Here is a 121,269-nt window from a genome sequence, read left to right as displayed (position 1 = left end):
AATATTTAATAAGATTGTACCATAAATGTACACTATTTTTAAGATTATGGTACTAAATTTATTTAATATTTTTTGTGTGAGTTTGCTAAATGTAATATAATGCGGCTAAATTGTAGTAACTCTACAGTTTGACGTCAAGTACAACATATCGTAACATTCGGACAATATTATAGGCCTTATTCCGTAGTGTTAAAGTAAAAATTTCAATACTAGTATTGAAGTGTATATAACCTTCTTGATAACTTGAAAATGATGTCACGACTTTTAGTCTAGTTGTGTTTACTGCTAATGTTGCCATCATCAAAATAATTTTGTCTTTTTCACTCTTCTCCAAGGCAGTCGCATCACCTTCTTTCTGAAGTAATGGACGTTGAGACAGTTTTTAGGTTTTGCGAATTTTGTTTATACCTTCGTGAATCGCGCTTGTAAACTTTTGTTATTACTTTTAAAATCTTTCCCTTAACACAATTATGTAGTGCGCGTATTAAATATCGTCTGTTTTATCGCGGAACACTTGTTTTCCCTATCGTTTGTGCCTTCAACCATTTTATGCCAATTGATTTTGTGCTACCTAACAATTTTCCATAGGTTTTATTGTTTTGAACAAGTTTATTTGCTGTTATATCTTAGTTTCGACTAATGACAATCGATTATAAGTATTAATGTGCTAGTTTTGTTAAGTCATATACGGTGTATATAACTTTATATGTGTTTTTCATAATAAAATGGACTCTATGCTTTTGGTGAGTATAATTTTATAGGTTCGATAAGAAAAGTAATTACTTAGTACTGTTTTTAACTTGCATTGATTATTATTAGATACTCGATATCATTCTTCGCCTATGTAACTGCTTATTAAATCATCTTGTTGTTGTAAATTAACTGTATTAAAAGGAATGAACACAGCACTGAAAAGCTTCTAAGAAAGTATTTGCAAAATAAATGCTTGATGCTGCTCTGCCTATAATTCATCTGATCTTCTCTTTGTTTACTTTGTTTTAATTGTTTGTTGATCAAAATATTGTAGTACTTTTTATAATAATTATAAAATTAGCAAACGTTTTAAGTATAAAAAATATGCATCTACTAGAAGGATTGACTTCTAGAGTGTAGCAAAGTCTTTAGCAACTAAATGTATATCTAAGCAATATTATTTATTATGAACATAACATAACCATTTCATGTTAAACAAATAGTGATAAAAATATGTTATTGTAAACAAGAAAAATAAATTGTATGTAATCTAAAACTTAGCTTGGAGCACCAGCTGGATACGTTGAAAATATAACATAGTCCATCAATATGATAGAAATAAATAAACAAACACAGATTGGCTAATATTACAATTCTCGATATTGTGTAACTTTCAATAGTTTATACATAAAATACACCTGTTTATTGTTTAGAAAATACTTATTTCATTAATTTAATACACCTAAATATATAACTTTTATAAATCTGTGTGATTGTACATTAGAATTAATTTGATATTTAATAACAATTATGTATCCTAGCACCATATACAATGTAAGTCATATTTATTTTATTTATATATATCAATAAATAATATTTAATATTACATCAAATAATAATAAATTAAATATAATAAGCAATGTAAGTATAAATACTGTAGTAGGTTTGGTGTGTAAAATATATTGAATATAGGTGATTATAGCATATTGATTAATATGGTCTGAGTTCATATACTAGTAGTGGAAAGCTAACACTGGTTAAAAATTATTTATTATTATTGTAGAACAAGGGAATGCTATAATTTTATGTGTTATTCTAATTATATTGCTACTAATAGCATTCTTTTATAGTATCTAGTTCAAACACATTACTTAGTAAACTGTCTTAGTATGTGAGTCTCCTATGTCCGTTAAAAAGCCATAGATGATTCTTTATTACCTGAAAATTGCTAGGAAAATTGTATAGTATGTATTTACTTTACTCTTCATGTTCCAGTAACAATGGCACTGTGTGAAAGTCAGTTAGGATCTATGATGCAGCTTCAGGATTCCCGTGAGGGAACCAGCTCTCCTGACAAGAAGCCAAAGGTAGAATCAAATGGAGATATCTATGGATTGGATAAAGGTTAGTGTTATAAATACCTTAAATGCCCCTTTCCATCCATTAGAGATTATCTATTGTTCTAAAACATGGAAGATGAGTGGAATTACAATAATTTTTCTCAAATCTTACATTGTTGGAAGAATAAACACATTTTTTTTTTAAAACTAATCAATCAATAATGTACATATTCAAGTTTGTGCTGTTATGCCTATGTGCTTAAAACTTCTTGTAAATTAATAATTCTTGTAATTTTTTTCAGTCCCTCAACTTCCACTGAGTGTGGACTATCGCTCCCCTGTGTCTCATTTTGTTCCACCGGCTGTAGAATTGTATGCAGCCAGACACAAACCCGAAATAAATATTGGTAAGTGATAGCACATTTTAATTGTAGAAATACCATTTTAGGATTAAATTTTAAGTAGTTAATGAGGAAAACTTATTAGTTATATGCATAGTACAAAGATTTTTGATTAAAATTTTGTATGTTAATATTTAAAACCTTTAAAATATATACTATAGTATTGTCTCGCTTTTTATCCATGTTTTGTGTGAAGCATGTTTGTTTTTTTTTTTTTTTTAATTAGCTGGAATTCTCAATATTTGCAATTGTTCACATTTCGATTGTTTTGCTTTTGCAAAGCCACACTACAATTTGTCTCTAGTCTTGCTTAAACGCTCATGGTATTGGTTCCATCATGGGCTTTTTAATTTTATTTATTTTAATAGATTTAAAAGAAGATAGACGATGCAAAATTGAAAATAAACAAAAAATTAGGTCCAAATTTTATTACTATAAACGTAGTTTTTAGGGATTCTGATTCTTATTCTTATTCTAACTTAGCAAATTCAGAGAAAATTTTTACTGTCTGTCAAATGAACAACAGATTTCGACAGGTAGAGTTAGTTTGCACCTAACTTTGCCTTTGGACCTTATATAGTGGTAGCTTGGCGTGTAGTAGTATTTTATTACCTAATTGCATATATGTGCTTTTTGCTGACTGTTTTTCTAAAACAAAAAGAGAATATCCTGAACTTCATAGTGTGATTTATAGTCTGAGCATGTGTGTGTGGGACGGGAAAAATCAGTTAGTGAAACAGAAGTGTGTTTCCAATATAGTTGTTTAGTGGATATGCAATGTAACATAACTTACAAACAGCTTAATAAATGATAGACACTTCTAATGTGAGAGAGAACAACGTGTTCTCTTCTCTCTAGAATCAATGTTAGATTATTTATTTTATTACTTAAAAACCTTTTATTTAGTGAATGCCTAGTAGATAGACACAGTAGATAGATGCATGATTTATTCGCTTTTTTTTCGCGTTAGTTGCGCCGGCGACGCCCGTCAAGCGTAAGCGCGGTCGGCCGAGGATCGATAAGACCAGCCCGGAGTACTTGGCCAATTTGGCCGCGAGAAAACAGGCCAGGGAGATGGGTATGTACGCTTGTAGGAGTTTGCTTTTGAGTAACGAATGGTGCTCATTCCTCAAACTTTGTCTATGGAACCGTATTGTTATTATACTGTGACGCAGTAAATTCTTTAATATATTTAACTTTTCATTTATTGTGGCAAAATAACACCTAATTAACAAGAAAAAAGTTTTATCGCTTTGACGTTGAGTCATGTTTAGCCCGCAACATATAAATACAAGCAATATTGAAAGAAATTGTCTTTCATTTGTTTCTGCGCATAATAATACTAAGCTAGTGACATTCGAATAAGCACCGTTTAATAGACAGTGTAATGAATAATTTTGTGATTTTCATATGCTATTTGAAACTGCATTTTTTTAGCTCACTTCAAGTTTTTGTAATTGTTAACTGAAGTGAAATTTCTAACGCTGTTTTGATAAACTTGTGTCACAAGCGTAAAGGAAAGATGATGATGGCTAAAGAAGTTTCGCTTTTGTGCCCGCGCCCTATTTTTGATGTTTGGATTATTTATATAGTAATAATGTGTGTCTGTCTATTTTAAAAGTAAAAAATTAACCAAGTTTTTGCATTGTTTTGTGTTTAATGTTTGTTTTGAACTCATTTATTGGTAAATGCGAAAGCTTTTTTAGAATATATCCGAGATCTTGAAGTTAATACAAACTAGAGTTTTCGTTTTTCTTGCTCGAATCGTTTTTTTAATATTTTAATACGCAAAATATAAAGCTAATGTGTTGTAGCTTTCCCAATTTGATTTCTAATGCAACATTTGAATAGTTTCGTTCCATTGTTGCAGCCGCAGTAATGTCCGTAAATAGCAACAGCAATAGCAATAGTCAGGGGGACTCGGCTGAGAAGAGAAAGAGAGGGAGACCGCGCGTCGACAAGACGAGTCCGGAATATCTCGCGAGGAAAAGGGCCAGGGAGCTGGGTTGGTATCATTTCATTTAATAATTATTCATGTAGTTAGTTGCCGATTTGTTTTTTTTTATCTGGAAAGTAACCGTCATCCTAGGTTTTTATCCTATTTAGTCTAGGGGCTCACCAAGTATAGATCGGCAGGCCCTCAGAATATACGCTGGCTTCGGCTTTAGAGAGAGAATCTCTTAGTTGCTCTGATGTCAGAAGATATGTTTATGTTAGAAGATAAAGCGGAGTGGAGAATGTTCTCCTCTCGTTTCTTGTTCTTGTCGACTATGGTTGCGCTTGAATATTCTTTGTTGTGTAATTTTGAGTCTATATAAAATAATTTGTTTCAGAAGCATTGGAACGGAAAGCGAAAAAAGAATTCAGAAGGAGGAACACAGCAGGTAAGATTATTTGGTAATATATGTTTATTCAAATCTTTAATTAACTGTGCAAAGAGCCATCCTCTGCGTACTTGATACTGGAATATAAATGTTTTTAAATATATATCTAATAAAATAAATGTGCGGGCGTACAAAGTACACATGTCAGAAGTGAAACTTTTTTGGCAAACAAATTTTTTAACTCTTGTTCATATTTATACAAATCCTAAACTTTACATTTCCGAGACTTAGAGGGAGGAAAAAAGGAAGATATGTTAGGAATTTCATGAATTTAATTGTCATAAAAAATATTAAAAGTGTCGAAAATTAATACAAATTATTAATTTAATTTGTTGTTTGTATTTCTTCTATAATAAAAACACGTGGCATTTTTATTTACAATTCGTCATTTGAGATTTCAACAAATTATTTTGCATAAAATATAAAATACTAATATTTCATAAAATCTCTTGACGAAATTTTAATTTTGAAAATAGGATTTTTATAAGGTAATTCACGCTTCTCACTCTCTTTCTCCCTTTTCTTAAACAAAACCGCTGTAAATCTTCGTGACGATCCGTAAAAATTTTATCCTCATGCGCCTAAAGAAGTTTCACTTAAAAAATCTATGCTATTCCAAATTATATAGTATATACCTGTACTAAATTAATTTCATATCTTTTTAGACGTTCTAATTTGATTTCTCTAACATAATCTTTTGCGTTGATTGAAGGAAATAAGATATACGCTTTTTTATGTATCAAAATTAAATGTTTCGAAATAGAATTATAGAAATTGATAAAAATAACACTAATGATTACGTTTTTGATGTCTGTAGTCCACCGCCAGTATAATGTATACATATATATGTCTTGAGTTCGATCATAAATGGATATTAAAAGCCAGTTAAACGTTGGACCAGGTCGTCGTAACGATATCTTTATTTCGTATCTTTGTCCAAAGCGAAATCCAAAAGCTCATTGGCGTCGCGGGTCAAAAAGACCAATCATAGTAAAATGGGGGGTGTGAGGAAAGTGGGTGAGAGAACCCCCTCGAAGGTGGTGAGGAAAAGTGATGTGGTTGTGCGGAGAAATGCGAAATTTATTAAAAGAAAAGGTAACGTTTAGTGCATGGGTATGGTCTTGACAGCTTCGCCCGGACTGAGTTATTAGAAAGTCTTTAGTTGTACATTTTTCTTTTAGGCAAAAGTGCTTTTTATTATTCTTGGATGTTACAATAAATAAATCGGACAAACGACGAGTACACTTTGTACTATAAAGCGAACTTAAATTATATACAACAAAAAACAAGTTATTGCCAAACATGCATTACATAATAATATACTAAAAGGTTCAAACATTTACAAAAGTAATTAAATACATTTAACTAGTTTATTTGGACGAAGTAAATATTAAACACGTGTTAATTTAGTCCGAAAGAAACTTAAAAAGAATAGCGCCATCGTTGTAAGATTCATAGTAATAATGAAATAATAAAGAGGAATAATTTAATAAATAAGCATGTTTTAGATAGTTTTTTTTTATAAACAGTTAAACGGATGTTAAAATGTACTTAAAGGTAACGATTGCATGATAAGGTTGTCATAGATTTTGAGGCTTAAATTATAATTTGCGTTTCTTGGTAGACTATTTTTACACCTGTAATGTTTGATCGTTAGTAGAAGAATGTCTGTAAGTTTTTATAATAAAATATATTTAAATGGGTAAAATTCATCAACAATAATATTATATAAGAAATCAATGTTTAAATTCGCTAACATGTTTCTATTTAGTGCGAGTACGTACTTGAAAAATGCGCACGTAACGATGGACGGAGAATGTCATTATGTTTTATATGAACAATTTATATTTCTGTGTATAAGGATTTTATTTAGTTTCTTGCATTGAGAGAACATGTAATTTTTCTTTTATTGAAGAGTTAATTTCATACAGATTCGGCCGCTTCTTCGTCGGCGGGTGAATCCACGCCCCGAGTGAAAAGAAAATACACGAAACGAACGCCTACTAAGAAAGATGGGGTGAGTACGTTTAGTTTTATACGGAAGTCTTTTAATGTTTTCTAGCATTTATATCGCCTTTATTTGTTGTATTTGATTTGATCTTCCAGAATTCCTCAACGGATAGGGTGAAAGGGAAGAGAGGCAGACCCAGAAAGACGGATCAGATGAACAGGAATCCACAGGAAGGAAGTGAGTATTTTTACTGTTGTTTCGGCGGTTCAAAGATTGTCCAATGGGTTATTTTATCTCTTTTAATGAGTGATTTTTGCAGACAATCAGTTTTACATGAAGAGTTATAATTTGTTATGTTCATGCATTGATATACAAAAAACCCAAGATGCACAGTCTCGAATAAAAGTAACGCTCGAAAGTGTCCCGAAACACTATTTCTGTCTCTTTCTATAAGTTACAAGCATATATTATTGCAAAATCAACCTTACGCGAATTGTTTAAAGTTGTTATTACAACGCAGTGTATACGTACTTAAAGCAATAAAATTTTACGACCGTCGGTAGGACAAGGTATTGAGTGGAGTCGAACATGACTTTTTTATTTACAACTATTTAACATAATTTTAAATTTATCCGACTTTTCGGGTGCTCTACAGCGTGCGTGGTCACGGTGACTGAAGACAAAAGGTGTTGGATGTTAAATAGTTGTAAATTTATAATAATACATAACTTTAATCCGGTTAAAAAGTTTTTTCTTTAAATTAAAAAAAAATGTTAAATTGGCTACCTCCTGACCTACACTTTATATAGCGTAAATATATATGTCAAAAACTACACACAAAAAAGTTCAAAAGTACATAAATTTATTTATAAAAAAAAAACACAAATAAATAACATCGACTCCACTTATTAGACGCGAGACTATTTGAAATGAGCGCACAATTTAGAATGTTGCGCTCATTTTTTGAGGACGTTTTTTAGACGTTGAGTGTGCATCTTGGGTTTTTTGTATATCAATGTGTTCATGGTTGCCTTTTGTATCCAGAAATACGTGTTCGGAACAACCTGATGCCACTAAACACGGAGCCCATTCCGGTCGACAGTGATGATGAACCAGATTTGGGTATGTAACGGGCTGCTATAACTTTTATCTCGGGAAAATTGAATACTAATTGTAGGCAAATGACGCGCGAGAGATGATACAAATTTGGCTTTGTGGATTTGTCTCGTTCCCATAGACAATTAATCGTTATAGTAGTTAATGACGATGCCGTTTCGCACAAGATGAAATCAGTTTCTTCTATATTATGTATACCTAAACTCCAAATGGATATTTCTTTGTGAATCGGTTAGTGAATCGAGGAGCTCTGAGCTAATTATAATAAAAAATAATCTTTAATCACAACTGTAAAACTAGACTAGTTATTTTAACATTTCTACTCGTAAAGGGAAATAATAAATTAATAAAAATATTGTATCGATTAGTTTCTTGCTAGATATAGACATTTGTGTACGGTTCTCTAAACTCTTTATGTAATGAACTAAAACTTTAACCGACATAATATGCAACTATTGGATATACAATATTTAGACGATTTTGGTATTTCGAATGGTAATAGTAACTTATACGGGTTTCATTATTTTTTGGATTTTGCAAAATTTAGACTAGAAAAATCTAAAAATGTGGAATATCTAATCACTTTCCAGGATCTCCGAGTCAAGCGTCTGATTCGTTAAGTCTGGACGAGAATCTTCGGGCCTTGAGACACATACACGAGAAATACGCCAATATTGATAAGGTACAAGTAAAAGATTATTTTTTATTGAAAATATTTATAAAATATAACGAAATATTTTATGGACAATGTTAGAATAATAATAATTATAAAGCCACTTTAAAGATTACAAATCAGATGGGTTCTAATTTTGTTATTGTATACTTGTTCTGCAGTATGGACCCGCTTTGGGTAAAGCCTCCTCCTGGACTTTCCATTTGGATCTCTTTGCTTCCGCCGTCCATTTCTCCCCAGAAACCCATATGACGTCGTCGGCCAATCGCTTTTGAGGTCTTCCCACATTTCTTTTTCCTGGAGGACTCCTCCAGCCAACTATACATCTTATAATAGGGCCTGCCTATTTCCGTTCCAGCTGTAAGGCGTGGGTTAGCGAGTCAGTGATCTTAGTTTTCGCCCTTCGCGGTCCATTGCTCCCTGCCCATTATTTATTTCGTTCCATTTAAAACAAAAATCTTGGCGATTAAAAAGTATTAGACTCGAAAAACGCCTTCTGACGGTATAATAATGATAACAGATGAAGCTTTTGCAGGACGATTTGTACGAAGCTCACCTCCTGGCTGCGAACTTCAAGAAGCCTCCCATGGACCAAGTTCAGCGGCTGACGAGGGAAGACGACGACGTACTCTCCGTTCGGAGCTCGGAAGGTGAGTCGGGTGCTAATGGAATGCCTGTGTCGGGGTTTTCAAGAAGTCATTCAAACAATTACGTTCTTCAGGTGGGGCGTCCGTCAAAGAATTGGAGACGAGAGTGGAAAAGTTGGAGGACAGTTCCAATTCAGATTCCGGGAGCAGCAGTTCCGGTTCTGGTGAGTCTTCCTTAATAGCCGCATAGTCTTTTCTTCTTGTCACTCTCGTTTCAATTTGAATATCTCTCTCTCTCTCTCTCTCTCTCTCTCTCTGTCGGTAACTCTTATCTGTGTATCGTGATCAGATGAATAGTAAAATCTGGCGCCAATAATTTTACCCCACCAATTTCGCTCCTGCACTTGCTGTGTATATTTTTGAGGACGACGATTGACGCGATCTTTTGTCTTCCCGGTCCTTCCCCGTCCTTCCCAGTTCCCGATCGGTGTAACCGATCACAATCAGCTTCTCTAGGTTCTCGTTGCCCCTACGCATCGTGTTACCCGAGTACGAAATGATGCGTCGTCGGCATATAGTTGATAAACGGGTTTTAATATGGAGCTGGATAAGGATCGATGCAACGGTCTACTGTATTTTTAACATCCGCCTCCAGTATCATATTTCAAAAGCGTCACTCCTCTGCCTATCTGGAGCTAAGATTGTGCACGTGTCTGCTCCATTTAGGAAGATAGAAAATACAAGGCAGTCAATAAGGGCATGGATCAGTCTGATTCTGGTTTCGATACCGATTCATCTCCCTTCCATATGTTTCCTAAACGTGTCACAGCATCTTTCGCCATTCCAATTCTCCTTTTAATTTCGGGGACAGGCTGCCATCATTTGCGATCTCGAGTACACATAGCGTTCGACAATATTGATGCGTGAGATTTTGCAAGTGACGTTTAAGAGTTTTCTGGCTCGATCCACTGTCATCATTTTGGTTTTACCCTGTTCTACTTTTTTAGCCAATGTCATAAGGAATAGCATATACTTATTTGCACGTCCTGATCACAGGCAGTTCCAGTTCCGGCTCCAGTTCGTCGTCCAGCTCGGATAGTTCCAGTTCCAGCAGCTCGGAGAGCGAAGGAGAAGAGGAAAAGGGAGAAGAGAAGGAGCCCACCGAGCTCGACTCCATACAGAACACCAATGACGATAGGTGAGAAGTGAAGAATATCTTTTATAAATCGCTTTGTGATCTTTCGTCTCTTTCTGGCCAATCGTGTTTACGCCGTGATGAAGAATGGTTTTACTGTCTTTTGATGAGTGTACTAAATCTGAATTGTTTCTTCATATACATTTTGTTACACCTTTACGATTTTCGTCGCGCTGGGGTTGTCTTTAGACAAGGAAATATATTTTTATGAATAATGTTTCAGATCGTTCGGCGCCTGGTCCCACGGTCGGTCCGTCCAATCCGGGACCAACTCCGACTCCGGGTCCGATTCGGATCCCGAGAGGGGCGGCATCCCGGGGCCGATCCCCGCGCAAGACGAGATCAGCGAGAGCGAGAACGAGTCGGCCGATAAGAGTTTTCAGTGTCACATTTGCAAGAAGTGGTACTCCACGCGGGTGACGCTCAAGTGAGTTCGACGTCGCTTTCGTCGAAACGATGCCTTTTCGATCCATCGCAGTCCTCAGACGGAACGAATTCGCTTTCGCAGGATCCACCGACGCGGCCACCAGTCGCGCGGGGGCGGAGGCCGGTCCCGCGCTCGGTCGTCGGACAAGTACGAGTGCGACTGCTGCAGCGCCACCTTCGCCAGGAAGGAGAAGCTGTGGGAGCACAGGTCCGTCCCCGCCTCCGCCGGTACGTAGACGTCCCCCGAGCGACGGAATAGTCACGACCCCTCCCGCTCCTCCTCGACAGGGCCGAGGCGCACCGCGGCGCGATGACGGTGCGCTGCGAGGTGTGCCGCAAGTGCTTCGAGGACGAGGCCGAGCTGGCCCGGCACGACGCCTCGCACACGGCCGACGAGCGCGCCGGCCGCTGCTCGCTGTGCGGCGCGCAGTTCCCGCGCTACGAGCAGCTGCGGCGCCACGCGAACACCGCGCACCCGGCGCCGGCGCGGCTGCCGCACGCGTGCGCGCAGTGCGGCAAGCGCTTCTCGCACGCGCACTCGCTCACGCGCCACACGCACAACCACTCCAAGCAGCTGTACCGCTGCGTCGTCTGCAAGGTGCGTCTCTCGTTCGCCCGCCTTCGGGCCCCGGAGCCGGGATTAACGACCTTCCTCCGTTGCAGGCCTCGTTCGAGCGCGCGGACCAGCTGGCCCAGCATCTGAACAGTCACCTCGCCAACTACAAGCGCCTCAAGCGATAGGCCTCCGCCCCTCTCTCGAATGTTGCGACTCGCCGAGATCCCTCCGGGCCGGTATTTCGTGTTGTTTCTAGTCCGATTCGTGAATCTTTTTTATTTTTCAACTTCCGAGTTCTATTTTAAACAAAAAATTAATCAAATATATTTTTAGACTTCCTCTATATATCAATATTTTTATTATATATTCCTGCTATTTAGGTCGAATCGATTGTGGAGGGGGACAATTTTAGCTTTATCGGAATTGGAAATTATGTTACCGAGTGAACCAAACGTTTGTCGACACTAAAATGTAAATTAACCGAGTTCGAAAGGAGGACGTCATCGCGTCGTTATCTTCGATCCGTTCGTTCGGGTCTCGGCGCTTCGTGACGACTGTACAGTTGATGTTTTGTGCGTTTTCCAAAGTCGTGTCGATCCCGATTATTTCCAAATGTATTTATTTCGACGGCGAACGTGTATACAGGGTGAATAAATTTTATTGTTTGTGCTGAACGAGAAGCTGTTTTGAAAAACGCATACACATTTGTAGATTATGATGTTTAAAGTTTTAGTTAAGTACGTGTTATTAAGCTGTTATATAGGCGGGTTATAAATGGGCAGATTTAGGCCTCTTTAGACATTTCTACGTTTCGACTATACGGGCTGTCTCTATTACGGATTTCATCTCTTTATAAAAATGTCTAGGAATTTCATATCAATGTCTCGGCTTCTTTCTAAACTACGCTATCGAGTTCGTTATGTCTAAAGTGAACGCCCGTATAGTCCAAATATGTTACGGTGAAATAGTGAAATTGGGATTTGTGAAACGTTCCTAAATGCAACGCGACTGTTCGTTTGTTACACAGACGCGTAAACAAAATTGTATGTCATTGTGATGTGTCATACGGCAAGGATTATTGTCAGAAACTTGAAGGTCGGCGTCAAGACGAAATATATCGGTAACATTAAAGTTACCTTTGCGCAGAAGGCTGCGTTCGAACAGTCTTAAACTGATGATAAATGTTCGTTATATTTAGATATTAGACCCTAAGCGTGTCCGATGACCAAAGTGAGCCTTGTCTAACACCAAGTTTTATAGAAATAGTCAATAACATAGAATTGTCAGTTTCACTATCTCACTCTTAGATTAAGTCACACGACGCGACGTTTTTAGCTTATTCGGTGTTCGCCTGGAAACGAACGCGAACTGTAACGTCATTTGTAGTTAGGTAAATGTGTATTAGTGAAATGCGGGAAACAGTACAGGCCTGACCTTCTAGCCATTCAGAAAGTTTAGCCAATTAAAATTCGTTCCTTTCTTCATGTTCAGGTCTGTAGCCTTGAAATATTACAGAAATTATATGTATTGTATATAAAAATATATCGAATTATGTTACAGGACGCGATCGCTTTTGGGAACTCAACTCGGCTATTGACGATAACAAATGTTAAACGGTCACAAATGACGGCCACAAATTTGTCAAAAGAGTCGAAATTGTTTATGAAAATGTCAACCGTTCACTCTTTGGAGTAAGAAAATCAATACATTTTATGTTGATCACGAGATTTTTCTAAGATTACCCGCGTCCGGCCAAGATAAGTTGCCGGTATTATTAGGTAGAGGATTCAGTACTGAATGAGACATGACTCAGAAATTACTGACTTGACTGACATCATTGTAAGAACCTAAAATCTTATAAAGTGGTATTTTTTACATAACTTTTACATTGTGGCAGTAGCCGGGTTGGGCTTTTGGACACGACACTAGTCCCATGAAGTTAGACGATTTTATATGGGATAACCTTTGCAAGTAGATGAAGAACGGGATGCGAGAGCGTATTTAGATTTCTGAAGTGCCTTGCACTGATCTTACCCTGTCGGACCCGTTCGACTGGGTCACGTGAATAGACACGCGTAAGGAATGTTGTATGTAGATTTCTATTGATTTTATCCAAAGACTTTGCGAAGAGAACGTTATGAACTTTTTAAATAGAGAGACCGAAATATATTTACATACGTGCGTGTACGTACAACTCGCGCGTTCAAATTACGTCCGACTGGAGAAGCGATCGGCGCTACGCACGAAAACTATCGAAGATCGACCTTAATAGTGCGGGCGTTGACCCAAAATAGGGTAGGTGTTTTGTCTCAATTTTTACAAATGTATGAAAAGGGACAGAAATTGTCTATATGAATTATGGATATCGAATCATTGTTAGCCGAGTGCTATGTGAAAGAGAGAACTGAGTTGCGAGAAATTGATGTATTTAAATATAATTTCATTGTTATATAATCTTTAAAGTAATTTTATAATTATCAATTATTTTAGAGTAAGTACGCTCCGCGGCAAGCGCTTCGAGACGCTAGGATGAAAAGAATCCCGAACGCCTTGGCAAAGATATTTTTTGCATTTTTTATAGTGGGCTTCACCAATTTGAGCGTCTCGAAACATTTACCGCGAAGCGTGGTTAGGTTTAAGCTTTGTTATTTCAAAGTACGTTCTGCAGATGTTCCCGCTGAAAAGTGGATTAGACGGGTCTGATATAATTTATTTTTACATCATTTTTATAATATGTCTTTAAACAGAATTTTGATATATGTTTGAGAATTAATTCTATCGACATCTATTATATAATGTATTTAATTGATAGACACCGCGGGAATATCCTTCTATTTTTGTTGCCGCGAAGTGTATTTTTATTTTACAAATCTAAATACGCTCTGTGGGACGTTAGCGCGCGGGAAATGACGCAATTTTTCCGCGTTTTTCTCGAAGTAACGGGTGGAGTGCAAGTTGAGTTTTTTCACAGACACAATATTATTAATATTATATTAAATATAGAGTTTTATTTAAAATTGTCTTTCATTTCACAGTAACGAGACCCCTCTCAGATTTATATTGTTTCTTCGGGATTGGAACCTGGATACAGTTTATAGGGAAAAGGGTGCAAATAAAACACAATTATGACTTTAACCAAGTCAGCTTATACTATATTATCTATATTATACTATGTAGGTACGGTGTAATACATAACCTATTACATAACGGGCGTTATAATTAAAAATACTTTGAATGTCACAAGCCACGCCCTTCAGTCCACTATAAAGTACACAACTTATCAGACCCCGACAAAGGCGAGACTTAAATGATTTCTCGAATGCTATTTTGGCATTAACTAGAACGAAAACTCAGTCCTATGGTACTTTAAATCTGTGATGCTTCTGGGCCAAGGGGCCGAGTTGAATATTGTTTTTAATTATTAAAAATAATATGAATAAATTGTAATATTTAATCATAACGCCGTTTCGTTACATAAACAGGCGAAAATTCGTACTTTTGACATTTTGATTTAAATCATGAGAAGACAAAGAATTGCGTTTAAAGCAAATTGTCAAAGGTTCGTCGCTCCATAACGTCAAACATAACAAACTTCAAATTTTGGAGGGAACAGATATTCGTCGGCGTATTGTGGCCAAAAATACAGATTCCTCCCAAAACTCATAAAAATAAATGTTTTTTGAAAACATAAACAGGTTAACATTTTCAACAAAAAACAAGCAAAACTTACGACTAACTTAATCGCCTACATTATACTAATGTCTAATTAATACGGGAACCAAAAAATACTTAACGGGGTAAAAAAATAAATTAACTTTTATCCTAGAGTCGGTTTTCACTGTCTACTGTAATTGCCGACCGTAGCATTGAGTTTCGAACGATAAAATGGCTGAAACTCGAAAGGAAACGTCGAAAGATCAAATTATGTTCAAGAAAACAGCATTACTTCCAGTTAAGGTATGCCTGGTTCCAACCAATTCATCATTCGCCACATGCTGTCACAGAAATAGCATCTCTTAAGTAGATCACAAAAGTCGATATAAGTATAGGCGTAATAAAATTTCAAAAGAGGATTTTTACTTTTCACTAACACGTTCATGGTCGCAGAATTTTCATTTAAGTTCGAAGATCACATACATTTCATTTGAAACGAAAAAGCTCAGAGACTATGTGCGTTTAGTTTAAACAAACGGCAAAATGATAATGCATAGTGCAATAGTACGCATTTTAACGTCGACTTGACGATCAAGCAATCGTGGACAATATATCATGTAAGAACAAGTTATAATATAAACAAAAGGCATACTATTGCATTATGATGCTAAAGACAACATCCATGGACGGTAGAAACGAAGGGAAGGGAAATAGGAACAACAAAATCTGCTTCAATCGCCTCCAATTCTTTTATCCTCTATCAACACACAAAAGAAAAGGATTGAAGATATAACTTGGCAAATGTCGATACTGGTTTGCTTATTGCTTCACTTAAGTTTTAATTCTCTGAGACTGATATGAACTAAAAACAGTAAGCAAACGGGAGAAAACATTTTCGTTTTCTCCATAGGTTGGTCCACCCAACCTGAGTCTGTAGCTATACAAACAAATGTACAGTAAATCCCGTTATAACACAACTTATAACGCATTTTCATTTCATTCACCCATATAACGCGGGGATTGTACACGATATATTTCTGTACTGTGACATTTATAAAGAACTGTACGCACATATTTCGTTTAAAACATAGTTTTTTCTTAATATTCGATTTATATCCCCTTAACGAGATAAGTTAAACTTCAATCATTTGTACATAACGCGTTATATGGGGGTATACAAGCGCGTTATGCGAGAATATGTACCGTGTTATAGGAAGGATTATTGTACTTTACAATTTGGACAAACTTCGTAATTTTATATTAATATGCCAAAGTTTTACGTATACTACGAATGATATCGTTAATTTATTGCATCACATATAAGTTGAATATACACTCAATGAAAGTGATTCATAAACTCTTTTGCATGCTTTGCGTATCGCACAGATTTGCCAAGTCATAAATATCAATCGTAAACTCCATACTAGCGGTACGAAAACTAAAAACACTACAACATCTATTGCATTATTATTGCTGTGTTACGTTCAGTAGTTTTTAGTGAAAGTTAAGACAATAACATATATTATTTCTATGTTATAATTAATTTTAATGACATTGGTCTTACAAAGGTGTGGCTTTTATTCTAAAATTAAATTAATCAAATATCTCATTGATATTTCGTTCATTCAGATAGAATCGTGAAGAGAGCCAGTTTCAAGCTCAGCCGAATCCGCTGTAGCAGCTTTCGTCTTCAGCCTTCGTTCGACAAACTTATGCACTCATGAGATCTATTAACTATTTTTAATGATGTCTAGTATTTTTCCAAGTCTTAACTTTAACTAAAAATACCGGAAGAGTTAAGACTAAACAATGAGACGATACCGTATTCATGATATTACATATAAAGCCGATTATGAACACATTTATTAATTAACGTAAAGTGGAAGTTTTTTTATATTCATGTAATTTTTATGTTAATCACCGTATTATGAGAGTACCTACATTTTTGTCTTAATATGCTGTTCTCAATTAGTCATTTTTATTTTTATTAAATATTGATCTTCTGCATCATAAACTAGAAAAGTAGTTCAGAAGTTTATTTTGCAAGTTGTAGACACTTTTAGCCTTGCTATCCATGACACAATTATTATTCGTTGGTAATAAAAGTACCTATTTGTTAACATTATTTTTTTACAAAGAGAGCTTATATGTGATATCATGAAACTCGAAGGACATCTAACTATACAAAATTAAGTAAAAACAGAATTATAAAACAGCCTAGAGGCTATTATACGTTTCAAAAAATATCTTTTTTTCGAGTACCGAAATTTTCTAAGCACGCGACTTTTCACTGACCTCTTTTGTTTGCTGACTTCTTTGCCTTTAAAATAAATAGGTTACAAATTACAAATATCTTATTAAAAAAATGTAAGTAAATTTTACAGTAATCCGTATTCTGTTATAACTCAAAAAACTGATTACCAATATTGAATAAGTTTATTCTTCTCATAAGAGTATTTAAAAAAACTGTTTAATGTAGTTTTATGGAATCAGCAATATTTCGAGATCAGTGAATCTACGAATGAACACAGAACATCGATTCTAGCATTTTCTAAAACAAAAAACACTAGTATTTAAGGAAATAAACACATTGAGATACGATACGAACATTTAGTGATTTCACGACCTTGAATACGTATGAAAAGACATGAAGCATCATCCGTTATCAAGTATGATCGTTTAAATAATGGATTTTTCATACTTTTACCATATATGGCTCTTTTACAAGGCACCTTAGAGATTGCGGAACTATTGAAACGTGATCGACTCATATGGATATTTTAAAGAAGGATTGTTGTTAGCATCATTGTGACTGTTTAGTGGTTTTCTGTGTATTCAAGACCATGAAATATAAAATCTATAATCTCTACGAGATTATATCTTGGTGTTATCTTTCACTCGGTTAGACGGTACGAAGGACTCAAACGAACAGTTTGGCACGTTGTGTATTAGAAATTATACATTCACTACATAGAAATTATGCATCAATTATATTACCGAACTGTTGTTTCGCTATTATTTTACTACTTTGAACTAGTGAAGTATAAACTAAAATTTATTCTTACTAAAAGGTGTCTTATAATTCTCACCGATAATTACAACAACATTTTGATAGACGTGTCGGGATTGATTCATAGAATAAAAAAAGCTTTTCCTTCCTCGAAGACTGAAGTCAATTGTATGAATGTATAATTTCCAACAGAACCCAAAAGAGAGTGCGTGAGACATTAAGTACTATCGCCAGTCTACTTTATATTACAAGGATTACAATATATTTGGTGTTCTTTGGGACTTAAAATTATCTTAACACTGGACCAACACAATAAAGCAACGTAAACAAACACACAAATTTCATAGCCTATCTAGACGATAAAATCCATATTTGTATATATATATACTTTATATTGAAATTTACCTAGCTAACACGTTATATACTTCGATTCTTAACTACCGTAAAGTAAGCCTTATTTATCGTACCTCGAGGGAAGAGACAGCGTAAGAAAGGCAACGTCAGTGGACAAAGCCACGACTCAGCACTAGTCTAGCTTACATACGGATATACAACTCTATGCTACCGGAAAGCGATTATAGGCAAATGTACGCTAATTGTATATGTAGTTATAGCTAAATTTGTCTATCTAACTGATATATCTGCTTTATATAACTGCCTTGACGCGATCGAGGAGCAGCCACGACGGATATCCTTTCATCCTCAACACACCCCGGTCATATAAGGACCTGCTCCAAATTGCTGTAGATCTGATGCTATCTTTTAAAGAAAGCAGCATTTTAAGCAACTTCCAAAGACCCTTTGGCTGAGATAAAAGTCGTGGCGTCATCAAAATGCTCCGTTTCACGTCAAAATAATGCCACGTCATAGATTGACGATGAAATTGACTTAAACGATTCGTTACTTAACTCACGAACTTATGTTAATAATCTTAATATAGATCTCTAGCGATATGTCTCACAAGATTCGACTACATGCGTAAGGTTCCACGTGCATTCATTTACAATTATTGGAAATTGGAAATCACAAGTTCTCTTTATCTATTATCACTGTCATTGCATTGCATTTGTATTATCGCGCCATTTGTTGTAAGTCAATTTGCTATAATTGTAAATTATTTGCACGTCGATAAAAATAACATCAATAGAAACAAATCTACGTAAATCAACACCGACAATATAATATATAAAATACATTTTTTTTACAAAATATCGTAGACAGAGAGTGTCTCGTTAAAAAGTTTCAAAAAAGATGGTATCACGTAGATGTCGCTACGCTAGACTTTGACGGATGATCGGCAGAGTTTAACACACGCAGGAAGTGTTTATGCGAATAAAAGAAGAATATTTTCTTTCTATTGCCTGTATAATCGTTTATTTTATATGTTACGTTTTCATATAGATTCTGCATTAAATGGGCCTTGGGGTGATGTGTTGAGCAAAAAACCCTTAAAAACAGCTATGTTCGTTTAGTATTATTATACAAAGAGGAAAATTTTGGGTTTGATCTTCAACTCTACCGACATTCGCCAGCCTCGCGAAATAAACGAAGACGCATACATGAAATAAAGAGCAAAAAGTTTTAAGTCGAAATACCATCGACCACTCAACCTACAGTAAATGATTATATACCTTATATCCTATAATAAATATATATCTTTCTTATAAATAATCTATTTTCTCTACACTTTTTTCTATTTCGTCATGTTTGTAGTTCCATGTGTCCTTTATATTAAATACACAACCTTTTTTTATTATATAAGTTGAATTGTTATGAATTTGGCAATATTGACGTCCAGAGAAAAATCTATATTATTATTACTGGACGCTTTTGTGGAGCATCTGCAATTCGTAATCTGCTCGGATGATAGCGACGTACTTTTGCTAAGTCCAGATCTGAACTAATCGTCAGCGGAGGTAAAGAGAGAGGAGGCGTCGGTCGATGCGGCCACAGAGGCGTCCAGTCGTATAGATTCTATTCAATAATATTACTTTCCTATCTCCGACCAGATATAAAATCTTAAAAAACTTTCTCACTCTCGCGTACCATCTAGTTCTATTAAACATTTTTCCAAAAATCTACATTTTCCACTAATCTTAATATACTTGTGCACGGTGGTTCGGTATCTTTATTATAAACCAGCAAAAATTTCTCGTCGCAACCATTTTGGCCCGCGTGGTACGGTTAACCTACCTTACAATACGCTTACATTAAATAACTATATATTCTCTAAAAAGTATTCATCTTTTATCATAAATGCATTTCCATGCGATCATAAGCGGTTACAGAAATAATTTGCTCGACTGACTCACATTGTTCATATTCATTCGACGCCGCCTCAGCCGCGACCCACTGCTTCAGGACGACATTTCAGCTTAAACGGAACGCGTCTAGAAATTCCCAAAATAAAATCAGCTGTTGGAAATTTATAGATTCAAACATATAGTGTTTCGTTCCCAAAGCGTCAACGTGCACAATGAATCGTAAGAAATATATACCTACTTAAGTAGTACTTAGCAATAAGATAGCGTTCGACGTGACGGTAAGGTCTCAATTTAGTTTGCACTTTAGAGGGACAAAGCTCCGATTAAGTTGACACCTTAGGCTTATGTAAAGCAAATCTCTTTCTGGAAATAACTTGAAGAAAGAAAGAAATGAAGTCGCTAGTATTGGGGCGATGGCCAACTATCATCGGCATGGTGCCGCTTTGGGAGTGAAGTAGAAGTGAGGTGAGGGAGTGAGCTAGAGCCACTCCTTGAGCTGGCAGCAGCAAGGGTCAGGCGGCGGGGGCGCGCGGTGTCCTCACACCAACAAACTCGGGGCTAACCACTCCTCCTCGGCGATCTGCAATTCAGTGTTTTATTTTTAGACTAAAGCTTGGCAACATACAGCAGCGGCCATATGTGTTTACTCACCGGCTGTACTTGGAAGTGCTGCACGGGATAGTGCAGCAGCTGCGGCGGCTGAGACATGGCGGCCACTCCACCCACTCCCCCTACTCCACCCCCTAGTGCCCAAGGGAGCTGCACGCCCCCCATGCTAGAAGGAGGAACACTGTTTCTCTTTAGGACGCGTTCGATTTTATAGTGGATTAACATTAAACAATTAAAAATAGTTTAAACAATATTTATTCTGCATGAAATTATTGTAGGTACTAAAATAGTCATTCAGTAAATAAGTACATTGTCTAATAAATATTATGAACTACAACAACGCCAAGAGGAAGTAAGAAAGAATCAAAAGAGCGAACAAAATATATTTTTGACAATTGACGGAGCGAAATAAAAATATTTTTAAAGAAAACACGATGCATAAACCCCAGATTAACCCATAGAAAATTATTTCATCGTATGTTGATAACACTCACCCCATATACTGCTGCTGGTATCCCGCAAACTGTCCATAGGAGTACCCCTGCACCCCTTGCATTCCTTGAAGGAAGCCCCCGAGTTGTTGCGGGTAAGTGTTGTACCAGTACGACGGCACGCCCCCAGGGTACGCGCCGAATGGGCTGTACGCTGTACCGCTCAGCTGGAATTGGATAAAACAGGCATTTGCTGAATCGGTCGTACTAGTGGTATAGTTCTGCAACTGTGAATGATAAAATAAGACCTTGTTCCGTGTGTGTTGTGAATGGTTTTTCAATAAGGTAATATAATAAGCATTATACCAAAAGACATATCACGTGATTAGAAATCTCGTACGTCGTATGATCTTCACGTACGTGGCCAGGGGACTAATAATAACAAGTACCTGGCCCTGTGGCTGTGCGTTGTTGGGGTCCCCAGACTCCTTCCCCCAAGAGCATTTAACTGGCTGTCCGTTGATGTCGGTGTTGTGAACTGCCACTATGGCATGGGTCGCACTCTCCTTCGTCGAGAATCTGAAATATTACAACTTTGCGATAAATGTTGTGCCTCCGTAGCCAAGTCGCCATATTATTAAATCCAGAGATAGGAAATTTTATTTATTAATTTGACGCTATCCTCGTGGTATAAAATGGACGGGAAAAATAATATTTTAGAAAGAAAATTAAGTAATTTGTACCATAAATATTAGTATTAATAAAAGTTCATTAACGGAAATAAGGGTGAATTTATAATATCATGTATATAACCTTTCGAAGGCTTTGTGTAGTGGTACTAAAAAGGTAATAACTTAACTACTAAGTTATTACCTTTTTTTTAAATATTGACTACAATATTTAAAAAAAAATTCACAGTTCCACGCTTAAAATAAGCAATCTTGATAAGTTAGTTCATCATTATAGGCAGTCAGAGCTGCGAAAGGTCTGAAGTATTTAAACTTTTAACTGACTGATGGTGGTGCAAATATTACAAACCTAATAAACGCGTATCCCTTATCTTTGAAGACTCTTATCTCCTGTATGGTGCCGAAGGGCTGGAACGTTTTCTGGATCAGTTCCTCCGAAAGCCCGGTGGTGAGACCGCCGCAATAGACCGTGCAATTTGTTGGAGAGCTCTGGTTGTACACCTCGTCGAATGTTAGCGGTTTTGAGTTCACTGAAGAATTTCGGAGGTTAGGGAGATTTATTTATTATAATTAATTCCTGCCCTGCGATTCTGTAACTCACTTCACGAACTCACACAGCGGTTTTCGCATCGGCGGTCGCTCTCAAATCAGTCGTGAAGCAGTCATTTTATGATTTGGCATTCTGAAAAGGTGGGAGCTTGTACTTTATTATTTATCAGAATGCCAAATCATAAAATGACTGCTTCACGACTGATTTGAGAGGTCTCTCTCACGATGCGCCGATGCGAAAACCGCTGTGTGAGTTCGTGAAGTGAGTTACAGAATCGCAGGGCAGTAGTAGTGAATCCATGGTCAAATATAAGTGAAAGTGATACTAACATCGAGTAGCGTAGTAGTAAGAATAAACCTATCTTTATGTAATCTAAAAAAAAGCGTCCCGATCGTGTGGAAGTATGAATGCGAAGCTGCGGGAAGTGCTGTTGAAAGATACTTTATTTCTCAAAGAATAACATTGAATTAGGTGTACATCGTGTAATCAAATTATTATAAAATAAATAATTGCTCTGCAAATATTTAAATAAAAACTAAGTAACATGTAAAGTTGAGTCGCTAAAGTAAAAAAATAAAAATAACATTACATAGGGATGTAATGATGAGATGTATCTGTTAAGTTTCCTTAATAAATAAATACTATATTTATGACACATACATCTAAGAGCAGTGTTGGCCTAGTGGCTTCAGCGTGCGACTCTCATACCTGAGGTCGTAGGTTCGATCCCCGGCTGTGCACCAATGGACTTTCTTTCTATGTACGCATTTAACATATTATGCTCGAACGGTGAAGGAAAACATCGTGAGGAAACCGACATGTCTGAGACCCAAAAAGTCGACGGCGTGTGTCAGGCACTGGAGGCTGATCACCTACTTGCCTATTAGATTTAAAAGTGATCATGAAACAGATTCAGAAATCTGAGGCCAAGACTTAAAGAGGTTGTAGCGCCACTGATTTTTTTTTTAAATTTAATATCTAAGAAGTTTACCTACTATTAAGAAATGTGCGTGGTCCCAGGTTGTATTTTCTTTCAAACGTGTCAAACGCGTTTAAGTAAAGACATTGTCATGTCCTTAATCATTAATGACATAAACAGGGGTTTACAGCAAGGTAGGCTGTATTTAGCGGGTTTTGTAACGAACCGGATGTTAACAGGAAGATATTAGGCGCGCACCGGATATTGCGATCAACTGTATAGAGCTGTTACAACCTTGACGAAACAAATTATATAAGAGGTGAAAATGTGGCTAATTATGTCGTATATTTTTAACATTTCATATAAATTTGGGGCAATAATATAATACAATATTAATAAATAACGTAGTAAGCGATCTTACAAGACGGTAGAAATGTGTTATTATTATTAAATAACCCATTTCTGCCGTAATTTTCTCCGTTATAGGAAATCGCGATGTAGGAGTATACTCGTAATTTTTTTTAATAATACACAAACTAGGAACACGAATTTAATAAAGTTTAGTTAATTTGTATAACTTAAGAATTCTACGCGTTATAAGGGGGTATAACTGTACTATAATACAGTTGCTAATATGTGCTTGCAGCATGAATACCACATACGTTGTATCAACTCTATCTCCATCTTGATAATATTTCAAAATTGCTTGAATGAGGCAGAGGCTTTTAATTACACAGAAGCTTATCTTGAGACTCGTCTTGGAAACTTTGACTCATTCGGCTATTTAGCCTACTTGAGTACACGATTGCGTTTCAATATCCACTTGCGAGTTGCATTCAAAGTTGGGGCCCTCGTTGTGTGAGTGTGTATTAAGTAATATTTTAAAATATTATTTTCTGCTTTAAGCATGTGATTCTGATGCAAATAGAGCATCACGAGGAAACCATAAACGCAATCTCGAAATCAACTGGTCTAATATTGTAATAAGCGAAATAAGATTCCTAAAATAACATGTCTACGCTCAGCACGAGGGAAGTAATTAATCATTTATTAATTAAATGGCAATAGAACCCCGTCAGTCATGTTATACCGTACTAGGGTTGCCATCCGCTAATAAATAGTTAAATTTAATGTATTTAAGATGGAGATACATTTTCAAAGATACAAATTAAAACTAAGTCGGTTAGTTAAGATTATTTTAAAATATGTTTTAGAATAAACTACAACAACACAATTTATAGATAAAAAACTTCATCATAAACACTGTCTTCGTACGTACTTTTAGTATGCACTGTCAAGATGGAATCGTTAAAAGAGATTATGTATTAGAAACTTAATTTGGACTTAATTGAACCTCCTTTTAACCTAAATATTTGTAACAACTCATTAATAGGGGTCTGTTTCAGACGCTGTTTGTGCGTCAAGACATGCCAGCCCTAACCAGAATTAGCATATTAATAATTCACAAAGATAGATTAAAGAGAATCGACAATGCTCTGTTCCTTTGAGTTTACCCTAATTTGGGATTCTTCGTCTAAGATATCATCATGAGTTTACGCCTATTTTCTACATTTACTACTAGTCTAATACAGGTGCAAAGGTACCTTACGACACTTCTGGGACCCTAGAGATGACACGTTTCTCTTAAGTGAAAATACCACTGACAGGGTTCCGAACCTTTTTAACCACATTTCTTAATTGAGATTTGTCTCCTGTCTCGTCATTTTAAACTAATCATCTCTTTTCAAAACTTTCAATATTTTACTTTATAATTTACTAGGTATGTTGATTTATATGTAGATAGGTAAGTTTTAAACGTGTGTATAAGTCTTATTGGTTAACTCACATTCGTTCTTGGGCGCTGGCGGTTTTCTGGTCGCCCAGTTCGTCCGGATTGACCGCGAACCTAGCCATTGGCCATTCATTGCTGTTATCGCCGACTCCGCTTCCTGGAACACGTATTAATTCCTTGGATATATTTATTTTGTATTATTACAAACCAAATGTATGTGTTTTACGTTCCATGGAAAGATATTATTTTATAGATACGGTTTTTAATCACTCAGAGAGTGGAGTTAACAATAAAATATTGTATTGGAACTTCTGCAACTCATATAAAAGTGTTTTAATTACATAACTCGATGTTTCAACCTTTCTGCTCTTCAGTCAATCATAGTCACTGACAGTCTATATATAAAAGTATCTAAAAACGTTTGCCCAAGAACAAACACAAGGACATATGAGTCAGTGTATGAAAATAAGTCTTTTCTAATAATAATTAGAAAAATATGGAATTTATTTATACAATGCCATGTTATTTATAATCATAATTCATTTGCTATTTCTCGAGTATAGTTAATTTACTACTATTTCCATTAGACGATCATGAAATCTATTTTGCGAAAACTATCTTTGACATAACTTCAATTCATTTTAATTTGATATCGCTATACAAAGATACAGAGAGTTGATCGTCTTTCATTCTTGATTTAGAGTTATATTAAGTTTCCAGTTTGTACATTTTATAACGTATCTTTTAAGTAACTTCTTAATTGATTGTGTCCAACACGAGACCTTAATCGGGAAACTCCGCCATTATGGCATCAAGAATACCGCACTGAATCTTCTGACTTCCTATTTACACGGAAGAACTCAGAAGGTTGAAGTGAATGGTAAGAGGTCCTCTGGGTCGGCAGTAGATATGGGGGTACCACAGGGCTCAATTCTTGGCCCTTTCCTCTTTCTTGTTTATATAAATGATCTACCTTTCATGGTAGAGAGAAAACATCAGATAGTTTTGTTTGCTGATGACACGTCCTTGATTTTTAAAATCAAACGACAAATAACAAATTTTGACGATGTGAACAATGCTCTGTCTTCGATTGTCCATTGGTTTAGTATGAATAACCTTCTACTTAATGCAAAAAAGACAAAATGCATTAAATTTTGTGCAAAAAATTCAAGGATTATGGATACTAGACCAATTATAAACGGTGAGGAATTGAATCTGGATGATACAACTGTATTTCTCGGAATCACCATGGATTCAAAACTTCAGTGGTCCCCTCATATTAACGGATTGGCGAAGAGACTTAGTTCTGCAGCCTACGCGGTTAAAAAAATTCGCTCTCTAACTGATGTCGATACAGCTAGACTTGTTTATTTTAGTTACTTTCATAGCTTAATGACTTATGGCTTATTATTATGGGGTCATGCTGCTGATGTCGAAACTATTTTCATCCTGCAGAAGAGGGCTATTCGTGCAATCTATAATTTAAAATGTAGGGAATCTCTTAGAGATAAATTCAAGGAAATTAATATACTTACCTTTCCCTCGCAATATATTTATGAAAATATTATGTATGTATACAAAAATAGTGATAAGTTTACTAGAATAGAACATACGCACAATGTTAATACACGGAACAAACGCAGGCTGCAATTTCCCCGTACTAGACTATCTAAAGTTAGTAATTCTTTTTTGGGGAAAGGGATACTCTTCTTTAATAAAATCCCAGAAGCTCTTTTATCACTGCCTTTCAATAAATTTAAGAAATGTATTAAAGAAAAGCTGTGTAAAAAGGCTTACTATAAAGTCAACGATTATCTAATTGATAAAAGGGCCTGGGACTAGTGCTAGACAGGCTACTTCTAATTAATTTGCGATATTTGTTATAAATAAGTGTTGTTTGATGATTTGCTGTTTTAAAAGAGTACCGAGAGTTTTTTACGCCGGCTTTTTCTCTCGGCCTACACCCTCTGTCTTCTTTGCCGATGAGTAGGGATGCCTTCAAATTTAATGACGTGGAATAAGTGATACATGTATCTTACGTTCCATAATAAACATATTTTATTTTATTTTTTATTTTTTTTATTTTTAATATTGCCTATTTTTATGGCTAACGGATAGGAGGCTCATCTGATGTTAAGTGCTATCGCCGCACTTGGGCACTTACATTGCCAGAAGGCTCGCAGCTGCGATGCCGGCCTTTTTATAATTGAAGAACCCTAACTAATTTACACATACGAAATACTCACGGATTTTTTAAGAAAGGAAACGAATCCATATCCTTTAGATTTCAGCGTCTGTGGATCTCTCACCACTCTGCAGTCACTGCAAACAAAATGTCATTTTAGATATAAGTTTTCCATAAATTAACTTATATATTGTAAATAAATGTTCGCAATCCGTAGGGAGTAATAAAACTAGACATCAGGACGAGATGAAACAATAAGAATAATGTACTGGATGTTTGCCAGTCGGGTGGCGCCACTGATGGCGATCGCAGACTGGCTCTCGGCTTTAATGATCTATTACATTCCTCTTAGTTAATATTTCAAACACAAACGTTTAAAAATTATGATATGTATTTTTTAAATATAAACACTTAACTTTTTCATTAACGTTTCATTCCTTGTATAGTTACATAATCTTAATTCATTTACAAGGTGACACAAGAAGGATATACTTATTAAATGCCAATAAATTATCCACTTCTACTCTAGCTGCGTGCCTGTCTTCGGGTGCCTTGAGTACTGTGTGAAGCCAACACAAACAGAAAAATATTTGACCTCCTGTTTGTTCCTTGTCCTAGAAGACGTAATCTTGATAAGGCTTTTATACAATGTGTTTAAAAATGCGACGATTTAGTAAATTTCTATTTCTGGACCAAAACCAAACCAAACTTAACCAAACCAATCCAAAAAAACCATCCAATTTGTTTTTGACGACTGATTTGGTGTTATTTTTTGTTGAAATAAGAATTTAACAATTACGCATTTTATTATATATTATGATACTCAAAAACGCTCTTTGATATTAGAGACGACTTATCAAAGAGCGTTTTTTAAAATCGCTATCACTAAGCATATGAACCCGCTCTCAATGTAACACTACCCATAATACTTGCCAAAACTATATCTTGGCTGTAATACAGTTTTTTAGTGTCTTGTATATTGCAGTTGTATTAATATCACGTCTGGGAGGAGGAAAATGATATTTGGTAAATTAAACATATATTTGTAAGTAGTCACCCTTCAATATCAACTTTATTAGTTTTTCAATTAATTTAGGATCTATTTATATTAAATCTTTGTCATTGACGCGATTGCATTGCAAAATTAAGGTTTTAAGTTATTATCGATCCGTCGTTTGGATTTTACTTTATTATATTTAAAGTCAAATTAAAAGGAAATTAATTCGTTGGATTTGGTCCAGAAATAGAAAATTATTAAATTGATGGTCGCCTTTTTTAAGTAAAATGTAAGCAAGCCTGATCAATACGTCTAATCCTAGAGGTTAAGGAACAGACAGAAGGTCTAATTTTTATATAATTTTTTTGTTTGTGTCGGCAGCTTCACACAGTACTCAAGGCACACGAAGTCAGGCACGCAGCTAGAGTAGAAGTGGATTTTATTGGCATTTAATAAGTGTATCCGTCTCGCTCGACCGTATAGCGTCTCGCTCGCACTAATAGCTGAGTAAAGAGGATGATAAAATTTTATGACCCCTTCGAGTAACTTTAGATAAGGTTCGGAATTTTGATTTTTCATTAAGAAAATGCACGCAATTTCAACTTCTACTCACATAAAAAGTGGCCTCTGACTAAATTATAGAACCATGAAGTGTGCGTTTTTCGTTTGATAGCCTCATTAATAAAAGTATAATGATAAAATAGTTAAAGAGTGTTTGGTTAGGGGAAAACCATTAATTTTTGTATTTTATGGACCGTGTGATATGGCTTTTATAAGTTATTTTTTGCTTGAATAACATTAGCGTATAGATAATTTTTAATTTTACATGCAGCGTGTATTTTGATTAATCTACAGGAAAGCGCATTATCCCTTAATGCTGGAGGTGCGGGTACCACAATCTCAGAGTGGTGTGGTGGTACCAGTAAATGTACATAGAAACCAAAAAAACACTTGCGATATTTCTCCAAAGGGTGCGAAGGCGTCTCTTAAGCTCTGCGTCTCTATCTCTGGACTCAGGTCTCCGACGAAAATGTGGTAGTGCTCTGAAACAAGATATAATTACATTTAAATATACTCGAGCGAAGATGTTTGCTTGGACTCGTAGAACCGAATTCACGTGGCTGAAACTGCGAGGCATAGCTAGTTACATTAATAAGTCATGCCTTTCTAAAGAATCTCTTAAAACGTGTAAACTATCTGTGAGGAACCAGAAGATACGATCTGAAACAGAAGTATGGGTCGTCAGAGGTCAATGTCTGCTGTGTTCAAGCCATATTTGAAAGAAATGTCCTTCCTGTGATGTATGTTTTACTTTAATTTCCAATAGTTGAATCCAGGACCGAAGACCTAAGCGAAGACCGACCATATTGGCAGATGCTTTGATCACGATATTGACATACATCTGCTGAAAAATCTGTACTTAAAAACCCTGTAAAACATAATATGTTTCAAAATATATAACATCTAACATTAGTAGAAGGTATAAAAAATAATCACAAAAATCGCATCTGCCCCATGCCCCGCCGGGGGACGAGAGACTTGACACAGTAAGTGTTCTTACTCAAAACAGCTCTTAATAGCAGACTGTATTGTATAGAAAGAGACACAAATATGATTTTGTATTTTGTACGAGTGAGACGGAATATATAGCTCTGTCAATTCGCTGATGGAAACTATTGATTACTTTTAACTACGCTAGGGTTGCCACGAGCTACTTTAGATGGATCGAATCCAGCCAAGCGTGCATTCATTATTTATATTATATTATGCTTTTATTAACAAATAATTAGTAATTTATACTTCATCTATAGAGCAGTATTAACGTAGTGATACCTAATGCAATATTTTTTTTTAATGAAAAAAATGTGTATTCAGATGAACATTGCAAAACTTGTTGGAAAATAGGTTCATTCACCCAGTTACAATTTCTTTATTTGAACAAAGACAGGGATGAATATATATACTTTTTAAAAAGAAGCATTTACGTTTCTATAATATTAAAAAAATATTATAAACGCAAAATACAAATACTTTATGTCTACTGAATTTCGACTGCGGCCTAAGCCCAAACTATTAGATCCTTTCTTCAACTAACCTCTTGCCCTGGCCATCTTTAAGCAGATATCTCTTCACCTCCTCTCTACTCTACCTTGTGAGCATAGATTTGGTTATGATTTTTGCCTATCAAGCGTTTTTTAACTGCACATTCCCATCTTAGCAGCCTAGTTAATTTCTTTGTCTTTAATTCTTATGTGTGTTTTTTTTAGTAATTCTACCAGAAGCTTTTCATTTTCTTTCCATTTTTTACTAGAATGTATACTTCAACTACAGAGCAAGCGTATCGCTGGAACTTTTTCTTGAAACCTTTTTGAATTTCTTTTGTTTTCAGAAAATATGATTACAATGCTTGTAAATTTATTTAATTTTTCTTGGAAATTGTTAGGAAAGCAGCGATAAAAAATACATTTGAAAGGTTTCATCGATCGCAAAGCGCACAAAGAGACGATCTTTGTGAAGAGCCCGTTTTGACGCAGTGAATCACAATTCAGCAAACCTGATAAGTTAACAGACAAAGAAGGTCAAACTTTTTGAAATGACAAACTTATTTGTAATTAATTTTGTCATGGTTATATTTGTGTAAATCTGTTGCTGATGCCGACGTCAGTAAAGGTTAATAAAATTAGTAATCTACCACATAAACATGCTTCACAAAATAAGGTGGCAGCCCTAAGTGTCGGGGTAACTTCGCAATATAAATTGAATTGAGCCGTACATCGGATTATAATATCCTATATCCTTGAATTCGCAATCCTATACAAATCGTACTTCATTCATGATTTACTTGGAGCTGACTTATCCGAAATAACCTCTTTACGAATTCTAAATAAAAAATTGCTGAGCTGTCACTCTCCTCCCATTTGTATTTAGAAGAAAAGAGCGTACCAATTTTTAAAAGGCCGGCAACGCACCTGCCTATCTGGGATTGTGAGTGTCCATTGGCTTATCTTATATTTAACGTCAGATAGGTATGGTCGGTGGTAGGATCCTGCCCTGTTCTATTAAAAAAAATCTGTTGTTTCTCTTAACAAAAACTATTTAATTGGTTAAAAATAACTGCTGTTTCAGTCATATTTGTGTGTCATATTTTTGCTTTAGTTAAAACAGCGTAAAATTCAGCTTTAGTTTTTATATTGAGAGTTCCTTGGGTTTATATTTTTATGATAGTTTTCAAACAAAATAATTATTTTGTTAAAATAAATAATTGTTAATTAATGGTAATTAATTACGATTTATTAACAATTATTTATGTGGGTTGGGTGAGGTTCTCGTGGGGTAGCTTGTGATAAAAGCTTTATAAAATTAATTAATTTTATAAATGTTTAAAGAACAATGACAAAAATAAGTATAGATCCTTTCCTGGCTTCGAATGTTAAAATTATTTTCTGTTATCGTTTAGTTCGTTAAACATTCAAACTGTACGGTAGTTCAGTTATGTCAAGTAATTTTTCACAAAAATTTTACATTAATTTCGTGAAAATTATGGCGTTAATTAATTAATCATTTGAAGACCAAGGGCGATTATACACGAGGCAATTAAAAGGGTGATATTGCCTGCTATTGCGTCTAAATGTGGTCATTACTCCGTCACACGAAAAATATAACTGGTAAAATAAAATAAAAAAGCTATAATAACCGAAACATAAACGCTATGATATACGATAATTCAAGCCTCATTAAAACATGAAATATCATTTTAATTGGTATCAACTTTTATACAATACTTATTTTGGAAAAAGACTAATTTGTATTTTGTTAATTAACTGAGAAAATTCTAAGACTTAAAAATTATAGAAGACTTGTTAAAAATGTATTCGTGGAAACGACATGACATTTTGTTAAAAATACGAAACTCAGCTCCGGTTCAGAGAGACCAAGTTTGCATAACAGCAACCGAATATCATCTTTTTAACTTGAAATCTGGAATATTGAAACTTTTTCTTTGCTAATAGCGTTTCAAACTCGTAAAAACTGCTCGCTGCTAAACAGCCTTAATAATTATAAAACTGGGTCACACCCGCACATAGTGTATACTATGGATTTGCATGCAACCGAGTAGGGCTTTGGTTCGTTGCGTGTTAAATACGTTGATACTTTTTACCTGATTGCTCAGAACGTGGAGGTTTTAACCGAATTCCAAAAGCTTGAAATTTATTACTTTTTTTCCGTTGAAGTTTGCCGTTGTATAGCAACAACTCAAATGACAGCCTTTTAAAGGATACGGATTTCATTATGATTCGTTGAACTGAGCATAGTTACCGGATCTTTTAAAACATCAATTCGTTTTTCATTTTCGGAAGGTGTGGTGATATTTTACGGCCTTAGTTAGGGTGTATTATCCATAACTTATGTATAATACATCCCACCGTTATTAACATATAAGTAAATTTTGATATATTTTACAACAATCTTCTTTCTTTTGGATTTTTTGTGTATGTGTGTTAAATTTGTGAAGTAAAATTTTCTTGTATATTTTAAGCATACATGTTATTTTAGGACTTATAAATATGTATTAGGTAAATATGTACATTATCACTCATAAACACTGAAATTTGGTTTTTCTTTGGTCGCATTATTCAATATTCTTTGTTGTTGTCGGCTTGTAATAACCAAGTAGATGCTGAACATGATTGATGATGATGTTAAAATAAATATGTCACTGTATGTATTCTCCAGAAGATAATGATATTGTCAAGAAACCTTTTACCAACCAGGAAAAAATATTATACGCCGTGTATCAAGGACCATTGCTGAAGTCAAAGCCAAAAATCATTTATTCATATAGGTACACTTATGAACGTCAAAAAATAAATATATATATGAAATGCTTCTAATTTTACATTTACTGCCAGTTCTCAAATCAAGGGCGTAAAACGGAAGAAAAGAACTTGCAATAAACTCTCCGCCACTCTTTTTAATCGTCAAGGTTTTTGTTTTACACAACAATTATAAAGAGCTGCAACCATTACACCATGTTCCACATGACATCTTAAGTAATAAATAATAATTAAATAAATTAAAAACAACGATTTGTCCTCTATCAGCAGGAGGCATGGTGAAATAGGATCACGCACTTACATTCTCGTGGGAACAACACGCATATAAATAGTCGAAATAACTAACATCACCGCATACATGAATTCAAGTCCGACCAGTCACCACAAGTAGCACCCGTTCACGAGTATGACGCATGGCCAGCCATCGGCCCCCTCGAAACTACTGATCCGTAAAGGTAGGTTTTGTTAGAGTATTTGCTAAAACACAAGTCCTCTAGAGCAATTGTGGGCTAGAAAATAAACAAAATGAAAATGTTTTGTACCGATAAATTTCCCTCGTGGAAAAATTATTGCCGGTCGACATATCACGGATTTTGTTGGTTGTTAAAATTAGTTTTTTCTTTTCAATTTGTGCGTAAAGTTAAAACGAATATTAATATTGAAGTTTGATAACAGTTTTCAACTTTGACAGTGAAGTTAACGCAAGTGACTCATACACTCTATGGATTACATTTTTGAACAACAACAAATTGAAATCATCCCATCAACCATGCTCCTCTTACAACTCCCACACCACCATCATGTATATATAATTAATGTCTTGTTGATTTTTGTCGTCTTTTACTGTTTTTATTTTCCATAATACATAATTGTATATTTGTTTACTCGTTTAAAATCTAGCTCATCTCTCCATGACATTTAGTCCACAGTCCTTAATAATTCAACGACAACGTGCTACGACCGTAGACACTCTACATGTATGCTACGAGAAATATAAACACTTGCCCGTAGACTACGCCTAACAAAGATTATAACTCGTCCAACAGCTCGTTTCTGGGGTTTTGTGAAAATTTAGTTCTATATTTACAAACACATTACATTTAAGATACAATGGATCAGACAAGTGTAAAGAAAACTTATTCCGTGATTTAAATTTTAAACGCATAACTGGTACATAAATAACTACGGAGGGGGAATAAACTTAATAGATTAGCATAATTTATCTTTATTGGTTTGACAAAATTGATAACTTAAATATTTGGGCTTTTCCCCAAAGGCAAAAAAGGGAAATGTAATAAGGCGGGCAATGAAAATTCCCGGAAACCAACGAGCCGATAACACCAAGAAATTTTCTTTTAATACTAGTAAGATTCACGGCTTTCCTTCTGTACACAAGATTCTGGTATAAGATGTTTTAAATATCCTACTTTCCGATTTCGATTTACGGCTTAAAAATATTTCCTATTGGATGGTACAGATGGATCACAATTATGCCAAATATCTCACCCCTAATAACCCGCAACCCTCAAAACTATAAACAACTAGGTAATCAAAATGTAAACTTAACTATGAACCCAATTACACAAATTTACATAGAAATTATAAAGCTCAAAATCAAACATGTTAGGGACAAATGTCTCGACGTTTCAGTATCGCATGACAACTTGCATGGTCACGGGTGACAGATATAGATAGTTCGTTATAAGTGTCAAAGTCAAATTCATAAACAGCATACGTAATATGTCAGGCGTTCCGCTGGTATTTCACAGTAGCTGGAATGTAGGATTATTTCGCTTCCAGTTTTTATGTTTAAATATAATATAAGATTTGATGTTTTCAGATTTCTACTTTCTCGTGTAAATTAAATATATCCATCCCGTTATATCAAAACAACAACAAAAAAAGTATATTTTGCTTGTAGTAGTTTTTATATAAAGAACGTGTTTAAACCTCTGCCCCAATAAACATTCATAGATATAACAACATAAATCGAATCTAGGCGGTAAACGCATCAGAATAATTAAGTACTAAATATAATAGCTACTTGCCTCAATCTTTATGAAAAGTTAATTCAAGTGAATCATAATTTGTAAAGATAAAAATACAGACACTTGGAAAAGTATCTGGGAACATTTTTTCCAACTCGGCGAAGATTATAAAGTGAAATCTGTTTCCTAAAATAGGTACAAAAATTTTCATAAACGGAATTGAATTTAAACGTTCGATTTAAAGCCAAGATGCAACAAAAATTAGCATACTCCTTTTAAAGTTGGGTAAAAAGACAGAACACACTTTTCCATTCTGCAACTGAAATGAGACTGCAAAGCCTGAATGCACCTTTTACTCAAAAGTAGGTCATTTGACGTTTACTTGTGTTTTTGTACGCCGTTTACGGTTATTTTTGTGCCCTACACAAAAACATAAAGCCACACAGAGACATGGGCCGGGTTAAACCAGCAGCCTTCAACTTTTACTACTTTTTATAGATAGGCCATTGTTGTTGGTATTAGCAATATTCTATAAGTATGAACTTCAACTGAACACTGTTTTTTATTCTCTTATGAACGCGTATATGATCATGAGGAAACTGTCACATCAAAGTCAAAAACATTTCTCTATAAAGGTAACACAATGTGCACTTATGAACGTCAAAAAAATATATCCATCTCCATCCCTATTGGATGTCCCAAAAATTTACGATAGTAGTTTATTTTGCTGGACATAGACAAAATCCATTTGGCAGGAAATAAATCTTATAAATATTATGTTAATGTAAGCTAAAACCGTTTGGTTATAAAGCGCAATAACAGCAGAAACTGTTCTTTGTAAATAATAAAAAATAGTCTTGTTTCTAGTGCAAGACTTCGAGTCTCAGAGAGCATAGATAGTATCAATTCATACGTGGGTTTCATTGTTTATTTTGAAGGAAGATAGTAGCTTTCTGGGTCTATATCTTTGAAACTAAAACGGTTGTTTTGTAGAGATTCAAACCCGGTAAAATTTAACGAGTCGATAAAAGAGATAGATCAAGATTTAAGACTTTTTAAAGAAATACAATACTTTTCTGTAACATTTTTTTAATCATAATATATTTTTCTTATACCAAGGCAACTTCTTGTATGCCAGTATATACAGAAATACTAAGTTATACATATATACAAAGAGGCCACTTTTTTTTTAGGTTTTGATTACAAAGCATTATTTTTTATTTTTCTTAACAATTTCAAAAAATAATATAAAGCATAATCGCCATTTACTGAGTAGGGTAGGGCTTTGTATAAGATAGGATATTTCAATTACTCCCTCCTGTTGTCTCAAGAATTTCGACTTTCCTTATTGAGTTGTGGCACAAGTCATATGCTTATTTGCTTTAATGTATATTATTCTGCACTATTTATTAAACACATAAGTTTATTAAGTTCATTTTTTAAACAGGCCAACTACGGGAACTATGCTTAAAATGCAGCTAAATTGCTGTAAAAAACGTCCATGAAGTCAAATTACAAACTGGTTTGAGACAGCAAAACAACTTATAACATCTTATTCCAAATTTTAAATACATAAGAATAATATTTTAATTTATATAGGTATATATAAATGACAGAGTGAGTAGGATGAGATAAAAAGGAATGACGTAGCATTGACGGAAAACGAGGATCAAAGTGAAAGGGGAAGGAGAACGAGGTACAATAACGAGAAAGCCCGACCTGAATTTTAACAAAAACGAGACCCGGAGATAGTGATAAACAAGTTTCATGCCATTTCGTGTCGAGTTCCGCGACCGAACTCGAATCAACTACTGAGTCAAACGGCAGTCATAAGAACGATTGTCAAAGATAACTTTAATATTGATTGTCTTCAATTTACAAAGGTTTAAAGTTACGAAAAATTACTTTTCATTATTGTCGGACATTAATTAGTCATTAATTTATAGATCTAGCAACATTGACAAATTTTATGTTATTAAAATATAATGTAAATGCCAGCTGATACCAACGCCATGGCTCCGATATATAATAATATATCGTTTAATAAAGTTACTCGGCTGTTCAAATCGCGTAAGCCTGTATGTTAGTCCTTAAGTTTAGGTTTTGGTGTCCTCTCTTCACAATGCCGATTTGTATTTTTAATGTCCTACCAACTCGAACCCAAAACAAAAGGTTTTAGATTCGATGCTCGGCAATTATTTTTATCTAGAATTCTTTGAGATCCTTCTAATTTCATTTCTTGTTACTTCTAATGTGTTTTTCTCTACTTATACATATTTTTATTGAAAGACCTAGGAGCTAATATAGCTGAAGACTACTTATTTCCACGTACATATTCTTCTAAAATATGTTAGTTGTGTAAGTAATGGTGTTGATTCTGATGTATAAACTAAAATAATATTCTGAAAATCTCATTTTTGGCGATTATGTTGAAAATAATTTAAACCGACTAAAGTTTCGATATCGATTTATAAAAAAAAATTGTCCACGGTCTGGAACAGCGAAGACTGGTTATGGACAGAAGCCAACTAGATTATGTTATGTCCTTTGACAAAAATCTATTGGTATTTACATACTTCTACTAAGTTACCTTACAATAAATATTTCAATGTATAAGTTAAAATGAAAAAAAAACACTTGTCTTTAAGTTGGCGATAAAATAAACGATCCATTGAGCCAGGGGCAATGCGATGATTGTTTTTAGAGCCGCGATAAAATTCTGCAAATATGGGTTGAGACTTCGAGGAGAATTCATATAACAGTCACGCCAAGATGGATTGAATACTGGTGTATCCACGCTAAATCTGTATAAGCCTCTGCTACCGAACTGTTAGGCTGTACGGGTTGTGTGTACGTATCTTATGGTTAAGCATATCTTCAGCTATATGGGCGTAATTAACAATTGCTACATCGATAATGTAAATCATTTATTCAATTAGGTAACACAATATACACTTATGCACGTCAATAAAAAACAATAAATAATTATCAGGCATATAATGTATGATGATAAATAATAATATTCGCTTATTAATCGCTTGCGCTGTAAAATGTTTATCGTGAATATACTGGTTCTTAATCATGAAGTTCTTATATAAGGAGTTTCTAAAAAATTGCCACACAAAATCACCGAACCGTGAAAAGTTTGATAACGTTTTTCAAAAGTTCCTGCTTCAGGCACATTTCAGTATATCGTGATGTTTAGCAATTAGGTAACCGCAATGGGAATTACACCATTAAAAGGAAGAAATATTATATAAATTACCCTAATTATTCTCCCGTGTAATTATAGTTAAGTAAATACGCCCTACTAAAGCAAATACCTATATCATCCTAACCTAATATTATAAATACAATTGTGTTACGCTCTCACGACTTTTGTTAAAGGTGTTTAAAGTTCTAGTTCTATATGAATAAATGATTTGACTTTTTTTTGTTAAGCTGAATATAGTAAAGCTTAGACTGTAAAGGCTAACGTTCCCAGTGTTATTTGATAACATCTATATAATTTTGATATGAAAGAATGATTAAATATTGAATTACGTGAACAAAAAATACATTCAGTTTACAATAAAGGTGCATATTTCATCATGCAATCCCTTTATCTATATAACCTTTAGGCATTTGGACAAAACAACATAATAATAAATCTTAATATTATTGTATTTTATTAAGTTTTCATGGAAGTTTATTTTTGAGGTAACGTTTGTTTCGCTTGGGTTGTCTTAAAAAAAATGTGCGGTGAGCGCAGCTGAGCTCATTTATATTTATTCGAATTTTTTAAATTAATATTAAACTAGTGTTATATACAAAGAGTTGTATACAATGTACACACCTCTGGTACCTCGAGATATATATAAGTAACAATAATATTGCGTACAAAAGGTACCAGGGCGTATACCTAGTTAGATAGAAAAGTCCTAACTCTGGGGTAAACGTTCCAGTTAACCAATCGGTTGAGGCGTCGACGTATATCGATGACTTCCGGACTTGGCGTCTCTCCATTTCACTCATTTTCATTTGCCAAATCTTTTTTGTACCACGAAGACGACTCTACTGAAATATAGTATGGATTAGGTTTCAGAGAAAAACTGTCTAGTGTAATTCAATATTTCTCGCAACAAACTCGAATATTCCTCCACAATCACAAAATTCAAAAGGTACACATAAACTGTTCGCATTTGTGTCGTACATCTAAAAATTAATTAATGTTTAAGCCGTTAAGAGGTTTAGGAATGTTTAACGTAACGACATTGTTACAACAAAAAGCCTCAGTAAAAAGTCTAAATTCGCCCTTGAATTGAAAATTAACAAAAAATTAATTGAAATTTCTTTTTCCAACATGCCACAGACGTGTTCCCTTCGGGCGTTTTTACATTTTTTCTATGTTAAATAAACATTGTTTCAAGCGTAATTTTAAAATTACAACTAGAGACGTGGTCTGGTTTTGATACGAGTACTTTTTGAATATTTTGAGTGATAATGAGAATTTTTTTTTAGCGCGATAACATCCTATCATTGGCTTGGTGACAATGCTATTTGGCCCGCGAGTGTGTTGGTGACCTTTTCGGACGATGATCATTGTATTAATTTAAAATACCTCTATACTTCGCAATCAGTTGTGGAAAGATAGGAGTGGAATGTAAAATCCTTGAGTACTTATACATCTCTACGAAACAAACAATTTTACGTACCTAGTAGATTTTCTATATCGTTATTTTCTTTATAAATTGATAGGATTAAAATCAAGTACGGTAAATTGAAGAGGTAGAGGTTTCATCTTAATAGGGCTAAAAAGTGGTGTTGTCTATATCAAACAAAACGGACATTTAAAATGCACTCGAAATTGGGGTTTCATTGTCTATCAGATTTCAAAAGGTGCCATGGGTTGTTGGAAACCAAACACGGTTAATTGTTGAGTGGTTTTATTTTAAACGTGGACTTAAAATTTTGTAATGAATACATATTAAGGTTACACAAACAACTTTTTATATTCATAAGAAGGCATATTCGTTGTTAATTTAATGTATGTTTGTAAATTTGTAAATAAAACTGTATCTGCCTTTCCGTACAAAACCAATAAGGCGACATATATTCGGTATATGTCGGAGCAATGGCGCTGGTATCAGCTACCACTCTCATTATATGTCACATAGCGCGTAAATTGATAACGTCAACGGCTAATCAGTTTATAATCGTTGATATTTGTGGTTTACTCGTTTTGTCCATGTTGCTAGATCTATAAATTACCGACCGATAGTCTGTAGTAATAGTAATTTCATACTCATTATTATTAATGTCAGAGCAATGGCGTTAGTGTCAGCTGCCATTGTCATTATAATATCATAACATCAAAGTTAAATTATAGGTGGTTTATTTGACTTTTCAATGTTGCTAGATCTAAAAAAATTAAGACTCTTTGATAGTCTATAGTAATAGTGACTCTATAGTCATTATTATTATATAAAAGTAATTTATCATAACTTCAAACCTTTGAAACTTAAAGACAAAATTAATTGTATGATACTCGTTCCTATGACTACCGATGGACTCTGTAGTCGATTCGGGATCGGTCGCGGAACTAGACATGAAGTACTTTTTTATACAAACACTGGTCGGTGCGGCCCTCAGTTTTATTAAGCTGCGAAACGTCTGATGCCAATAAACAAATTTTTTGACTTCATTATTTTCAACTATTTACCTGCAGGTCTCCTGTATTTGTTAAAATTCTGGTCGTGTGTCGTTAGACGACAAAACATATCGTTCATCATCAGTTTTTACTCTCCACTTCCTACCTTCCTTTTTCCACGCATAATTCTTGAGGACTGGTTCCTGCACCATTATTTAGGTGCTGCCCCCGTTCCCGTGACTCTCCTCGTCCATAATCCATTCCCTTATCTCACTCCGTCATATATAATATTCATCTTTTTATGAAAAGGACCATTATGTATTTAATAGTGGTTGAGAGAACTGACAACACTGAGAATTAATGTAGTATTGAAGAAAACTGATCCTAATCCTAGCATGATATAGATCCCTAGTATTTTGAGAAAGCATCCTTATAATGAAAAGCGTTTAGTTAAAAGTATAAAAAGGCAAGCATTTGTATTAATAAATAATTGTTGCCTATGACAAAAGTTTGTCAATTATTATTAACTAATTTTAATCTGTTAAAACGTATCTTTTAAATGGATTTATTTAACCAAATAGGATTAACACGTATCTTTACTTAAACCTATGTTCTCCCTAAAAGCCTTACATGATTTTAAATAATGAAAAGCGTACAATGAGGGTGACATAATAAATTCACATAATTATGCGCTGACCCAGTTACTGAGATCGCTCATGTTACTATTTATGATTAGGGGACATATTTTTGGTCAAAATTAAACTTTGTAAGACTCAGTGGTTACAGGTATTTCCCAAATTCGTTTTGGTTTAAGATTCTTGACTTCGATATACTCGTACTCGTGCGTATGTATAAATATTTTTTGTTTGTATTGTGTGTTAGATAACACAATTTATATTAAAATTGTCTCCATTTCATAGCTCGGACGAGCGCTGTACAAGTAATCGAGTAGGTACAAGCGTTTGCTAGAATCGAATACAAAAGGTTGAAGGCTCGAAACTAATAGTTTTCATGTACAACCCTCCAATTTCATCTAAATAACTGAATAAACTCATTAAATATGTATATTAAATAAAAATATAACGTTTAAATTAAGGTTCTAATTCCACCAATTGCAAGTCTTCAGGCCATTTAACTGGATTTCACTTAAGGCTGAAAATATACCGTGACTTTGTAGTCGAATTTAATACGAAATAACTTATTATTCTTATTTATTTAACTTTTTATTAGTTTAATCAGAACAGGAGTATTTACAATCAGAAGCAATCGTGTACCACGCACACCGTTAGATCTTTCTCGTATCAATTCATAATTAGGCAACGACGAATCGTACTTAAGTTAGCAAGTTAATTGTTACCCATACAATAAAGTAAACAGTTTTAGGTGATCACTAGTATTGTCAGTTACTTATTAAAACTCCCTAAAACAGAGCTTTTAGAGCAGTGTTGGCCCAGTGGTTCATCGTGCGACTCTCATCCCTAAGGTCGTAGGTTCGATCCCCGGCTGTGCACCAATGGACTTTCTTTCTATGTGCGCATTTAAAATTCGCTCGAACGGTGAAGGAAAACATCGTGAGGAAACCGACATGTCTTAGACCAAAAAAGTCGACGGCGTGTGTCAGGCACTGGAGGCTGATCACCTACTTGCCTAATAGATTTAAAAATGATCATGAAACAGATTCAGAAATCTGAGGCCAAGACCTAAAGAGGTTGTAGCGCCACTGATTTTAAAACAGAGCGTTTGCTGTAAACGTTAATTCACACAAACATATGAATACCTGGTTAAATTATTAAATGTATTGTTATCACAACAGTCACGGGCACAACAACCTCCTAGTCTCTGCTTTATTATTTAATTGGTATTTGGAAACATATTTGCGCTCTGGCTTCCGCAGTGCTAGAGAAAGTAGTTGAAGGGAAGGGCATTTGTTCAAAGTTGAATTCTACACCTAATAAATAGGGGAACATTTTCTTTTCAAAACTATTATAAAAACTCATTGTATTTAAGTATTATATTCACGGATGCGTTCATATTAACGGATTGGCGAAGAGACTTAGTTCTGCAGCTTACGCGGTTAAAAAGATTCGCTCACTAACTGATGTCGATACAGCTAGTTTTGTTTATTTTAGTTAATAATGACTTATGGCTTATTATTATGGGGCCATGCTGCTGATGTCGAAACTATTTTCATCCTGCAGAAAAGGGCTATCGTGCAGTCTATAATTTAAAATGTAGGGAATCTCTGAGAGATAAATTCAAGGAAATTAATATACTTACCTATCCCTCGCAATATATTTATGAAAATATTATGTATGTATACAAAAATAGTGATAAGTTTACTAGAATAGAACATACGCACCATGTTAATACACGGAACAAACGCAGGCTGCAATTTCCCCGTACTAGACTATGTAAAGTAATTCCTTTTTTGGGAAAAGGGATACTTTTCTTTAATAAATTCCCAGAGACCTTTTTATCTCTGCCTTTTAATAAATTTAAGAAATGTATTATAGAAAAGCTGTGTAAAAAGGTCTTCTATAAAGTCAACGATTATCTAGTTGATAAAAAGGCCTGGGACTAGTGCTAGACAGGCTACTTCTAATTAATTTGCGATATTTGTTTTAAAATAAGTGTTGTTTGATGATTTGCTATTTTAAAAGAGTACCGAGAGTTTTTTACGCCGGCTTTTTCTCTCGGCCTACACCCTCTGTCTTCTTTGTCGATGTGTAGGGAATTATAATTTAACTAGCTGACCGGGCAAACGTCGTTTTGCCATATCACTTATAATAAAAAAATAGGGGTTAATCGTAGAGGGGCGAAAGTTAGGGGTTGTATGTATTTTTGTATGTTGTATCATAAAAAAATAGAAATTAAAAATTTTATGTAAAAAATAAAAATAAAAATTTAGGGGTGGACTACCCCTAACATTTAGGGGGATAAAAAATAGATGTTGGCCGATTCTCATCACCGGATAAGCACAAAAAATTTCATCAAAATCGGTCAAGCCGTTTCGGAGGAGTATGGCAACGAAAATTCAAGATAATATTTCGTATATTCAAGATAAGAATGCTTGGAAACATGCTGGTCGTGCTCCATAGGACAATCATAGAGCCTGGACAAAATCAAATTGGTTGCTGATTTTTTGCTTTAGCATATTTTTGTTATTATTATTATTTTTTTATAATGCTACAAATGTAATTATTTTTTTTTGTATGTCACACACTGTTTTGTTATGTTTTTTTAATACTTTTATTACTCTTTAATGTTAATATTCTACGGTTTCGATATTTGTAAATATGTGAGGAACATGTATACTAACTTTTTTAGTATAGTAGTTTATGCTAAGAGTACATTGTCTTCACATATAATTATTTAACAAATGTAACAAAATATTGTAAACCTATTTTAAAAGAGTAAGTGTGGAGTTTCTTGCCCATTCTTCTCCACACGAAACTACCTTTTGGAAGGGGCAACTAGAATCTTCTTTATATATATATATATGCCATTTTAGATGGTCTAATTGAAATAAAATATTTGACTTTGACTTTGAAAACTGTGACACGAGAATTTTATATATTAGATGACGTGGAATAAGTGATACCAATATCTATCGAGTGAATGCTAAGCAAAACTTTATACAATTTTTTATGTTTTTTTTTATTCACAACACTGTCAATTTGACAGTATAAGCTTAGCTTAAGTACGCTTTACAAATATCACTAAGCTTAACTTACTTAAGTCTACTTTTGGATTAGCCATATTTAAGTAATTGTGATTTGTTAGAGACAGACCAATATTTAGTTAAGTTAGTGCAATTACACTGAATGTCTTAAAAAAAACGAGAAATAATAATTAATACGTAATAAAAGTTTTTGTTTTCTCATATTTAAGGCTTAAAAGGTTTTTATTTTAATTATATTAAAAAAAAACTATTAATGTCACTGCTCAGTTACATCAAAATAAATAGTCTATTATCACATTAAATGCCATAAAATTGGACAAAAGCCCGCTATCTCAAGAAGCCATAAAGTGCCATTGACTATGAAATACAGTTAGCCAAATAACCACGACGCAATATAATATGGTGTAGGAAGATGTCAAATACTATTCACTTTTAATCACATACTTAACTAGCGTTGCTAAAAAGTAAGTCGAATTTTGATGATACCTAGTACCTACTAGGTATCAGTAGTTAACTAAGAAACCAAAGTTTTGATTTATAGAGTATTATGATAAAAACAACTACTATTAATCAACTGATCAAGTACGTTGGTTGCGAAAATATACTTCTTCTCTCAAGTCTAAGTAAGTCAGTTTTAGCGCTATTTCAACTCCCTAAAAATTATGGTAAGTCTATCTGAGTCATGTTTTGTCCTTATTGGTGCTAAGCAATGCTAAATGAAAGAAAATGCCGTTGGTACTCTTCTTTTTATTTAATTTATTCCTTAAAAAATATGTTGTTAGTTTACCATTAAAATAACTTATTATTAAAATAAGTTGTAACCTGTGTTAGATTATCTTCTTCATCATTGGATGAGATTCTCAGCGTTAGTACAATAAACAAACCAACAGATTATTGTAACATACTGCCCGTGCGTGCAAACCATATATCTTTTGCCCTGTTATGCCAACAATATATTTACCTGCGCTATAAAAAACACATAAACTTGTTATTATATTTTTTTATGTGACAACCCTCGGCTTGTTGATTTAAGAGGTAATTTAAGGCTAACTTTAGCGTATTATTGTAAAAGGCCCTTTCTCGTTATCTTACGTTATCTGAGAACGAAAACTTGTGTTAATTTATTTATTTTGAATTAGCATAAAAAGGGGTTGATATTAATATAAATACGTTAATGGAAAACGCTTTAAGTGCTATTTATTGTTGTAATTAATCATTAAGTTATTGTTTGTATATGTTATATTATTATATTAGCCAAGGAGGTATCGAGGACTTCTTTTATTAATTCTAGCAGATAGAATAATTGACGGCTGACGGTGATCTCTCGCTGGACTAGATTGCAGAAAAGCACTCAAAGTGTCTATCAAACCTATTTCTCTCAAATACATTATTACCATATGCTCAACCTACATAGTAATAATAAAAACAAAAATTAGATAAATATAAATTTAAAAAGTTTGCTCCCTGTGGCAGTGTACCTTTAATGCTGGCGTTTCCTCGCTGTATTGCGATGATTCGAGGAAAACACCAGCTCTGGAGTCACTATCCACCAGATGCCAACTTAAATCTTTAATTAGTGCCTGTGCACTTGAACCCCAAGGCCGTGGGCCGTCTCTACTCCAAAGGGAACAAAATCAAAGTTGGAGAAAAGATTCCTATATTTGAACCGTTCATTATATTTCTCTCAGTTGCTCCAATTAGTACTAAATCTATCACTCACCAAGCTTATTAATATTCCCGTGCTGGTGCTGATGATGATGCTGTTGTGGTTGCTGCTGCATCAGCGCCGGATGTGGCAGCTGCAGCAATTTGGGCTCCAACTTGGTGGCCGCTGCGACCGGGATGGGCCCGGCGTTGGTCATTGTCGTCATCGTCGCTGCTGGCATCATAATTGTTGACATGGCTAGCATTTTGACCTCACCACCCTAATTCTTACAACCTCATTTTTCTCTACACTAGTCTCCTTCTAGGTTAACTCTCCCGGAGAGTTATTATCAAATAATTATCACGTTTTGTTAAAAATAAAGGTTAACTAATCTAACTGCGTCTGTCATTGGAATTTATTAGATATCAACGTAATAATTCTGTGGCTGTACTTTCGATATTTGAAGGTTATTTAGTAACGTTAAAAGCAGTGTTATTTTAAAACGTCTTCATATTAAAAAAAGTGCGTGCGTACAAGGGACACATGTCAGAAGTGAAACTTCTTTGGAAAACTAATTTTTAAATCTTGTTCATATTTATACAAATCTAAAACTTTAGATTTCCGAGACTTAGAGGGAGAGAAAAATGAATATATGTATTAGGAATTTAATGAAATTAAATGTCATTAAAATATTAAGTGTCGAAAATTAATACAAATAATAAATTTAATTCTTCGATAATAAAAACACGTGACATTTTAATTTACAATTCGTCGTTTGAGATTTCAATAAATTTGCATAAAATACTAATATTTCGTAAATTCTCTTTACGAAATTTTAATTTTAAAAATATAATGTCTGTAAAGTAATTCGCCCTTCTCACTCTCTCTCAATCGGCCTCAATCGTATTTCAGAATTTCCTTTAATAATAACGTTTTACATACTTTTAGATTACTTTAAGTAAAAAAGCAATTTTTCAAAGCTAAACGTGCTAAGTCGTGCCAAAATTGAATGTGTGCTAAAAATGGTATTTCTTAAGAAAATACTTTATATGCTAATGTTAAATTATGCGGGTGATTACTGCTTATTGAGGCGAAGAGAATTATTATGAGCATTTTGACTCTTTATTCAGTGCTGAAGAATGACTTCCCATCTAGTTTATCCATTTAATTTTTTTTAATTTGATCATTAATAATTTGTTTTCGTATTTTTCAATAATGGATATTTGTATCAGATTTTAGTTCAGTTATCTTTGATCGTCTCATTAACAGAATACGTTACACAAATCACCTATGTTTGTTATAGATAAATTCGAAATCGATTCAAAACAGAACAGTATGTTAATATATAATATTAACAGTTAAAGCTTATATGTAATTATGTACGCATAAAGCTCTAAGTGACTTAGAAACCCACTTAGCCGTAAGTAAAAGCCTGCTGCGTTCACATTAAGGGCAAATATACACGCATTACTAGTGGATGACTTTGTCAGCACTAGCTTAGTTGTAACTTAGCCTATTTACTCAGATTCTAACTGTAAAAATATATTATGTCCGGTGGGTAACGCACTTGGCATCATCTGAGGAACTGGTTTTGATAGGTTTGTTTATTCAGTATGCTTTATTCCTAGCAAAATAATAATAATGTTATTTACCCAAAGTATAGCCTGATGAGGCTAAGGGACGTAAAGTATTTTTACAGTGAACGTTCCACTCCTGTACAAGTCAAGCCGGAATTCGGTAATTCAACTGTACGTTTTAATGTCCACGCCCTTTGAGTACGGTTAGCAATTGAAAATATCGTAATTATTTAAACCGGATTTTCTTATTGGAAAAGACACAAGACTTATGAAGAAATTTAATAATTGAACCGCATAAACAGTTATAATTCCCTAAAATTCGATAACAAATGTTCTATATGTATATTTGTATAAACGAAATAAGATATATCATTATCGTTACAAACGTATATTATCTTAGAATAAAATAAAAATGCAAATAAATAAGAAAAAAGTTAAATTCTTTCAGCTCAACGTAGATGCAGTAAATATGTTTTTACGTAAGTTGCTGTCGCTACCGCTGTCACACAAAAAGGGTGAAATGTCGCCGCATTTGAGGACATTTGCCAAATTTTCGTAGAAATGTGTGTGTGTTAGGGTTGCCGTATACTTTTAATACGATTTCGTATTTGTGAAGTTCCAATATATATATATGCAACTTATATATAACGTATTTAAAATTACAATAAGACGTGGTTTACTGACCATGTGACCACTTCATGTTCGTTTATTGTATTGTTACCAATCTTATTTGAGAAGAAAGAACAATAGAGAATTCCGATATAGAAATACGAAAATTGTATAATAGATAGTAAAAGCGAAAAATGAATGCGGTATTTCCTTCATAAATAATTTATGTTTATGAGCCGTTCAGTGTAATCTAACCCTAAGTTAATACGCGAAAAGGGTCCGTGCGTTTGTGTGCGTGAGATCAATAAACCCCAGTAGAGATGTTTGTTGATACACTATCTTATGATAACACGGGCAGATTCGTTGTGGACTCGAAGAAATATACGCGACTATCATATTTAAAATATGTACCGCGGTTCTGCCAAGTGCCATATCTACTTGATTATGGCAACATTGCAATAAGCGTCATCATTGATATGAATTATCTTTCAACTTGACATGGCACTCTCTCGCTAACCTACGAGTATAATAGTTTTATTTAAATCTGTAGTATTAGACAATAATCGGGAACTCGCAGCACTTCTTCACATCAACTCACCTAGAAGCTTATGTTTCTTTAAATAAACACGAAACGTTTAGATTATTTTTCTTACACTATTGTGAAGTTGTAATAGTGTTTCATGCGTTGTAGAATGATAATGATTTAAATAGAAACACTTTTCCCTATTAAGTGTGTACGTTTTAGTAAAATTTTATCTTCTTACACTTCTTTATAAAAGAAACTGGATACACAACAGGTGATTCACAAATCTTTCTTTTTCTCAAATTCGTAAGTTGATGAACTCTTGGTAAAGAATAATTAACATTGACAAATAATGGCTTTGTTTAAGGTATCTAAGAAACCTCGATTGCTCTTGAAGCAGCTCTCAACTAAATAGCTCTCAAGGCTCACCTCTTAAACAATAGATACTTAGGCGTTATTTAAGTATCAAATGGGGTTTAAGAGGTAAAGAAAATTTTAAGAAAATTGGTTGCTTTAATCAGTACTAAGGTCGGCAATAACTTGTTCTTATTGCTAAATTTAATTTAATCTCAACCCTATTTTTGTTAAAAAAACATTTGCAAAATTAAACTATAAAGATGCATATAAAATATTTAATTGTTTGCACGCTTAAAACTTTGAAAATGGTAAAAATATATGCGAATGAAAAATGTATTAAACTATCTATTGAATCTACTAAACATATCCTACGTGGTAGACATGGAACTCTTTTGACATCACAGGAAAAGCTATAAATACAGCATATAACATAAAACGTATTTTCCTCAAAAAACCTATTATACATCAAAAAAAAAACCGCGTGTGAAGTTTGTATGTTCATAGATAATTTCATAATAACTCAATGGACGCTATCACACATTTTCAGTATTTGTCCTTATAATTTGCCTTTCATCCTGTCTCCATCTGGTCCAACTGCAACCGCGTATGACAAAAATCATAAATACAGTTGAACATGCAAATGGCTTCATGAATATAAAAAAACAACGTTTGGATCGCAACTCCTTTAACCCGAGTATCAAGACAAATACCTTTTTTGGGTCCGTTATCACCGTATAGAATACGCCTCTCACGTGAACATTTTTATACAATTTCCCCAGCCAGTGTCGCAAACACAGCTGCCCAAAACCATGGCTTACGCTTTGTGCATACAAAATACAAAGACGATTAATAATTCTATGGAAAAAATATTCACATTTTGTTTGCAACCAGCCGCCGTACGATACTGTACGTATATAGTTAGTTATTTATCTTATTCAGATTATTAGTTAAAAAAATGATTCGCAAGCTGGGTAACAGTTACGTTAGACATATTATTGAAGTTATTATTACAAAATTAGCAATGTTTGTTTCAAAAACATATTCGTAAAAAGCTCGGTTTTAATAACATAACGAGATTTATTTTTGTAAGGCGTACAGCATTTCATAAATAATAATTTTATTTATAAAGACGGACGATTGGATAAAGATATACTTCATTGTGAACGTTTATTCGCTGGACTTTGAACAGGATATTCGAAAGTAAAACATTTCAATACTGAGTAGTGACCATTCTCAAATAAAAAGTATTCAAAAGAACCGCTACGAAGTACCTAAGTATTTTTAGTTATCAAAATTTATGTCATTTAAGCTATCTGGATATTTAAAAAAAAAGTGTTGTGATGTGAAAAAGTGGCTGATGCAAAGGGATCAAATATTTACGTCCAAAGATTATGATTGTTTCAATATTATTTACGGTGTGTCGTCCTTTCAGACACAGCCTTTATGACCTATTTCTAAAGATAGAATATTAGAACCTGTGTCTTTTCCTTTAACGACGCCCGGGCAATCTGCAACAAAGGAATATAATCTTTAACCTTTATTATATAAAACATTTATTATTACTAAAGTGTTGCGTATTTGATGACATATTATACATTAAGATAGAAATCGGATTTCGAGAGATCAGACAACTACTTTCATCTCGCAAGAAATCTCTTGATCCAAGGGGAATTTTAATGTTACACTGAATAATGTGGAATGTACGAGTAGTTGACTCTAGAGAGGGCTAATGCCTTTGAAAACGTACGTTATTTTTTAAAAAGACACAAAAACGGCGTTGTATTTTATGTGTTCTGTAGTTCTCAAACCCCTACCACGTCCGTAAAGTGAGTCTAACAACATTTTTGGGCATTCTTATAATTTAACAGAAAATATTACGATTGGCGTAATTATGAAACATTGCGCTTTAAAGTTCACTATGCATTAAAAAGATTTACGTCTCGAACTTCCTGTTAGAGCTATGTTTCACCTAAGTCTTTTAAAGGATAAGTACTTTCGGACTTCAAACAGCGACAGCGATTCCAATCCGACATTTTTGTTTGCCATTTCGGTGTAATATCCGTTGCGATGATGCCGCAGCGAAAACCTAACAATGCACTGTTACTGTTAGATGTTACTGAGTACGCGCGAGTATTTCGTACGACCTGGGGAGTTCGAATGCAAGATACGTGATAACAAAAAAATTGTAAAGTTGATTATTTTTACATTGTCATTTTGTTTTTCAAACACGCAAAATCTCCCCTGCGTTCACAGAATTGCTTAATTCTCAGTAAATGAGATGTAAAATTTTATGATTAATATTTGTAAATAAAAAAGCAACATTGACTTTTTCAAATTCTATTACATAAAATACACATACACACACACAACTATTAGTCATCATCTAACCGACTACGCGTACCGTTGCTTACCGATCGATTTTTAAAATCATTTTAAAACTACATCTCATGTACAAATTACTGAAAAATGTATGACTATCTCTTTCTCACTCTCACTTAGGTCTCGAAATGGAGTTCGACCGTGCTCTGTCTCGCTATTTTCGCGCATGCGTATAACAAGTTTCTTTGTTAAGGGTATTTGTGTGGCAATGAATAGTTTATTTAATGAATTTCTTGTTATACAACTATTTCGCTTAGATTCTCTCGTTGAGTAATGCTGAATTAATTAGCTAACTAACCGAGAATAACATGGATTAGCTTATACCTATTCCTTCGAAGATTAGTTGTTTAAGTTAAAAAACTGATTTAATATATTCTTTAATAAGAGAAATAAGGTTACAAAGAATAATGTTTTTGAAATTGCCGTTAATAATAATAATTTCTTCAAAAGAACACTGTGACAACATGAAAAACGTAAAGGTTTTAATACTTAAAAGAAATTTAAAGACTAATTTTCTTTATTTTAGTAACATTTTCTTTGAAAACCACTTAAAGCTGGTTTGTTATTAAGAGCTTCTTTATTTAAATAGGCCTTGATGTGACCAGCCAAGAAAGCAGCCGAGTCTTTTACATAATTTTTTATACTAACATACCACAAGTGATTTTATACCTTAAGTTAGTTTTTCAGTACACTAAAAATTGTATAAAATTTATTAAAGACCCTAGAAAAATTAATATACCTACCTAAATTACATATTAGACAAATACTTTATTATTCACAGAAGGAAGTAATTTTTATTATGTTTCTATTAATTGTTAGCCATTATGAAACCCTAATCTTTAAGTTGTTGAATGGATTCGGACGGATTAGATGAAGCAACAGGCTTTGTTTCAAACTGAGGCTTGGCCGAGAAGGAGTTTACCGTTATCAAATGATAATCAAGAAATCAAGGAACGATTGAAGGCAATTAAATTATTCAAATACATATGGTCATAATTGTACGACCAGTGTGATATTATAAACATTGATTTTAGTCCCCCTATAGGGTAAGAATTCACACGCACAATTCTTTTTTATTTAAAAATTTGATTTTAAGAGACAATTAATATGAAAAGTTTAGCTGTAATTGAATCTTTAGCGGATTGAAAATGTCCACAATGTTTAAGCATCTGAGCAAGGCATTTGGTTTTTGTTTTAAGAAAGCCAAAACATTATGTTAACGCCTACTATTCATAACAATAAAGACATGAGTAATGAAGGAGTATAATTAACAATATTATTTTAGTTCGTGAGTTGCGTGTAAGCTTACGTTAGGTTTGTTGCTCATTGAATGCTATAAACTAATACACATCTATCTTGGGGTGTACGAGTATGTATACTTAACACTCATTTCGTATTACGACAGAGTTTAGCGTACAATTGGTAGCACACATAAAGTGGCAATATCTTTGGATCGTGACAAGTGACGGATGTGATATCTCTATGATAAAAAGAGTTAAGAGCTGTAGCAGAAGGGCAGTAACCAACGCTCTTCTTAAAAGTACGAGACGTTATTTTTAAGGCTTTCTATTTCCGTAACAATATTTTTCGTATTCTTACGCGTTTAGTACGCAGAGTGTAGTAACGTAGTATATCAATGAAATATGTGAAAGTAAATTAATAAAAAATTAATGATAGCGTGAAAAATTCCATTCCCTTGACATAAAGTAATAGTTTGACATTTAGTGGGTTTGAGGTTTTATTCAATGATTGCATGTTACCTTATCACTCAGTTTCAACACGAAATACAGCCTTATTTCTATATATATATATTATAAAGGTGTGCCCATTTTAACGTAATCATGTTATTAGTAACTTGACCTCACGACTTCATTCGTACTGAATGTAAAACTAAACTAATTAAAATATGGCATTCCACAGTTAATTAACAAAATTGTGTTAAAATATAGTCTGGAATAGATTTGGAGTATTTTTAATTCATGAATTTATTCGTAGTGACAGTATTTTATAAATAGTTTCTTTATATATGCAAGTAGTTTCACCATCTTTATAGCCGTGGTAAAATCTTAATTATTCATAGAATATGGCATATACGAAGGTGGTGGTTAGAGTAAGAAGTAAGCATTTATATAAACAAGTAAATATAATTTTAATGAATTAAAAGACATTAAGATTGTTCAAAGTGAGTATGTTTTGTTTGTTTATTATAAAAGCCCGCTTACAAGATTGTTAATTTAGCTAATTAAATTATTTACGATGTATATAATCGGCCAAGTTGAGGTTTCTTTGATTTATATAGAAAGACAGCATTCACTTGTCTGGGTTAAGACAGCCTTGTATTATTAGACGGCCTATATTAAGGTGTTTCTCGTTCTTTGATGATTTTCTTTGTGCTTCCATAACAATGACAAGGTACGACTTAACATTTGAGCCTTAATTATGTCGTTTTTAACTGAAATATACAAATTAAATGACAAAATTGAATGAATACAACACAAAATCGTTGTCCTATTTTTGGTTAGAAAGGTTTGTTTTGCCACATTATCAAAAACCGGCAATCTACTTTGCACTTCATTTTTTGAGGGGCAAAACAGGCTGTAAACAGTATTTCGGATCCCGGAGGCAAGCCCTGCTGCTGCTGTCTTAGTAGAGCTGACGAACTGGATATATTTGATGGAGTGTTGGGAAGACTGAGAGAAGAATGTAAGATGTTTTGATATTTAAATAGAGTTATAAAATTTGATTTGAATCAGACCAAAGGAATACAAAAACATAAGTTTAGTTTTAAAAAAATCCGTTTTGAAAAGCTATCGCTCAGTGCATTTGTTTGAAGTTGGCTCAAGTTTGGCCAATCTTAAGTTTAAATGAAACAGCCGTCATTCGTCTTCATTCATAATTATTCAAACAACTTTACTTAAAGAAACTTCATTCTCTTGTGTTTCATTAAAATATAAATAAGTTTAAAACATTGCAGAAAGAAAATAATACCCTCATTACTTTGGAGTCTCTCAGAATGTTGTAAGCTTTTCAATATATGTCTGTGAATTACACATATTTCTAAGTATCACTTAATTCCCTATGTAACATTAATTCAGTTATTAAATAAAATCGTCTACATAAGTATAAGTAGGTCATGTTTTAGCATCGGTTAAAAAGGACATGTGTCAACCCTAATTTGTAGATTAGCCAAGTCAACACCCTCGCTTTGGGTGTTCGAAAACCCCTTCGTAAAAAGTACAAAGGCTAAATTGGGACAACGTGGACAAAGTTTAAAATCACCCGAACTATTCCTTCAAAGGGAATATAAAGGGATCGGTGCTTGACTTAAGTTAGAAGATATCAACGTCGTAGTTTATTTTTAACGAATTTAACTAATGTCTAAGAGATTATTGTTACTTACTACACGTTACACCGTACGAGCCGTATTAATTCAAAATTTCATCAGCATCACCTTGATGGCTGGAAGACTTCCACAGTCCGCTTCACAAGACAATTTCTTTTACGAACTAGCGAGCTGTGGAATTGACTCTCAGTGGGGAGAGATACGACCTTCAATTGTTTAAAGAAAGAGTATACCCCTCCCTTAACGGCCGGCAACGCACCCACGTCCATGAGCTGCGAAGACTGCCCTTTATGGACGTCCTGTAGGCTCGTTTACCCCCATAAATGTATTTTATTATACCAACATTGGAAAATAGCAACTATTATTAAGAAAAAAATGTAAACATAGGATGCATCTCTACCATGAGTAATATAGAAAGTATGGTGCTACTACGGTGCTATTTGTAACCATAAGATATTTATTTTCTATAATTGCATTATTGCAAGACTGTTACGTTTGTTAGTAGAAGTACTGCTCTACCCTGGTATTGCTAACTAGTAGCATTGCAAAACATTAATTCATTTCCCTTTCAAATGCAATACTGGTCCATAAAGTGTACCAATTCAAATCTCAAAGACATTTATTAGAATCTGTATTAGAATTCTTCAGTGTAAACGATAAAGATAATGTTTTATTCAAGACTATATCTGATTAGATTCAGTAAGGAATCTAGACATCCATTTTGCAAATGCTTGTTAAAAGGTGTTTTAGTGTTGAATGCGAAATTACTATTTATTTCTTAAAGGCAACTATTATTTAAGATAAATTTAAGTGTTTAACACATGACAGATCGCTCAAAACTGACATATTTAAGATTAATTGAGTAAAAAACTCAAACTAATATAAATACTGTAGGTACAATCCTCATGTTTAGTTAATTCTCCTTTAATATTATTTCACAATAAATCATTGGCTACAACATAACTTTATAATATATATTCAACCGATATATTCATTGAAAATATAATAATTAATTGCATCGCCTAAAAATGTGCGAAAATCTATGAAATGAGCGGACGAGTAAGTATAAAATATTTGTACGTAATTTCATTTTTAGGAAATAAATCCGCTGTCGACTGTCACATAAACTACGTACAATGACTGTTTATTTTAAACAACGTTTAATCCTGTCACTATTTAACAAACTGTTAGCTGACAGAGCGATTAGTCTAATTGAAATATGTAATGGATAGTGGATTAGATGTTTTCATATGATGATGAAAAACTATAAAATATTATAATTTTGTCGCTGGCCTCCATATTTCTAGGTACGTCAAGAAGCGTCGATGAAAAATAAGTGCTTATTTCACTTATCTATTACGCGATACGATTTTCATAAGGCCGCTTAAAATAAAAAGGTTAGAAAATAGAATAAAATTTTCTATATAAATTAGATCTCACTTTTCGTATAACGTTAATAAAAGCATGCTATTGTGTCATGAATACAAAAGAAAGTAATTTATTTAACGTAGATCTGCGCTTAGAACCGATTCACTAGAGAAGTAAGAAATATTTCCTTTTCTTGAGACTCTAAACTTTCTCAAATTTACACAACAGAATCTTTGAAATTGTGTAAAAAACTTATGTGTAACGTCATACTCTATTTGTATTTACTTACATAATATATTCATCAGTTAAATCTTATGAATGAAGTCACGTGCCAAAGCAGAGCATTATAATACAGTTTAAGCACTTGTGTTAGGTAAGCTAATTCATCGTGTATTGTTTGACACAATTCGCTATATCGATTTTACTCCTGTTTAATATTCAAAGGCTAAAGGGGTTGTTTATACAAAAATTACCCCCCCGAGAGCTGGGGTGTGGATCGCGGAATTAATTATGGCGGTACAAAGTATAGCCAAGGTCAATTAATAATACGCTTGATCTTATTCAAACCATTGAACAACCTTATTAATTACAGAGAATAAGGACAGACTGGCACAAAACAATAGTAATTGATTATATGTGGAACTAGCCGTTTCGCGCCCGCTTTGCTGGACGAATTAAAATAAATTTTATGTTTCATTATTTTTTTTTTTTTCATATTTTTATTATTCTTCTTTTTAACTTCCCGCTAAGAAAATTGAAATATTTCGGAAATCGAGTTTTTAACAGATGTTGACGTTTTGAATGTTTCCGCGGTGAAGTCCGTATGGATAAATTTTCATAAAAGTAAAACAGCAATAAAAAAATGAAGGAACATTGGAATTTAATAAATAAATAGCCATAAACCATCTAGGAAAAATTTCGCATCGAATGGTGGTAGTTTCATGTCGATACGATCAGTGGTTTAAGCGTGAAAGAGCCTCAAACGAACACCATTTTCTTTTTATATATATAGATAAATGTTAGAAGAACCTTGATTCCTTTAAAAACAAAACAAAACAAAATATTATTAAATAACATTAGTTATCGATTCTGATAAATACCAGACTAAATTTTTATTTGCGTACATATATTAAATCTATTATATTCTTTAATATGGATAGCCAATAAATAAAAAAGTAATCATATTATAGTTATAAATACTTTGGTTTCTCCAGTAAAAGTGGTATGAATATAATAAAGAATAAATAGACGTGACAGTTTTACATTCGTAGCAACGTAGCGGTATTGCTACAAGGAATGCGATATACGATCTTACAATGAATTGAATCAACCAAATACGCCAAGTTGTAGTTTTGTCGTGCCCTTAAAGTTGTTTATTGTATTCTCTACACCAGTGTTACTCCATTGTAATTATAAAAACTTTAAGTTACTAATATTATAGTTATAGCTTTGTACTGGGGACTACACTAGGGAATTAGGGGACTTAACACAATAATTGCTGTTCCAAGACCTTTTAACTTACGCGAATTCTACTTCATTTGAATTTATTTACGCTATTTCGACGATTTGACTGCTTTTAAACAATCGTTGTCATCGAGAGATTGTCGCATCGCATAATATTATGATTTTGGGTCTATTTAATAGTAGGCATATTAGCGCCATCTATGGCCACGAGGTTTTTATTGTAATAAAACGCTGGGGTTTTAGATAAATAACTAATTGTGTGTCCCCTTGATTTCCAGTGTGTGATGAATTCTTTATTATTATTCTCTCTATATACAGGTCTAAACTGTTAAATTAGTTATAATGAATTATAATATTCACACTTAATTGTTTTTAAAGTCAGACGAAGCCACGGAACAGAGCTAGTACACTCTTAAATAAGTAGGTTCTCAAGACAAACAGTATTAAATACAGCGACCCAATACTTATTTCTGTCAAAGTGTCGCAGTAAATTAAAAAGAAAATTCGTTTTTCTCGCGACTGGAATATTAATACACGGATGTGATCGGTGGAAAGGTTGTTAAACGATGTTTTAATATTTATGTTTATATTACATAAACATAAATATTGGAGGACATCTTTGACTCGTTTAATATAAAATCAACATTTATAAAAACTTGGCTGCGATGTATAAATATTACATAATTCATATATTCTTTTCTTGCTTGTTATAATTGTAACAAAAATATATATCCGTTACAGTAAATAATCATCCATAGCTAATTTATGGAGCAGAAGGCGAAAGGCTTATTTTCTTAGTCGTAATTGTAGTGTTGAGTTATTTAAATGTCGTAAAGTGATTTTTATTAGATAAAAAGGATATCAAACTCTTACAAACAAGTCTGAATTTCCCCCAATAGGTAATAGTGGAGCTGTGGAAAATAATTTATGATAATGCCTACTGGCGCGGTGCCAAACGCGCAGGTGCGATCATTTGAAATTCGAACACAGTTACTACTTGCTGTTTAGGCTTAATATTCAGAATTATTCGCTATTACGTATTATAATGGAAATTAACCGCAAAGCTGGCTCAGTGGGTAACGAGGTGCTTCATCCAAGCTAGAATTCTCGTGGGGAAATGGAGGATCCTCTTATAACACAGAGATAATTTCCAAAGTACATTATCAAGTGTTGATAATGTTTGTACAGTTTAAGTGCTTTGTCCTTAAACAAAAGTCTGGTAACAACTAGGCGTTGACTGAAATAAATCCAATTTATTATGTATCATCGTATTTCAGTACGAAATAAATTGTCCCTTTTCTCTGCCTCAATACATCATAGTGATAAGGAGTCTCATTTCAATTTATTACTTGCAGACTGGTATAGGTAAATTAAGAACAAATACGTATGGGAAAGAGTATAACACTTTTTTGTCTTTTATACTTACTTCTTTTAACGTAGAAAGAGAAAGGGTTGACTAGAAAGTTGAAAGTCACAATATATATTTTGTATCTTTTGTATATTATCTTATTACTAATAGTTGCGTAAAACCTGACAATCTCAGAAAAATAATGAGAGAAAATTACATCTAAGGTTATAAAATTATATTAACAGCATAGTGTGTAGTGATTTCAAAGAACATATTTTTTCAGACGAGACGTAACAAAAATATGACTCATCCCAAATGTTGACATTATGTATTAAGCCTCAGCCAAGTTTGGTTAACCTAAAAATATCGGAGACACATACACTAGTTAAAGCCCGCGTTTTACATTCATTTTCTATGATAAAGATGTTTGCAGAGCCTGTTTTATAGTACTTACAAAGTAGTGTTCTCATTCCATAAATTCCTTTCTGATATACGTTGTATTCCTATTGGCCATTTTTAATCCAGGCTTCGATTGGGCATAGTAGTGAAAATGATTTATTTAAGATTATTCCTAAGGGTTTTCTATAAATGTTCTAATATAACACAATGTCTCATTATTCAATATTACAATTAATGTGCATTAATATTAATCCATACATGACAATTGACAATCAAACTAATGACAGTCACACGCATACACAATGAAAAAGAAAACGTAAAATCGGCATTGAATGGCGCAGTCAATAACACAGGCTGCTAATAAAAAAATTGAAAACGCGGGAACTAGGCCGCCGCCATTTTGTTATTAAAATTATAAGCTGGCAATGCGCCATGCTGTCCCAATTGTATGTTTTGTTGACTAAGTGAATGGTTATCGAGACATCAATTTTATTAATGCTATGAAAACAACAATAATCAATCATATTTATTTTAAGCAAACAGCAAAAAAGTAAGTATTTTGTATATGTATCATTTAGTTATTACAGATAGGCTCAATGTTATTGACATAAAAGATAAGATTTTTGTCAATTCGGGTATTTACATAGATTATGAACAAGACGTAATAAAATTAATACAACACGGAACAAAAGTACCTAAGGTAGGCCTTAGGTAGCCGGTGTTAAGTGATATTACCTCTCATGAAGACACTGACACTGCCAGTGACGCCTCACGAACGCAAAGAAGCTAAGAATTGGTAAGCCCTTTTCTCGTAGGACCCAACTCGAAAAGAGTAGTACACGTTCGATATATCCGTTTAGGAGCCACGATATACACACCCACAAAAAAATTACATTAATGTAAATGAATGTATTTGACGAGACAATTTAATAAACGTCGACAAAGTACATAAAACATTGAGAAAATGAAATGCAAATATCTTCCAGATACAAGTGATAATACACGAAGTGAATCTTAATATTGAATGAATAAGTAATCGTTCTTTGAAAATAATAAATTTACTCTATACTATTAAGTAAAAAGGTTTAAATATAATACTTTATTTTGTTTGAAAATTAACAATAACTTTGTCATTCTTCTTTATTTATTTAATGCCTTTTTTATATTTGTGAACATACAATAAATTTGTATTGTCTTGTATTATATTCATCAATTTACTTAGTCAAGAACAAAGGCAATGTTAGTGTAGAGTTAAGTGAGCGATTTTCAACTCTTACGCCACGTTGGAATCCCAGCACTCCCGGAATTTTTCTTGACGATGATGTCATGAGTATATTACTGTTATATATATATATATTCTCATGGCATCATTCTCGAAATCGACGTCATGTCCCCTTAGAAGTTTTTCAGTACTTTAGTAACAAGTGAAGCGCTTTTGTAGTTCAGATAATGATGTACTTGGTTTATCAATAAAAAAAGGTTCAGAGTTCGATATGAAAAGAATAAATAAACGGCATGCTGCCCTGCGATTCTGTAACTCACTTTTCGAACTCACACAGCGGTTTTCGCATCGGCGGTCGCTCTCAAATCAGTCGTGAAGCAGTCATTTTATGATTTGGCATTCTGAAAAGGTGGGAGCTTGTAATTTATTGTTTATCAGAATGCCAAATCATAAAATGACTGCTTCACGACTGATTTGAGAGCGACCGCCGATGCGAAAACCGTTGTGTGAGTTCGAAAAGTGAGTTACAGAATCGCAGGGCAGGTCCCATTCTTTTATTTCCCATTTCTTCATGCTGGTTAATTTTTATACGTTCACGTTTGAAGTCTAGCGTATTTGGGTTTAGTCAGTGCAATTAAAACCTGAAATACAGAGCTGTTAATGTTCGTAAAATTAGAGCAAATATTTGCAAATATCAGTATCGAATATCAAGATAATTAATGTTAACTAATGAATATTTTAACATAGTAATTTGTAATTATATTTAAGCGGATGGAAATACATGAATACTTTACAATTTATTTAGAATAGAATATTGTAGAATGAAAACCTTAGTTTTAAATGTATATTATGTTTGAAGAACTTTATGTCTCATGACAAAAATGTTTACGTATAAATGAGATAGTTAATATGTATGTTTACGAACGAGATACAAGTCGCCATCAGCAGTCCCAATTTTAGACTCATTCTGATAAATGATAAAACGCACTAATAACACGAATTTTAGACCGTAATTGATTAAATAATTGCACACCCTCATACTTAATAGACTTCTTCATATAATTTGTACGCGGCTTCGGCAAGAGAAGCAAACTCGCTCGACGAGTATTCCGTGTAGTGGAGTGTTTGATTTTTTTTAATGATAAGCTACTATGGAGAGAGTTGTTTAATTTTTTTTAAATTAAACAACAGGTTTGATACAGGTGCTATAAACATATAGTTTATATAGCATAAATAAATAAACACGATGAAATATTCTTCTACAATCCCTTCTTTATTTATTAATGATTTCAACACATTGTGTGTTACAGGCTTATGTAAATAATAATGTAATAAATTCGCGTTTCTCTCCATAAAAGAAGTTCTAACCAATTGTATGGTAAGACACGTCAAAAACAAAGAAGAAATCTACTAGAAGCTTAGTAGTACAAGTACTTTTTAATCTTTTATCACCAACGAATGATAAAATATTCAGGATTCATTCTAGGTTTAAAAAATATGGAAAAGCCTCCATTTTAAATAGACGTTCATTTCGGTTAAACTTTTCAAAGTTTTTCGGTTTATTTGAGTTGGAAAGTTTGAACCCTTCACAGGGATGAACTTTTTGAGGTTTTAAGTAAATATTAGAAGCACGTTCCAGCTTTGTCTAAATACCAACTTCGGTGACAATTATTGGTGCTGGCAATTTTTCACAATTATTCTCATACACGGTTATGTGTGTTAAATAACTTGCTTTTGTTGTTGTCGCTCTTATCTCAATCGACCGTATTTAATTTATATAATCTATTCTTGCTTTTTAATTATCCTACAAATGAGTTATACATAGTATGACTGTTTACTGTATGATAAAAAGAAAAAATGGAATATGAATAAGAAGTGAAATGAAAATCCGTCTCTGCGTTCTTGAAATGCGAGTTTTTTCCGAGTTTTAAAAATTCATTAGTAAACGATTTAAACTTTGATAATCCATTTTTAAATAAACCTTACTACATTGGAATAAAGCGCTTCTAAATATCTTCGTAAATATTTATTTTAGGCCAAAAGACATCACACAAGTTCTGATACAGTACATTACTTCTTTGTACATAACAAATGGGCACTACTTGTGGCCATGTTTTAAGAGGGCATTATATAGGAGGCTTTTCCCAAACAAATATACAAACAACATTTTATGTAAATATTTTACTCTTAAAAGAACTCAAATATGTTTATCACCATCATGATCGTCATCATTTAGTAGCGCTACAACCCTTTATGAGTCTTGGCCTCATCTACAATAATCATCCACTGGTCTTGGCCACTCTCTCCTAGTTTGTATACTTTCCCATCACTCTCAAGTCATCTTCAATGGAATTCTTACATCTCTTCCTTGGCCTGCCTCTTGCCCTTTTCTGCTGAATTATGGTTTATTTTTCATTCCCTCCATGTGGCTTACCCATCTCAGTCTCTGGGTTTTTCAGAATCTGATTATATTGTCATATGTTCATTTAATTCATGGTTCATCATGTGTCGATATTTCCCATCGATTTCCTTGACGGGCCCAAATATCCTTCCGGCCCAATCCATAACAAGCTTACTCGGTTTCGAGACTTAAGAAGTGGTTGATCATGTTAGTTGTATTAATGTGTTTACAATAGAAAAAATGAGCTTTGCGTTTATTGGTAGGTATGTTGCGACAGCTGCATAAAAATTATTAATTTCGTTAGTATAATATTTATATTTTATTTACTACAAATTACTAGAATTCATAAATGTCGCGGATACAATATAAAATAAGAATAATAAACATCCGCCCGGTTCACTCACGCTTTAATAATATCTATAAATTTAATAATCCCCATTTCGCAACTACCCAAAAATTGTCGTATTATTCCCTTTTCTTGTATATTAGAATTCGTATTTTTATGATAGCAATTTATTCATATTGTGTAATATTGCGTGTAATATGAGGAATTGTTACAACACGCCTTGATTTCTTCTTATTTAGAACGTGGGAAGAATAGTAATATTCTGTCAGTGATGTCGCTAGCTTGAACTCACTTCACCCTTTGCAAATTTTGTATTTTTGGTTACTAAGCTGTATATTAAGTTCAATTGTTCGTAGCACAATTTACCTTATTACGTATATAGCTTAAAATATTCCTCCTTCATCAATATCAATATCAATACGATACAGCTACTACCATTTTAACAACTGGCTATTATTTTTTTACTATATCAGTAAAAAAAAATTAAATCAATTATATGTTGGGTGCTTTAGAAATGTATGACCACAAGTTATTTGTGGCATTTTAATATACTACGAATACGTTATTTTCAGTATAATTTTATAAATTTACGTAAAATGGGAATGTTTTAAACTGTCCAGATAAATATAATGTAATTCCCTATACTCAATATTGTTAATTGTATACATTTATCTTACTTTAGAATTATTATTTTGATCTGGATGCACTATTTAGTTTACAGAAAGACAGTCTATGTCTTTGCTTGTTGATCCCCTAATGATGCATGGGGTGCATTCCATCGTCTGATTTGCTGATCATTCTTTATAAGCAAAAAGCAACCTTAACAAATTATTTCTTCACCAAGAATCGACTCCATACACCTATACTTTAAGCCCGCTGTATCAATTATTAAAAAAGGGTTGTTTTTTCAAATACGAATAATAAAAATTGAGGTGCAGGGCAATATAGGTTATAATATTCAATGCAGATAGGCTCTAATTTGGTTATTTTTATTTATCTTAATATTGTAGATAAAATGATGTACAAAGCCGCAGTCAATATATAAATAAGTGCTTTCAAACATCTCCCGTGTAAGCCTCCGTTTCAGTTGATCAAAGCTGTGACCTACTTGTGACAAGTATTTAAATTTGCATACACCTTTGAGACTGAGGTTTAGCCTGATAGTTTTCAGTCTTTTAATGCACTTTAACCGACTTTCAAAAGGGTAGGAGGTTATTACGATGAATTGTAATTATACCTAAAGATGTTACCAATTTGTAACAAAGTGAATGAAGGACGGTCTTAATGTGTTCAATAAGCGTATGTATTTATATATACGCGACCAACTGGACCATTGAGGTGATAGATACGACCTAGAAATGGAAAACATATATAACGTATATGTATAAAGATCCTGCCTATAAATTAATATCAAATATATATATTGTCAGTCTTATGGATACGTATCAACATCTTTGTTTTATTTCAGCGTTACTTTCAGTATTCTTAAATGTAAATAAAACTTTTAAATTTTTTTCAGTACCAATTATGTATAGAAAGACATAATATAAAAATACGTTTTATAGTTATTATTAAAAATATTATTCTACAGACAAAGAAACTTCTTAAGATACAGAAAGCACTGACGGAACACACTTTTACAGCTGCAAAGCCGAGCAAAGTCGCGGGAATAACTACAATCAATTACTAATTTCCAAAATAACAAAGGTTACGAAAGAAAATGTTTTCTCTAACAAGTGGCCCACGGCGATCTGTATTTGATGCTTCGTTACATCCAAATGGGAAAAATAATGGTTGAGGTTGAGACATGAATGTATTTCGATAAATTAAATTATTATTTTCTAGTAATTTATTTTGTTGATGATTTTTTTTGTATCTGCTTTGGGAAGTTAAAGAAAGTGTAATGACACTTAACTTTTATTTTTCTAGAGTTGAACTCCGAGTACAAAATCTGTAAGTTTGCTGGAAATTAATGAGTTTACGAAATTATTAAATCCCAACGAAAAACTTTAAAGTTTTTGTTTTTTAATTTTTTTACACCACGTGAAAAAAAAAACGATTTTACCAATCCCACATATTATGTTATTATTTTTATATTTATAGAAAGTAAGGATTACAGCCCTAACTAAAATAAATATGAGAAATTCCTTATTTAATTTGATTCGTAGAATTAAGATGCCTCCAGCAGAATTGCTAAATTTTTCTTTTATTATTTTTATATGTCACTATATAAAATATCAAATATTCTGTGCCCAAAATAACTAAAAGAATATATTTTTTATTTTTTGTTTAGTTATTTTTACGATACTAATGATTATTCTAAAGGTTTGCTAACAAGTAACAACATGAATGACATGAATAAATTAAAAATATAAAATATTCATAAAAGTTACTTATTGAAGTTACATTATTTAACAAGTTATATATAATATTTTAGTTTCTAGCTAAACAAGGTTACTTAAATATATTTAGAAACGTCGAATTAGGCAAATAATAATTCGCGTGTATATTTGTTAAAAGGGTTTTATTTTGATATATATTTCTATGTAAATCAATTAAATTAAGTTAATACATATAATAAATTCTCAAACTACAAACTGAAGGAGAATATTTTGTAGTGTAGTGGTTCAAGGCTAACAATAAAATGTCGTTGCGTCTATGCTCGTAGTAATCTCCTACGCGCACTACGGCGTAGCGCGTAGCAACGTAGGCGGGTACGATTATGTTTTGACGGCCAAAATGGGATAATTACTATCAACCCATTAATATATAATAATGCAAGAGCCTTCTCAACCCTGGAAATGGTCATCATTTCTTCATATAAATTTAATTTTGTGCACATAGACTTGAAATATTTTTGCTAAGAAAAGCAAATATTATGTTGACGTTGAAATGGAAGTATTATTTTAAGTTAGTTTATGAACAGATATTATTTATTAATTTACTATCGTTTTAATGATCATACAATATTTTGGATTTCCTCCCTTTCAGGTGCTATTCACTTCTGAATGTAGTTTCTTTACGCAAGCTGGAGTTGCGTAAAAATATATTAGTATAGGATTACCAGGGTTCTCTACCGCATTGAATTAGCCTCTGCGTGAACCACTGAGCTCAGTAAAAGTACATAATATTGTATGTTTTGACCTACTTTTGAGCCTAGTTAGAGAACAAAGGAAGTGTGTTAGTTGCACCCTGCGGGCTTACTTGTCCTTTTGACCCTTTCCAGAGAATAGCTCATTTACTTTGTAAGATCAACACGCGTCAAATATTTATCAATTTCTTTCTTTGATATCAAAGATATAAGCATATGCTCATTTGCACGACTGACTGATAATTTTATCCATTAGTATATAGTTATTTGGGGTGTTAACATAACTTAACTGTTAGTTTAATGAAGTTTCTAACAGATGTTAAAGCCTAAAGAACCAAACTCTAATTCTTGATGTTATTTTACTTGTCTGTTTGCGTACTTTGTGCTGATAATTTGATAATGTCAGTAACCTGAAAAAGTGCACGCTAACACCGCTACCACCGCAGCTGATATGAGATGATTTAATTTTGATCATAAAATGTAATATTACTCTTTCGTTTTATGAAAGTGCTACGGTGAAGGGCGATAACGTGAAAATAATATTAATGTATTACAAAACTATATAGAAAGTTCAATGACTGCAAAAAGAAAATGACTGCATAATGTAATTTACTATATAAGTGTAAAGTTGATTTTATCTTGCTCCATGCATAACTCTAGATATTTTATCAAATAATTATATAGGAATCACGTAGCCCTTTTTGTCTTTGTTAAAAAAAACTAAGTTATATATTTAAAAATTTTTTTTTTCGCAATGCATTCTAAACATTTTACGCTCAAACTACAAAATTACAACCCATACAATTACTGACCCATTTACAAAATTATTAAAAATGAATCTCGAAAGTAACGTTGATAATTTGTTATTATTCCAATTTTACAAAGGTGAACCCCCAACATCAGCTGGTATTAATATACATTTTGACGGAGATGAAAATGTTTTATTCATAAATAGCAAATTCGTAATTATAAATATACGAGGTACACGAAAATTAAATACACAAAAACTTCACCTCACCAGCTTACAAGTTTCATCAAAGGAACGTGTTTAAATCACTTTAATTTTCCAATGCAGGCTGCATTTCACAGGTCTTATTTGCTATTAAAAAATAAAAGCAAAAAAAGTTGTAACTTTACCTATGCATTCATATCGTTATGTAAAAACTTGTGAATCATTACTATACTACATTTTCTATGTAAAATATATATTTTTTTAATGTGAATTTAAATTAGCGCAAAATAAAAATACGCTCGTTGAAACGTCAAAACGACTAGTAGACAGGAAAATTTCCATACGATTGTTGAGCATAAAAAGACAAAAACCATTCACTATAAAAATACAAAGGATCATTTAACTCAAACAAAAAGCTCTCTTTTACCACAAATATGTATTTTACGCATAAAATTGTATTGCAAAATGGCGTATACTTACTACGGAGCCCGAGGCTGCCCGAACAAAGGAAATATGCGCATCCGAAACAAAAAGCATCTATGAAAATACACAAATACAACACTGCCTTTAATCGCTATCGCTAAATTTAAACGAATCAAAAATACAGCCACAGATCGATATTTTTAAGCTTTTCGTGTTTTATTTAGATTTGTTTAATTTTTTGTTCTTTTTTTAGGTAAAAAAACGAACCGTCCTCTAGGAGAGCACGCGACAAACTAGAGCCTCTGCAGGGAGGTTGTGTGCATTGATTAGGCGGAGCTGATGAGATATGGTCGTCTCCGTTTTACACGTGTTTTCTGTCTCACTTGCGCTACGGTCATGTCGGTAAAGCAACGAATTTTGGCTTGCTGAAAGCGCGTCGCTTCTCAAACGCTGGTTGCGTTTTTTGTACAAGTTTTGCATTCAACTTTATCGAGACCGCTTGTTGCAGCATCCAGCTGGGATTTCTTATATCGGGGATTTAAATATTGTATAATCTAATAATAAATTATTTAAGTAATTGTATCTGCATTGCATTTAAACAAATACGATAAATAATGACAGACGCGGTTTTGTTTGCAAATCTATTCTTTTTGACTAACAGTAAAATATGTAATTTCTAAATTCAAATTCTCAGCTAAAGTCTAGTCTAATCATTCTTTCCAAAAACAAACTTACTAACAACCAATTAAATCTTAAAGTCTCTATTCTACACAAAATATTATTTAAATACATTTTATTAATAAAAGATACAATTGTATTATCACGTTTTGCGATTTATATTTAAACAATTTCGATTCCAATTAAAAATGTATTAATATTATATACAACAGGCTCGAATTATTTCTTAGCACAACTCCCTTTACCGATGTCGGTAAAGAGGTGAATGTTCGAAAACTTGAGAACCGCTGAATGGTAGAGTATACATAACATATTTTAATATGCCCGTGATCCCGAAGGATGGACTCAACACATTGTGATGTGATTTTAGCCTTTGTGAATTTATTAACATTTTGTTAGATCATATTTTGAGTGATTCATGAAACAACGACTGTCCTTATTTATTACGATAAATGTTTAATTGAATAAATATGTTTTAATCCATAACCCGACATTACATTAAACTTGGTAATTTACGTAGTATAGATATTCTTCCGGTTAAATAATAAATTTCTTACTGAGGGCACATTTGGAAAGTGTTGACTTAATCTATTTATCAACGCTATTTTCCTGGAATATGTGATGCATGTGTGTCCATCAATTTCAATAAGGTCAATAACTGTAGGGCTGTCTTTGCCGTAGTGGTAATTTAAAGCTTTTAATAAATCTACTTTTTATACCATGAATCACCTGTATGCATATTTAATTAAATACGTTTGTATTTTGAAATAAAAGCTTTAAGTACACAATCGACATAAAATCTTAGTCAAGAGCTTAATTTAGTTGAACTGATCTTTGGATGAATCGGTGACGTCATGTCCTGGTCGTTGCCACCTAAAGTAATTCTGTGACTAACGTGCCTAAAATACAGCCTATAAGGCAGATGTGCGGGATCAAAATTACACTTAGGGCCCTAAAACTTAGGCAAGTATAAAACTTTGACCATAAAGCGAGAGAACGAATTTGCTTAAAATGTCCCTACAACGTTAGGGACAACATTGTTGTGTACACTTCTGGGCACACATTTCGCTACGGTTATAAAAAAATTCAAAAATATATTTGATTTACACAATGAAGTATACAAAGAAGATGGTGAGCATACAAAAAAATGCGTCCTCGTTGCCGAAGTAGGTTGATATGAACATGAAAATATCGATTGCAACACTGTTATTTTTTAAATTTAATATCGAAAAATCATAAAAAATTTCGCTCGTCTAATAATAATTGACGTAAACAATAGATTAACAATTTTGATTTTTTGACATTGTTAATTTCTGTAAGCTCCAAAGATTATCCGGTCACTGAAAAAATAGTTGGCGTTTCTATTTAATAGCGTAATTTTCACATCGCACCATCAGACACAGTCACACAGTTGAATACCATATTCAATATGAATTTGTATTGTTAATACAATGTGTAGATCCATATACCTACCATGAATTTGTGCTATTGTTAGTCTAAGCCATTCCAAATTCCATGTTCGCGAGTTTATTTCACGTGATGTATTCAGGTTAGTAGTAAAGACATTACAACCTTCTTAAAGAAGATGTATTTTGCAGCCACAATGTCAGTGATTCACCTACCTTTGTCGTAAAAAGGAAAGGAAAGGTTTTGGTTCAGATAACGGAAAAGATTTTTATGCTGCTTATTTTTAAAAAGAGTTTTAAAAAAATAACAACAGCGAGAGTATCTTGCTATTCCGTGAGCAATATCAGCCAAGATACTCGCAACAAGAAAATATTTATTTTCTATGTGTGGAATTAAATAAATATTAATACTTTTACGACAAAGAAAATATTATGAGGACCCAAAATGTATACTGATCTCCTATAAATCAACATGATAGAGTAAATACATACAGAAACCCAAGATCAACTACTTTTTTAATGTTTGAAACACCACGACATAATTGCAATAAGAGGTTCTATCGAACTTGCGAAACAAACTCATACTAATGAAGGCTTAAATGTTTCACACAAGGTGTCAAGTGCTCGAGATGGTATGACAACACTTAATTCGTTACTTTCAATTACAGGGAATTTATTTACATAAATATAAAATATTATAATTACAAGTATACTACAACTAATATATGGATGGTCTTATTGAAAAACTAAAGTCACGCCAATTCCTAAAGCTACGGTTTCCTAGAAAAGTGGTGCCGTTATCTAATGGCCGTAATGTAACGGTGGGTGACGTCACCCATACGTTGTCTATAAATAACATCGGAGTAGGTTTTCTAGAGAATGTTGAGTGTCACCGTAACGTCAAATAGAGGTGCTGTCATTTGCATGACGGCCGTCATAGCGGTTATAAACAGTAATTTAACGTTTTTCGTGTGTAGCGGTGCGCATATTTACTTAATATAATGACTTGGACGAGCGAAAATGATGAACAATTAATTGATTTTGTTAAAAATCATGAAGCTTTGTACAATATCAAATCCAAAGAGTACAGACAAGCTCAGATGAAGCAAAATTTGTGGAACGAAATTGGAATAACACTTCAAAAATACGGTCGCAGTACTTTTTAGGAAACCACAGCTTGACCACCGTAAAGACGGCCGTTAGTTAACGGCACCGCTTTTCTAGGAAACCGTAGCTTTACTGAAGACACGTACACAGTAAGACACAGTACGTCACAATAAGAAAGTCAATTCAAAAACAAAATATGTCACGCCGTTGCTTTTGATTTTAGTTTTCCTCAAGTAACGTTATTTTTTGTCCGGCGTACAAAGTAATAGTGGATCTATAATTAAGTATTCAATCATAACCACCCCTTGGATGTCCCTGAAAAAACAGCCCAAAACATCGCCTTAATTTTTTTCAGAGTTCGAGGTGGTGGAGTTTCTAATGGTGAGGCCATCTTTCGTCCATAATTATGAATTGAGCCCAAACAGTTCTGTGAACTTTTCAGTGTCGTTTGTCGCGTCAGAAAGCTTTCGCAGCACCAAGCGTCTAAATACTAAATACACAAAGGTTGTATGTAATAAAATAAAAAATTTCAAGCAGAGATATTTTATTAGCGCCATTAATAAAAAATACATTACTTTTATTTTTATAATTACTATGACTAATGTCTCGGCTATGTCTGGTCTACTGCCAGAGTAATTAGTAGTAGTTCAAGGAGAATATATCACTATTTATTGAATACCCCTCGTACATTTCATATGATCGTCGTCCTCGTCTTCTTTCTACGGGAAATGAACCCCAGATATGCTAACAAGGAACCACAACACGAATCGCTGCCAAACTGTAAATATTATTAAATAGGCACAAAGGAATTTCTTACCTAATACCCTATTTTTCTTCCCATTGTACGACTTAATGAAGTGTGTAATCATCTGTGTCTGTGTGTTGTGTGTGTATTTAATAATGGACAAACAAACAGATTGTCACGGGTCGAAGGAGGAGGGTTAGCAGACAAATTAAATAAATAAATTTAAAAAGCTATACATGTTCATACAGTAGTACCGCCACTCTTTTCAATCGCCAAGTTTTTTGTTTTACACAATGTTTGTAAGGAGCTGCAACCATTACACCTCATGACATCTTAAGTAATAAATAATTATAAAATAAATTAAAAACAAAGATATGTCCTCTATCAGCAAGAGGCATGGTGAAATAGGAGCACGCACATACATGAGGTGAGTCTTCCATATTATTGCACAGTTTATTAAAAAAACCTAGCATCCAGCAGACTTCTACGACAATTAATGGCAAAAAGTTGTAGTGCTGCTAATTTGATATAAAATATAAGTAATACACGGAAAGTAAAATAGTTATTATTTTGCTATCGCTACACCTAAGTCCTCCCTTATTCTCTTTATTTATGAGTATGGTGGGTTCGAGTCTCGGTAATTTGTTTATCTTTCTATGCCTTCGTATATTTGAAGTTATATGCTCTACCATACATATAAAGTAAAAACATAATAAGTTATTCTTTATACATGCACACAAGGCCAGTTCGCAATCAAGTCAGTTGCCAGTTGTTTAAGTCTATTGCCCATTTTATGCTATTAACATCTAATAACAGAACTATCTTTTGTATTTAAAAATTTGAGGTATTAATACTTAATTTAAAAAATTGTAAATGCAACAAACTCTTAATAGCAATTACTTAGTTACATTAAATGAAATACACTGTTATCTAATTAAGCTAGCTATAGGCCTGTTAAGCTCTCAAAAGTTCTGAATGAAAATTATGGCAAGGTCTATCCTACCTGAGTCTATTAATGTAAATAAACATAGACATTTTTATCATACGCAAGATTTTGTCAAAATGTCGCACAAAAGCTACAAGAGAAAGAATCAAAGTAAGGAGCAAGTTTCACCATTGATATTCAATTTTATACACGAGAACAATTAATTCAATTTGCACCCACTTCGATAAAATTAAAAAAAATATAAAATGTATCTTCATATTTGAGTGAAGACAATTTTAAGAATAATTTTTCTAACTTACATATTTCCAACAATTTCGTGTGCATGCACGTGCTATGCAAAAGGGGATGCAATTTATTCAAAACATTGTTTAGTATTTATTTGATTTTTTGGTCCCTGCTTAGTATGTTAGTTAAGAAATTGTGCTTCTGGATAAATGTTTATAATCAATAATCTGATATTAAATAGAAACCTCCTCAAATTCCTCGTTTTCCTCTCTTATCTTTATTTGTAGAATACGTATTAGCCTATTAAGTAATTATTATCAGACAAAAAATAAATGATGTAGCAAGATTGAGGACAGGAGAAATAATACAATATCCTGAGACAGGTAGATATTTGCATAATGCACCACGTTTGTACTCTTTCCTAAGCAATCTTTTTAATAAATAATTTACAAATTTGCATGCAATGATTTATATAACTAAGCGATAAATTAGTACATTGTGTCTAAGACAAGGGCAAGGGTATATCAAAATTATAGTAACTTAGTTACTAGTTGCATAACGCGGCCCAAAGTTGCCCCAACTGGGAAATCAACTACGTTTGCTACTTTACCGTTTAGTATAGGTAATAAGAGGATTGCGAGTAAATTTATTTTAAATCTTGACAGTGCACTGTTACTGAACTCTGAAAATTCCGTCTTCAGTTGCCTGGTGAGAGCCATTGCGACAATGTTAACCGGAGATTGTCATGAGAACGAAATAAAGAGATTGTCATGAGAACGAAATTAAATTAAAATCTATTTATTTTTTATTCGGCGCTAAAGAACAGGGATAAACTAGATTTCGAGATCTTTTGTACAGTGCTAGAAATTTGTTGCAACTCCTAATTCGGTTGGTAAAGATGACGATATATTATGCTTTTATTAAAAGTTTTTCGTATTCGGCCAAATTGTCGCTCTCGCGTTTCATTGCTCCATTCCCCATAATTACAGCAACAAATTTTAGGCTAAACACACCACTCAGAAAATATGTTATTTGGTTTTTATTATTTTGTCCTAATTTTGTTTTAAGTTTCATTTATGAATTTTAAAATTGCGACAGCTTTAATGTAAGTAGGTATCCAATTACATTATAATTTCTTCACAAAGACTAGTAGCAATTGTTTCCACTCATAACAATCAGTTTTAAACAAAAAATAGTTATATTAATAACCACCAACCGTAAAAAGATAAAAACTATTAAATGAAGTCCTGTATCCGAGGATCCATGAGATCCAATTTGCTTTTTTTTATTCGATATTTTTTATGATTTAATAAAATCTAAATATTTCAATATATTGCTACGGTATTCGAATCTCTTACCGTGTCATTGTAATTCTTAACTGCTAAATACTGTTTAATATATTCTCTCTGAATTAAAATGGTCCTACAATGGACTCGAATAATTAAAGCATAATATTTTTGTAGCGTCGAACTGAAATAATACTGGGCATCTGGTTGTATCTAGGTTAAGGTTTGGTTTCACTATATTCGTGGTTATTGAATCCATTTGAAGCGTAGAAAACGTTTTGAGCTGTTATTTTTGATTCTCACAGAATAAGTATATTGGGAAATCATGCGAAAACTTAACATTAGAGTTGCAGCGGCGCAGTTACCTATAATCAGGACAAATAAAATCAGGCCCGCAAAGCTGGCCCGTTTCTTCTCTTGGATTTGTTCAAGAAATTCTAAAATTCACCAGCTCCAAATACTTGCTGGATACTTGGTTGCATAGATTGTAACATAAAATGATATACTACAAAATTAGATGAAGAATTTAACTAAAGCGAGATCTCGTTAAAGCATCGTGAGATATAGTCGTCATATCATAGAAAATTTAATTAAAACTTACATAATTAAATACATATTAATTAATATTTCTGCTCGTATTTATTCACAAAGATGACATCTTAATCCGATGTTTGAAGTATAAATACGTATCTAGAGAGAAATGGACTGTGAATATCTAATATGGCCGAGTTTCACTTATTTAAACAGAAGGTTAACAAAACCGACTTTTACGTAAATTAATTAATTTCACAAAAAAACCAGTTGTATTTCATCATATAATTTATAAATAGTTTAAATCAGTCTTTAGGCATCTTGTTTATAAATTAAGGCCAATTAAAATAAGTAAAAGCTTAAAGAAAGCTTTTCTTATGGGCAATTTCTCTCTTACGGCAGTGCGTAACTGTAAAACTTATTGTGTGTGATCTATATATATATGTGTGTGTTCCACGTCAGCTTGCCTAATGCCACGATATACGTTCTGCTACGTCAAACAATTTCACATTAGGTAGTTTAAGGTTTAACCGACTCTTAAATTAGTCTCAAGCATTGATTACATTCGACGAAGTGCGACCGGGCCCTTCCATTAATTACAGCACTGGTGTACTGAATATTTTATAAAGCAATTAGTTAGCTAGAAACACCCTGTATATTACCTGTATTAACTTGCATACAACCTACTTATCCTTAGCAACTTATCACTATCTCATTACATTATAAAATGTCTTGCTTTTCCTTCTTGCGAGGTCAGACTTTATCGAATTATATCATTAATGTTTGGGCCACTAGATGATCATCCAGTTCTCGAAACAGTTCTTCTTTGAATTGGGAATTAAATACAGGACCCTCAGGTTACACGCCGCGTGGAAATAGTTTATATTAAATCTTGAAACATGCAGCTGACACGGTCACTGTGTAATACAATACATATCATATTATTTATATATAAATTATTGCGAAGTATACTAAAACAACTAAAAACATTTAACATAGATCTTCCTAATTGCTATATGAATATATTTTTCTATAGATCAGGGGCAAATGACTCACTCGGTGTTAAGTGATACCGCCAAGGACATTTCGGCGTTTTGACAATTAATTTTAATCGTTCTTTTCGTGAAATATGAGTCGATTGGTTTTGTTCTAGGAGTTTTATTAGTTTATTAAACCTTTCAGGCATAATTTTTGATAGTCATAATGGTGAGACTCTGCAATCGGCTGCAGGGACCGAACAATCTCGATATTTTCTCGGACCGCCCATCCGATTACAGGCAAGGCATTCTGTTCTCACCTTTTTAAGAGGTTTCCCTATGTTTTTAATTTGAGGGCTTTTGTTTTGTGGTCCTATAGTAATGTTTGTCTGTGAAGACTTATTGATTGTAAATATTGGTATGTTATAAGTATTATGATTGTGCAAGCAGTCAAAGCAAAATTTATAACTTCATCTATCCTGTTTTTTGTTATATGTGACCTTGTCGGTGCGGCTATTTATAAATAAATATATAGTCATACCCCTTGTATTTGTTATTATGATAAATGATAAAATGATGGTAACAAAAATAGAATACTTGGCGTTTAACTAATTATATGTTAGTACCTAATACTTTGCGTAACACCTACTAGATAGATCGCTTAGTTTCCAATACAGCTAAGCTTGGCTGCGTCAATAGTCTACGGTATCACTACGCAGGTGGCTACGACGTAGCAGCTACGTAGACTGTAATGCAATATTATAATCATTTCATTTCCTATAGTATTTGCAATGCTGCTTTTTTAAATGAACAACTAGCGGATTAAAGATGAAATATTTTGAAACAAGGAAAAATTTTGACCTAAATTTTAAGCCACATTTGTACTAATAAATACTAAACGCAAACCCGGGTTATTTCATTAGTTAACGCTCATACATCAGACTCCACTAAATTAGTTTGTATATTATGAAAAGTACACGCTACTTTGTTCTTTATTGTGTTTTATTAGAGATGATAGTTGTTTGCTTATATGCATTTTTAACGCTGAAATATTGTGTCGTCGTATTTTGTGCTTTCTCGTTAGAACAATAAGCTATAAAATACAATACAAAGAGGTACCTAGTTCACTGTGCAATATTTAACTGACAAATTATCGATATTTTTACGTGATTTTAATAACCATGGGTAAATTGCATTTTAGATTATATAAATATTATTTTATATACTATTCCAACCGTTCCAACTGTATTCAATATAGATGGAAAAAGTATCTAACTAATGCTATTATGATGATTTCTGTTGTTATAAGAATTGGAAAAAAGTCTTGTAAAAACATATTTTTACACGTAAATCTACGAAAATCTCTTCTAAGTTTGTCTTAGAAATATCGTTATCCTGTATCGGCTTGTTCCCATCACTATAAGCTTAAAATTCGCGTTCAAGTTATTTACATCCCGTCTCGTGAAAATCCTTTAAGTTTTATTTACTTTAAATTATACGTTCGGTAGTTATCTGCGGAAATACTTACAGTGAAAAGACCGAGAGGTGGAAACTACTTCAATTTCGCAAATAATTATGAATAATAATCATAATTTGCATTGCAGGCATTTTCTTCGCAGGTAATTTTGACACACCATTTTTGGGTGTGAACCGTGTTTTCTGTATTAATTGCTCAATCAAAGAAAGCTATAGGGGTTTGAATGCACGAGTAGAGCTGAGAGTCGAGGTATTCTGATTTGTCACGAATTCTCAGAAGTAAAATACAAAACTGAATTTTAATCGAGAGTTTAAATTGTACTTGAATTCTCGTTCAATGTGTGTGATTAAATTACCATTATAAATGAATCTGAATCGTTTTAAACTCACCGTTGTTTGAAGCACTGGGAACAGGCACGGTCACCATGGAAACGGAAGCGGGAATCTAGAAAAAATAGAAATTATAAGATATACATGATTTTTTATCATATAAAAATACTAAAATTGTATTTAAATAATATTAAATAGTAGTATTCTTTACTTATTGCTGTAGATATATAGGCCGACCTTCTTTACCTTAATATCCGAATACATTATTGTTTCGCCAGAAATTAAACCCACTTAAGTTTGATGTGGTTATATTTAGAACAAAGTTAATATATAGTGTATGTGGCTTCCACGAATGAGGCTTTAGTTTTAGGTATCGTGTATCTACTGAAAATACGGTTACATCAAAAGGTAACAAGTACAAAGGGTCATTGTTTCAAAATTAACGGACATTTAATTTAATTAATAGATGCTATGTGCGCCTCGGGCTGTTTGTTTCCATTGTAACTATTACAAAGGTAATTTTAGATTATTTCAAAATAACGGCGATCTAAGGCTATATATTACATATACTTTCCGTAGATAATAACTTATAAGACCACTAATAATTAATATTATTAAAATGGAAGTTGTCCTCGTATTTGTAAGCCTAGGACTTTAAGCATCATATCTCGTACCTAAGAATATGTCGAATTTGCGTAAAGATAGAGATATATACCTATATGTTCTCAACAATATTGTCTAGAAACCGGCTAACATTGGAAACGGGGAATGTTCTCGTCATCTTACAAGATTATAATTAGCTAAGATGTTACCTTCGGGCGCTCCCTAACAACTAACTATTGTTACTTAATAACAGAGTCTTATTTTTATACATTTACTAGCTGAAGGAGCTTTACTCTCAAAGACTTTTTAACTCTTTTAAAGTATTTAAACTCAATAAAACGAATACTTCCAAATCCAATAACCATTAACTTGTTATTTGTTAAAATACGAAATTCCACCCGTATCACCTCGACATCCGTAGTTCCGAAACTGAGCGTTTTTTAAGGCAGTTTCTGCCGCGCACCACCACTATATGGACCACTGAAGTATTTCCGGATCAATTCGACTTAGGAAGTCTTCCAGAAAGGAGCATACCGATTCTTATAAAGGCCATCTGGCATCTATGGGCGGCGGTATCATTTAACATCAGGTGAGTTTCCTGCCCGTTTATAAAAAATCCAAAGTATTATTAGTACTCAGAGAAAATGGCATCAGAAATTACGAGTTAAATGACTTGCAAAATAATATTAGGCTATTGAAGTTTTGAAATCATAGTTTGTTCAGATTTGATCACATGAACTTTGACAAACTGTTGACACGGCTCACGTGCTTCAATTTTTAATGTTGAAGAATTATTTTATGTATGAATAGGTGTAACTAGAGTATAAGATGTTATTTTATAACAATAAATCAGATTTGAATATTGCTTTGTCCTATTCATTTCTAGCCTAGAAAGTGGCGAAGACTCCTTCAAGCCCTTAATTATCGTGGTGAGCCTGCCCGACAGCTTTGAAAAAATCCCACTACCTTGAACCTTTGATCCTACCCGTGGAGCTCCGTTTGCTACCTTATCTTGGTGCAGACATCCCGTACTTATTTATATATTCACTATTTATGTGTTAGGGTAGATTCGTAGGGCTTAGGGATCCGTAGGGTTGTTAGGTTCTTAGGTCTCATCCTAATATATATAGTTGTCTAGTGTAGCTTACTAATACATACAATACAAATACTCCCGACATTTATTTCATATAAATTTAAATACACATTTCACAGTCCACTGGCTGGCAAGTCATTAAATAAATAGTAGATTAATGTTAAGAAAGACGCGAGCCGAGAGCTGCTCGCTACTAAAGCGTGGTCAGCAGCTATAACTAAAAACGTATGTTATGGCAATGTTTTCAATATACAATATGTAATGTTTTATGAATGAAAAATCAATGTTGATCACTTGAAATACCAACACAACTCTGTTATCTTTATAAAATCCTTGCTACATTTGTAATTACTCTTTAAAAAAATATAAATTACTTTCTTTGAGTACTAGGCGTAATTTGACAGACTGTGTCACTGTTAGAAAAATATGTGTAAATGAAATAACTTGTTCCCATCTTCTCGAACTGATACCATTTAATGTTCCTGCCAGATCTCTGCGCTCGCACAGAACTTTTAACCTTCCGACTCCCAGAACCAACATTGGGTTCCGTGAGCCTCTTCACAGGATGTCTTCGCACTCCTCTACTGCTTCATTTAAGAATAAGTTAAAACTCTTATTATCTTAAGCTTTGTGTCGTCCTTGTTTTTTTTTTGTTTTTGTAGCTGCTAGTTTAGTGTCAAATTTTGCTGTCATGTTTTGTCTTGTCTTACTTTGTATTGTATTTTTTATTAGTGAAACTTTTTTCGAGGATATGTCCAATATGTCTATTTATTTTATGTTTACATTTATTTTTATTTTTTCTATATAGTGATGTATCTGTTTAGTTTCCAATAAATAAATAAATAAATAAATAAATAAATAAATACTCTAACAAGATATCCATACATCCTGTTAGTTTAAAACTTCAGATTATTCGCTAAGAAAATCGGTTTTAGCTGACACTGATAGTCTTTTTCATTTATCTGAGACATTCTTAAAATTTCACCACTATGCGTATCGCGTATCACTTGTTTCATGCTGAAACGATATTAATTCTTCAAAGTTGTTTGTCCCTCACAAACATTTCACAAAGAAATACGGCTTGTCAGATGTTGGTTATGGAAAATATATACTGTTAATTAAAAGTTATAAATATAACACGTAATCTAATATGTACTATGCAACAGTAATAGAGAAACTTATTACTTACTTTAAGTGGCCCCTTTGCCAGATGAGTTGTACGGTAAATAACGTGTATTATTATATTTACACACTATATAAAACAAGTGTTTTTTATCTCTATTGATATTAAACTAGGTACGGTTATGTTTAATGTAGGTAATTATTTTTCTTCAACAATCAATCAAATTTTTACCAAATAAAGTTGTAAATAATTGTTTACAAGATAAAAATTACAGTCCCGATATTCATAGACAATAACTCACTTGGTAATTCACCTACATACTCCCTCCACTTACCAAAATGTGAAATGATATTGTTTGAAAGAATGCTGTGAGATACCAAAAGTGAGGTATGTGACGAAGGCAGTTCTGATTTTGAAATGAGTTAGCCAAAGCTGCAGTTACTAACAAAATCTTAATTAAAAGAAAGCAAGAAAAGTATTCGAAACATGTTAGTCACGTTATGCTTGTACGTATGAAACCGAGTTCATAGTAAGAAAGCGCCATCTTTTGGATGACTGAAAAACTGCAAAGAGTACTTAACGTTCAACATTTGAGTTTAGTTACAGGTCATGGTACTTTCAATAGATGGCAGTCAACGAATTTTTAAACCTTTTATCTATATATATAAAAAAAGTCGTGTTTGTTACAACACTTATAATGCATAACTCGAGAACGGCTGGACCGATTGCCATGGTTTTTGATTTGTTGGATTTGTTTCCGTCCCGAATAGCAGAATAAGCAATATATAATAAATATCGGATAAATTATCGAATAACAATAAATAAATTAATTAATTTTACGAATGCAAAAACCATATGGTGCCATCTATTGACAAAACTACGCATCATTTTACGTCGAATTCGTGTCAGTTCAAGAAATTCAAAGTGGTGAATGAGGAGATGCATAACCATGCTTTGATCCTGATCAAAAGATGTTGGATATCAGAAAGTGCTTAACATGCAGTATCGCCATATTGACGCTAGAGAGAAGATGCCTAATGTGTAAAACTGCCATTCTTCTTTCGCAATGGCAAGCAACATGGTGAGAGCAGTACTCCCACATGGAGTACTACTCTCACCTCTGGGCGGGGGCCCCCCAGTACCAGCTCCTTCCACTTGACCGTATACAACGCAGAGCGGTTCGAATCGTCGACGACCAATCCCTCTCCGAGCGGCTTGATCCTTTGGCGTTGCGTAGAGATGTGGGGTCACTCTGCATCTTCTACCGCATTTACCATGGAGAGTGTTCAGAGGAGTTGTTCGGATTAATACCCGCAGCTGAATTTCATCATCGGAAGTCGAGACAGAATACGAAATTCCACCCGTATCACCTCGACGTCCGCCGTTCCACAACTGAGCGTTTTTCAAGGCAGTTTTTGCCGCGCACAACCACTATGTGGAACCAGCTGCCCACTGAAGTATTTCCGAACCAATTCGACTTAGGGTCCTTCAAGAAAAGAGCGTACCTATTCTTGAAAGGCCGGCAACGCACTCGCGAGCCCTCTGGCATTGAGAGTGTCCATGGGCGGCGGTATCACTTAACATCAGGTGAGCCTCCTGCCCGTTTGCCCCCCGTTCTATAAAAAAATAAAAAAAAATAAAAAATAAAACATTTCTGTATTTGCAAAGAAGTTGTATTAATGTAATACTTAACATTAATGAAATCCTAAAATAAGTTAAATTAAAGTAACAACGATATTATAAGGTTGTAGCCTGTAGGGCGGAACGAAGTTAGCCAGGTCAGCTAGTTTAAGATGAATAAAAAAGATTTTGAGATTCCTCATTCTAGTGGCCAAGACACATTTTAGCTCACCGGGCTGAGGAATGAGTTTGTAAAATATTTGGTTGTTATGCTGGCTATTCCTGAATACCATGACAATAATGATGTACACCATTCATGAAAAAAAAACAAGTTACTACTTATTGCATTGGCTACCGTCTTCTTTCATCTGTTACGTTAAAACGTTTCTAAAAATATAATTTTTAGATAAATTAAATTTTCGCTGAACGAGAAGTTAAATAAGCAATGTTTTGAATTACAAAGGCCTTTGTTCACCGCAATTTTTCATTTTGCTAAACAATTGTTCAGTCATGTGCAATTTCACTGTTTCAAGGAAACCGATGGCAAAAGTGAGAACAATTTAAAACGCTTTAATATATCCAAACTAATATTATTAATGCCAAAGTGTGTTCAAGACTATACCACTGTTAAATGTTACATATTGTCATAAGTAAGTATTTAATGCCTTTACCCAAATAAAAGCCTGTCCGCCATAAATTTTGTCCAAGCTGAAACAGTTTTATCCGGATCTTGCATACAGGACCTCTCAGTTAAGCACATTGTAAAAAACAAGCGTTAATCTCAGGTATTAAGGGAGTTTGTGAGCTTAAGAAAGATTTTTCTAATTCAACAGTTCATTTACGCTTGATTTGTTGGATGATCATTTTTCTACGCGTCATGATAGCGAATGGGTACGGCGTAGGTACCTTTATAAAATAGCATAATTTATTACAGAATGCAATATCAACTATTCTTTATACCATTTTATGCAATCTACACTTTGTCTACGCATATCGATAGAAATAACTCTGATGTTATAATAACATATACGGGACACAATGAGGCTGACAGAGTGATGAAGGACAAAACTATAAAAGAACCAGTAAGTTTAATGTTTGCTAATTGCTTGCCTTAGTTTCGTGACGGCCCTTGGGATACAGTTAAAAATAATATCTATCTATCTAATAAGAAAGTTGAATGTTTCTTTAGAAAAGTGAATTGTACATTTTAATATGCTATGCTTAAGTACGTACATATATATTTTCCATACAGCGGAGCGAATTTTTTTATCAAGTTTAAAAAGTTGAAACCATAATAGATTTTTTACTGGCGCTCTGTATCCGTTTATTTTTATTGAACAATGAACGTTACCATAATACAAAATTGTATTGTAAGTAAACCGGCATGATCAAATATCGACGGCATGTGTCAGATATAGAAGATTGATCACCACCCATTCCTATAATGAAAAACGATTGATGAAACACACAACATGTATCTGTTGCCTTGCCTTGACTCTGGACAGTGTTAAACAAAAGTACCCTTACGCTTGTTGTCTCTCTTAGATACTCATGTTAATTATTACATTTGACCACAGATAATAAATCAAGATGTCGAAATTCCACATACGGAAGATTTAACTTTCACAGAAGCAAATGAGGTCGTTTTTATACCAAATGAAAAAGAAGTATTTAGAAATGAGGATTATCGAGACGTTAAAGTACATGATCTTATAGAAAACACTAATGTACGTAATATTATGAAAACTGAACATAAAACTGGTGAGTATTTAATCCTTTAGACAACTTTATAAATCTTAATTATTTTTAAATTAATTATTAGCAGTCCCGGCTTTTCGTTGTCATTTGAAAGTTGTGTCATCGATATTATGTGATAAATGAAAATATCTTAGAAACTATAAAAAAGTTTCAGAAAACCCAGTCGGAGACATCATATTTATATCGGGTAAAAACCATGAAAATGTTGAATCTAATGATAGGCCCAAGGTTGAAGAAAGAAAACCAACAGGCAAGAAAATGAAAATGGATTGTAATAATCTCAATTGTAATAATACGATGGCATCAATATGCGGCATCAAAGAAGAAGATAATAAGATTAAATACAGATTATTTTTAAACGAATGTTTCTTTAGAAAAGTGAATTGTGCATTTAAATATGCTAACAACCGTAAGTACTTTCTATATTATAATAACAGCATGTACCTTCTGGTTAATTTTTCAATAATAATATCCTGTCCTTCGTTGTCCTCACAAATACTTATTCAAGTTCAGATTCAGCTCAACCATCACCCAATTACAACCATACACACATTAACAAACAGTTTGAAACTTTCTCTGCGGTTATATTACAATAATTATGTTTAAGGATACAAAGTAGTGCCGATGGATCATTGTAAGAATATCGGCGGTCGAGTAATACCTAAGCCTTACGCACCCAAGCCAAATGTAGTACAGAAAGGAGATACAAGAAGGAGTTTCTCTTCTAGAAGGTAATATAAGGAAAGGTAGTTTTTGATGATTAATCAATTACTGGATATATTATATTATTATTTGCATTAAAAGAGGTATTCTAATTATGTGAATATAAATAAAAGTCCACATAAATAATATTTAGAACATAAATTTTTATACTTATAAAAACAAATACTTAAATTACATTGCTTGTAATTAATCAATAAAATATTAAAGGGATCTGAATATATTTTAATGTATAACTAAATGAACGAGAAAAACCCTTATTAATGCTGTGAACGATCGCGAAAATTAAAAAGAATAAACAGTATAAAAAATGTGTGATATTTACGTATTATCGCTGAGTGTGGTTTCTTAAATCTTTGAGGACCTTAAATATGGGAATTGATGGAGCATTCTGCGGCCACTCCTGCCCTGACCACTGCACTGAAGACTACGAGCCGCAATGCGCAGTGTCAGCCAGTGGCGAACGACGCGTGTTCGTCAATCATTGTGTATTGGATTATAACTCTTGCTTGCATGCCGCTGGTAAACTATCCATTCCATAAACTGTACAATTAATATGGTAATTGTGAAGCTTAAATATATTATACGTACATGCGACTGTCCAGTATTGTCGTGTTTATTGCTGGAAGTTCTCTATTACATAATGAAGATAGCATAATTATGCGAAACGATAATTGTTTCGGCTTTATATAACCCACGTAGTTAATTGCAAACTAGTTTTACAATACGACAGATTAGAAATGTATCCTAGATTAAGTTCATGGACATATTTGGAATAAAATACTTTCAGTTTGGCAACGCCGTCCTTTATCTGAGTGCGTCGGTGGCAAGAAGGCTGATTTGAGACAAAATAGAGGTTTCATCGGTTGGCTTCATAGAGTTGGTATTGTCGATAAACGAGGAAGACTTGTATTGTCAAAATAAATTGTATAACCACACATTTAGTTTTTTTGTACACGAGTATTGTCAAGTATACATACGCCGATAGAATAACGTCAGTTTCTTACAAGAAGATTTCATACAATGGTGTGGTAAGTGTAACAATAATATTGTCAATATTTGAGCTGTTTAAGATTTTCGTGTAAAAAATATTATTTGCGCTAAGGTTGATTAATGTTGGCCGGTTTGAACATCAATAAATATATATGCATAAACCATCTCACGAACCAAATCACGTTCTTAAATAATATAATTGAAACAGCTGTCATTTTAATTATCATTTCTATTTCAGGTCAACAAAGCGATTTAGTTTAATTTTTTTTAAACTCTCCGGTACTTGACAAAACATAATAGGCAGAACCTTATTTTGTTTTAACAATGTGTCGAATTATAGAAAATTTGGAAACGGTTAGAAAACACGGAAATTTAACGTTTTTCCAAGAAAGGGAAGTACTGAATTACGTACAACTTAGTGTTTTATTTTTAAATTTATATCACTGCCCTCTACGCTACGCTAATAAAATTACACATGTATGTATGAAGTGTCACATTGATACCTATTAAAGAGTCGCCTTGTAGAAGGAAAATAAACATACAAACTCATGACTACAACAAATGTAAGATTTTTTTGTTTTAAATAAATTTATTTAACTAAATTATAAACTATAATAAAATATAAGTGCCTAAATACTAGACCTAGTAGAAAGATAGAGGACTAGACTCTATGGCGTGGACGTCTTTTGGTTCTGGAAAGACAAAGAAAATATTTTAATTGTCTTTGGTTCTATTAACTGACCAGTAATATAGCGCCCTCGGCTTAATTAATAATATAGAAGTATGGCCTCAATGAGTAAACAACTTGCTACGTAATTTAATTCTTTTATTTGTTATATAAAAAATATCCCACGTAGTAGTTATAGTTTTGAAGCTTGGAATTCAACGCTAGGGGGCGCTGCAACCTATGTTATGACTAATTCTGTGTTATACTGAAGACATTGCTCATTCACTCTAAAATGTCCAATTTTCATGCTCAAAAGATTACTTAAACGAATTCGATATAATGAACTCAAACTTAACTCCAGTAATTTGTAGTAGTGCAACAAGCTCATTAGCTACCTAAGAAGGCTTACGTCATGGCCTAACATAATATGTTTTTAACATATCTGAATCGTACTTAGCGAATACGTGCGGAAACTTGGAGATTCTGTAGAACCTTGAATGTAACTTGGTTACATCTGGGACTCAGCTATGAGCTTTAACAGTAGTTCTCTACCGAATGGCTAGATGGCGTTACCCAAAATTATAGTAGCGCCATCTAGAAACCAATACCGTTCGCATAAATTTAAAAAATCTTTTTAAGTACTTACAATTTATATAGGCTGATTAGTAGTATTAAACGCAATTGAATTAAGTTAATGTATTTTTCGTATAAAATTATAATAACTAAGGTCTGGTCAATTAAGAGACAATAGTGAAGTGACAAATCTGTTACTTTAGACACTAAACCACATTCCAATTATTTATAAGACACCAATTAAATTCCTCAAATTGGTGTAGATGTTGTCACTAAGACGAGTTAGACTCTATTTCACTATCCCAATATGTTCCGGATGCACTTAAAACGCCAAGAAGCTTTTAGTACCTGACACTTAAAAGCATTAGGATTAGAAATTGAATTATTTCATAGACATTTTCATGCTTTTCAAAACTTATCTTAACCAGAGAGAGCGTTAGAATATTGTCTGCTCTCAGTTTTACACTGCTGTTTCCATTGTAGATTTTAACCGACGAAAAAGGAGTTTGACCTCTACGTCTGTGATATTGCTGCAGTAAGATAATATTTAGGTATGACTACCTATTTAAGTAAGCTTCCTAGATAGCTAAGCATGTGTCGTAAATAAAAAAAAAATAAAGTAAATTTCGTAAGTGATCGTTCTGTTTAATCGAAAAATTTTCTTTAAATGTACATCAGGTGTAATACTAGGCAACAATATAAGTTGCATAAAAATCGGTTCAGTAGTTTTTAAGAGATATACCTATTTAATGAGGGGACATGTATGACTTTATTGATTACTTATTTTAGAAATGCCTCCATCTTTGTGGAAGTTCATAGTTCATAGGTATGTACAATTATTATAAACTTAAAACATAGTCATATTTTAAGTATGCTTAAGTAAAATATAGCAAGACGAATGTAAAATTTGTTCGCCAAACTGGCAGGGCTTTTCTAAATTTAAACATTGTTGAAAAAAGTGAGGTTACTTTTAATCTCCACAATGGCCAGAACAAAAAGCGAAATAAATATTAATGAAAGAATGAATATTCATGGGATTAAGCGTCTGTTATCTTGTTAGGAGTCGGAAAAACTGTAAGACATTTTCATGAATAAATACATTTTTATTACTTCGACGATTCAACGGGGAAGGTTTTTTATCACTTTTAATATATTACTGTTATCTACTATAAAAAGTTACTTAACACATTTTTCATCGTTTGTTTCATCATAGGATCGGGCGGCTCTATATAGATTGAGTTTTATATCTTTCTTCCGGCGATTAGTAAACTAGAAAATTCCAAAGTCTCGGAAATTTTCACCCGTTTTATCCCATGTAAGTGCCACCGCCATTGAAGTATAGGGGCACGATAAATTCATGACACCCTTACTATATCATACGCCCTACTTTAATGTCAAATGCAAGATTTTAGCTTTAAAGTATATTTGGCATCGCTACGCTGGGTTTTCCTAGCTTCGGGTTTATAACATATCAAAGGTACACTAGAGACTATATCAAAGGTATACTAGAGAGTATAATAATTAAATTTGGTTTCTTGGAAACGAGCATGGTGATAATTGTGATAGACGTCTCGTGATAGGTTTGGACGCAAAATATTGATAGTAATAACCTATTGTAACTGGAGTCATGTCTTCTCTTCTCTTTTCTTTCCTAGTTCTATTCCATGCGGAGCTTATTTTATCACTTTGTGTCTAGTGATGAGTAGGTGAAATAAATCAAGTCCAAATCGACAATTTTAATCGGTGTTAATCGAAATCGACCATTTTACGCTGTAAACTATAACTTTAATTAGCACTGTCTTAGAAATATTATTTAACTAAATAATGTGTCGGTTATTCCCATGGGGTCTCAAGATAAGGTAATTTGTACAAATCACGTTTACGAGTGAAATAGCGAGCCCCGCTAGTCTCAATCGCTTCGCAAATTTGACTTTATTTTTAATTAAGATTTATAATTAGGGATGGAGCCCTCTGCGTTTTGAATAAATGTAGTTTCTTGTCATTCGCAACATGGTATACATTTTTTAATAAAATACGATTCTGTTTTGATTATTGTAGTGAATTTACTTTTGTTTCTTCTTTTCTTTATTTCTTGGACAAATCTGTCTTACTTTTATGACCGGTCTCTTGATCGCTTATAAGTAAGTTATATCGCTCGGATCGCTTATAAGTAACATTAAGCCGCCAATTTCAGCCTTTAGTATTTTATATTAATTTCTTTCTTGTGCTTGTGCGCAGCACTGCAAATAAATAAAATATATTTAGAATCATTTTTGCAATAAGCTCCGCCGGCGTATACTAGTCAATAATATAATGTTATGACAAAAGTTAAAATGTATATTTTCAACCCTATCACAAGTTTTTAATTAAATATTTAAATTCATCGCAGAAGCCGCGATAGCGCGCGCCCTCGCGTTGTGCTGCGACCGGCGATGTTTGATACTTTTTGAACCTTACGTAGCTTACCAGAGTTATGTGACTTGACTTCAGTTATTGTATTAATATATGATTAACACAACCCTTTGTAATATATATTTCTATAACCTCTTTAGTTTTCATTCACCCAGAAGTTATAAGATAACATTACCTAGGTCCTAGATACATCAGTTATATTATAACTATTATTTATATAAAGAACAATAATTTAAAATTTAACCTAGCTTATTAATACAAAAAAAAACTATAAAAACAAAACTATACTAACCTTAACATGTAATAACTAAAATATTTTATTAAAAGGAGGCAACGCAAGCCTTTAGGCAAGGTTCCGAAGATACTGGCAGCGTTCCCCCTTAGTAGTATGGATTCCCGGGCACTGCCTCACCCACTGCTTCGGTAAAAAAAGCTGTTTCGGAGGCAGCGCCCGCCTAAAAAAAAAAAAAAAAAAAAAAAGTTTGTACTCTAACCCCACTAAACAGGACGTGCGGAGTCGAATGCACTCACTCCTGAACTGATAGCTCTAACCGTTCCAGAGATAGCTTTCCCAAAACCTTGCTAATTACTTACTAATCACCACCTTATCAGTTACTATTTCCTGCACGAAATCCCCACTCATTATCTAATTACTTAATGACTCAGTACGAATGCATCGTTATCTACTTTCCTACATTCACTAACCCGATCTATGGCTCTAAAAGAAAAATAGAATAATATAATATAATAAACTAAATCTAACCTAACCTAACCTACGGGTCTAAGCAAACAACAATAAATATACCTACATTAACACCATTATCTATAATAAAATTAGATGTAAGGGTTACATATTTAAATAAAACATTTTTATTCCAGGTATTATTCTTTTATTTATATGTCCATTATATTTCTATACAAATTTACTAGCACCGTATCATTGTTCTCTGAGTCACACGTAAAATTTCTAAGGAAGTCTTCTAATCTCATCCCCCTGAACTTGTAATATATGTATACCAAACAGTACTCTCCGCACACCGCCGATAGGTAATCCTGAACCGTAAGGTTATTGTATCTCCACATGCAACAATTCCTCCTTAAAAATCCTTCTATTGCTTCAATAGGTTTACGTCCAAACGAATCAAAGTATTCCCCAACTCTTTCGACGTTTATATGAATAGCCACCCAATGAGACCCCGGCTGTGAATCAGGGTCAAGATTGCATATGATAAGTGCTGGCACCTGAGCATACATCGGCAATCGATTTGAAGGATATACGTTGCTCTGGAGGCTGGGATGTATTCTACGAAGACTCATTTGCACTTCTAGTGTGTTCATACTTTAATACGCGTTTACTCCCCTACTCTTTCACTCTTTTACTGACTACATTTATTACTATCAATTCATATTTATACCAATGTATTTAAACACACATAATATGATCTCAACATAAGTAATGAGTCTCTTTGTAAAAAAAAGTAATGAAGGTAAATAAAAACCATGTCATATTCGATTACATTATATTTTATTATTCTTAATATCATAATAATTACATAAGTGATTGCTTAACTACTATAATCCACACATACATTTCTGTTCTTATCTATTTCTATAATATTTGAAAACTCTGCGTAAACTACACAGTTAATTGTTTCAGTCAATGCGCTCTCGAATCTTACTTCCATTCTTACACTACCATGGCGTACAAGATTCCAATGCACATTAGAGTTAGCCGACAAGTCAGGTGTTAAATCAAAAGCTAGTAAACAGTATCCATTTGAATATTGTTCCCTCGATATTCCATTACCTTCGTTAAGAAAATGTATACCGGTGCCTGAGTACAGGGTGTGGTATGCGCTAGTAAATACATCGTTTGGAAATGATGGTTGTAACGATTTTGAAGGTATCTGTTGACCATCTATATATAGGCTAAATGAGCAAATACCAAAATTTTCAAAGTTGAAAGGATTTTTAACATAACTACCGTTGAATGCTGTATTATTCACAAAACCTATAATACATCTCTTAGGAACCTGTCCTAAAATATACTTCAAAAGTAATGAAGGTTAATAAAAACCTGATAAGGTTATTCGTTTATATTTTCATATTCGTAAATATATTTTATTGTTCTTAATATTATAATAATTATACGTATATGTGGTTGCTAAACTGCTGGATACACACATTTCTGTTATTATCTATTTCAAAAATATTTTAAAAATGCAATGACTATTAAGATTGCAAAGGGTATTTAGAGTGCCCTTTGTATTTCTTATCCACATTTTACTGATAGGTATGGATACTTGTTCAAACATGCAGTCGAGTTGAATATCGTAACTAGATAATGATATCCATTACCAGTCTATATAACCCGATACTTGTAGAAAGATTTAGTATTGTGCTCTAAGTTCGACAAAAGTGAAGTGGTTGAAAGTTTGAAATAATAAACAACAATGGAGGTAAGTTATTTAAATTTTATAAATTTGGTTTCAGTAAATTCTTTAATTATTACTATTTATTTTTTGAAACGCATTTTGATTTGTTTATGTTATATTTCAGTCTTCATACAACCTGAAAGATGTGGATAAATGTTTCAGACCATATAATTATTATAATTTATCTGATGATGAAGAAGAGGTTTTAAACATAACAGAAAATAAAAATAAGAAGACCAATCGTTTAGATGACTTTTTTCTTCAAGAACCTGACCGGAAGAAGAAAAAAACTAAACTTTCTTCAAGTGTTGGCCGTGCAGGGAAGGAGGGAAGCATTTCATATATATCGACTGATAAAGATGATGGAATGGACGCTGACATACTTGTGAAAATGGAATTATATAGTTTAAAAAAGTTGAAAGAAATCCCAGTGGCACAACATTGGAAAAATGCAGATATTCGTGTTAAATATTATATGAAAAACGATTCCAACATTGATGTTCAGATAAAGGATATTGTATACAACATAACAAAGGGGATATCCGAGGAAGATAGTGTAAAACGTTACAGTTTTAAAAATTAGTTTCATTTAGTTTCTTCATGCTTCAGATTTTAATACCATATGTTTATATAATTAAGTAATGTTTCAGTTTTCCACTAGTATAAATACTATGTTGCATTGTACAAAGTCAATCATTGTGCTTTTTGTTGAAGACCTTTGCGCATTAAGGTTAAAAGTGTGAGACAAAAAACAGTTGTGAAACGAATACATATATACAATGTCTCAAGAATGTGTTAGTGTTTTTTTTGATGAAATGGATCATGAATTTGAAAGCTTATCCATTGATACAATTGAACTTTTCAACGTTTGTGATGAAATAGAAAGAAATGATTTAAATCACCCATTTTATGATCAAAGAATGATGGTGCTATGTGATGAATTCGATGGGAAACTGTGAGTATATTTAATAATCATATTTTCTATATATATTTAAAAAAAAATTTTATTTCTCTATTCGCATTTCTAACAGTTAAATATAATAAAATTTTATTCGACAGGGTTGATCAAATGGGTCGTGGAACTAAAAGGAAAGCAGCTGTTGATATTAACTCTGCTGACATCAAAAGAATAAAATCTGGATCGAACATGGATCTTTCACGGTCTTCACAAGAGCAATCAACATCGAATGAAGGTAATAATTTTAACATGAAATTTTGCTGTATTTGTAATAGAAATGTGTCCAAAAAATATTTCGCTAATCATCTAAGGAGCAATGCACATAAAAATAATGTAAATAAAAAACAACATTCAATAAAACCCAATGTTAAGATAATTGAGACTGCGTTCGGTAATAGAATAATAACCTATAGAGTAACTTCAGAAAATCAAAATGATTTACAGTTTGAGACACCAGAGTTATTTCTTGCATCTGTCAAAGATACAATATTTACAATAATAAATAAATCTATAGAAGATCATACAATTTTAAAAATAAATTTCATTTTATATGGTGACTTTGTTCAGGAGACAAAAAACATTAACAACACTTTTGATTTCCAATCAATGAATTTTATTGTTTGTATTGGTGATGATTTAAATATATTTTATACAACTCTCACGAAATCTCTAATAAACTATATAAATTCATTCGAGAGAAAGGATAGTGGGTGGAGTCTGAAAAAAATTTTACATTTGGATATGAATTTAAATCAATTTAACCCTTTAAGAGGAAAATCCTTTATTGAGTTACCACATGATATAAAAATAAAAAAAGCTGTGATAAATGTTAAAAACACTGATGACGCCTGTTTTAAGTGGGCACTGTTATCTGCTTTATTTCCAATTCATAAAAATTCGGATAGAGTATCATCATACACCAAATACAGTCATAAATTAAAGTTCGGTAATATTAAATTTCCAGTCAAATTAAAGGATATACACAAAATTGAAAGTCTTAATAATATAAGCATTAATGTTTTTGGGTTAGAATATAATGAACAAAGAAAAAAGCATTGTATTGTTGGGCCATTGTATTTTACAAAGAATAAAATGCAGACTCATATAAATTTACTATATTTGACACAGGGTAAAATCGGTCATTATTGTTATATAAAAAATATGTCACGATTAATAAGTAGTCAAGTTTCGAAATCCAAGGAAGCTATATATCTATGTGACTTTTGTTTACAATATTTTTCAACATCTGAACGTTTAAATAACCATCAAAAAAATGATTGCAGACATATTTGTACACAAATACCAAGCGTAGATAAAAATAAAAAAAATTGGTGGGGCGATATTGTATCTGAAAATAAATTAAGTTTTGATAAATTTCAACGTAAATTGATGTTACCTTTTGTTATATATGCGGATTTTGAGGCTTTTTTAAGTCCCTTAGCATCATGTTCAAACGATCCTTCAAAATCACATACAATAAATGTACAAAAACATAATGTGTATAGTTTTGGATACTACATTAAATGCTCATACGATGATAAATTGTCTAAATATGTAACATATACTGGTGAAAACTGTGCTTTAAAATTTATGGAAACCCTGAAAGATAATTTGACAACAATTGTTAAAAAAATTGGTTTCCAAAAAGTTGCTAATAAAATATCACCAATTCAGCAAGATATAGTTAGCAAATCTATTCATTGTTATATTTGTAATAAAATTTTGTGTGGGAATTCAATGATTTACCACGATTGGTTTACTGGGGAATTTGTTGGGGTCATACATAAAGTTTGTTCAGAAAAATTTAGAGTACCTTACACTATACCAGTCTTCTTGCACAATTTAAGCCATTATGATGCACATTTTATCGTACATGCCTTAAACTTTGATGAAGGTCAGGTAGAAGTTCTCCCACAAAACAAAGAAAAATACATATCATTTTCAAAGGTTCTTAAAATCAATAACAGTAATGTAACTTTACGTTTTGTGGATTCCCTAAAATTTTTACCCAGTAGCTTAGATACTTTAGCAAAAAATTTAACAAAAAATAATTTTAATGAATTATCAAAATGCTTTTCCAATTCAGAAGACTTTAAACGGCTGACTAAAAAAGGTGTATTTCCATATGAATTTATTAAAGATTTTGATACATTAAACTACAATCAACTTCCAGATCTTCCACACTTTTACAGTAGTCTCACAGATTCCATTATTTCTAATGAAGATTACAACCATGCCAAAGATGTTTGGAATCATTTCAATTGTAAAAATATGTTGGATTATTCAAATCTTTATTTAAAAACTGATGTTTTATTGTTAGCAGATATTTTTGAAAATTTTAGGCGTGTTTGCATTAAAACGTATGATTTAGACCCGGCTCATTACTATACAGCACCTGGATTAAGTTGGGATGCTATGTTAAAACATACTAAAACAGAGATTGAATTACTTTCTGATATAGATATGATTGCTTTTATTAAATCAGGAATTCGTGGTGGTGTTTCGCAATGTAGCACTCGCTATGCAAAAGCAAATAATGTTTACATGTCTGACTATAATGCGAAAGATAAAGAGTCATTCTTAATGTATTTCGATGCCAATAATCTATATGGTTGGGCAATGTCACAATATCTACCTACAGGTGGTTTTGAGTGGGTTAGTGCTGATACAGATTTTAATGTTAGTTGTTCATCAGATATAGGTTTTATCTTAGAAGTAGATCTGGAGTATCCGGTGGATTTACATGATAAACATTCAGATTTACCTCTTTGTCCAGAAAATATACCAGTTGGGGACGCTAAGGAAATTAGATTGATTCCAAACTTAAAAAATAAATCCAAATATATTATTCATTATCGAAATTTAATTCAATGTTTGAAAATGGGTTTAAAATTATTAAAAGTTTATAGAATATTAAAATTTAAGCAGAGTCCATGGTTAAAGAACTATATAGACCTTAATACACAATTAAGAACTCGAGCTAATTCTGATTTTGAGAAAGATTTCTATAAACTCATGAACAACGCAGTTTTTGGTAAGACTATGGAAAATATTGAGAAACGAGTTAACGTTAAACTGTTAACCCACTGGGAAAATAGGGGCAAAGTATTGGGGGCTGGGGATCTAATTGCTCAACCACATTTTCACAGTGTTTCAATATTTTCTGATAGTCTTGTTGCAATTCAATTAAACAAAATGAAATTAATTTATAATAAACCTATTTATCTCGGATTTTGTATATTAGATATATCTAAAACGCTGATGTATGATTTCCACTATAATTACATGAAAGAGAAATTTACTTCAAATCTGAAACTACTGTATACAGATACTGACAGTCTCATTTATCAAATATTTACTAGTAACTTTTATAATGATATAAAGCCAGACATTTGTACACATTTCGATACATCAGATTATAATCCAAACAATGTTTTTAATTTTCCTCAAGTAAATAAGAAAAAATTAGGTTATTTCAAAGATGAAAATTGTGGTAAAATCTTTACAGAATTTGTGGGTTTGCGATCAAAAATGTATGCATTACAGGTAGATGATAAAATTATTACTAAGGCGAAGGGTGTTAACAAATGTGTCACTAAAAAATTAACGTTGGATAATTATAAGTCATGTTTGTTTAATAAAAACGTACAGCATTGTAAAATGTATCGGTTTAGATCATTAAAACATACAATTTTTACACAGGAAATAAATAAGGTGTGTTTATCTTTTAATGACACAAAGCGGTACATTTTACCAAACAAAATCGATACGTTACCTATAGGTCATTACCAAATCAATAGTATGTAATTAAGTATTGTAAATATAACAAATTGTAAATTTTTATGTAAAATAAATTTGTTTTGTACATGTATAATGTATAAACGTGTACTGTACATTAATATTGTGATATAACACTTACATTTTTTGTATATTTCATATAAATAAATTGTTTTTAAAATATCAACTTAGTTTTATTCCTTTCCCTGAAGAAGACAGAAGTCAAAAAATAATGATTCATTTTATTCATCCCTTTGCTGCCATCGTAGCAGGACCTAGTGGATGTGGAAAATCTAACTTTGTTGCAAATTTCATTAAGCATAAAAGTAGTATATGTAATGAGATTTTTTTAGAAATAACATGGTGTTATGATGAAATGCAGCCGCTATATAATATACCTGGAGTAAATTACCACCAAGGACTACCGGAATTGCATATGTTTGATGGTAAAAATCCACATTTGATTATAATAGATGACTTAATGAGGGAATCTGATGGTCGAGTTGTTGATATATTTACAAAAGGTAGTCACCATAGAAATTTGAGTGTTTTTTACATAACCCAAAACTTATTTCATCAAGGAAGAGGACAGCGCGACATTTCACTTAATTCAAGTTATATTATTTATTTTAAAAATCCCCGTGACAAAACTCAAATACGATTTCTAGCTAGACAAGTTTCACCGGAAGACACGAAGTTTATTGAAGATTCATATACCGATGCTACTAAAGAAGCTCATGGTTATTTAATGATTGATTTGAAACAAAACACTGATGATGCTCGCCGCATAAAATCTAAAATATTTGAATCTAATAATTTTTGTACAATATATGTTCCTATGAAAAGGTATAAGTATCTTTGTAATCAGCCACTCTAAGTCAGTAATGAACCATGTATCAACGAATAACAACGCATAAGGAATTGTTATCAGCTTTACATAAATTAAAACCCAAACATCGTAGGATATTACTGAAGTCTTGTAATAATCAAGAAATTAACTGTATATGTGAATGTATTCACAATGTTTTACAAGGAAAAGTACCTTTAAAAGAGAATACAAAAACAAAATTAAAAAAAATTAAAAATCTCTTACGTAATCTGATCAGTAAAGGAAAAAGTTTTGAATACAGGAAAAATATATTAATACAAAAAGGAGGGTCCTTTCTTCCCATAATTTTGGGTACAATTCTAAGTACCCTTGTAAGTTGTTTTAATAAATCACAATGAACACAAAAAAAATGCTTCTTGTTGAGCAAGACTTTATTGATAAACTTAAACATCAGAATGAAAATAAAGCAACACCGCAAAGTAGATTGGATTTAGAAATGGAAAAAATTATATCAAGTAAATTGGATGATCGCGAAAAATGGGCGCTTTATCTACAAATTTTACAAAGATACTTACATTACTCCATGGAAGAACGTCAACCTCAAGAAATAACAATAACTGAAAAGGTAATAAATGATAATACTAATGAAAACCGGAACATCAATAATATAACTACTAGTGAAAATGAAAAAATGCTAAATGTTAAACAACTCCCAACGGGTGAAGACATCGCATATGGGTTACAACCAAAAGAAATATTAAAATTAATTCCTAAAACTTATATGAGGAGGGGTGAATTATTGATGGATACAATAGTAAATAAAACAGATCAATTGCAATGGAATAAAAATGGAACAGTTTTCATTAGTGGACAAGAAATACCAGGGAGTAATATTATAGATTTAGTGAATGACATCTTACGACCCTCGAAGAGATCTGATCCAATCGGTTGGGAAATATTCGCCAAGTTTTTAAATGATATAAATACACCGCTAACATACATTGGTAATCTGAAAAGAATCAAATATATATCTGACCTTAATAGTAAAGATAAAACATTGATTCAAGAATCACAAACTGAGGTTTCCCCAACTCCAACACAATCTAAACACATCAATAAATTGAGAAACAAAAGTGATTGGGAGAAATGGACCCCGTATTAGAGTTACATCGCATCTATTATGATATTTCACATCCAGCTGGTTACAGCAGTGTCAATAAGTTAACAAAGGCAATGAATGGAAAAATCTCAAAAAGTGACGTTTCAAAATGGTTGCAGTCTCAAGAAACATATACATTACATAAACCGGTTATAAAAAAATTCCCACGTAATAAATATATTTTATCAAATATTAATGAATTGTGGCAAGCTGATTTAAGTGATTTAAGAACTTACATAGAATATAATGATGGATATAAATATATTTTGTGTGTTATTGACGCCTTTAGTAAGTATGCTTATGTTAGAGCAATGAAAAAGAAGGATTCATGCACAATAAAAACGTGTTTTACTAGCATCTTTGATGAAGCTAAAACTGTTCCTAGACATATTCAATCAGACAAGGGTACGGAATTTGTATCTAAGGATGTCCAAACTTATTTAAAACGTAAAAATATAAATTATTACACTACAAATAATCCAGATATAAAGGCAAGTATAGTAGAACGATTTCAGAGAACATTGAAAATGAAAATGTGGCGTTATTTTACACATAAGAATACTTATCGCTATATAGATATTTTACAAGATTTGGTTAGTTCTTATAATCACAGTGTGCACTCTAGTATCAAGATGAGACCATGTGATGTTAAAATGGAAAACATTATGGAAGTTTGGCGGAATTTATATTATGATGAAAAGACTTATATTTCAAGTTTAAACAAAGTACCTAAGTTTAACGTTGGTGACTATGTAAGAATTACAAAATACAAACATGTTTTTCAAAAAGGTTATGAAAGTAATTGGAGTAATGAAATTTTTATCATTACTTCGATTATAGATCGTTCCCCGTGGGTTGTATACACTTTAAACGACTTAGAAAATGAATCAATAACAGGAACTTTTTATGAAAAAGAATTACAAAAAATAACTTTTTCCCCCACTTCCGAATATAAAATTGATAAAATCATCAGATCACGTAAAAGCGGTATTAGAAAGGAAGTATTAGTTAAATGGAAAGGATATCCTAACAAATTTAATTCTTGGGTCTTACTGTCGAATATTAAAAATCTACAATGAAGGAAAGTTTCTATTTAACTTTACTCAGCAATAGTTCCACACAATATTTCCCGGGAAATATGACATCAAATTTTTCTACAAAACTACCTAAAGCGATTACATTAGAAGGAGAATGGATGGTAGGTATAGTTGAGTTTCAATATCCCTCTACTATGTTCTCCGTGCAAGAACATGAAAATATCATATACATAAGTAAAAAAACTACCATCAATAATGAAGAGACCACACTAATGTATAAGAACCATATACCAGCCACCAACTATGATAATATACAAAATATTCTTATTGCTTTAAATTCGAAAGAGAAAGTTAGTTTTCGTCAGGACACCGTGTCAAAGTTTGTCTCTGTTGCAGTAAAGGATCCATCAATAATTTCACTATCTCTATCACCTAATTTGAGCTTTCAACTTGGATTTGAGCCAGATACCAATTTAGTAAATCATAATATCGGTAAACGCCCTGCTAATCTACATTTGGGGTTACCATCACAATTATTTGTGTATTGCGATATTATAGAACCACAAATTGTTGGTGATGTCATGACACCCCTATTGAGAATTATACCCTTAGATCCTGCTAAATACATATATGGTTCAAATAAAATGCATATATTTTCACCACCACATTATTTACCGGTAATGAGAAGAGAATTTGATGTTATTGAGATAGATATAAGAACAACCACGGGAAATGCGGTACCATTTCAATTCGGTACATCGTGTGTGAAACTTCATTTTAAAAAAATATAATCTATATTTCCTTTTTAAAATGTATACACCTCAAGAAACTTTTATATGTCCTTATGAACATTATTATTCGCAACAAGCTGGGTCTGGTATAAATGTAATCTACAAAGGAGCCTTACATCAACGTGGTCATGGTATCGGAAGTTTTCTTGGGGGGTTATTTCGAAGTGTGCTACCTTTACTCACTAGTGGTGCTAAGGTGATTGGAAAAGAAGCACTTAACAGCGGTATTGGGCTTTTGTCAGATGTTGTAGCTAGTCGTCCTATTAAAGAATCCATTAAAAATCGATTGAAAGAGGCTAGTTCTAACCTTAAACACAAAGTTGATACCAAAATTGATAAACTTATGACTGGATCGGGTGTTAATAAGAGACGAAAATATTGTAATGAGCTCATTCGAGTTTCACCCCTCAAAGTGAAAGGCGCTTCAAAGAAAACAAGGAACAAAAATATTAATATTTCCAAGGATATATTTTCAAACTAATCATAATGTCATTTATTCATAATCATTCATGTGAGTGCGTTAAATCTGAATTGGATCTGTTTGCTCTTCCTTCCACACAAACAAGTATCGAATATGGACACTGGATACATTACAAACCAATTTCTTCATTAAGTGATGATGGACCTATCGAATTCCAAGTACCTGGTACAGGAGATGACTACATAGACCTTTCGCATACACTACTCCATCTCAAGGCTCAAATTAAAAATCAAGACGGTTCTGCAGTTAATGCAGCTAATGTAGTGGCACCAGTCAATAATTGGTTACATTCTTTATTTAACCAATTGGATGTTTACCTAAACCAAAAACTTGTGTCACCCCCAAATAATACTTATGCATATCGCGCTTTCATAGAAACTCTATTAAATTATTCATCATCCGCCAAACAATCACATTTGACATGTGGTTTGTGGTACGAGGATACAGCTGGTAAAATGAATGAAACTAATGAGGCAAACAAGGGCTTTTACAAAAGACAACTACTTTCAAAGGATGGAAAGGATGTTGAAATGATTGGGCATTTACATGGGGATATATTCAATCAAGATAAATTCCTCATGAACGGGGTCGAATTATCTGTAAAATTAGTTAGATCGAGAGAAACATTTAACCTCATGTCACAGAATGCAGATAATAAGTACAAAGTCTGTATAACAGATGCAACTTTAATAATACGCAGAGCAAAAATTAATCCATCAATACTAATAGCTCATCAAAAGGTTCTTGCCACTACTACGACTAAATATCCTATTACAAGAGGTGAAGTGAAAGTCCTGACCATACCAGCTGGTGTGCAGGGTAAAACACTGGACAATATATTTTTAGGACAGGTTCCTAAGAGATGTATTATAGGTTTTGTGAATAATACAGCATTCAACGGTAGTTATGTTAAAAATCCTTTCAACTTTGAAAATTTTGGTATTTGCTCATTTAGCCTATATATAGATGGTCAACAGATACCTTCAAAATCGTTACAACCATCATTTCCAAACGATGTATTTACTAGCGCATACCACACCCTGTACTCAGGCACCGGTATACATTTTCTTAACGAAGGTAATGGAATATCGAGGGAACAATATTCAAATGGATACTGTTTACTAGCTTTTGATTTAACACCTGACTTGTCGGCTAACTCTAATGTGCATTGGAATCTTGTACGCCATGGTAGTGTAAGAATGGAAGTAAGATTCGAGAGCGCATTGACTGAAACAATTAACTGTGTAGTTTACGCAGAGTTTTCAAATATTATAGAAATAGATAAGAACAGAAATGTATGTGTGGATTATAGTAGTTAAGCAATCACTTATGTAATTATTATGATATTAAGAATAATAAAATATAATGTAATCGAATATGACATGGTTTTTATTTACCTTCATTACTTTTTTTACAAAGAGACTCATTACTTATGTTGAGAACATATTATGTGTGTTTAAGTACATTGGTATAAATATGAATTGATAGTAATAAATGTAGTCAGTAAAAGAGTGAAAGAGTAGGGGAGTAAACGCGTATTAAAGTATGAACACACTAGAAGTGCAAATGAGTCTTCGTAGAATACATCCCAGCCTCCAGAGCAACGTATATCCTTCAAATCGATTGCCGATGTATGCTCAGGTGCCAGCACTTATCATATGCAATCTTGACCCTGATTCACAGCCGGGGTCTCATTGGGTGGCTATTCATATAAACGTCGAAAGAGTTGGGGAATACTTTGATTCGTTTGGACGTAAACCTATTGAAGCAATAGAAGGATTTTTAAGGAGGAATTGTTGCATGTGGAGATACAATAACCTTACGGTTTAGGATTACCTATCGGCGGTGTGCGGAGAGTACTGTTTGGTATACATATATTACAAGTTCAGGGGGATGAGATTAGAAGACTTCCTTAGAAATTTTACGTGTGACTCAGAGAACAATGATACGGTGCTAGTAAATTTGTATAGAAATATAATGGACATATAAATAAAAGAATAATACCTGGAATAAAAATGTTTTATTTAAATATGTAACCCTTACATCTAATTTTATTATAGATAATGGTGTTAATGTAGGTATATTTATTGTTGTTTGCTTAGACCCGTAGGTTAGGTTAGGTTAGATATAGTTTATTATATTATATTATTCTATTTTTCTTTTAGAGCCATAGATCGGGTTAGTGAATGTAGGAAAGTAGATAACGATGCATTCGTACTGAGTCATTAAGTAATTAGATAATGAGTGGGGATTTCGTGCAGGAAATAGTAACTGATAAGGTGGTGATTAGTAAGTAATTAGCAAGGTTTTGGGAAAGCTATCTCTGGAACGGTTAGAGCTATCAGTTCAGGAGTGAGTGCATTCGACTCCGCACGTCCTGTTTAGTGGGGTTAGAGTACAAACTTTTTTTTTTTTTTTTTTTTTTAGGCGGGCGCTGCCTCCGAAACAGCTTTTTTTACCGAAGCAGTGGGTGAGGCAGTGTCCGGGAATCCATACTACTCCCCTTTGAATAGCTAGACTAATTCTTTGTCCGAGGTAGCTGCCAGCTCTTCGGTCTCCTGTGATGTCGACTAACCTTCTTGATAGTTCCTTAAAAAGCCTTATAGCGTTAGTTATATTATTATGTGTCATATAGTTTTATGCACTGGTAAATCTCAAGTGCCAGATTTTTTTAGTTCAGCGTCCAAACCCCACCCCTATTTTTGTTAGTTATAAGCTCTTATTCTAAACTTCAGTCAATTGACACTTAGCTTCGGACAAAGTTTTTATTTTATGTGAACATCACTCCAGCAACCGCTACCGAACTTCACTCCAGATATTTTACCCTAATTATTAGACAAAGGACTACAAATATTTATACAATTAGGTTACATATATGTCGCAGATTGGAAACTTATATGAGCCAGCCAGTGCGCACTTTTGGCGCCAGCGCCGATAAGAGAGCAACAGAAGTCAACGATTGATTCAACGCACTACTGACAAATTGACTTTGACACATTCAAAATGTACAACCTGCAAGATGTCTATGATATGTTAAATAATGAATTGAATTTGTTTCTACAATGGCGATAGCATATTGTCAAATACTAAAACTGTTAAGTCCAACTGATGAACAGTTGAGGCGCTCTTCCGTCGCGAGTGTTCTGACACGACGAGTTTTATTTAGCTTAATGTTATCCTGAAACGGTTAAATTACTTTGAAATTACAAAATATTTGAAATTATATTTATATACATATATACAGATTTAACGAATTTACGTTAGAGACTGCGTTTAACATCACTTTTGCCCTATTCACATATGACTTTAAGTCAAGTTTGATTGTAATATTTTTCTTACACGATTAACAGCCTGCATGATGAACAATTGTCACAATAATCGACTTATGCCCGATGTAAAGGCGCTGAAGGTCAGTTTCTTCCTGTTTGGCGATCATGGCTCTTGCTCCTTTAACAAAACTGTTAACCAATTCAAAAATTTCAAAATTCAAAAATCATTTAATCATATAGGTAACACATTGTACACTTATGACTTGTCAGTAAAGAAATACATATTAATGCTTCTAATTTTACATTTCACCTACATCAAGTTTATCTATTAATATGTGTTTATTATATTAGTGTATAGACGTCCATGAATTGTAACTTATAATATTGTACCCCTAATTCGCTTGATCTTGCTGACGATGACTTCTACACACAGTAACTTTAGTAGTTTAAGTAAGATCAGAGTACAAGTCAAATATTAAGTATGGAACTGTTTTGCTTATGGGAGCTATCCTGTGCTCTTGTAACATTTAAAGTAATTGTAGTTTAATCTATTTCAATAGGAGGACTTTAATTGATTTGCACTAAGAAAATATCCCTTTTATCTGAGACTCAAGCATTACAGAAAATTAAAACGCCTGTTACCTTTATATTTATGGTTCTCGTTCAATATGTCATTGTAACTGTTTTGTGGCCACATAGGGAATAAACGATTTTTCCCAAAATAGGCTTATACTCCACGAATTTTTGTCAAGAGATACCAAAAAACCACCTGAATATCGACAACACAAAAGCCGTGAAACCACCTGATCCCGTCCCCCCTCTCCACCCCCCCAAAGCCCCTGAAGCGTGCAAAGGCAACAGTCGACCCCTTTTGTCGTATGAATTAATATTTAAACAAGACGAATAGTGTTGTGTCGCTGATTAGAAGTTATCGGTACTTATTCAAAAAACAATTGCGGTACGACCAGGTCCAAGTGTTGACTCAGAGTTTTGAGGGTTTTTTTTTAATGATAAGCCATCTGTGTCTAACGCATACCAGTGTCCTCGCTATGTTTTCCTTCACAGTACGACATGTTAAATGCGCACATTGGAAGAAAAGTTCAACGGTCATAGACGTAATTCTAAAGCATGACCTCAGGGTTGAGAGGTGCATATTGAAGACAATAGGCCAACAGTGCTCTTACATTTGCATTTCTTATTGTTCTTCAATCGCACTCTTCATTTCTAAAGGTCCAGTTAAAGGCGCCACGCGCTTCCTCCTTGACTGCTTATCTGAGTGCACATGAGTATTCCTGATCTATCAATTATCATCACTTTAGATATGGATTTAATTATGTGTAGCCCAAACTTTTCACTTTCGGTCTACGCTCATAATTTTAGCAAATGGTTTAGTTTAGTTAATCTAATAGGTTAATGTAAAAACAACACGTTTTTGACTATACTATTAAAACTTTGGCACAACATACGTTTCAGTAATAATAATCAATGTTCCTTTTGGTACAAATGACCTAATAATTATTTATTATTATAATTTTATCGATAAGTCAGTGTCCGGTTGCACAGCCCTAGTGTATCCGCAGGCGACGTGTTCCAATTAGTGAGCACAAACACCGCACTCAGAACGTTTCTCTTCTCGTTGCGGTTGTAATCCTATTCTAAGCATAGGCCGCTACACATTTTTATACCCACGAAAGGACCGATAACAGGCCATAGGCTGTTGATCTAAAACACATTTCAGGATAAATAAGTTACAACTCTTATGACCTGTGGCTCTTCAGTACTCATTATATTTGTCGTGTTAAAACACAAAAAACATGAAAAACATATTTCGCCTACACCAAGGGATAACATTCTGGTTTTCGTGTCTTATGTACCTACCGTTGAAGGAAATACTTTGAACCCAAAGGTACTATGGATAATTAAAAAAAAATATTTCAAAGACACAAAGAATGTTCCAAGTATAAGATGGATGAATTATTAATGAGTTTTAAATTAAAAGCAAACAAAGCCTCGGGACGAGGGGCTCAAATAGCCCCTTTTAACTTTTATGAAAACAGCATTACTCTTTCATCAGGGTCGAGTAAAGATCTATTATAACACGAGACGCTGCAAAGAGTTAAAATAATCAGTGAGTCGGACACACTAAGATACCCCATTGTGCCCCATTTCTATAATTGATGTATTTATTGAAAGCAAAAAAACACAAAACACGAGGCTTAAAAGAAAAATATGCTGACAATGAGGGGGTAGGGGTCGGCTGGACCGCTGACCGTTGATTTATATCCTTTTATCCCCGACCTCCCCGATATTTCAATTAACACTCGGACAGATTGTAATCGATTTTATATATTGCTAAGGTTTTTGGAGTTCCCTTGGAGGTCTATAAAATACAATTAGTAATCCAACCGAACAAAAAAATTCTTAAACATGCTTGAAGCTGGGGTAAGTGATAAGGTAGGTCAGTAACAGTAAGTTCTTATAAACTTTCTATGAAATAGCTATAATTGTCCGTATTACACTAACTTGTCAATCTGCAAAGAAATAAATAATGAATTCATGTCGAACATTTCTTAGTTTACTGATACTTATATTACTTATATGAAAATTTATAGAAATGGGTGAACAAGAATTGCTTACGTTATTGATATTTGAATCATGAAACACATTACGTCACATTTTTATAGAACGATCGTTAAACTTAACATTTTTGTAACTACCTTTTCGTGGCAGATGTACCTCCTGTTATGGGAATAAGCCTCCTTGTTGTAATGAGTAAAAATGTGTCCCCTAACACAAAGGAATGTCAATTAAGTAGAAAAGGTATGTCGGTGATTTCAGCTTCATTTCTCAATTAAGGGTTCATTTTTGCAATTTAAATTAACTCTTTACGGAGTTACCATTACCACTATCAATTATTGTGCAAAATATTTTGCTTGCCTTAAGCAGTCGAACGGTTAGTTAGGAAAAAGGAAGATAATAATCTACTTAATCATATTCTTTATTGAATCGTTCGTTATTTCATAACAATATATATCTCGGTTTTATTATTGAAGTAGTTAAAGAGACTGTATTTGAATTTTAGGTACCTACTAGCAAAATAGAAATTTCAGCTCCTTAATAAATCGCTATATTAAATTTCATGATTTCCATCAAGAAAATATTATCTACAATATAACGTTAACTTTATAAGTATAATATATTGGTAATTTAAATGATGGCACGTTATTTGTGGACCACAGACGATCTAATTGGCATTTCCCAGACCCCTGAATAATTTTTACGTCGTTTGACACCAGATGGCGGCAGGATGTGCTTTTTTATGTCATTTTTCTCTCTGCCAATATTTGCAGTAGGTTTTTCATATTGCTATTTCTGGCACCAGAGATTTTTAGAATTACATTTTCTGAATGCCAAGTATGTATAGTCTAGTTGGTTATTTATTAAAAGCCAACAAAATTACTGCAAAAAAATATAGTTATAACACATTACAGCGAGTAATAATCTAAATTTTAATATGATTTTATTTATTCACGCAATTTCGTCTTTCCTTAGTGGACGTCTGTCTGTTCAGGATTATACTTTAACAATGAATAATTTTACAACCTTTATTTTGCAGCTCTATGTTAATTTAAACTACATTAATATTATACGGTTTTTATGTTTTAGTATTATACAGGTTAAATATAAGGTCCTTAAATATGAAAATTTTGTATGGGAGGAACAAAAAGTAGATTTATTTGAAATAGAATATATTTAATTAATCAAAGTACGTTGTTATCTACGAACTTTTGCCATCTTATAGGTAGTTCTTTGATCCCTTTACTAAAACACAATTCGGACGGGATTCAATAAATTAAGGCGGTGGTTTCGACTGCCCCATCAGAGGTGAATTTTTTACCTTGCAAGAGTTATCCAAATTTAGAAAAAAAGGGTAATGTGTTGAAGCAAGGTCCGGGGAGTACGGTGGATGTCTTAGACATTCCAATTGAAGCTCCTCTAATTTGTTCTGCAAAGTTCTGCAGGTCAGAATTTCCAGAACGAAAACGTTGGAACCAAAAACAAACTCTGTTTTCTTTTGCGACACCACCACCATATACATCATTAATCCTTCGAGCGTTTCTACAGCACTGGTTCCACGATCGAACGCGTAAATGACGCGATATTTCCTGTTTTCCATTTTATAAAAAGAGTGACGTAAAGAAAATTAATTTAAACAGGAAAATTAAATAAACTATGGTTTTCGAAAAACAAATGCACGAGTAAATAGCTGTAAAAAATTAATTTGGAATTCTTAACCAGAGAGGAGATATTTGTGGTCAAAGCGGCCATTACGATCTCTAACGCCTATTACATATAATGGGCTAAATATAATGAATTAGTTTATTAAAAGTCGCAATTCCTCGGTTAATACAGAACACATAAACTCGTCAAACTGAGCCTCCTCTTTCCCTCAAAAGGAAAGTCCGCTTCACTGAAGTCGGGTAAATGTTTTATAGCATCAATAAAATTCACAAAGAATACAATGAAATCGTAATTTCTTTTTCCCATTCTCGTTTATTTAAGTTCACAATTTGCATCGGAGGCGGCGCTGCAAGATGGAGCCATCTTATGGGGCCTACGGACAGACAAATGTGGATGTGACATAACTGTCATTACTGACATAATGCAGAAATATAGCGATCAGCTGAACCATAGTTAAAATGTTATATGTACTTACCTTAAATAGTCAGTGATCATTTATTGATTGAATATATATAACTATATATATCTCCTAACAATAAACTAGCAAACATTGTTTCATTTAGTTGGCCTAAATCAATTTTAAATTGGACAGGGGTAGTATACAAACATATTATGTAAAAACATGAGATAAATAAAAGAAACTCGTCTTATCCATATTAAAACAACATCAAAAACATTTGAGTCGTGAAATAGAAACCAGTGTAGCATGACTGGTACGACACAATTCAATGAGTAGGCGACGCACTGGCTCACGCCCGTGGAATTGCACGTGAATGTTTGTTGCGGCCTACATACTACTTTGACCCTTGAGGAAGTAGAAATATTATTAACTTACTTATTAATTAAAACTGTTTTTGTTTATATCTATGCTCTTTATTAGGCGTAGAACGAGAACTAAAAAGTTTAAAGACCCTATGAAATATAATACAATTATTTGTAATACCTTCGTATTATTAAACATACAACTATGATAGGAATTGAAATAAACATAGTGATAATAATAACCGAGTGTAATTTTGTAAGAAATTATTATTTATAATTAAAGATACTCCAATAGCAATGTAAATTTTGTAAATTTCTATATAAACTACGACTTAGTATGTAGGTACGTTTTGAAATTTTTGGCGAAATTGGTGATTTTTGTGCAACAACAATTGAACCACTAACTACTAGGTATATTCTAGGCTTTTGCAAAATGGTACATTGTTTTAAGGTCAAAAATATAGAAGACTACTCATCCAACTGCCAACTAAGAATTGAGACAGACGCGCAACGGAAAATGGCTAATTGGTGAGTACCGTACCCGTACAATCGTAACCCATCCAATATTCAGCCTACCTAACCGCCCCTTACCCGTCTCGTCGTCCCCTCGCAATATATCACTTTTGAATATTAAGAGACACAGCTGTTCTAATATATTCTTTCATTTCCGCTTAACATATTTTTTCTACTATTATGACGTCATATTTTGGATAGCTTGGTTCTTAAATAAATACAAGAGGAGAAACATTTCTTGATTATTGGTTATTATATGCAATTCCAGAAGTAAACTGGTCTGTCCTTCTCACGTACTAAATAATAAATCGAATAATAAATAGCACCTATAATAATTTGAATATTTGCTTATCAATTGTCTGTCCCTCTCTTGCGTGCTCCATCTCTGTCTATCGCTTGATAAAACAGTGATTAGCGCGAAGAGCCCCATTTGTATGCTTATTAGCAGCGGACACTTGACAAGAGTTTGTCTCGACTGTGGCCCATCTTACACAAATCCGCGATTTATTAATATGTTATTATTGTCTTTTATGACTTAATGATAACTTTATAGTCTGTAATATAATCAAGAATAAGCCGATAAGTGAACCCTTACTCAAGAATTTAGAACGTAATTTTCTTTATTGGACATATCAGCTCACAGTGTAAAATGTTGTAGATTTCTGCCGTTCTATGTAGAGAAAAATCTCTAGGGTGATGTTTGCAGACATATTTTTTTATACATGACTATACAGTAGTTAGCCTAGTGGCTTCAGCTTGCGACTCTCATACCTGAGGTCGTAGGTTCGATCCCAGGCTTTGCACCAATGGACTTTCTTTCTATGTGCGCATTTAACATTTGCTAGAACGGTGAGGTGACATTGTGAGGAAACCGACATGACTTAGACCCAAGAACTCGGCGTGTGTCAGGCACTGGAGTCTGATCACCTACTTGCCTATTAGATTTAAAAATGATCGTGAAACAGATTCAGAAATCTGAAAACAAGGTTGTAGCGCCACTGATTTTTTTTACAGTAGTTGGCCACAATCACACCTGATTTTAAGTGAGATGTGGCCTAATGGAGAGTACGTCTGTCCAGGAGATGACTGTTCAACCGCTTGAATGAACAGGAAAGGGGGCAAGGAGTTCCACTCCTTTGCTGTTTGGTCACAGGATGTCAACAACGAAGGGGTAACTCCAGCATGCTTCAAGATGAGCGTTGTTTGAAAGGGCTCGCCCTCTAGGTTAAAAAAATTAAAAAGTAATGTTGAAATGTTTAGGAAAAGTATTGTTTACCTTTACATAGTGTTTTCATTTACATTTTCAACCGCTACATCGTGTGACTTGAACGTGAAATGAAGCGTTACAAGAAAAAAGTTTAAGGAAAGTCTAATTATAAGGAAAATTTTTATAGCTATAAGGGATGAACCGACTTTGAAAAGTTGCGTTATGAGTTTCTATTATCGAGTTATAAGCTTTATTATCGCTTAAAGAGAATGCCTGGGACATGTTTTTAATAGGTCGTGTGCATTACGCGAAATACATGGGCAAATTAAGTTAGAAAAATATTTTAACTAAAGATAATTGTCAGTCAATTTTTGTCTGATATAAAAAATATATCTCAAAACTTAATAAAAAGTTAGTAAAAGTATTCGTGTTTTAACAGGTAACTCATAAGTAAACATTCTTAGATGAAAATGGAAAAACTTATATTCCCTATACGTGTAAGTGGAGTGAGCAAAGTGAAATAAGATGGCACGAGTGCTTATAGCGGTCAAGTAAGGACAGACCGGTACAGGCGAGGCGAAAATTCGGTTCAATTCACTTTAACAACTCACTTTAGATATAACACAACAACATCCTTCTTTAAATACGTATTTCCAATTGGTTAAAATTACACGGTCGATTCATCGGACGTCAAGGCAAAATACAAAATACCATCCGTATCACCTCGACGTCCGTCGTTCTACAACTGAGCCCTATATGGAACCAGCTGCACACTGAAGTATTTCCGGACCAATTCGACTTAAGGTACTTCAACAAAAGAGCGTATCATTTCCTAAAAAGCCGACAACGCACTTGTGAGCCTTCTGGCTATGTGAGTCGCGGTATCACTTAACATGAGATGAGCCTCCTGATACATAGTAAAAACGTTATTATATTACCTTCGTAATTTGATCGACATCAATGTTCTCTATATTATATATTATATGGTTTGATGATAGAATACACTTGTCGTTCCGTCCATCCAGTAGCGGTATCTCAGGCCGCAGCTCCGCTAAGATAATGTTAGTTTTGATGTGAGGTCTAATCCCTCTGCCGGACGCGATAACTCTGTTATTTTTATAGAAAGGGTATTTGTGGTCACTCTTTGTACCAAACCACGTCTCGTTGTCTATTCTAATGTTAGAAATGCGATAGTCAGTGGCCCTTAAAGCGATTTCAATCGAATTTTTAGAGATGAAATTTGAAAATGAATTGTTATGTTTCTGATCCGAAAGGTTTTGTATTATTTTAAATAATGTAAACGTTTATTGGAGGCGTAATTGATATTGTAGTTGATATACAAAGAATCATACGCAGTTAATGACACTAGATTATTTCCATTAGCTGCATAACACATTGGTAAATTACAATCTTATATAACAAAGGAACGAGTAAAAAGAACCAACAACTTAATAAAAACTATAAAACAAAATCCACTGAACCAAGAGAACGTTAAACTTAAGTAGCTTAGAAGTTAAAATAAATGTGTATATCGAGAATCAAACCCACTCGCCGCACTTCCTCACGTAGAGGCTATAAAAGTCAAAACTCACTTTATTATAGCGGCTTCGCTTTACTTTATGAGTACGGGATGTTGTTTTATTAAGTATTATTTGACGTATATAAAATTATGTTGTTTCTGTATTTACCCACAATAAGACTAATTCTATTCTACTAAAAAAAAATTGATTATTTGAAGTTTTGCATTGAATTTCAAGCAATATATATAGCTCCTAAATAAAAACGTTTACATATAATAATAACATTTAATTGGCATAAAAAGAATATGGTATTAAAACTTGACTATTTCGCAGACCTTCTGAAAGAACTCTTTACAGCACACTTGGAGACAAACAACGTTTATTTCGTGTGTGTCCAATAAGTGTATGGAATTGTCCAAAATGCTGTTTTCATAGTTTAGTGAATATACTGACTGTGTTTGTGAAACACCCTCTACACAAAGGTGTAGGTGTACCCTTTATGCGGCGTTACTTCGTGCGATGAATATGTTACACTCTTTACGTTCCGAAATGTCCAACAAATCTTATTTAACACAAGATTTGCGAATTTTTTAAGACATTTTGAATCAAATAAGTCGTAAATATGAAAATACTATAATAATATAACCAGAGATCTCTAATGTATCAATTCTTAATCGATACTTAACCCGAGAGGTAGATCGTTGTTTGCGGTTCCTATCTTTATTTTATTTCCACGGGATTCAGGCCGTGTCTATACGGCACTAGAGTTACGTACATTGTTAACAATAAGTACGAATTTTAATTTACACACTCTTTTATCTTTTTTAGTTTGATTTGCTAAAATCAACTAATTTCCATAAAGACCTTTCTTAAAAAGTAAATGAATAAACTTGTGCAAAGAAACGTGTGTGTAACACAACTAGCATTCATTTTACGGCAGATAAATATAAGACAATTGTTATTTTATTCATAGAGTTTTTATGCTACAGCGAATTGTGCGCGGCTCGTAGCTGTAGCTGCTTCGAGAACGTGTACTTCAGGATCAGGACAGGATCTAACGTTTTGCAATTGCTAAATTAATGAATCTTAACGTTTCTATTTATAAAATTAGGAATGTATAAATGTTCTAAAAGCCCCTGGATAAAAAAAAAGACATAATAGTGTAGAAATCTTTCAATTTCAACTATAAGTCTATTGAATAAATGATATATAATCGAAACCCAATTTCGATTTCTGATTTTAAATAAATATTATTTTATAACATTAAGGTTTTGGATTTAATAATTCTTCTGTTTTACACAAGTATGTTGTTTATATAAAATATCATTGAGGCATTTTTGTAATTGTTCCTTTTTTAATCAAATTAAAATATATTTCTACAACTCACAAAGTAGATTTTATCAATGAGCTGAGTCTGGGTTTATAGTTGTTTTTATTATATTATACCTAGTCCAGCCATATGTTCTGTTACAAATGAAAATGCATTTTTTAATAAAGTAATGTAATAATCTTAGAATTTATACCTAGATATTTATTAAAGTCTCAGCAAAAAATAAAACAATACTCTATTCGAAATGGCTACCTTCGGCTTTTATACAGGCCTTTAATCTGTTCGGCCACGAATCTATGGATCTATGCACTATTTCCAAGGGAAATTTCGCCACTGCTTGCTCCAAAGACTCAATGTCGCCGTGTCGTTTAGAGCAAGCTTCGTCCTCTAAAACTGCCATAATATGATGTTTTAGACTTCAAGTCTAGGGTTGACGTTTGAGATAGATGAGGGCAAGTCTTCAGCTCTTATAAAGTCCGGAACGATGGTTTCAAGCCAGGCTTGGGTAGTTTGTGCCTTGTGACCAGGTGCAGAATCCTGCTGGAACGTCCACGGTATATTTTTAAAAAGTGTATTGCTAAGACGTTTCACAACATGTTCCAAGACTGTATCTTGATACACTTTTTCACAAAAATGTAGTTTTTAACTCCTTGATAGAAGTGGGATTAAATGTTAATTTTTCTTGTAACGGATTAAATTTTATTAAGGATACATTTTTGTTATATTAGTTAAAAATAACGTTTCTTAATTTAGCATTGCTGTTGTAAAAAATACAATTACAATGTTATAAATAATATTATTTAAGTAAATATATTTTTAACAGTGTTATTGTTAATTTGCATTTAACATAATAAACAAATTGTTATTACTTTTATTACAATCCTCTATCCTTGATAAGACACGCCCCACCAAACCATCACTGACGCAGGATGATGACCACATTATCATTTAGCTTATTGTGGTGTTCTTAAATCGTGAAAATTATTTCATCGGTAAAGAGTATATTTCTGTGCTTTTCACCTGCGTATCGCGACAAAGGCGTTTTGATCGATAATTGTAGAGATTGGTTTAGGGTATGTTCTGTAATCAACGATAAGCGCCGAGCTTTAGGTCTTGTTTTATAATACGCGACAGAGTCCTAGCTGGAATCTTCAATTCTCGCGATAAGATTGTTTGCTTCCTAATGGGGTTTCAACGAATTCTGGCTTTAATAGCACTAACAGCATTTGTAGTTCTAACAGCACGCGGCCGCTCCTATCTTTTCTGGTCTTTAAGAGGTGTTATTGTATCTGTTGATAGTACGATATACGAACATACGGCTGATACCAAGCTTTTGAAGTATATATATGCGGAATATAAACGACGCGTCGGTTCCATACCCACTTCGTGCAAGGCGATCACTGCAATCCTATTTTCTTTAACTCCCCATTCTATGTTGTAATTTGATAATGAACACGATAAAATATGTGAAATGGTGCAAAATCGAAAGAAGTTTTTAAGATAATATACGTGTTCCAAATTCAAAATAATAAAAAAGTTGAAAAAAGAAAAGTTTTTATGTAACAGTATTTGTGGCCAGACTAGTTATACAAGATTTTTAAAATTAAAATGTGGCTTAATGTGTTTTTAATCACACAAAACAATCGAGATATTAAACTAAAGAAAAGCCTAAGACTGTAAGACACTTGAAGAATTTATTGGCGGGTTAGATCCGGATGTGCGGATAAGTGGTTGCAGCTCAAAGTCGGATAAGAATAGGCTTTCGAGGAGATTGACGTGTTAAAATACCTTTAACTATAGAAATAGTAGGCCTGTTTCTATAGTTTACTTAATATTCATAAGTGAAAACATATAGAAATTTGGTCATTATTTTTAGTAAAAATAATAAACCCAAAGTTTTAGGTATAACTTAATTTAATCAATTATAAAACACATTTGACTTTCGCTAAGTTTAAAAAAATTAAATAAAATTTAAACAAGGAAACATGTGATACCTCAACAAACACGAGTTTAAAAAATAAAACGAGTAATAGAAATTACACTTTAGCCACAAATTAAAAGTGTTAGTAAAAGCAGATTTAATTTACATTGAATAACTTTGGCTTTGAATTACGCTAATCACGTAGTCATGCTGGTTATGGCCAGGATGACCACTTTTAAGCTTACTGTAGAGCTAATCTAATTCACGATACCGCACATCGCAATGCCGTTTCAAAATTTGCCAACGGGGCATTAACATTTTGTACTCGCAGTATGGCTCTTTTAATGTGTTGTGATAACGAAGACCCTGTCATATGACGCTTAATTAATAATTACTTTCACTGGATGTCAATTTTTGTTATCAAATTTGGTATTTGCCCCAATTATTCTCATTATGAGAAATATGTGTAACTCGGTTAGTTAAAATACAGATAAACACTTTACATACCTTATCACAAATTTTGACGGGCTGTTTTAGAATATACGGCATTCCTGGCATCGGGTTGTACAGCGAAGGCATCATCGCTGGCGCGAAGATCACCTTTACAGTCTCACACTTGCACTTTACCTCAGCCACTTCACTTTTACAACAGCAGTGGTGACACGGCTGACACTTTGGTACACTTTCCTCACTTTGAGTTTCTGATGTTTTCATTTCAATTACATCATCGTCTGTTTCTTGGTAGAGCTTTGGTTTCTTCGAATCTTTTGGCAGCTCCAAGAGAGGTTTTCGTTTTAAGTCCGTAGGTGTCGCTAGCAGGTATTTTTTACTGGTCTGTTTCTGCTCAAACGGGTGGACGAGTAGTGTTTTTGGTCCTTTCTTTGTCTCCCCCCGATGGGGGTAACTGGAACCTCTAGAATCCAATTTGATTGATTTGATTCCCTCTTTTAAAAGCAGTACACCTTACTTAATGTTTGTTTTAAATTATTTAAAGTTATGAATTAACGATTATCTTCTAGTTTTATTTGCATAAATACCATTGAAGAGTCTGTAGTTATTACTTTACTGTCGTTTACTACTGCATTTTGAAGGGTTCCGAAATTTGCTCAATGGGTTGAAATTTGAATTTTTATTTCATTTGAGAATATTTTAAAACAATTCCACCAATATTTTGCAAAAAAGTCACGTGGCAATAATTATTATATCATTAACAAAGATTACCTTGTGTCTAAGTTTTCTATTCAAAGATAGGTGTGTTATAATGTTTAATTCAATACTAGTAATGAGATTTATGTTTCTTATCAAAGAAAGTCACTAATCACTACACTATTTACACGAGTCTCAAGGTCGCACCAAGTCACTGACCGTACGCAATTGTTTGTAAACAACAATGTAAACAACGACGAAAACAATTTAATAAATATAAATTAATCAGTTAAAAATCAATCACAAACAAAATCTTTTGAGTCTCGATGAATAATCATCAAAATGTCTGACGTTTTTTAATATTTATGAACCATTGTAAGTCAAAATAATTTCGTAGCCGAGAAACGTAGCGTCGTAGCAGTTATCAGAAGTGAACTGACTGATTTCGTAGGCGGGTGATTGGGCGTGTCCAAAGGAGTGTCGAGGCCACGCCTGGTTTATTATAAATTATTGCATTGTCTAACTCTAGTCTAGACTTATCAAGATGGCCGAACATTTACAAGTTATGCCTACGAACCAAAGAGAATGCTCACACCGTAACATCTATAAGGTTGGTTAGCAATAAAAAGTCAATAACTGACTTTTATTTATTATTCGCAGCATAATATGCAACTATGTGCACTATATAGTCAATATAAAAAAAACACATTTACTACCAGTTCCAAAATTAAGGGCATAGAGCCGGCTAGAAGAACTGGCAAGAAACTCAGGTGAAAAATAATTGCTTTTTAATCGCCAAGTTTTTAGTTTACAAGGATATTGTAATTGCATACACCATGCTTCACTTGACATTGAAACAAAATGTTATAATAATAAAGTAACAACTGCTTAGCATCAGCGGACAAAATAGAAGCATATAGTCGATCAAGTTCAAGTACGACTAGTGACTAAGTAGCACCCGTTCACAAACACGACGCATGGCAGAGAGCGGGGAAAAGGACAACCCGTCGCATGGATGCCACCACAAGCATTGACATTTTAGAGAGCATGACGAGCTTTGAGCTGTGTACGCAGCTACAGAAAATATACATATTTAGGACATGGATTACGGTATGTACATGATTGGTGATGACGATATAGGATTCGAAACATTGTTGTTTTATAATTAATTTCATGTATCGTTGCATTTAAATTGTTAAATTGTCATCTTATCCTAAATACTGACTTAAACGTAAAAGTTCAAGGGTGTATCTTTGGACGTTTTTTGTAAGTATAAACTTCATTCATAATATTTTAATTTGTGGTATTCATTTGAATACCTGTTTTTGATTAAAATTGTCAGCATTAGCTGTGGTTTAGAAGTAATTGATAATCGTTGATAAAAACGTACTTATTATTCTGAACAGCTCGTCGCCGCGTAAAATCAACATTGCGCTAACGAATCAATTGTTTTAACTTCCATCCCCTTTTTCAAATCACGTCATTGTCTTCAATGCGAAGATTTTTGAGAAACAATTTCAATTCAAGTAACTAATTTTCTATTGAAAGAATATTCTTGACCGAAAAATTTACTACAACGGCAATTGAGTTCTTGTAACAAAAATATAAACTATTTTCAAGAGAATAACGTGTTTCATCTGAGCTCTATCTTCAAAGATAAGACAGTGATTTCTAGTTGGCAGACTTAGCGGAGTAAATAAAGTAAGGTACAACTATTTACCTACATGAGAGATATTTGTTACCTATATCAGTTATGAAAACTTATTTTTACTTGTTTTTGAATAAATTTTTAAAGAATTTTCAGTTTGTTTCTACAAAAGTATTTTCCAAGATGCAGCTTAGAAAAGCATTTTTCTTACATATTTTACTACAAACAAAAAAAAATTCATAGTCTAATAAAAACTACAGTGGTATATGAAAGTGGACTGAATATATTTAACTAAAAAAAAGGAGCAATGCCTTCCTTGACACTCTACGATACGAATATAACATGTACGCATTATCTTCTACTATTGAATCATCAAAGGTAAGATATGGAAACCGATCCCCTATCTCACTCCTGTAATCACAATGGGACCCGTATATCAAACCGTCAAACACAGCTCTAAAGTTTAGCAGAAGCTTTCGATATCAACCCGCTTTAGCTTACATTATGATAGATACCAGCGGGCAGTTATTTCATACATACTCGTACATATTGCAATAGCGAACTTATAAACAGAATGGCATACAATTAAATTAAATGCCAAATGATGATAATCATTCTAGGACTATTTTACTTCCCTATATTATGTTATTTAATCTATATACAAACTTTTTATCGTTGTAAATACCATAATAATAAAGCAAGATTGTATTCATTTAGCATTGACTTGCAATTTATTTTTTTATGAGAATATCAAATTTGTTGAAGAACTACGGCGAGAGACAGGTACACATTATATAATATGTTTTAAAAGATTACCGAGAGTTTTTTACGCCGGCTTTTTCTCTCGGCCTACACCCTCTGTCTTCTTTGCCGATGAGTAGGGATGCCTTCAAATTTAATGACGTGGAATAAGTGATACATGTATCTTATGTTCCATAATAAACATATTTTATTTTTATTTTTTTATTTTAATAGTATACTCTCACATGCACGTGTAATTTTCATTTCAACAATAAAATTCTCTCTTCAGTCCATACGTGCGGCGTATGTGGCAGACGGTAACCTATTTGAATTTTAAAGTAAGGCAAATAAATAGGCATTAGGCTTTTGATTAGTGCAGGACTTACAAGAGCCAAGTTGCTTTTTCATCGCATTTAAATCACATAGTAAAGTGAAACCCAACGAGCAACACAAAAAGCACCGCTGCCAATTTGGAAACAATTCTTAGATTGAAGAACAAAAGTTAAGCGTATATGGCCGAAGCACATTGAACAAAGATTTGAACTAATTCCATCCAATTAGTTGGCGATTGGTATGAGAAATATCCTAACGATAAATTGTGTTCCAGAGCAGTGTTGGCCTAGTGGTTTCAGCGTGCGAGTCTCATACCTGAGGTCGTAGGTTCGATCCCCAGCTGTGCAACAAGACTTTCTTTCTATGTGCGCATTTAACATTTGCTCGAACGGTGAAGGAAAACATCGTGAGGAAACCGACATGTGTTAGACCCAAAAAGTCGACGGCGTGTGTCAGGCACTGGAGGCTGATCACCTACTTGGTGATCTGGGTTAAATTTAAAAATGATCATGAAACAGATTCAAAAATCTGAGGCCAAGACCTAAAGAGGTTGTAGCGCCACTGATTTTTTTTAATAGTGTTCCGTGCATTGCTCCTGAGGCCTGACTAAAAGTTAGTTACTAAAACAGACTTTTCATCTTAACTTTAACCTGTCCCCATTCCGAATGTGTTACCTCGTCATTATTGACTTAGTATCGAAGATATTATTTTATCTTTGGTATAGTAAATAAAGCGAAATATTTTTTTAACATAAGGTTTCAAAAAAAACATGTGAGCACGTTTATAAAAATATTGAAATTTTTAGAAAGTTTATGTTTTTGTAATAACCTTACACTGAACAACATTTCTTGAAGAGATTATATATATAGAATCCGTGCCCATACGTATATGGAAGTTTAACCCTAACCTAAAGTACATTTAAATCTAAATTGAACCCTTCCATTGGACCCGTCGTAAAATAAAATGACATCGAGGTCCTAATTGCTTGGCTTAAGGCAGGTGAGGGTTAATTAGTTGTAAATTCCCAATCTTCACGGATTACGTAACGTACGTAAGGCCTCGCTTTACGTATTTCAATATCCAAGGGTCCTCACGATAATCATCTTTACCTATTTGATGTTTCCATGATTACTAGCCTTAAAGGTCAATCAAACAAATAGCTCAGCGCGCCATCTATGTTCAGGTAATAACAACCCTTTGCGGGTCTTGCGTTAAGATTAGTCGAGAACCAAATTTGAATGATTTTATTGACATCCTTGACATGACTCCCTTAGCGCATTGAGGATTCGACCCACAGGGTTAAAATTACACGCTAACCATTTTCAAGGTCACCACAAGAGGACTCAAAGGAGTCAAACTCAAACGCCACTTTGAGAGCATGCAAATGCATAAAAATAATATTCAAAACTGATTTATTATATATAATTTACACCTTAAATACTACCTTTACATATTCTGACATTAATAATAATAATTCCAGTGAGCAAAATTAAGAACAGTTGTCTTTTCAATCGGTCGGTTGGTCGGTTCAATCTGAACAATGTTTGATATTTGGGCTATGTTCAGATTTCACTAGAACATTGACCGACTGCTGACGTGGCTCACGTGGCTCCAAATTTGAACAGCTGAAGGTCCGCGATACGTCAGCAGCTCACGAGAATTATTTTATGTGTGTGTGAATAAGTGCTGGTGTAATTAGTATTTAAGATGTTGTTTTGTAAAATCAGATTTGAATGTTGCTCTGTCTAATTATTGCTTGCCCTTAATTATCGCCTGCTATCAGAGAGCCTGCCCGATAGGTCTAAGATAATCCCACCGCCTTGAAACTTTGCTACAATTGTTGAAACCAAAAGGATAAAAATTCTACCACAAACATACATACAAAATGTTCAACGATG

The 121,269-nt window shown here is 33.3% G+C and overlaps 2 protein-coding genes across 10 annotated transcripts; one reads left to right on the top strand and one right to left on the bottom strand.

Moving 5' to 3' along the window:
• Positions 1 to 317: 317 nt before the first annotated feature.
• Positions 318 to 14,339, top strand: LOC125061597 (myoneurin-like). Of its 7 annotated transcripts, none has more exons than XM_047667094.1 (18): positions 318 to 743; positions 1,969 to 2,097; positions 2,336 to 2,440; positions 3,405 to 3,512; positions 4,305 to 4,439; positions 4,771 to 4,818; positions 5,761 to 5,913; positions 6,750 to 6,835; positions 6,925 to 7,006; positions 7,814 to 7,891; positions 8,476 to 8,567; positions 9,079 to 9,208; positions 9,280 to 9,369; positions 10,202 to 10,343; positions 10,564 to 10,767; positions 10,849 to 10,974; positions 11,055 to 11,364; positions 11,430 to 14,339. In XM_047667094.1, the coding sequence occupies exons 2-18, from the start codon at positions 1,974 to 1,976 to the stop codon at positions 11,505 to 11,507; spliced, it is 2,091 nt and encodes a 696-aa protein (XP_047523050.1). In that variant the 5' UTR covers positions 318 to 743; positions 1,969 to 1,973; the 3' UTR covers positions 11,508 to 14,339. The 7 variants fall into 7 exon arrangements, with proteins under 7 accessions (XP_047523050.1, XP_047523051.1, XP_047523049.1 ...); XM_047667095.1 differs by having other exon boundaries at positions 4,768 to 4,818; positions 9,085 to 9,208; XM_047667093.1 differs by having other exon boundaries at positions 4,768 to 4,818.
• Positions 14,340 to 14,448: 109 nt separating this feature from the next.
• On the bottom strand, positions 14,449 to 117,051 carry LOC125061598 (cytotoxic granule associated RNA binding protein TIA1). Of its 3 annotated transcripts, XM_047667100.1 has the most exons (12): positions 116,011 to 117,051; positions 77,771 to 77,825; positions 50,743 to 50,775; positions 46,277 to 46,432; positions 29,378 to 29,465; positions 27,487 to 27,562; positions 25,295 to 25,397; positions 22,329 to 22,509; positions 21,740 to 21,869; positions 21,354 to 21,517; positions 20,902 to 21,040; positions 14,449 to 20,830 (listed from the first exon to the last, which is right to left on the bottom strand). In XM_047667100.1, exons 1-12 carry the CDS (start codon positions 116,215 to 116,217, stop codon positions 20,789 to 20,791), a joined length of 1,374 nt encoding a protein of 457 aa, XP_047523056.1. In that variant the 5' UTR covers positions 116,218 to 117,051; the 3' UTR covers positions 14,449 to 20,788. The 3 variants fall into 3 exon arrangements, with proteins under 3 accessions (XP_047523056.1, XP_047523057.1, XP_047523058.1); XM_047667101.1 differs by lacking the exon at positions 46,277 to 46,432; XM_047667102.1 differs by lacking the exons at positions 77,771 to 77,825; positions 116,011 to 117,051 and adding an exon at positions 68,061 to 68,283 and having other exon boundaries at positions 46,277 to 46,603.
• Between the last annotated feature and the right edge of the window lie 4,218 nt (positions 117,052 to 121,269).

Source organism: Pieris napi, chromosome 23, assembly GCF_905475465.1.
Source record: "Pieris napi chromosome 23, ilPieNapi1.2, whole genome shotgun sequence".
Lineage (NCBI taxonomy): Eukaryota > Metazoa > Arthropoda > Insecta > Lepidoptera > Pieridae > Pieris > Pieris napi.
Note: the sequence above shows the minus strand (reverse complement) of the source record. Positions and strands in the feature narration are given on the sequence as shown.

Bases quoted from the DNA above. Each gene is read 5' to 3' on its own strand.
- LOC125061598 (XM_047667100.1), bottom strand. From the start codon at position 116,217: ATGAAAACATCAGAAACTCAAAGTGAGGAAAGTGTACCAAAGTGTCAG. The intron at 46,433-50,742 runs GTTCTAATATTC...TGATGCCAGCAG, and splicing joins CGTTAAAGGAAAAGACACAG to CGACGATGACGACAATGACC. The intron at 27,563-29,377 runs GCAAGTGTTTTT...TTTTGTTTGCAG, and splicing joins GCACCCTTTGGAGAAATATC to TGACTGCAGAGTGGTGAGAG.
- LOC125061597 (XM_047667093.1), top strand. From the start codon at position 1,974: ATGGCACTGTGTGAAAGTCAGTTAGGATCTATGATGCAGCTTCAGGAT. The intron at 6,836-6,924 runs GTGAGTACGTTT...TTGATCTTCCAG, and splicing joins CGCCTACTAAGAAAGATGGG to AATTCCTCAACGGATAGGGT. The intron at 9,370-10,201 runs GTGAGTCTTCCT...TCCTGATCACAG, and splicing joins GAGCAGCAGTTCCGGTTCTG to GCAGTTCCAGTTCCGGCTCC.